General features: G+C 41.6%; 2 protein-coding genes across 7 annotated transcripts; one reads left to right on the top strand and one right to left on the bottom strand.

Annotated features, from left to right (window-relative positions):
* The first annotated feature begins 25,573 nt into the window (after positions 1–25,573).
* SH3BP5 (SH3 domain binding protein 5) lies at positions 25,574–77,807 on the top strand. Its single transcript, XM_074151010.1, has 9 exons — positions 25,574–25,716; positions 27,836–27,898; positions 38,131–38,259; positions 58,839–59,003; positions 66,658–66,788; positions 69,944–69,986; positions 71,887–72,106; positions 75,362–75,622; positions 76,345–77,807. The coding sequence occupies exons 1-9, from the start codon at positions 25,636–25,638 to the stop codon at positions 76,524–76,526; spliced, it is 1,275 nt and encodes a 424-aa protein (XP_074007111.1). The 5' UTR covers positions 25,574–25,635; the 3' UTR covers positions 76,527–77,807.
* Positions 77,808–78,920: 1,113 nt separating this feature from the next.
* Positions 78,921–113,248, bottom strand: CAPN7 (calpain 7). 6 transcript variants are annotated; one of them, XM_074151004.1, is made up of 22 exons: positions 113,044–113,248; positions 112,388–112,643; positions 108,701–108,809; positions 106,880–107,037; positions 104,599–104,666; positions 103,296–103,496; positions 102,392–102,478; positions 101,388–101,514; positions 100,568–100,653; positions 99,542–99,635; positions 97,828–97,974; positions 96,073–96,179; positions 94,451–94,571; positions 94,071–94,215; positions 92,245–92,344; positions 90,486–90,621; positions 89,953–90,028; positions 87,524–87,669; positions 86,788–86,850; positions 83,729–83,859; positions 82,422–82,514; positions 78,921–82,340 (listed from the first exon to the last, which is right to left on the bottom strand). In XM_074151004.1, exons 3-22 carry the CDS (start codon positions 108,777–108,779, stop codon positions 82,196–82,198), a joined length of 2,310 nt encoding a protein of 769 aa, XP_074007105.1. In that variant the 5' UTR covers positions 108,780–108,809; positions 112,388–112,643; positions 113,044–113,248; the 3' UTR covers positions 78,921–82,195. The 6 variants fall into 6 exon arrangements, with proteins under 6 accessions (XP_074007105.1, XP_074007104.1, XP_074007106.1 ...); XM_074151003.1 differs by lacking the exon at positions 112,388–112,643 and having other exon boundaries at positions 113,044–113,203; XM_074151005.1 differs by lacking the exons at positions 103,296–103,496; positions 112,388–112,643 and having other exon boundaries at positions 113,044–113,145.
* Between the last annotated feature and the right edge of the window lie 23,429 nt (positions 113,249–136,677).

Raw genomic sequence — 136,677 nt, 5'->3', positions numbered from 1 at the left:
CTGAAATGCTGTACAACTTAGACTTGGCAGTGCCCAGCTGGCTGACATTTCACTTTCAGCATTCAAGGATGTTCTGTAATGTCCTTTAGGACCTGGCCCCAAGGAACATCATGTTTGCCACCTCTTGTGTGGATGAATGTGATGGAAGTGCAGATAATATGCAGATAATATGTTCAAGACTCTCCACGTGATAGAGTGGCGTACCCTCCGCCCCACAGTGTATGCCATCACTCTAAGTCTTTTGTTGGCTTTGGATGTGCTTCCAGTACCAGGCTTTGATTTTGAAAGCAGCTAATAATTAAGGATCAGTAACCGTCTGTATATTCTTGATCTGTGCTTGGCTGGGACATGATGGCCAAGAGAAAATAGAAATAAGAATAAAACTCAGAAGAGTGAAGAATCCACTTTGAAGTAAACTGAAATAATCAAGCTGATACAGAGCCAGAATGTATTTTAGAAATACTAAAAAAATCTTCCTCTTATAAACATACTTTCCTCTGTACAAAATATTAGTCTGCTCTTTTACTCAAGGAACCCTTTCCAAGCCACTAATTAAAGGGTTTAAAAAAAAAAAAAAGAAGAGAACATAACCAAACCTTAAAGGAAAGTACCACAAACAGACTCTACAACATGAGCCACATTTCTCTCGTAAAGTAGGACAGTGTTATTCTCAAGAGCCCACTGAAGACAGGGTAAGCTTGTCAACTGGTACTGAGAACTTCTACCTTGATTCCATAATACACAGTTTATACTTCATTCATAAAACTTCTTATGGGAGCTCTTTGTCTGATTTGGGCACCAGTAGTAGATCAGTAAGATAGAATGATTTTGTAGTTATAACAGATCTTAAGATGTATTAGTACTTCTGTAAAAGAAAGGCTTCTTGTGAATGACTGATGAATTGTCAGTGCTAGCGGCAGTGTGGTCTCTTCATGTGCCAGGCCAGGCTATTGTTTGGCAGGAAATGCAATGTCAGGCAGCATTTTGTAGTACTGCAATAAAAATCCAAAGATGAATATCCTTTTTAAAAAAAAAAACAAAACAGTTTTCAAAAATTTAGAGAGAGGAGCTAGAATGTGCCTGGCATGCTCAAAAAGCCTGCAAGTAAAACTGTAGCTGTAACAGTGGCGTCGTTTTTTTATAAATACCAAACAAAAAAAGCTGCAGATTTGCAGTGCCAGACTTTGCTCCTGGTAAACTCAAATGGTTTTGCACCACAGATAGCAGTAGTGTAACTGTCTGTCACTGTGATGATACAGTTTTGTTTCATGTACTCTTGTAGAGAGTCGGAAATATGTTACTGTTGACTACAGCCATAAATATGAGTGAAGTATGAGTCATAAATATGAGTAAAGTATGTGAAACATGTTTTCGTGGCTTGATTTGACATTTCCTGGAGCCTTTAACATCATATATACTTACTTTAGCTTAGTTTTTATTGCTATAGATTTTTATGGTGAATGTGTTGAATATTACAGGCAGTGGAAAGAAATATAAAGTGCTGAAATGGTAGATTGTACAGGACTACAGGAGAGTCTCTGAAACCAGGGTGAATGGACCCCAAATGTCAAGTTTGAGACATGGCATCTTCCCAAGAGGATCCTTTTGAACAAATCCCTTTTAAAAAGTTCACTGCGTGCTTGCTGTGGCAATATTTGGAGACCCACGAATAGGACAGCATGGTTCTGGGTGCTGTAGACACAGAGAGTAAGGAACAGTCCATCCTAAAAATGGTAACCATTCAGTTGTGCAAGATGGGTAAGAAGAGGAAGAAAGGACATTATCCTGATTGTCACAACACAGAGAGAGTAATATTTTCCCTACTTCAAATTTAAATTACTGTGAAAAAGAGAATGAAGAAATTGTTTCCCATATCTTGGTTCAGTACCTAAGTAACAAGCAGTCTTGCTGCAGAGCAGATCCTCTGTTAACAGGAGATACTAGCTCTGATGAAGAAAAACGTGGTTCTCAAATGTCTTGTTACTGCAATTTGAAAGACAAGTATACCATTTCCAACCCTGCTGTTGGTTTTCTGAGTGATTTCAAACCCTGCCTCTCACTTTCTGCCTGGTAGGGAGGAGATAATGAGCTTGGAGTGAAAAAAGGTACATAGGAAACCAGTAGCTGCTTTCAGTGTGAGTTCTAAGTCTTTCTATTTTTTTCTCCTGCTACAACCATCAAGTTTTTCGAAGTCCAGCAGATGAAGAGGTAACCACAATGCATCCTTGAAAAGGAAAGGATTGGGTAAAAGGACAACACCGGAAAGTGCTTTCCCAGATTGGAAATGGACGTGGTAAAAGGCTGCTGCTTCTTCTATCAAAGTCAATGGGAAAACTTTATCTGATTTCCTTAAGAGTTGTTGCAAACTCCTAGACGGCAAAAGAAATCACACTTTTGGATGGAAGATCTAATGCATCCCTCCCCTTGGTGACCCCCGATGTTGGGAAAAGAGGATTCACTGATACAGTCAATCCTGATCATAAAAGTTGATCACTCAAAATCCATGAGATTGGGGAGTGGGGAGAGAAAAAGAAGTAAAAGTGACTTGATGTGGGATACAAAGTAAATATTTTTGTTTTAAGCAGAAGTGTTTCGGTTACAATTGCACAGTGCCAGGAGCAGACACTATAATAAAAATGGTAGTATTTTACAAGAAGTGGCAGTGCTGCTCTTTGCCTGATCTCTCCTGTCTTTCCAGTTTGTTCCTGGTCAGAACACAGCAAACCCTCAGGGAGTCTATAGAGAGGTTGGAAAGTTGGTGATTCCTGGTGTTTGGCAGCCTGCTGGTTTTATCGCATAAATCCCTTTATATTTGTTAATTTTAGTGCAACCTTTTCTTCCCCTGCTGTTTGAAGCCCAGGCATAGAAGAAACATAGATTTTTTTTAAAAAAAAAACTGACCTAAAAAAGGAAGAAAAGTTTGTCCGTGTTGGTGAGCAAAGTCTGTGGCTGACATGATGTGTATTTCTTGAGCAAGGGTAACGTTAGGTATCATTTGCAATGCAGTGAAAAAGGAAGGAGTAGCTTCTGTTACCATCAGCTGTACTGTAAAATAACTTTCTTCTCTCTAGACTGTCTCTACTTTGTCAAGCTCTTATCTGGCCTGGTTGGAGGCTTAGCCTCATGTTTTATGCCTAAATGTGGAGCTCTTATTATGAAGTTACTGATTTGTGCAAAAGTTGGATTTTCTTTCCTCTACCCAGCTGCATAGGCAGAGTTTGACTGAAAAGGGTGAAGGAAGGGTGTTTGGGATTTTGTTCACAAGATGGCACTAGTCACTAACCAGTGCTGCCTTCCTTTTAACCCTAGCACTGAATTGTCTAAATCTTTAACATAGTGGTAGGAAGAGCTGGTAATGATTAACTATAGACAAGACAGAGTCCTTTATGTGCAGTTAATTCATCTTTTTGTCTACTTAAATAGCTCTTGGATCTTGAAGAAAAAACCCGATTTTTTAAGAGAAAATATAATTGAATCTCAGAGATACTTGTTATTCAGAGGGAATGTTCTTAGCACAATGTAAGGGGGAGTAAGGTGAAATACTATTCTGTTAATGGTAGCAGGAATCCTAATTGCCTCTACCCAGGAGGCAATAACTTGTTGTATTGACAACTTGCGGTTCGTTTCTCTTTAATTTGAGTCCCATTGAACTGTTACCGCAGAAACTACAGTGACTTAAGATACAGATTTCAAAATGCAGTACCTTAATACAATATTTTTTTTTTAATTCCTCAAAGATATTAGAAAAATTTCTGTTTGTGTGAACTGCTCCTGTTTTCTTCCCACTTCTTTTGTTTTCTGCATGAGCTGCTCTCCAGTTGAGCAGCCGTTCAAGCAGAGCTGCATAAGATGCACATGACCAGAGAGGCTGTCTCTCATTAATTACTGTGTGAGCTCGGCGTAGTTTAGTTTGCCATTTTACAGTTTCTCCTACTCTAGTAATCCCCATTTTGTCTCCAGCAAGCCCTACTCATTTCAAGGGAAAGACGAAGAATAGAATAAAACTACATCTTGCTAGCTTTATATCTCACTTTAAAAATTTTGTGTTTAGTATAATCTGTTACCAGGCAGCAATAATAAGCTACATGTGAAACTGCCTCAACTGCATTTTATGCAACAGTAATTCTTTTGGATATTAAATATTTGAATTAGTGTAAATGCTAATTATCTGCCAGTGCAGAAACCAATTTGTAAAAACACAGCTCCTCTCCCTCCCTTTCTTACACTTTTCCTTCTCTTTATTTAGGACTAGCTTATCCTTGCTTTTTGCACAAGCGAGTGGGATCCACTAACCCCAAAATAAGGAGCTCTACGGAAAGGCCTCTTGGAGTGAAACCTGTCACCAAGCAAAGTGTAGAGGCTGTATCCTAGATGCTTCCTTCCCAGCAACTGGATGATAGGCAGAAATGAAACAGACTAAAGAGCTGCTTTTTCCTACTTCCCAGGGCAGTGGTGAGTGGGACTACAGTGATGTGTTCAGCCCAGAAGTGTCTCTTCCCACAGGCAGCCTCTTCAGGCACTGTTCTTTCCTGGCCTCTCTCCAAGCAGTGTGCCTACCTATTATGGCTTCTTGTGGGCTTTCTTGCTCAGAGCCTTCTGATATATTACCAAGGGCCCGATCCTACAAAATGCTGACTGACTTCCATGGAGGGACCGTGGCATCACACGGGTTCAGGCCCTGAGACATTTCAAGAAAAGGTTACTTTGGGCAATGACTGGGAACTGCAATAGGGGTTTACAAGTGACTATTAATAGTGCGGTACTGGAGTCCTAGACATTGTATTATTCTTTCTTCCCAGTCCACCAAACTTGTCCTGATTTCCACTGTGTAGAAGTAGTATCTGGCCTACCATTTCCCCTGTAAATAGCCAGTGATCTCAAAGAAAACGTGTCATTGTTATATCAATATTCATGTGTCTGTACAGGCAGAGAACAGCAGACCCAGAGACAAAGCCAGCTGAGAGTGTACTGGTGTAGTTGGGCATGAAAAGAGGTCTTCCCTTTCTGGTTAACACAGGCCACCTGGGTATCACAGAGCCATGGGACTGTGGAGTTTCCCCATTTAGGTCAGGACTGTGTTCAGCCTTGGCATCTCTTCTCAGTAGATACCGAAACAGCAGTGGAGCAGGGATGTTGAGCAGTGGGGCTTGGACTGTGGTGTTTCTCTTGGTACGTTGGTCTGTGTCACTGCCTGTGGCTCAGAGGAGCCATGGCCAACTCACAAAGGAGAAGGATGAGACTCGATTGCTTGCATTCTACAGTGTTTGCACCAAGCCAGGTGCTCAGAGCCAAGAGCCATATAGTCTGCAAGAGGGGAACTAAAACTGGCATCTGCCCTTTGTTCAACATGTTGTACCATTCTGGCACATATTTACTGAGGCTGAATCCAATACATAGCTAGAGACACCACCATAACTCCAGCCTTCCTGCTCCCCATCCCTCCAGTGCTTTCTAGCACCTGGCAGGACAGCAGAATGACTCGGACAATTTGTATCCTTGATGTGCAGTGCTTTGCTCTGCTCCCAGCATCACGGCCTCTTCTTTTCTGCCACGTTCCCAGCATGAAACTGGGAACAAAAGGCATCCAGAGGCCTACAGAGTGGTCGCTCCCTCCTCTCTTCACAGAAGTTGAATGGAAGCATGACTGTTCTGTGTTGGAACTAATTGGTGGTCACAGCTGCCTCTGAGATTGTGCTGGAGCGTTGTACCCCTGAGAAACCGTGGCATAAGCAGTTGGAATTGGATGCCGTGCTCTGCGGTGGCTCATGTTGTGCCAGGCTAAGCAATTAAGGCTCGTCCACTGAATAAAGCAGACTGTGGCCAGGCTTCTTGGCAGTGTATGACTATTGTACGGCAGATGGTACACGGAATATAATGGACTAAGAAAATATTCTGAGTGGGGAAAATGTCACAGCTAAAAATGTCACCACAGCTGACGTTCTCTGGAAAAGCAGAGGCCAACTGAAAAAGCCTTTTATGCAGACAGTGGGTACCAGCAAAAATGAAGAGTCATGAGATATTTTTTTCTCGCATTCTCAATCAGTCAATGTTTCTCAGACTTTTGAGGCATGCTTCACCCTTCAGGACATTAACCAAATAAAGATAAGGGCGATGATGGGGACTGGGTTTTTGTTTTTAATACAAGAATAAGGAATGAAAATGGAAACTGAGGAACCAGCTTTTTCCATTAGGGGAGTTAACATAGTCCCTGGTGAATTGCCATATGCTGTTTGGGATCTGAGACAAAAAAGTCAAAGATTACTAGAGAACACAAAACTGACCAATTATATTGATCAATTTTAATTTGCAAAGCAGAGGAAAACACCCGGACCAGTTTATGAAAATTATGAAGGCTGAACAACTGTCCAATACTCTGGAGGTACTAGAGAATGAAAACTACAGACTACAAGTAAGGAGATCTAACACAGAAAGGCAAGTCAGAGTTCAAAACTGGATTCTCAAGGAAAAAAAGATACCAAGACTGGCGAATGTTGTGAGCCAAGACAATGCAGCATTTGAAAGGAGGATCCAGGAACACCTATGCGTTGTGTCATTTGCTAGTGGCAGCACTGAGTATAAGTTGGACTGGAGGATAGTGAGCTTCTGGAAGGCAGGAGAAGTGGATAATGCTGCAGCTGAAGCTATGTAGACTAATCTCCCCTAAAGCAAAAAGTACGTGTTAGCAATGAGGTAGCCAGTGGGGCACAAACAGATGTAACATCAGAAATGGGAATATCAACATTGAAACGGTGCCAATAAGGTGGAAGAGAAACAGAGAAAGCCTGTGATGATGGTAAGAGACATGAATTGACTATCTTGGTAAGTTGTGAGTGGGCACCATTACAGTTTGCTTGGGGGCAGGAGAGGAGAGGACAGTAATTGTTGTAGGAATCTGGGACTTACCTAGTTGTTGACCTCCTCATGTCAATATACCCTTTAGAGAGGCAGAAAGCAAAAAAAAAAAAAAATTGCAAAAGATTTTGAGTGTATTCACAGATCAGCAATATTTGTAACACGGCACCAAACAGAGATAGTCCAACTGTCCTGTAATTCACACCCTTAGTAAAGTTCTCCTTGCCCTGAGGCTGAAGTCTGGGGAGGGACAGGCAGATTGATTACACAAGGAATCACAAAATCGATAGGGGAGCTAACAGAACGAATGACTCTTTGCTCATGATTGTGGGAGAAGGCAAACCCACAGAGTCATCTACTTCATATGTGAACCCAAAGAAATTTAATAAGCATTTAGAAAGCATTTTTCCATTACCTAGAAGAAAAATACTTGAAGATGTCAAATATTTTCTTAAGCTTAGTGCACCAGCAACATTCTGAAAGATTCTCCTAGTGTAAAAAAAGTGCATGCATTTATTCAAACCTCCTGCATTCCTGTGACACAGCTTTCTCAGGTTGTAGCTAAGCTGTGGGACTTGAGCTGCATGCTGGCTCCCAGATGACTAAATGTTGGGATAAGCTTATTTGTGCACTGTTTCCCCTCCTCTGTCTTGAAGTCCTAGTTTTCGTTAAAAAGGAGCATAGCTGGGCAGGGGAAAAGCCAGAAGGGTCTCTGTGGGTACTCCTATGTGGCTGTGTCATGGAGTATGCTCATCCTGATAGCCTTAAGTTGCCATTTGGAATTTCTTGGCACTTGAGGGATTTCACTGGAAAATGCAAAGGACAATAAATGGTAAGAGGAGCAAAGGTTTATACAGATAGCTGCTTTGGCAGCCTGGGTCACTGTATGGGTCTCCTCTCCCAGATAGTTGCGAGATAGAGCTTCTGCCAGTTAACAAAATATCTGAGTGATCAGGCCCATGTGTTGTGTGGATGCTGATGAGCACCAGCTGTGCACGGTTGGGAAGGGAAGCAGCGCTGCACCTTTTGGGAGGGTCCTCTGCAGAGTCCCACGTTGCACAAGGGTGTGTGGTTGCAGCCTGCAGATTGCACGAGGCAGGTCTCTGTGCTCGCTTGGCTCAGGGTGATTTCTGAACCAGGACATCGAGCCTATAAGCAATTCATCTCCTATGCAGGCCTTTCCTGTAACATCCTTCTTTCTAATTCTCCTTCCCTTCAGTAACTTGACTTGCCTGGCTTCTTTCCCCGCTCTGTGATACAAACTACCGTGTAGCTAGCATTTGCCATTTGTATGTGATAAACATTTCCTTCCTCCTCTAGTTTTATTGCCTTTAGACTGCAAATGTTTGGGGGCAGGTTTGACTTCCTGTATGTTTATGTGGTACTTAGTACAGCGGAACCCAAATTTGGGCTAAAACTGCCAGTCACTCCTGTTCTTATTTATCATTTATAGAAGAGAAGCTCTACTGCTAAATGCTCTGGCAAAAGTACTGCTGCCTCTGTTGGTCCCAGTTCCTGCTGTGCCTCATTTGCAAAGAGGATGTGCTGGAGGAAATTGCTCTACACCCAACATGAGTTTAATTGCTCCTTATTATACCTGTATTCAATATCTCTTTGTTTTTTTCTTTTAATTTCTCCTTTTTCTATTAAGCACTAACAAAAATGTTGACAATTCAGATTATTTTTCTTTTATGAGCAGTAACAGCCTTCTCTGGCTCCTTGTTACGCTGACTGGTGAGTTCAAACAATTTCATGTCAATCTTCACATACAGCTATGCAGAGTATGACATCCAATCTCTTCCCTTTAGCCGTTTGTTCCTATCTCAGCAAGCTCTTAGCCTACTAAGGATCTTAAATTGCATTAATTGGTCTGTGAGCCTACATGTAATGCAGCCTGGTTTGTGAGGCTGTACAGAAAGAGGGGAAACCCCATTCATTTTAAGCTTATGTTCTAATTTCTTTTAGCCAAGTGGTGCTCGCAGGCTTTTGTGCAAAGAAAGCACCTGTTCTCTGTAGAGCCAGGACCAGTGCCTATTTCCTAATTTTGGGTTATATTCCCTTCAGAAAGTAGGGGTAAGAGGAAGAGCAGCCCAGCTGAAGAGAAGTGAGAGATTTGAGGATGAGCTTGAGCTGTTTGGCAAAACAGAGGAAAAGCCTGTTTGAATTATTGTCTCTGGCATGTATGAGGAAAAGCACACAAGCTGGCAGGCTGCTGCTTTGGTTCCAAAAAACCAAAAGTTGTGGGATACCCAGAGAAGCATGGGTAGAGCTAATTATGACCTAGAGGGTTGCTTCAGGTGAGGATCCTTACTCCATGAATACAGACAAAAGTCTACAGCAATGCAAGACAACAGAAGTTGCTACTGCTAGCTGTGCCCTAAGCAGTTTGCCTTGTTGGCCAGGTAACTCTTGCCAAACTATCTTAAAGCTGGCTAGCAAATGGATGGTAGTGTCTTACACTCATAAAATTTGTTTCAAGAAACTTAAATAGCAGCTCCTGTTTCTTGAGGCAGGGGAGGATTGAGCAGTAGAGAGTGATGGTCCAGGCTCACCAGCAGATGCGTATCGCTGAGCACTGAGACTAGCTAGAGCTAAACGGCTGCCAGTTGTGCTGCCCTGCAAGGACATGGACAAGGGAGAAAATGCTGGGTTAAGCAGCTCTGAAGGTATTTTGGCCACTCTGGCAGCCTGTTAAGGACATGAGAAAAGGACCAGAGCGAGATAGGCTCTTGTTTTCCTTGAGGCTGGAGTTTCTTGGCTGTGTTTGCTTGTTTTCAGCTCCATGGTTCTCTGTGCTTTCAGGCAGGAGTGTAGACTGGATGTCAGACTGGGCTGAGAGCTGCAGGCAGTCAGAGGTGACTCCCTCTTCTTGTTTCCCAAGCATCTCTAGCTGGCTCAAGGCTCTTGGAATAACATACCATACAGTAGCGTGAGGCTCACTCTTAGTGTAAATAGTGAGTCTTGCTCACTCGGCAAGACTTGGCTTTAGCTCTCAAGAAAGCTTTCATTGTCTTGCCCTGAGTTCCTCAGGTCCCTAAAACAAAAAATAAATTGTTCAGCTGGCCTTAAAGTAGGGAACAAATGCAGTGCAAGAAAGACAAAAAAAAACCCACTTTGGACAACATTAGAAGAGAAAATAAGCAAGGAGTGCAGAAATAAGGTTTCATGTGCAACCTCATCTCTGTACTGTCTTCCCAATATGCAGCCCACTTTCATCGTTTTCCTTTTTCTTTTTTTGTGGAGTCCTGGTTCAGGCTTTTGTGTTGCAAACTCAGTTCTCATTACCAGAAGTGCAATCTCAGTTCCCAGTCCTCTGAGTTACAGAGCTTGAAACAATGGCATAAATAAGATAGTAAGACCCCTCAAAATGAGGCTGTACTGTAAATGTATTTTAAGCCGATTTGGAGGAGGATGATATTTGGCTATACTGTGCAGAAGCTGCAGAATTCCCTTTCCTCACCTGCAGTTCTTGTAGATTAAGGGGTGGGAAACGTACCTTGTTACCTGAAGTTGATGGGGGAAACCTATTTAGGATTTATTGATTTAAATACTACTGGACTTCTGGTATTTTAACAGAAATATTTCATGAAGCTCTGCTGTATTTCTTGTGTGTCCCTCTTCAGTGCTTGTGGTTTTTAAAGATGTCCCAGTTATAATGCATATAAATTATATTCTGGATACTGCAGACAAGAATGTAATGACTGTTAGTATTTGCAGGGTAGGAATCTAAGTCAGTAGGTGTGTTAGAAACACCTAGAAGAGAGATCTGCTCATCTGAGAAACCACACAGAACTGCAGACTCAAATGCAAACTGTGTGGCAGATAAAAGCAATCAGTGTCTTTGAACTTCTCACTGACTTTTCATTGCTTGTCAGTCTATGTGTAAAACAGCTATGAGACCCTTTTAATACACCTTTTGGAAGGAAAAGTATTTTTAACACTCAAATTTTATTTCTTTCTCTGCATTTATTTTTCCCCTTCAGGGTATACAGGTGTTTCTTTGCTGTCTCTGTGCATGCTCGTATTGCAATCTTCCATTTCAGTGCTCAAGGCAGGGGTGGCAGCAGCAGCCTGGCTCTTGGTCAGGCTGTGGCAAGCACAGGAGGAGGTATCTGGCAGATCATACACTTGTTCTGCACCTCTGTTTTGAAACAGGCAGTGGGATGGCTCCAACCAACAGCCCTCCGGTTAGACTGCGTAGATTTGTGAAAATATCAATTGAAGCGCCTGGCAGAAAACCATGGTTTAGTCGAAAAGTATTTCAGTGCACTTACTAAATTATTCCAATGTAAAGAATTCTTGCAGTTCTAAGAATAACCTTTCTTTAGATAGCTTAAAAAAACTGTTACTTTTCCACTTTTTTTCAAAAATAATACTGCTTTCTTAGAGAAAGTGTTTCTATTTTTCTACTGAATAGAAGAGTCGATGTTCTTTGTTGTGAAATCAGACTGTAAATATATAACTCCTGAAAGCTTTATCTCTTGCATGAGAAAACAAATTCAGGTCAGGAGTCCAAATGTCAAAGTTTTCTTTATGTGCGTTTATCTTAAGTTTTAAAGATTTAGGATTGTGGAGAAGTAGAAGGATATGGACTAGTAACATTCTAGAGGACATTTTTGAGCTCTGAATTTGGCATTCATCACCAATGTCCAAGTTCCTAAAGTTTTGCTTATTTTTAAGCCATTTATTTACTTTGTAGTCAAATTACCATATAATTAGGAAACATATTGACTACAGATCTGTTATCAGAGTGGTTCCGTCAAAGCCTGATTATAATAATTTTTAAAATCAGATCCTGTGAGTGAAGTCTGTAGTATCTGTTTTCATCAGGATAAAAAGCAGCACTTTTTTTTTGAAGAGGAACTGATCTGACTCTGCACACTTGGATACCAATTAGGAACAAATTCTCACTGTAAAAGCACAAGGACGAGTGGGTGGAAGGTTGTACATCTCTTTAAAAAGGAACTGAAATAATACCTCTTATACAGTCATGTTAATCTTACCATATGAATCACAGAATATACAACATCTTGAATACGGGCTTTCGGGTGCAGGGAAGGTGCACCTGAAAGCAAGCCAAAATCAATGGAAGGGTGCTCTGCTGCTCTGCCCCAGCAGTAAGATGCTGTTAAGTATTAATGCAATGCATTTCTTATAGATGAAGTTGTGATATGCAGCATTTTTGTACCCGTTCATGTATTTTTTGGTAGAGAGCCTGTTTCCTCCCAAAACAGCTGCAGTTATTGTAAACCTGTGTAAATGCTATCATTAGCTTAAAAGAAGCTTAGAAAGATGTTGCTGTTTCCCATGTGGGCATAAGGTCAGATCCATCTAGTGCATCCTGAATGAGACTTAGGTATTTGAGTCTCAGGTGTGCTCTGCTGCGTTTCCTTCATCTCCAGCCTGTAACTCGGGTGGAGGAGAGGCTGCAATTTTACAGTGCAGCTGGGGTAGGTTTTGGAGGCAAAGGACCTCTTCCCAGAAGGTGATTTTGTATCAGGAGCTAAACAGCATGGTCCTTCATTCATCCTGCAGCTGGGAGCCAACCTTGTGCCATGTCATGTGGTGCAACCAGTGAAGCCTTGCATGTTGGACTTAAAGAAGGTGGGAGAGGTCTTCACCTTCTTGCCCATGGGCTCAGATGGGTAAGCAAGCTATAGCATGTGAGTGGCTCTGCAGCTGTTGTCTGTGGGCATACTCTTGTCCTTGGGGAAACATGGGGGAATTTGAACCAACTTTGCCCTTCTGATGGGTGTTTTTGTCTGTATAAAGAGGGTTGTGCCACATTACATCATGATTTTTGCATGTAGGGAGGTCATGACTAAACCCATTGCTTCTGTACCGTAACATTGTCCCTGCTGCTGACAAGCCTATAGGCAATCCTTCCTCTCCATAAGTGACCCAAAGGAGGTTACTCTGCACCTTCACCCTCTGGGGCTCTTCTGACTTCTGTCCCCCCAGCTCTGGCATGTTGGACCGGCTCTTCAGCTAGGGAAGGGACACAGCTCACTTGAACTCAGCAGAGCTCTGCTAACATATGTGAATGGCGGATATGATCCGTTATTGCTAGCATTCCCAGGGGTTGATACATGTCCAGATGCTGTTACTGTAGGCAGGGGATAAGAAGTCACAGTTTTGTCCTTAATCTCTATCTTTGTAACACTATGGTGGGGGGAAACGGTGAAGAAGCATCTTGCCTCCTCTTACTTCTGCCAGTATTTACTCATGGATGTGACAAGCTGTCATTTTCTAGTTTGTGTGAAAAGTGACACTTAATTTCCTTTCCCTGCATTGCAACCTTGCCAATATATTTGCTGCATGCAGATATAGATTTGTGTTCATTTCCCTAGCAGGTGTCAGAGTGATTCAGTGGAAAATCTGCTTTGGGACATGGTTAAAATTGAACTGTTATCCAGGAAGGAGAGTTGGTAGTTTTTGCTTCTGCTATGATACTAGAGCTTTGTATTTCAGATTCTTGATTCAGAATTTCAACTTCCCAGTTTGCACAAGGAGGCAATACGTGCAACTGTTTTAAGCACTTGGGAAATTTTGTAGGACCAGATATAAATAATGAAAGTATCTGATCCTAAAAAATAACTTAGGTTTATGCTGATTTCTACTACCTCGACGTTCATCCTGGCAGTGGCGTATAGTGCAAGCTGCTATTTCTAAGCTGTTCTAGGCAGGGCTGGATGAGATGCACTGACATACCAGTGTGAGTTCAAGATGATGTTTCCTGCACATTACCTAAAGGTATTTAGTTACTGACTTTACATTCCGTGCCATGGTGAAGTGACGGTTGTTTGATATTCAGATGCAAGAAAGTGTCTATGAGTAGAATTTGAATGCTGCTGTTACTTAAAATAAGATTTAATTAAATGCAGGCTCTTATTACTCAGAATTTTACTGAGAATGCTTATCTCCTTTCTTTCACTTCTGCATCCAGTTTACATTTAAAAATCATTCTCTGCTGAGGAAGTGCCTGAAGAAGGTTTGGCATTCTTGTAATGACAACCCAGGGGCACTGCTTCCCCCTTCAGAATACAAGTTAATTGTATAGCTGCAGCAAAGTAATACAGGAGCCACATTTTAAAAAAATAAAAGGCAAGTAGCTGCTCACGTTGCTGCTGCTATGGTATTGTTTGATAGATGTATAATTTATGTGTGTGGCTGTGATATGCAATCTCTAGTTTGTGTGCATGTTTGATGCCTATATATTCTTTCAGGAGTTCCCAACTGCCTGCTATTTTCTGTCATTGCAAGTAGATGCTTACATAGTAACGTGTCTCCAGCTGGCTCTTGACCAAGCCTTCTCAGGGCTTGTGGAAATACCCCTCCTTTAATAAAGTTAATATCAGCGGAGATTGCCACCTTCAACCATTTTGATGTCCTTGGCACAAAGGAAGTGCTGTTTCCTCCCTCTGGAGGATTAGACAGCATTAAAGCTGCTCTGTCTGTGAAGATTAGCACACTGCTGGGTGGTTGTTTTTTCTCCCCTTCCTCCCCTTGAAGGAATTACTGCTCCAAAGGGGTACCCGCAAGGGGAGAGCTGTACTGCAGACAGCCTGACATCTGCTTTGTTCCTTTCACTCTCTCCCTAAAACATCTGTGTCTGAAAATCAATTTCATCTCCTACTGTTTGGAGAAGGTGTTCCTGTTCTTGCATCCCTGCATCCCCAGCACTGTGCCACAGCAGTTGGAGGACCGATTGCACCACTGCAGCTATTGTTACACTGGGACTCCCTCTCAGTCCTTCTGGCTGGGACTGGGAAGCAATGTGGATGCCAAGCTGAGCTACACCAACTTTTGCCCCTGTGTGGCAATGTCAGGACTGCATTTGCACTGTTGACAGTTTTCCCAGTTTGCTTGGGAAATCTCAGAGACAAGCCTTCTGGGTCCTTGGGATGTCGAGCACACTGAACCCTTTCTTGTGATGGTGGCCAAGGAGGCAAGTCCATCTTCTTTCCGGTAGGCTTATTCCTGAGAAGATCTGCATGTCAAACGGTCTCAGAGAATTATTTTGCAGTACATGGATCCTTCTCAAAACAAGGGGTGGATGATCCTCACACATCAGTCAAACACAAACCCCTTCAACTATCTTCCTCCTTATCTGCATTTTGGCTGGTGACCACGCTGATTTCCTGAGCCACTCAGTCCGTTCGCTGAAACGGTCTTGGCAACAAATCACCTAGGCATCCTTTCCTTTCCTAGACACACTGCCTGAACACCTCTTCTGTACAAAAAGCAACGTGAAATGTTTAGAGAAATGAGGATTCATTTCAGATCAAGTTTCGGACATGTAAAATCCCACTGTCCTACCCAGAACCTGCCCCGGGTATTCATCACGCCTCTCATTTCCAGGGAATTCAGATACTTTGCATCACGAGAGAGCTGCTTGTGCCTTGGCAGCCGGTCAGAGGTGTTGGTGCTGGGATGTATGTATGGCTTCTGGTACTAACAGCTCACTTGCAAGGAGTTACCCTGTGGGAGGGTAGGAAATGAAAGGACGGAAGGAAATTGGAGGAAAGGCCAAAGGGGCTAAAAGGGAGGCTCAGGGGTCACATTTTAGATCAGAGGAACATAGTCCCCAGTGTGGAGTGAGTTATGTTCATCTGCATGTTAATGAAGGACAATCTGCCAGGCTCCCCGAGGTCCTCTTGGGCAGGATTTTCTGGAGGGCTGAAGCGTGCTCCCTTATCTCTTCCTGCTGTTGTGGAGCTTGCTCCTGGGATAGGTGCTGCTTGTTCTGGCTGGGAAGTGGCCTGCCTGCACATTTGAGGTGGAAAAGTGCTGTTCTGATGCGGTCATTGGCTGAGAATATGGGAAATGTCACCTTACCTCCTTGTGTAAACGGAACAAGGAAAACAAAACAATGAATGGCGTTTTGGGATGAAAGTGAGCAGCTTTTGAATCCAGTCATTTGAAGCAATTGTTAACCTGGCACATAACACTCCTTTGTATCCCCACTCTGGAGGTCTAGAGGGCATCTCAAAAAAAAAAAAGAAAGGGGGGGGGAAGGGAGAAGTGAGTTTCCTGACTGTTGAGTGGGTTGGCAGGACTCCCAAGGTGAAATTCTTCACTTCTGCCCCTATGAACTCTTATTCAGTAGAATTGTAAAACTGCCCACATACTGGAGAGATTTCAGTTGAGAAGAAATTACATCACCATATGTTAGTTTTTTCTTGGGTTAAGCTATTTTTGTGTGGCAAAAGAGACTCTAGGGAGCATCAGCATACTCCAGGTGGTACCACAAGAATTCTCCAGTCTCTACACGAGGCAGGAAACTCATCCCCAAAGTGGGAGTTAAATGATGTAGCTGCACCTTTGTACAAATACTGGTGTTGAACCATAGCTAATCTCAAGTTCTATGGAACAGTTTATATAAGAACAAAAGAAATCTGTTTTGGAAATAATTTATCATCATAGCAAGAATTATGGGGTTTTTTTCAGTTATGTAACTTGTGCTATGGAAATCTTAGATTTTTTTTTTTTTAAGGACCGTGCATTAAGGCATGGCTGCTAAATAGGTCAGTCTAGTTCAAAATGAGAAAAGGCCTTCTGCAGAACTAGAGGAATGGAGCAAGGATGAAGTGTGCCAAAAACAAGAGTCCAGAAGAGAAGTTAATCTAGAATTTAAAAAGTGACTCTTGGGGTCTGCTTTTGAATTTTGCCATAAGATTCTTACATACCTTTTTGGAGTCATTTAGCCTCTTTATATCTTCATGGCTTTGCCTGAAAAGTAGATCTAACAATAAGGTTAGTACAGGTCTTCTCTCAGTCTCTTACCCAAAGCTACTTCTGCTGGCGTGCTCTGGTATAGCACTTGCTTTTACTAGGAGAGTCCGTAGGTAGCCTGGCCTTGCAAAAAGATTTTTGCTGGTATACTGAATTAATATGTTTAAGCCTAGGTCTGGAACTTGTGTGCATCTGCTGGTGAAAGAGAAAAATCTGAAGCAGTTCAGTGGCTAGTGAGACCGGAAGCACATGGTGCGGGTATCGTAACCTGGTAACTCTAAATGTTTGATCTTGTGCTTTCACAGCTCTTCAGTTGATGGAGATTCTGAACCACTCAGTGTCACAAAACTCTGAAGACCCTGCCCCTGCTCCTGCGTATCTGTGCTGTACTTTCCAGACATAATGTCAATTTGTAGAAGCTGTAATGATATTTCCTAATGCTCAGAAGTCCCCAAAGCAGTGGGCAGTTTTGCTTTCATTTTCTTGCTGCTGGGTCTGTACCTTCCCAGGAACCTGGGGCAGCCCCAGCAGCCTCTGCCTTGTCAGCGTGGCTGAGGGACCTGTGGGGAAGAGCTGATGAGGGATGGGTGAATGTCAGCCTGAGGATTGGTGTATAGTCTGGTTTGCAATGAGAGAGCGCTCCTGAGACTGTGTTTTGGTGGTGGAAAGTTGGGGTGTGGGGAAGTGAATGAGAGGTGGGGTGAAACAGAGAAATCAGAGGAAAAATTTCAGCTGGGGAGAGTGAGCAGCAAATTCTGCCTCTGGGAGAGGGATTTCCAGGATGTAAAGTTGGGGAGGTCAGAAGAAAGGAAAAAGAGAAAAGAAGGACAAAGACAAAGGAGGGAAGCAATAAGCAAAATTATATTTGAGATGGTACAAGGAAGGAGAAGGTATTAAGACTATGGAAAAGGAGAGGCAGAGCCTGGTTGATGAGGGAGAAGTAGGGATGACAGAGCAGAGGAATGGGGAGCAGAGGTGAGAGGGAGAGCCTGTATCTGCATTGCCATCCGAAAGCATTTATTCAGCTCTTGAGGATGTGAGGCGCTTGGTCAGATACTACGGTCAGCACGGTTGTGGCAGCAAGGCTTCGTAACCTGCCCTGTGTGACTGACTTTGGACTGGGGTGGATTTCACAGCCTTGGTGCTGCTCTGGGCTGCTGTTGGGCACCAAGGTGGGAGCATGGGGCTGTGGCTCTGGAGCAGGACGCCCCTGCTGCTTCTGGTGTGGGGGAAGGCAGGAGAGGGAATGCAGATAATCTCTACTTCTTATCCTGATATTCAAAGTTGGGTGCTAAAACAGACTCTGCTTCACTCCTACACACAATGTGCTCAATCACTCAATTTTTTATGTAATGGAAAGCACCAAAGAGTGTGATTCTACCAGGTAGTGGGTGGAAGGCAGAAAATCTTGCTATTAAAGGTAGGAGAGGGGGGAAAGAGGCTTTGTACACAGGAAGCGTCTCACCTTTACAAAGCTGAGATGGATATTTTTTATATGAATATTTTAAAGGTTTGTGGATTTCCATACATTTCTGGAAGGAGGCACTTGAAGTGTGGACACTTAGGATCTTGTAGGCATCAAACTCAGATTTGTTAAACTGGCAATTTTTTCTGTATTTATATACTTGATAAGCTCCTGGAAAGGAAACTAAAGAGGAGCATAGAAAAAACATTTCCTATTTCTCCTGTCACTGCTTATGGGTCAGCCAAATGTGATTAGGAAGCAAAGAGACTGTGCAAAGACCTTTCTTAATCCCTTGCTAATTAGGCTTGGCTGTAGAAGGGCCTGTCCCCATCTTTGGACTTCCCAGCTGTTTCCCGCTCGGCTGCCAGTCTGCCTTCACAACTCAGAGGTGGGAGTTCCCCTTTGGTTGCCAGCCTCTGTCTTTTGTTTCTCTAGGTATAGACCAGGGTTCTGCCTTTTCTCTTTGCACTTGAGCTGATCGTGGTGATAATGAGGTCCCAAATCTTTCTGTAACTACCTGGTCTACTCATCCCCCTGTTTGGAAGCTCATTTTGAGTAGGTGTCCGTTTCCCTGATCCTCTGGGCCATCCTTGTACTTGAAATGTCTGTGCTGTTTCCCTCTATTTAATCAATTAACACCTGCAAGAAATGGGATTTGTGCAGGAAACCAAATGGAAAGCTTCCCAGAGTAGCTGTTTCTTAAAGGAATGCTCTGAGATCCTCTGATGAAGGGTGTTCTGGAGGCTCAAGGTGTTAATGTTGTGCGCTCAGTAGCTTAAAATAGGGTATTGGTGAATTTCCTGTCTGACAGCAAGATTACTAAGAAGTGAAGTCTGTGGTCAGAGAGCTCTCAGTGGTCACCAGGTTGCTTTTTCACAGAGCTGTGCTCCAGCCTGCGCACATGGGGTGGCTTTGCTCTGTAGGAGATGCCTCACTGGTGGCGGGAAGGTGCCCATGAACAGTGTCACAAAGCACCTCTCAGGAGTATTGCCCATGACCAGGAGGTGTAAGGAGCCCCTTTCCTGGTAAGCTGGAAAATTACTGTGCTGAGTGCCTAGAGTAGCCACCCAGTGTGAGGGAAGAGCTGTGGAAACTGCTACCTTTGAGCAACCATTCATGGCTCTCACTGAAGTACACTAAAGTCACCGGACACATGAATACCCTGAACCAGACCCACAGAAGCTTTACTACCTGGAATTTCTTGTTTGTCATTACATTTCCATAGTGCTATGTTGCAGGGACTCCTGCCTTCATCTATCAGTGTTGCATTTGGTATCATGAGCCACGTGGGCTGGTGGCAAAGGACCAGTGAGGGGATTTTATCCTTTAAATCTACCAGTGAGAAACCTACTAATACAGTTAAATAGCCACAAATACAGAATCAGTCTGAACATGAAGCAAACAAAGGACTGGAAAAAAGAGATGTATTCTTGCACCACATGGGTAATGTTATTTGGGAATTAGAGGTGGTTCTTTAAATAAATGTTTTAAATGTGGTTTGCATAGATCATAGAATCATAGAATGGTTAGAGTTGGAAGGGACCTTAAAGATCATGGACTTCCAACCCCCCTGCCATGGGCAGGGACACCTCCACTAGAGCAGGTTGCTCAAAGCCCCATCCAGCCTGGCCTTAAACACTTCCAGGGATGGGGCATCCACAACTTCCCTGGGTAACCTGTTCCAGTGCTTAACCACCCTCACAGTAAAGAATTTCCTCCTAATATCTAATCTAGATGTCTAAGTATAAAGAATAAAAGGTAAGGGTGGGTGTTTTTGTACTGAAGAGCAGTGAGGTATCCGCACCACTGCAGAAGCGTTACTGAATTGTCAGGCTGGGTAGAAGAGAATGGCACTTGCATCTCATTTTGGCTCTCACAAGGCAACACCATCTAAGGCCTGATTTTGAGTACAGACTAACACCTTTGCATTTGATCCTTCTGCCATTGAAACTACGGAGACTACTTACTGAGGAAAGCAGACAGCAGGACTGGGAACCTGGATGGATATATTCAACTTAAAACGGTGCGGTATAGGGTTTTTCCCTGTTCAAGTATCAAGCACTGTAAAAGGGATCTTCCTTATCGCTCAGCAGCAGATCTGAGGAAGTGTCTCATGTTAGTTGTTATTTCCTTAAATCTGCACAAGCAGCATGCTGTATTTTGGCCAGATGAGCAGCAGGGCTGCTCTGTTCCTCTGCAGATGTAGTGTCATTGTACTGATGGTTTTCACTGGGAAATTCCACCCGCCATCCGCCTTGCCAAAAGACAGCTTGGAGAAGGAGAAAAATAAGTCCCGTGATTCGGTGGTTCTTTCCCAATGAAACAACAAGAAGCAGGGAAATCCATCAAGCTGTTAGTCATGCATTTTATATATATATATATATATGTATCTCATCCTAAGTGTGAATGTGTGTTTGTATATGTATATAAAACTATATTGCACTTGCACAATCTGTAACTATATAAAGTGTCATCAGTATTAGGCTTCAGAATAATAAGTAAAGTAGCCCGTGAGATATAAATGTATATCCAGTAGAAACTGGCCCAGCAGGTAATGCTAGTAATCCTTGTATTTAGTTTTAATGAAAGATATTAAGATTAATTTGGCTAGAAATAGATTGTACCTCTTTAAATGAGCCTCCTTTCTTTGTAGCCTTGTGAAGCCTAGAGGGTATTTTTAATCATCCTTAAATGGTGCTTGTTAAAAAAGAAAGTGAAATTAAAGGGTATTTTGGGATGTAGCTTTTTCTTTAAATACATTCCTTGTAGGTGGGGAAATCTACAACTGTTTGCACCCTAGATGCTTAACCTCTATTAATGTGTCTTTGTGTGCATCCTTTGTGTGCAAGTTCATAAGGCGGTAGCATCTTACAAACTGGTATAAAAAAGCTAATTGATTGTTAGTGCTTCCTAAAATGCAGAGCACAAGCATGTCACAACCATTGCGAGTGTGGAAGCGTGAAAATTTGCTTGAGAAATAAGCCAGAGGAAGTTTTGATTCTGACCACTTCTCAAGTATTTAATACCCTGCATGTGCATACAGGGAGTTCAAAATCGTCCGTAAATGCACTGCATATCTTCAAAAAACATGTAGGCACTTGAAAGATTAAGATATGGAGGACCAGATCTTCAAACGTCCAGTGACTGTGGGTGAGATCCTATTTAACGTTTAAAAATGTTTTGAATGTGTGCAATATACTTCTGAAAACCAGGAAAGTATATGGGGTTTGAGTGTTGATAGAGCAATGTCTTTGCTGCATTTTGGAAGAGGGAGATGGTGGCTTTGTTTTTAAACGAGACATTCCTTGAGCTAAACTAATTTCTGGTGTAACATTGCAAAAGCCAGTGTAGTAAACTGGTCTTCAGGATTACTTCAGTTAAGAAATTACATGGAGGATTTTATGCCCATAAATGTGTTTTGGGGACCAGGTTTTATACACTTTTTTTCCTCCTTAGAATTGGACCGTTTATACTTCCATGTTTGTTTTCATGGTAAGTTATTTAAAACCAAATTGCAACAGTGCTTCAATATTTAAGACCAATTGGAGGTTAGCCTCTAGCACCATAATCAATGAAAGCAGAAGAATTTTTCAGAGCAGAATTATTTCTCCCCTGGAGGAGAGAGGCAGTATTCTGTAAGCAAGGCTCTGTCTCTCAGACTGTTTTCTCTGCAAAGGCTTCCATGAGCTGCAAATGTGTTTCCAGTGATCAAATGTGCATTAATTAGTCCTGAACTCTGCTCAATGTGCTGTCAGAGTTCAAAAAGTAGAGATACTTCTTTCTGAGGAGGGAATTTTAGGCCTTTGCCTCTAGTGCTTGGGCAGAAGCAAGCTTTGAGGGCAAGTGTGAGCTGAAATTTGAATGTAAGATGAGATTTGGAGAAAACCCAACCCTTCCTTAAAATCCATTCAGAATCTACCATTGTCAAATATATGGAAAATTACACTATCCATTCACTTTGATTTTTTTCCCCCTAAATTAACTACAGTCATTAGTATGTTTCCCCAAGCGGTTCTTCAATGATGCATGCTTCTTCCCAGCTGATTTTATTTAAAATGCAACTTCTAGTTCCCCAGTGTCTATTCAGAGATGTAATACATGCTCTACAAACCATCCTCCAGAACGAGGGAGAGAATTCCTCTCTGTACTCCTCCCTGAAAGCACAGACGTTTCCCTCTTTTCCCTGCCAAATGCTGCCTGCGCGCTGAGGATTTCCGTGGGACCAAAAAATGGGATTATCTAGCACCTTCCTCCCAAAGTAAGAGCGTAGCAGTGCTCTTGGCCAGAGCGTCACCCTTGCCCACGAATTTCCATGCTCCAGGATCTGGCATTAATGATGAAGTTGTACCCCAAACGGCTGCTGTCATGTCACAACACAGAGGCGCTGCCTGGTGCAACTAAATTGGTTGTTGAAATAACTTGGATCACGTCTCTCCCTGCACCGGTACCTCTCCTCATGGTTTCTAGGTGAGCTGTACCATCTCCAGCGTAGCTCGTGTCAAGCTGCAGCCCGGCCCGGCGGGTCTGGGCTAATTCTCTGCTGCAGTTGCTCTGGAATCCCATTAGTGAATGAGTGAGCTGTTTCTTCCCGCCTTAACCACACAGTGCTTTGTTCAAACATTGAATGCTTGGGACCAGGGTTTTGAAATACTGATACAGGAGAAAGCACAGGCTGTCTCGGTCGAGCCTCGTGCGGGCTTCACTCAGCCGCCTTGGCGCGTGTGGGACCTGTGTGGGAAGGGAGAATGTCAGTGTGACTGGCTTTTTGGGAGTGGGGTGGGGCTGGGGAGGTGTCCGGCTTTTCACAGATCATGCAGGAGAGATTTGCCGGGATGAGATCACTCATGACTTGGCAAAAGTAATACCCAAATGCCATCGTCCGCAGTTGACTTCTGGCGCCGTATTGACTTAAGAAGAGGATGAAGCCCGTTTGTGTGCTGTGCGGGATCGTTCCTCACATACTCCGGGGGCTCTGCCACCCTTTGCATGTGACAGCGGTGTCAGCCAAAGCTATTTCATGGGGAAGAGAAAAAACTATTAAGTCCTTTATTCATCTTCATGTGTCTCCCTTTCCCTTTTCCGTCAAATAGCTCCCTTAAGGCCACTTTTCTGTTTATGCCTTAGTGATGTCTGCAGTGATGACAAACATGACCTGTGCATTCTTCAGCGATTTTTAAAATATAAATCTTTCCGATGTATTTGTTTGATATAAAATGATCTCAGTGACCCTGGGGATGCGTGTGAGAATTTCGGAGCCATGGGGAAAGGGGCCTGTGTATTCATACTGTCTCCTGCCCAGCGCTAAGCTCTGCAGGCAGCTCTCCCAAAATGCTAATTCCGCCGTACCACTGAGGAAAGGAACAGCTTGCTCTGCCTTGATGGTAGCAGATTGATGAATTTGGCTGGAGGTTTTTTGAGCTGTGACAATCACGGGGACTGTCATGGTAGCAGTGGAAGAACAGAGTCCTCGCTCAAACATCACAAATCCCTTGGGGAGAGCACAGTCTGCACGGGAGTTTGTTTCCATACCCCAAGCAGCGGGCAGTGCTTTGTGTGACGTTGCCATGGGTCAGACTGCGTAGATTTTGGAGAAACATGGCAAAGCTACAGCATGTTTTACGTAGCCTTGTTTTCTCGAAATGTAAGCGATAACGGCAGGATTGCCGGCATTAACTCTTCCATATGCTGCTTTGTGTTTTCTCTACTTTTCTAGGATGATGAGAACTTTGGACTTTTGACCACCACGGTCTTGGCATGAGCCACAGCACACCAGGGAGGAGATGCCAGGGCCCTGGGAACCTCTGGCTGTGTGTACACATCGAATTCCCCTAATGGACAGCAGTAAGTGGAAAACACTTGGCTTTGGCCAATGGTTTGGGGTTTTTTCTTTTTTTTCTTCTTTCCATGATTTATTCTGCTGTGAGAAATGAAGATGTTGCAAACAACCCATCTGCGTTTTTGCAACACCTCCTCTGTTCCTCGATTATTTTAGTTTGTTGGTGTCACTTTGCATGTTTATACTATTTTCAAATGTTTGTGCCACTCTCCTTTTCCTCCCATCTTTTTTTTTTTTTTCCTGGTTGCTTTACAGTGTTTGGAAGAGCCTGAATCCTTTTTTTTTTTTTTTTTTTGCCACTTCTTTGTTTTACCTTAGGAACATCAAGTTTTATCTTCTTGTGCCCTGCTGAGATTTTTTTTCATTTTGAGTCTCTCAAAGGAAGCTTTTTCACCATGTCTAAGAACTGGGTCTTTTAATCCTTTATTATTATTAATAGTTTGAGGCGTTTTCTAACAGAAATGGGGTTAAATCAAAAGTGGTACTTTTAAGGTAGAGCTGTATTCCTCATCTGTTTGAAATGACTTGCTACCCACCCAGGGGAAGTGAGGAAGCGGTTCAGTGTGGTTGGTGTGATTTAAGGAAGGGCCTTGGCTCAGCCAGTTGCCGCTTCTTGCCTTGTTTTTCCTACGTGGGAAGCCTGGCCCATGTACTCTGGTGGGACTGTCTTCTCTACGTCTTGAGGAGGGAAAAGACAAAGCACAATGTTTTTCCTTTTCGATGACAAGGGAACGCACCGTTAGTCTCTCTCTGGGGTTGCTGTGAGAAGGGAAGAGAAAGTAATTGTTCGCAATTTTATTTCTTTGCTGCAGCCCACAGACAGGGTGTCAGCAGTGCCCGAGGCCGATGAGATGAAGTGCTGGAGCCTGTCCCTGCTGGCACACTGCTAGTCAGAAGGGTTGCCCACTCTTTTCTCATTCTTGTTTGGGTGCCAATTTGGGCACTGCCCCCACGATTAAGGAGACCCTAATCTGAAGTGCTCTGCTGGCCAGGGGCCGTGCATGTACATAGCATCAGCGCTTCTTGCAAGAAGTTCCTTTTTACTGACAACAAAAGGACACGTCTCTAGTGTGTCTTTTTCTGCTGCATCCAGTGGGTACAATAGGTTCTTGCTCAGCTGTCACACAATAGAAATCTGGGTTTCATTTGAATTTTCAAGGTTGTTGAAAGTGCCTGTATTATTTTTATCTCCTCCCTTTTCTCTCCCCTTTTCTTCCCCGTAGACGTGTCAGCCCCCAGCACAGCCTGAAAAAGAGAAAAGAAGAAAAGAGGGGGGAAAAGTAAAAAAAAAAAAAAAAAAAAATGTAAGAAAGAAGGAAAGAAAAAGGTTTTGTTAGCATTTCCCTCCACCTGAAACTTCTCATGTTGGTTTCAGGCACTGCAGTTGGCTTGCACTTTGTCTGCCCGGCGCGGCGAGCACCGCAGAACGCAAGCGTTAACACACAAAAAAAGGGGTGTGGGGGAAGAGGGAAGGAGGCTTTAAAAAAGAAAAAAAAATTAAAAAAGAGAAAAAAAGAAAATAAAAAAAGGAACCCCCGCAATTTTGCGCTCATTTCCTCCTCGCGGTGGGAATGCACAAAGAGGGGGGGGGGGGGGGTGGTGGTTATGGGGAGGGAGGGGTTCCCCCCCTCCCCGGAGGCGGGGCCGGGCGGGGACCGGGCCGGGGTGGCCGCGGCGCCGGAGCCGAGGCTGAGGCAGCGGCGGAGCGGGAGGCGACGGAACCGGGGCCGGAGGAGCCGGGGCCGCCATGGAACCGGGGGGCAGGCGCGGCCGAACCGCCGAGGAGGCTCCGCGGCCCGAGGAGGAGGAGGTGGACCCCCGCATCCAGGTGAGGGGCGCCGCGCCTTGCCGGCCTCTCCGGGGAGGGGGGCGTGTGTGTGTTAATTGTAAAATTTATTTTAAAATGTGTGTGGTTTATATAGCAATTATTATAATGATTGCCTTTTATTTTTAATCTTTGCCTTCTAATGCATATGTACATACACATATATACATACACTCACACACACACATATATATTTTTATATATATATTTATATATATTTGCCTGCGGCGGTGCAGAGCAGCCCCGGGTGTCTCGTCGCCCGCCGGGTGCCGGGGGAAAGCGTTCCCGGGGCTCCCCAGCCCTTTGTTACCCCGCAGACCCGGGCTCCGTTGGGCGTCCTTCCTTCTCCTCCTGAAATCCCCCCTCCCCTCTTATTTTTGGCCATGACAGCGTGACCTTGCTCGTGGAAGAGGGCTGATGCTCGGAAATTCGTATATGGGGGAAACCGAAGATTTTAAAATTATTTTTGTTTGTTTAAAAAAGGGAGCTTTAGTGGAAGATGGTGTTTCCTCTCTATGAATGCCTTCTGAAATGCTTTTTATTCTTGTGTGGTTTCTAAACAAAGCTTTTCTCCCCCAAATCACGTCTTGACCAATTGCCTAGTGTAAACTTCAGCACGCTGTGGTCCCTGAAATGAAATGTATTTTTAGGTCTCTGCAGATTTATGGCTTTTGCCTCCGGCATTTCTAGGGCTGTTTGTCATGAGTGAATATAAGCATGTGTGTACGTTGCTGAGAGGATGGATCCTTGGCATAGGGCCCTCCTTGCTGTAATTGTCATTTTTTTCTCCATCGTGAGCATTTCTTTTCCAGGGTTGAGCAGAGCAATTGCAAAATTCACAAAACATGGTTACACATAGAGAGGCCCTCAGCCAAAAGCTGGCCTGTTATTGCCCTGATTTTGAGAAGCTGAGCTCTGTTAGTGTCTATTGATCTAATTTTGGCCTTTGGTTGTGCAGCTGGCAACATGTTTCCATGTACCTGACTTCCACCTTGTTGGCCGAACAGTGGTTTTGTTCAGTTTTCTGTGTGGCTGAAAAAACAGGCTGCTGTGTCTGCCTCCATGAGAGCCATAATGTTCTTAGCCTTACAGTAAAAGGTAATTAGGTAATTTCTGTATAAGTGTCTGTTTCAGAAAACATGGGTTTGCAGGTATGTATTTTCCAAATCCTAGGAGCTGCAAATGAAATCTGACCTCCCAGGATTAGAAAACTAAACTGTTGCAATTAATTCCTTTCTGATTGTAACCAGAGTCATTCTTGTAATCTAGTGGGAAATCGCTCAAGTGACAATCAATTTACAGTGTTCCATTTATACAGCTAAACATTTCAAGGCGGATTCTGTTACACCGCTTGAAAACTAAATAACATTTGAGTTAGAGAACGCTCCTGTTGAAATCGTAGGTTCTCACATGGAGTAACATGTTGCTAAAATAAAGGAGTCTGCTCCTGAGGGTTGCTTTTTGTGGTAATAAAGTCATTAAGAATGAGCTTTGTTTTTACAGTAACTTCATTCATGCCAACACCACCTCTAGTAAATATTTATTCAAGGGATTTACCACCTTTGTTTTTGCTGTTAAGAGATCAAAATGTTGGCATGCAGGCAGACTAAGTAAATATAATCATATGTCCTGTTGACTGGTTGTGTTTAAAATGGTTTGCCAAAATCCGGAGTGAAATGCCTCTCATGCTGCAAAGCATGTTTCTTATCAATGCTGTGCTTTCACTGTATGTCTCTTGTGATAGTACTAACTTTATGCTAATCCTTGTGGCATGTGTGCCTGTATCTCACTGGAAACTAGCAGATACTGACTATATTGATTAACAAGACAGAATTTACTGTACCTTATGTTTGTTTTTAATAGTGAGGAATAAGCCAGAACAGGAAACGTACTGCCTTAAAATAAAACTATAGGAGCTCCTCTGATTATTTGTCTTGTATGTAGCAAAGTAGAAGACCAGTGGCAAAGTTATTCTAAACATCTCAAGGTTTTCTCTTTTCATTGAATTTGTAAGCCACAGCCCTTGTGAGCTTCCAGCAGGGATGCTGACTGACCCTTCTCGGACACTTTTTCCCCCCCTGATTTCTTAACATGCATTTGACTTTTCTTTCTTTCTTTCTAGGGGGAGCTGGAAAAACTAAATCAATCTACAGATGATATCAATCGCAGAGAGACGGAGCTGGAGGTACAGAATTCACCCTTGCATTTTCCTTTTGTGCATGCTGGATTTTGTGAGCAACAAAACACTATTTTTGAGTAGGTTCACTCCTGAATTATGCCATCCTGAACAGTAATTTGGCAGCAAGAGTCTGGTGATGATTTTTTTTTTTTTTTTAAAGGTGAGGGTTGAGCTAACAGCTGGAATAGAAAGGGGGAAGGTAGAGGGATGCTGACAGCGTGAAAACCCTGTATGGAGACACCCCTGCTCCTCCCCCCACTGCCAAACTCTATTTTTAGGTTTTGAAACTAAACTTAGACGAGTTCTATTTTTACAAATCCCTAGTTTGGGTTTGTGTTCTTGTGATTATAGACAGTGAAAGTTTATTTGGTTAAGAGGTCTTTTTCATACAATTACCTGCCAGGATCTCGTCCTTGGTGGCTACTTTTTTTTTAGCTTGTTAGTTTTGCCTTTTTTGTCATTACTTTCAGAGTAAAAAAAGTTGAAGGAGTTGAAGGAAAAGACTTCCTAGTTGGGAAAAGAAGCTTTCTTGGACACTTAAAATCTAATAGAAAGTTCTGAAGAAATTGTTTCTGAGGCCCCAAATTTGAGCTTCAGCTACTTGGTAGTTATTCTGGAAGGCTCAGCGTTATTGATCTAATAACAAATCAAAACAAGCTGTCCTACTTATGTGTCTAAATTTTCTTTTAACTGGAAAACGGAGAAGATGGAAATGTAAGAAGTATATGCTGCTAAAGGAAAACTGGCGTCAAACGCTACACATCCTAAATAATTTTGATAACGTTACAATATTTTGAATACTGTATCAAAACATGCTGAGATTGCAGTGATGAACATCTATAGATTTCTGTTCTGCATCTCCAAAATGTCAAAGTCTATGTTTGGTTTGTTTTTTTTCCTTTTTTTGTTCTTTTATGTTTTCATGAGATGAGTACCTGGAGCAAGGGGTGGTTTCTGGCAGTATTTATAAATATTGGAGTATCCACTGTATGCACCAAGCAGAACATAGGGTTATGAACTTCTTTGGAAACAAAGCAGCCTTCTTACGTGGCTGTTTTCTTCTCCCTACTTGTTTGCATTTTCTGTGCTTTGTGGCATGTACATCATGAATTTATTTGCAAATAAACTTAGTGGAATGGGGGACTATTTCTTATGCAAAATTAAACTATATTTCAGCTGTGAAAACTGTTCAGTGTCACTTGATTTAAATTTTACGAGTGAACTTTAAAAATCAGTATGCTAGTCTGCAACAGTACCAATTAAATGGACATCAGGACTATTTATATACCCATATTAAAAAAATAATATCATTACATGTATGTTTTTCAGTCTCCCTATTTCATGCCGAGGTACTGAAATTGAAAGATGGTGGTATGGATAGTTGCTTGGATTTCATTAGTCTTGTCATAACCTTGCACTGAGGATGTATTATGAAGCAGATAGAATAGTAATAATAATGCAAATGCATCCTCATGAAATAAGTCCCAATGACTCAAGATGGGATTTTACTGCTTGATTAAAATTATTCATGTGTTCCAGTGTTTGTAGAGCCTGGAGATTTGTAGCTACTATGTGTGTGACATGCTGAGCTCTAAAGGGTGGAAGGCTCCTGGATATATCATTTTAAATAAGAGAGCAGCGTTTCCACATTAGCTTGCTCTTAACGTTGTTGCTTACTTTACGAAGTCTAAGAAATACTGGGTGTCAGTGCTGAGAATGATTATATGATGCTTTCTACCTCTGTGTTATTAAATGTTTACTGCAGATCTGTCTGTAGCATTACTGTAAGAAGTGTTTGATGGAATTAAGTTGAAATATCATCAACAGTATGCTTTCATGAACGTTTCCTCTTCACTTTTCATTTGAAAATCTTACTGGATTGCAGCCAGTTTGTGGTATCATGCAACTGCCTAATTTTTTAATCCAGAAAGATTTTCATTACGTTTGATCTGCTTAAATTTTGAGGTCAGATGCAGTTGGATGTTGTAAGCAAGGCTTAATTTATATACGTTTGATAAATGCATTTTAAATGGACTTAAGGCCTTTCTAGAGGAAAGATATTAAAGAAAACAAACAACAAACCAACAATTGTGGTTAGAAGAAAAGCCCTGCATTCATACTCTGGACAAGAAAAGAAAGCTTTGCAAGCAGCCTTATAGGATAAATCCAGAGTTTGGAAGGGAGAGTTTAGAACCGGGATCATTCTGCTTCAAAGACTTCCAAAATCCTTGAATGCTGCTGAAAATGTGGGCCTCTGGGAGAGCCGTGCTGAGTTTGCCTTTGAAGATTTGCTCTTTTGGCGTGTATTAGCTGCTTTGGGTCCCTCTTGCTACCCCTTCCTAGTCTGTGGTGTTGCTGCTATTGCAAGATATTTCATTAGAAGAAAGATGGGTTGTTTGGTTGGTTGTTTTTTTTTGTTTGGGTTTTTTTTTTAACCAGACAATGGAGTTATATTTGTCCTATTCTTCCTTTATTATTTTCCTCATCTTTTCCATATCTGCTCATAGTTGACTTTAATGGGAACAATATCATTATCATTAGGCTATTTACAGCACAAGATGCTGTTTGCCAGCTTCCTGTAGCATTACTTTGTGGTCCATACATTCCTACTGTTGAATTTTTTTCCCAGAATAATCTGGAAAAGCAATGGGAGCATTTGGGTAGGAGGTATATTTCTTTGAAGGAAGTCCAGAAAAAGACACCGATGTTTTTGTGACTTGATGTACTCTCTGATAAGATAAGTACAAGGAAGGGTAACCTTGTGGCATCTAAGTACCCTGAGTCTGTTCTGGACTTCCTGTAGCTTTGCACCAGTTGCTCTAAATGGGACTGCTGACTGTCTCCAGTTCCCATTAACTGGAAAAAAAAAGTGCTGTAGGTGTTAAATGCTTCTAAACCCCACGCTTTTGTTCTCGCTGTGCCTCGGGTCTACATCTGCAAAATGGAAGGAAAAATGCAACTTTACCCGATCGAAATGTTACGGGGCTGAAATCGGTAGAGGCTTCTAGGATTTTGAGACTACACTTTCTTGGTGTATTTAGAGACATGTCGGCATTTGAACAATATAGGAAACATTGGTGTTTGCTGCTCACAGAGGTGATAAAATGTGGAATTCTGTTTTAAGTCAATCAGCCTGCCTTTTTTTTTTTTTTTTTTTTTAAATAAGTTCTGCACCCAAGCCACCTGTGAGGGGTGGATTTACATGCATCACTCGAGCAGATATGTTGAAGTTGGCTACTTCTATTTTTTTACTTGATATAATTACTCATTTTTTGCTCTTTTGACCTATCCTATTAAACCCTGGAGAAATATCCTGACCCAATGACGCTCACAGCCTGTTCAGGAGATGCAAAGCTGCTAAAGGGCACTGAGTGGCTGGTAGTTATATGTTGCGTTAATGTATTGCCTGTTAATGAATCTTTGATTAGGCTTGATCTAAAATCCATAATGCTGCTCATACTAAGTGCAATGCTGAGCATTACTGACACAGCAAAAGGATGATAAGGGTCCTCTGAGGGATTTAACACTTGGCTTCACTAATATCCCTGTTTATGTTTGACGTGTCTGCGAAGAGGTGGGGGAAACATCTTGCATTGGAGATACAAGTATGTTTTGGCCAAATGCAAGTTAGAGTGGCGCCTTGCTATTTGAGCTTTTTTCCTGTTTATTGGAAATGTATCTCCATCTGAACTCACATCAGGAGTTGCAAATGTACTTAACAAATGTGCGTGACTCGCCTGTCAGCTAACTCCTATGTGTCTTTGACTGGCTCCTGAAAGTACAATTCAGATATAACAAATTCATCCAGGGGCCCTCTGGCAGCATTGCAGGGAGGGGAAATACAGCACATGCCATTAAAATTACCACTGGAATCCCAGCTATCCCAAATGTGGTTTTTGTTAGTGAGAGTTTTTGTGCTGCTGGAGCTACGAGCTTGCCAGTGTTTGCTAAGGGGAGACGACTGCACATGAAAACTAGAGCCGAACAGTGCTGCTTTCAGCCATGCTTGTTGTAAGTAGGACCTGGTTAGGATCCTTCTTGTACATGCTTGCCTAGATCCTCTTGTCCTGATCTGTGAGTCTTTGTGTTACTTTTAGTCCTGGATTTATCCTAAAGGTCACTCTGGCTTGGTGTTGGATAGAGTCAAAGGAAAGGGCTGTATCACTTGTGGTGGTCTTTCGCTTTTGAGCCTTGTCACCATTTGAACCCTTCACAGAAAGGGAAGGGTTATCGTGTTTAGAGTTGCTCTTCTTACTTCCTCACTAAAATATTTGTTTTTGACGTAAAGCTCAAGCTTTTGACCCTGTCACACACACAAATTTTAAGTAGACTTTAAAAAAAATAATGAAATCCTCAGTCTTTCAAGTTAAGTGCACTTTTAAAAAATATCCTCAATCTTTCAAGCTACAGAAGAATGGCCTGTCAGGGGCAGGAATCTCTTTCTGAGCAGGCCTGCTTGGCCTGGGGAAATGTCAATCTGTGGAAACATCCGCCATGTTATCAGCTTCCCTGTGCAGCATTTTCCAGTGTCCATAACAATACAGATAAGGGAGAAGCAGCTCACTGGCTGGTGTTCCTGCTGGTCTTTGGAGTGCGATATACATGCCTGATGGATTCGTCCAGCACTAGCAGGGCAAATCTTTCCGTGTCTCTCTCTGATCTACTTGTTTCCATAGGAAATGCCTCCTGCACATGGACTGCTTGGTTTTTTTGCCTTCAGCTTTCATCCATGGATGAGTAAGGAAAGGCTCCTTCCTCTGCTATGGCTCTGGAAAGATTTTGTCAGCTGAGTGAGTCAAAGGGCTTTACTTGATTCAAGTTCTTGAAGCAGAGATGGGTTTCTAGCCTAAGGAAGGGAGAAAGGGTTAGACAGAAATCTTGTTTTGGAAGGAGCACCCAATGCTTTTCCCTGTCTACTTTCCTCTCTCTTCTTCTAAGAGGACTGAAAATACCAGTGTATTTGTAGACTCAGCCTGTAACTGTCTGCAAGCAGGAGGTTAGATTAATTAGATAAGTTAGATATTCCAAATACCAATTTTAATTGTTCTTAGATGGTAAATTAGTAGCTGTATGGGGAAAAAAAAGATATTTCCCCATGCTGAAAAATTAAGTGAGATGTTACTTAACCCCTTCCTTGCACGTTGTTTTTAAGGTTTGGTAGTCAGTCTGGTTTACTTGAACTGCTCAGGCATCAAATTGATATTAAAAATACCATTAACCTGTTTGATGCTGTGAGGTAGATTTCTGAGCACATGCATGTGCTCAGAAATCTGATGTGTATGTAATTGGGAATCGTACCTGCTTCCACATTTCAACATTGTTGATACCAATGCTATTTTAACTTGGAAATGATCTTTTGCAGCTGGTAGGTCTCTGTAGGAGAGGAATGCAGGTATGGATTCTGCCTGCCTCTTGGAAATAGATGAAGCCTGTCTCTCCGTCAGCAATTTCATTTCCCATACGCCTCTCAGGCTGGTTTAATGGATTGTTGGAGGTTCTGTGCACCAAGGTCATAGGACAGTCTTTGTAAATGAAATTTAGATGTGCTTGGTACTAAGATGCTTCATACCTGGTTGATGTGTTAAGTTCATTTTAAACAGAAAATTGTTTGAAAATACATGTTTCATTTGATGGGCAGAAATAGTTATTTGCCTGTCACCTGGCATCTAACACCAGCTCATCACTCGTGAGAAAGGAAAACAAGCATGCTTTATTCTCCAACAGGTGCAGTTTAAGTGCAAAATTGTATTTTAGTTTCTTTCCACATTTGAGGGTGGATCTCTAAAATGCTGCTGTACGGATGGCCCGCACCTCTCTAGGTGCAGTAACAGATGGCTGCCCAACAGCAAGTTACTGGAAAAGTCTGCTTTTAATAATGAACTAATTGCAGCAAAAGCATATATGGGGTACAAGTCTGGCATCCTCCCTAAAACTGTGCTTGTGAAATCTATTATTTCAGAGAAAAGCGCTGAGGATTTCCAGGAAGAAAGTTGATAAGAGTGGAGCTCTTATGGGTGTAGGACAAGATGTTGCAACGTGATGCATTAAGTGCTCTGCCTGCTGGAGGACGTGTGTGACAAACCCCTAGGTTGTGAGAGTCTGGTTATTAAGACTTAATTGAGAAGTTTCAAGTGCCCTTTTTCTTTTTTTTTTTTTTTTTTTTTGTACTTTGCAACATGTATTGAAGGTAAAGTGCCTTAACTGGCTTTTGTCCAGCTTTAAAAAGGTTTATTGTCATCTTCTTTGAGCACATAGGAGGGAATGTTGGAAATGTTAGCCAGTCAGCTTTCAATATCACCTTTCTTCTTGCAAAATCAGTAACAAGGTGTTCTTAAAAATGATCATGGAAAATTACGAGCGAGTAGGGGGGAAAATGCGCTTTTAAAATATTGTTTGGGTGTTTGAGATGTCTTTTGTCAGTTGCATGGCTTCTGTTACAGTTTATCTAATCTGTGCATATATTCAGTACAGTGATGAGAAAAACAAACCCATGGGTTTTTTTCCAAAAAAAAAATCAGAAATGGTAAGTGTGACTCACAGGGTTTGTAGCTAGGGCTGCATACTTGCTTTTATCAATAACTAGTGTTTCTTCTGGGGAAAGAACATCTTTTAAGGGACTGAAATACAGAAACTAGGAATTGAGGACTGTGCTAGAAAAATTGCATGGCATATGCTGTGCTGTCTCGGTTTTGCTCATGGCAGCAAGTTGCAGGAATTGTCGTCTTCTCCTTTCTCTTACCCATGTCTGCTAGGTAAAGGTCTGAACAAAGCAAGAGTTTGGCAGTTGAGTAGTAACACTTGTAGGGAGGCACATCACACCAGAGGGTTTGATAACTAAGTTGAAGGTGGTGTGGTTTGTCTTCCTAACAGGCTTCCCTCCTCCTGGGGACCATGGATGAATTGCACTGCTGTGCTGTTCCTGAGCCTCTAAGTTTTTGATGTGAATGTTCTTGCAGGAAACACCATTAAGAATATTTATAGCTTTGAACCCCTTTGAATGGGTCGAAGTGTCTCATTGGCAGTAACACAGGAAGCCAGACATAGAGCAGGGAATTAAATTGATTCCCACGTTATTGCCTTGACCACAGGCCCATTCTTCTCGTGAACCACAAACGCACTTTTCATGTCACGTAAGTAGCAAGTGCACCAAGCCCAGTGCTCCTGGTGCCATTGCCTTGGTGCTTCTGACCTCCTCATTTTCATATGAAGAGTAAAAATAGCTGCTACACCTGTATTTCTTATTTAAGCTTTCCCAGGGGTGCCTGCCAGGGGAATTTTGGACTGTCCCAAGGGTGATGACTTTCACAGATGCTCTGCCAGTACGTTACAGGGATGACACACTGAGTGTGGCTGCGTGTTTGCAGGAGGGAGCTGTGCCCCTGGTCACAGGAGATGTTGCCATAGCTCCCAGACAGGAGCTGCGGTCACTGAGGCCATGAAAGCTGGATCCGTTTGGACTGAGCCTGGATGGTGTGAATGCACTGGGTTGCTGCAGGAGCACACATGGTGTAGATATATAATGTGGGATTGTTTGCTTTTGTTGTGTAGCTGGAGCTAGTGGAAAGTAAAAGTGGTGTGTGTAGTGCAGGGGAGGGCATGGGTTTTGCATTACACCTTCTCAGAGACCTCACCATCTTGTTGCTGTGTCAAAAGGGGATGGCTGGAGACCTTTGGTAGGGGGACTGATCCCAGCAGAGTATAAGCATCAGCTTATTCTGTCATGCAGAAGGTGGTGGGGCCTGCAGGCTTGTGTTCCTGATAGTCAGGAGCCTGAGAATAAATGTCATTTAAAATAAGTGGTGTGATGGATGACACGCGTATAAAATTCTGAGGTGTTTTGGTTTTCGTTATTGCTCTTCACTGGAGAAAATGAGGATGGTCAGACCCAACTAAAGCCTCAAAATAGGAAACAGTCATCTTCTGGTGAAAGTGATAAACTAGAAGTTCATGTCAGTATATTCTTCAGCTGAAGCTTCCTATTCTTAGTAACTGGCTACTGTGTGAAGTGAGGCTGTACTCACGGATAAACGTGCTTAGCCATTTGCAAGACCTGTGCCCCAGGTGCCAGCTACAGGACTAGTTACAGTTTAGTAATTTTTATGTGCTTCATCTGAGTTGGCAGGAGATTAATGGGTACAGAAGTTGTTGTTCGTTTGACTGCTCTGTCCTTGGTGGGTTTTGGTTTGTTTTTCCTTTTCTGAAACTCCAGGTGCAGACTAGTCCTCTTTTTCCTATTTGATAAGACTGTACGTAATTATTATATGAATAAATTTGGAGTAGGTCTTTAAGCACAGACCTAGTAGTTATGGCTTCGTTGTTCCAAGTGCTTATCTCACAAACATGGGAACTGAATCTTTTGATGAATTACTGCATAGGGCTTTTTTTACTTAATGCATATACATTTATGTTTGTCTTTAACTGTTTGCTTTCCATAACTAGTATTCTACTATGCAGCTTTCACAAAGAAATTGAAAAACAAACCTTCAGGCTCACTCATTTAGAAATGAGTTTTTAATTTTGTTCCTGCACTTGTAGGAAAATATATATTTTTTTTTTTTTGTAAAATATACGTCAGTACTTAATATTTTTCTTGCAATATAGTCATTGTGCTTGCAGTCTTGTGAAACTTGATTTGAGCAGTGAACCATATATTATGCAGAACTTTAACTGGAAATATTCAAACTCTTCTCACTGAGAAAATCATTGACTCGATACATATTGTTTGAATGATGCATTTCATGCGTTCCCTAAGAAATGAGATTATTGACTGGATTTGAGTTAATAAAATAATAAGTTAATGTGCATTTAATTCTCCGTTTTTGACCTTGTTACCCATTTGAATACTTCCTTAGAAATAAATTGGAATACCTTAGGGATCTAAAGCTATTTGTATTGGGCTAAAATATTACTGATGCTGGTTAAGGAACCAGCACTAAAAAGGAAGCAAAGAAGCGTTTTCTGAATTATGTTTCTTTTTTTCTGTAAAAAATAATGTACTGCAGGTTTTTTTCCACTTCTGGGAGCATAGTGGTAGGTTCCAATGTATTTTAATTCTTCCAGTGAATAAACAGTTGTGTATTCTGGAAATCCTCAGCAATAATGACAAAAACCTTCTGAACTAGAGCACTTCTTCAAGCCAGCTGCTTCCTGATAATCAGCATGTCATTCCAGCAGTCTGTGTAAATCCTGCTCTCTAATTAGAATTACAAGGCTTGTCAAGAGCTCACATGGCCCTTCCTCTTAGTCTCCTTAAATCCTGCGCCAGGTCCCAGCCTGAATTTGCATCTCTCAGCAAAAATTCCATAGATTTAGAGTCTGTGTTGGATGCTGAGATAAAAATCAGAATCACTTTTCTTAAAGGTGAGGTAATTTCAGTGGAGTGGAGAAAATATTTTAATTGGCTTCAGCTAATCTTGTAAAGAGGGCAACTCATCCAGTTTAGAAGTAGCTGGCATTTGCTTTTCTTAAATGTAGTAAATAATAACAAAGAAATGGAAAGTAGGTGTCCTTACCCATTGATACAAACCATAGCAGAAAAGATGGACTTCTATGGCAGGAAGTCTTGCCATGGGGACCTGGCAGCTTTTTGCTGCTATTGAAGTAAGTAGGATGTGTATATAAAAAGAAAAAGGTGGTGACTGGAAAATATACCATCTGGGAAGTGTCCAGTTCTTCTATAGAAAGCAGATCCTGTCCATCCTTGTTTGCATTGTGAAATGGTCTCTCTGGGGGAAACAGTACTAGGGATGGGACGCAGTAAGGTTTAGGAAATACGGATTCCTGCTGATTTGCCAGCCTCCTGTGGGGGTTTGGCCTGCCTGCTTAGCCCTGTTCTAGCCTTGTCTAGATGAGATGTCTTTGCCATTGAACTCCCTTTCAGAACTTGTTACATTGCTGTTTGCCTCCTCACTGAGCAAGTAATTTACAAGCTATTCCTCTCTGAGAAACCCTGCCAGAAGTGACAATAGCACAGGCTATTGCAGACTTGGTATAAAAGCTGTCTTTGAAAGACAAAGATTCGGTGTCCAGGATACTAGCTTTCAGATGCGGTTTTGGGTTCCTGTTATTAACTCTACCGAAGAATTCTGGCTTAGTCCAAATGACAGTAACTGTTTTGAATGTATCGGCTCATGTGTGAATCTAAAGAGCAATCCGAAGGTAGGAACAAACAGGTAAAAATAAATTTTAAAGCTCTAATCTCTCTTTATCCTTCCTTTCCTTTCTGCACCATTTTGAAGGATGCACGCCAGAAGTTCCGCTCTGTGCTGGTCGAAGCAACGGTAAAACTGGATGAACTGGTAAAGAAGATCGGAAAAGCTGTAGAAGACTCTAAACCTTACTGGGAGGCTCGGAGGGTGGCCAGACAGGTGAGAGCTTTCTGCCTTATAAGCTTGTGCTGGTAGTTGGAGAGCACATACTGGTTGCGTTGCTTTCCTGCTATTAATAACATCTTAAGCGTATGCACTTGGCTAACACTGGTCGATGTCTTAAGTTGCATGTCAGCCATATAAATTGATGGCAGAAATGTGTTTCTTCACAGGCACAGCTGCACATGTTCTTCAGTCCAGGAACAGCTACAGCGGACACAAACTATCAATAGCACAAGACTAGTTCTGTTCTCTCATTATCCTGAAAAGAATGGCCTTTCAGAGCCCTGCTCTTTTCTATCAGTAGTTGTAATTATTTGAAAATACATTGTAGACTTTGTCTATCTGCTTTTTCTTCTTAAAGCGAAATGCTCAGCAGCTAAATAGCTGCAACTGGAAGCTACCGGGAAAGAGACTGGAGCGGGATAGACTTGAGGAAACCTGCAGGGTTTGGTGCTGAGGCAGGAATGTAGCTCTGAAGTGTGCTGGTTTGGGAGAATCTGAGCTCTTCTTTCTGTACTGTCATCAGGACCTTACCTCCCTTGCCCCAACTGCTAACTGATTATTGATAGGCCTGTGTAGATGAGGCGTGGAAGTAAGGGTGTGATCTACTGGCTGCAGGGAAAGCAAGAAGGCTTGTGAGATGTCAGGCAGCTTCTGACTTTAGGGGAAAAAGCAGCTGAGAGTTGAGTGTGTGGTGGCTTAGGCCATGCTTCTCCTTGGTGTCTGTAATGGGGTTTGCTTTTTGGTCTGAGGCTTTTTGGGTTTTCCCCAAGGGGGAGGCTGTTCCTGGGTGCTACTTCTGTTTTCTCTTGAGGCAGGGAGAGGCACACGTAGAGGAAGAGTTGCCTAGAGCTGCTGCTTCTGTGCTTGGCTGGAAGGATGCGTGTGGTGGTGTCTGTGGCTGGGGAGCCAGGATGTGATTGTGTTCAAGGAGAGAGTGAGAGGTGGGGTAGCATATGTGAAATACATGAAAATTACAGAAGGATTTTGTTTGTAAAAATAGGTAGGGGATGAGAAAAGTAGTGTAGGTGTGTGCCAGAAGGCAGAAAGTAAACTCCCCTTACGAAGGGGCAAGAAGAGAATACATCCTCAGAACAAGGTACAGGAAGGGGAGGCATGAACGTAACTTCATCACTTTGAAAGCCCCTGAAGCAGGAATCAGGTTGATGAGATGTGACACATAAGATAATATGTGACCGTGTTGATCCTTTAAATTGCACAGCATTGTTTTGGAGCCGTTGTCTCAGGCAGTGGGGATAATGTGTGGGGGTTATTAGGTTTAATCCTTCAGCCTAGAAGAAGCACGGCAAATAGGTAAACTCTGCTTCAAAGCACAGTAAGCACGGTATCTACTACTCATCTGTAACTGTTCTGGAAGCAATTCCTGCTTATGGGGCCTATGGTACGTGCTAGAGATAAACCGGTAGTGAATTAGAGAAAGAGAGGAAGTTAGCAACAAAATAAGGTCAAGGAATTGCTTGCATTGTGGTAATTAGTATGTGCAATTAAAAAAAAAATAATCTCCCAAACCCCTCCTTGAGTATTAACTTATCCTTCTATTACTATAAATAGCTACATAAGACACAGAATGCATAGATCTTAAAGTTATACTTGGAAAAGTCAATGGTAGAAATGCATACTCTGCAGTACAAAAAACCCACAGATGTCTTTGATGTTTGTAACATCAGGCACTGAGAGCAGTGAACTTTGTCCTCTGTCCTGAAGCTGGCAGCAGATTATGTCCTTAAAATGGATTTTTTTTTTCACTCCTGCATCTTTCCTGCCCCTGAAATCCATTCAGTCGTACTGGTTCAAAAGTGCTTTGCAAGAGCACTAAAAACTCCCTAACCACTTAAGGTTTGTGGAATCACTATTCCAGTATTGGGCTTGTTAGAGAGAACCGTATTTTTCTTCCAATCCATTCTGCTGTTAGCTAGGTTTAAATGCTGTTTATTCCAGATCTGCTAATTTGCTACACAGTCAATTTTCTTTTAATTCCTTTTTTTTTTTTTTTTTTTTTTAAAGCAGGGATTTCCCTTCTAACTGTTCACTTTTTTCCATTTTGTGTTATGGAGCTGGTCATGGAACAGAACTCCATCTTTGTATCTGCTCAGCAGACAAAACTGGGAGATGGCTTCTGGTTCCTCTTTGGCTCTTTGCCTAATAAAAACTTGACATAGGAAATGTGACTGCCAAGAGGAATATTAGCGTTGAAGGACAGCAAATTTATCTGGAAACCAGGAGACTGGAAAAACTGGTACTGGTCATCAGCAGAGCATCTGCCTAAAGAGTTTTCCTAGTCTTAATTTAGTCTAGAAAAGTTCCATTTAACTGGCAGTAAATTTGCTATATTAAAGCAGGGGGAAGGGGTGGGTGGTAAGGAGATATGAAACCGGAGGAATGTACCAGAATATTAATGTGTTTAGGTGCCAGCCTGCATCTTTCTTTTATACTTTGATTTGTAAAATTGCAGAGAAATCATGGGAATAGGTTGATATTTTTTTCATTCAAATTTATAAAAACACCTAGCCTAGGAAGACTGTCTTCCACCTTCTGTCTTCACAGTTATTTTAGAGCCATTAGGCTGCCTCTGAAACCATAGGCACAAGGTTCTCAGTGGTTGAAACAGCTTTAATCAAACAATAAGGGAAAAATGCATGACTGTGCTTGTAAGAGAAAGGGAAGTGTAAATTCTTGTTTGTTGTTTTCAGTAAAGGGAAGTAAAGATATGGCCTATAAATTGAAGTCTTCTGGGAACAGAGAACTGCATAATTAATGACATCTAGTTTGGCAGAAATGCAGTTGTCCAGAGTTACTTGCATTTAAGATGTCAGTTGTGGGGTAAGTTGGCTGCTGCAAGCTGTGTTTAGTCATACTGAGGAACTTGTTTTCACTTGGGCACAATTATGATTTTCTTCTGGAAATACTTGTTTCATCTGTTAAGGTAAAACCAATTTAAAATGGTATGGGGGCACTGGCATGGGGTCAGCAAAAAACAGATCCCTGAGTCAAGTACTTCCCTGGAGAAACTTTCGGACCTTCAGCCCTTTTGTCTCCTCACCCTTATCCCCATGTTGTGCAATCCTGTGTTGGCAGAAGATGGTGAATTCAAAACAAGTTAATTCTCCCGTGTAAGAGTCCTGTAGCATCTTGTTTGTGTAACATATGCCAAGAGAATTTCAACTTGGCTTATCTCAGGGTGAAATTTTGCTGTAATAGAGCAATGGTCCCTTAGCATTAGGATTTGAGTGCTTTGCCTTCTGAAGGGGTGGCACAGGGAATCGGGATGCTGTCTGTTGGCACCAAAGCACTAATATCTAGCTTTTTGCTGAGGCTGAAGTGAGAGCTGGTTAATATTCTTGCCCCTGCAGATTTCATGCAGCTTCTGCCAAGTCAACTTTGTTGTGATTCGTCCTTTGGCATACCAGTGGGCTTTTCATGTTGATTGCAGGGGCATCTTAGTGTTTTGAAGCATTTTGATCCAAATTGGATGTTTAATCAAATGTTAATGTATTTCTGCTGCAAGAACTTTTTTGCATTTAGCATGCTCTCTTTTCATGTTGTTCTTTACCTTAAGCCATAGTGCGCACGTTCAGTGGAAGAACCTTGACATGTAGCTGCAATACTAAATTCCTATAATCCAGAAGGTGATCCGGGTTCTAAGTGTTGGGAAGATCAGTCTTCCCATGTTTGCATTGTATGATTTTTTTTTTTTTTTTTTTCCCCCTAATAATCTACTGCCTTGGTTAACTAGTCAGAGAATTAGAATTTTGTTGCCCAAAGGTAATGAGGAAGAAGGGTGAAGTTGCCAGGAAACATTAATAATGTAAACAACAGTGTAGGTCTTGAGCCTCTGAGGTAAGGAGTGTGTGTGTTAAGCCACTGCTGACTTAGCATTTTGCAGGACTGGGGCTGGAAAGCACCTACACAATAGCGTCTGAGCAGGTGATAGAGCTTGAGAAGTGTGTTACCTCCCTACTGACAGCGTGCTCTGGGACAGGATGCTGTGCAAAAGCAAGTAGGGGTTATTGCATAAACCACTAGGCTGGTAGGAGCCGATTTCGTGCTGCAGCATGGCGTGGATAAATTACTTCATCTCTCTCAGTTCCCATATAAAATGGAGCTGTCAAGCTGCTGTGAAGCCGAGTTCATTAAGGGAAGTAAAAGCGCTTTGGTGTCATTGGGTGAGAGGTGCCATTAAAACACCGTTACCTCTACATCATCACTTGTGAACCCAGGGACAAACTGAACAGGAGGACTTGCCTTTCCGCTTTGCTTCTGCTGGAAAAAAAAAAAATCTAATAAAAATGTGTTCTCACCCACCCTGCAAATGAAACAGTCCATGCATTTGTAGTGACCTTAACGTGAATAAAACCCTGGGAGTGTTGCTTCTGATTAAGCTTTAGCTCCTATTACTGAGTGGGTTTTTTGCAGAGCGAACAGTTGCGTTTCAGTCACCAGTTCTGGCTCAGATTGGGAGTATGTGCGGATGCTTTGCTCAGCTGAGCTCATTTCGGAGCGACATGGTTTTGCTTTGTGATATTCCTCTCAGCCCCCCCACCCCATTTCGCTTTTACAAAAGAGTGTCAGAAAACTTGCTTCAGGTGAAAACACAAGAGATCTATGCTAGGTCATATCTATATGTATCTCTCACTAGGGGACCCATTTGTAGCAAGCATTAAGAGAGCGGTATGTGGAAGGGTTTGCATGTTCAGCTTCCTCTTGGGTCACTCTTCCCTGGTTCAGTTTTACAACTAATTCATCTTTTCAAGTTGTTGGCATACTTGCTTAAGCAGCAGCCTTTTATCTCAAAAGACTTGAAAAAGCACACTGAAATGGGTATGTACAACAGTTCTTCTCTGCTGAAGTCTAGGCATACCTGAGAGGAAATGCAGCTGATGGGCAAGCAGAGTGTGTTCAGCAGGGACAGCTAATGTGTCCTGTTCACTTCAGCTTTCTATGTAGTAGAGCTCCTTCCTCTCACCTCGCTAATAATCTTTCTCTCGTGTAATACTTTATCCTGGATTGCCACGTCTGTTTGAAGAAACCATCTAACAGGCTAAAGAATTATTAGGGATGAGCTTTCAGATATTCAGACCCTGGATCTCCATTCTGCCTGCCTTCACAAAACTTAGGAGAACCCAGTTGCCACTGGAAAATAATTTTCTCTCTCAAATGTAAATTTTGGTTGGATTTGACCAGTGGGGTGAGGAAGTTAATAGTGGACACCTGTAGACCAAGGTGGGTATATAGGATTCACCTTGATAAGCTTTTATGTACTGCAAGGTTTAGAGTCTTATCTAAGATAATCATTGGGACCCTTTATCACTGACTGTAGTCACTGGTGAGAGGTAGGTGCATGTGAAAAGCCTTCTGAGATACGTGCCTCTTCCTTAAATGCAGGGGGAGTTCAGACATCTTGGATTGTTTCACCATTTGAAAGTTGTCGAGTGAATCCTACATCAAGCGGTTCAATGAATCTTATATCCAAAGTGAATCAGAATGAAAGGTAGCAGCTGTAATCTTGCAGAACAGGAACTGAGGAGGAACTGAGCCACTTGATGGTGAACGTGGGAGGGGTGTAAGCAGATAAGAGCACACTTGCATAGATGGAAGACTCTTCCTTAGCAGATGAGACTGATAGCACTCTTTGTAGAAGTCAAAATTGCAGCGCCTATAAATGAATGAAACTTTCCAGAGTGGCCATTGCATCTCAGTTTCTAGATGTTCAGCTTCAGATGTCTGAAAGTAGCTTGGCAAGTGTGGAAAGTTACAGGTGGTAACTTTCTTAGCTCAGGAGACAAAAGCTTCTTAAATTCACACAACTCAGAGGTTCAAAACTGCCAATCACCCTTAAAATTAATTAGGAGCTGGAAAGTGTTGTCTTGCCAGTGTTGCTTCCTGCAGGACCCAGGTTTCCCATCCAAATTCGCTCAGTGCGTGAGAGCTAATTAGATCATAACACTGCCTGGTTCTGCTGTGGACAGGAGGGCAGCATTGAGTGCGGGTGACTTCCTGGGATCAGATCCAACAGTTGTGGATATCCAGGTCTTCCCCTCTGGTTCCTAGGCACTAGATTTCTTATCCATCGGTATATTGGAGGTAGCCATGTCATAAGGAATCTCCTTCTTCATCCTACTTTCATGAGCTGAAGTTCTGATGCTCCTATTTAAGACACCAAGGAGTTAAGAATGGTTTGTATTATCTGATAAGCTTATCTTGGCAAAAAAGGTGGAGGGAGAGGGAACTTGAGAAGCAAAAATTAAATGTCAGCAGAACTGTGACAGACTTGCATTCCTGCTTGGCAACTTGCCACGGAGCTAGTAAAAAGCAAAATTATTGGCACGGTTACAGTGGAACAACCAACTGACCTTTCCTGGCTGAAGGAGTGTTTCTGGTTAACTGTTTAAAAACCAAAAAACTATCTGATGGATTCACATTTTTTCAAAGCAGGGATACATACAGAAACTTGAAAATTGACTTTGACAAACCTTCTACAAATCCTTCCAACTCTTTAAGGAAAAAACAGAAACACCCAGAGCACTTGACTTTTTTCTGTGCCTGTAGTTCAGTGCTGTGTTATCATTGATAAGTAATGATCGTCTGTGCGGCACTGCTGCTAATGGACTGTTAATTCTGGTCTCTCTCTTACAGTTTGTTCATCTCGCACATGGAGAAAGCAGTAGAAAGTGATGTGTGCAGCAGTGCCCCTTTTATCAAATGAGAACAACTCCTGTCAACATGGGGTCAGTAACTGCTGTAGGCTTCTAAGAGGATTTCCACCCTTGTTTGTGGCTCTGGAGCCAGCAGAAGGGATTTTGTATGGATGTTGCTCCTCCGGCCGTTTGCAATAGTCAGTCTAGGCTGGCAATATAGGTTATGATATTTGTGGTCTGCCTATGCTGATAGTTTGTCTTTTTAATTGAAGATGCTGTATTGCAGCTGCCCTGGTGGCTCTTGGGCAGCCTCGCAGTAGTGTGAGGACAGGGGAGGTAATGATTTCTGGGTTTGGAAGGTGGGGTGAATGATATGAGAAGCAGCTTGCTCCCTGGGTGTTTAATCAGACATGCAGAAATGGCTGTGGTTTGTTGTTGGATTACTTAAGCTGGTGGGGTGGAGAAGCCACTCAGAGGCAAGGGAGCAGCTCCCTTCCTGAACTGGGATTTACCTGTTGGTGGTTGAAACTTGTCTGTGGGGTGGGGGCTGATGTGATGGCCTTGGTTAGCCCTGGGGCAGGCCAGGCACAGGAGAGAGGGAGGGAGGGAGGCAGGGAGGCAGGTAGCACAAGCCTTGCCTGGGAAGAGATGGCTGGAGTGCCCCAAAGGGAAAGGAGACATAGAAGTTGCCTGTGGGCAATCAGGGAGCCCAGTGCTGTAAGTAAATGGTAAGGAGATGAAATGTAGGTGAGCTGTGCAAGAAGCAGTGCCTGAAAGGGTGAAGCATGGAGGCTGTGGGTTGTACCTGATGGCCTAAGAAGTTCTGTGCGTCCTTTTTCCCTTTCTGCTCCCTGTGGACCTGCTCTAGAGCTGAACCCCTTCTTCCCACCAACTCTTTCATTTTTTTGTTATGAAATACATCATTAAATTTTGGGGAAACCATGTCGATGTGACATCAATCCTCTTGTGAAATGTGGAGTTCCTGTTGCTGTGATCCCAAGGGGCGTTCTCAGTATATATTCATCTCCCTTTTCACATGGTAAGTGGCTGACTGTGGAGGCAGGCGTCTATCTGAGGAGGAAATAAGCCAAGCAAGGGAATCTAACATCAGTAATTTTATTATTGAGGGTGAGGAGTCACTGCCTGGACTTACACCAGGGAATCCACTGAGTTTTGTAACTTTAATTCTAAAGTAGGATGCACTTTGGGTTAAGTAAAGAAAATGTTTCACCACACTTAAAATTTGATGGAGTGCCTCTTGTGTCATGCTTACACAGTTGAGATTGAAATCCTGGGAGCAGCGTGTAGGAGTTGCTACCCTGCGTTCAGGTACGCGTGGCTCAGTGTTTCATTGCTGCCACATGGAGCTTGTGCTTTGTGTGTTCAGTTTGCTCCACTTGAATGCTTAAAACCTGAAAACTGTATTTTAAGTCTTGCATTATGGTTCTGTTGCATTTTTCTTCAGGCCAAGGTTGTGATGATGCCCAGGAAGCAGGAGGCTCAGGGAGACTTACCTGGGTCAACCAGTTGGGTTTTGGCTAGCTGATTTATTAGGACTGTTATTTGAAGCCTTAAAGTTTAAGTAAATAACTTACATTCGTGTTCTGGCTCTGTCATCTGGTTGAGCAGTATGATATTCGAGTGTCTGAAACTAGCTGTCCTTAAGCTTTTGAGAAGATAACAGATGTGCCTGGTTGGATTTGGAAAGTTAAGCCAAAGATCAGATCTGTGGAGGAAAGTTCCTGAATGCATTTGTCTTCCCATCAACCCTGCTAATGCAGGATAGTAGGTCAGTGTGACTGGCAGGTTTCTACCCTCTTAATCCTGAGCAGCTGAAAATCTGCCCTGTGTTTGGGAACACTAATGGCTGCTACTTCACGGATGAACTGAAGAAAATCCTTACCTGATTCATATTTAGTGCTCTGTTACTTATATTTCCTGCAGGTGAGGTGGCATCTGTAGCAAAACCATCTGCAAATACTATGTTCTTGGGACCTTTGGATAGTAGGAACTAATTTTTAGCTACTTGGTTGTTGAAATACCTGTATTGATACTTCTGTGTATATATGTGTACCCGCTGAAAGTTAGACCTCCTGTGTCTAGCTGTGCTTTCTGTGCCTCAGTGAACAGGTCTAGTTATTTTGGGTTGGTATTTATACATCCTACATTTTCATTTTATGTGAGCACTATTCTGTTGATGGATGATTAGTTTGTGTAAGCTATTGATGCAAAAACTGTAATTGGTCTTCTCATCATTAATAGAAGATGTGCCTTGGAGGGCTCTATTATTGAGATTTGTTAGCTGTCCACTGTAAACTAGAGGTTCTTCCCTCTTCTGCTTTTCTTTCCAGAAGCAGAAGAAAATACTGTTTTTAACTAAGTGTTTTGAAGAATTTATCTAGAAGAGATTAAAAAGATTACTCTCTTTTTTTTTGTGTGTGTGTTTCTTTCTCCCACCCCACAAAGCATCCATCATTTCTTAGCTATTCTGGATGGCAGCAATACAAAGCCACCTCCTCTCCAGTAATTGTCGACAATGCAATGACCTAATTGTTTTCCCTACCCTTCAAGAATGTTTTTTTTTTTTTTTTTTTCTGTTGTGAAATACGAAAGTGTTGGGCAAGTAGGTCTGAAACATTGAAATACTGGGGTATGTTGGTGTAGAAATGCCCTCCATTCTTTGGAGTAACAAGGAGAGGGCTAGGGCAGGAAAGTTTGGGTTTTTTTTTTTTGTTAGATGTCAGCTGACTTAGGCAGAAAGAAGTGACACAGGTGATCAGGCTGTTATGCTTAGCCACAGGTGCAATGGTAGACGCTGGAACTGGCAGGAAGGTGTAAGCAGTTCTAAAAGGGTGCTGGGATGTGAAAGTAGAGATTAATTCCTTTTTCCTCGGCTGTTGTCTGAGGATTTGATTAACATCATTTTGCATCCTCTTCAATTTGGAAGACCCCAATATATGTGTATTGTGGGTTCCTTTCCATAGCTGTAGCACTTTCCATAGCTATTGCCAAAAGGCAAATATACAGCATTTGAAAAACAGAAAATTGAAAGGAAAGCTTGCCTTGCTATGTTCTCTCTTACCGTGTCCCCTCCCAATCTTTTCTGGCCACTAGTAAAGGCTATTTCAAGAGATTGTAAGCCACAGACAGGATCATCTGTCAAAAATAGTAGCTGGCATTTGTGCCCAGGTGACTTGAGGTCAGGGTGATATCCTGTGTACCTGTTCTGTGTGGTAATTGCTCAGGGATGGCTGCTGAAGGCAGTCTTGCAACTTTGGGGAAGTTGTTCGGTCACCCCAGTCTTTATTGTGTGCAGTGGTCTAAAGAGGTAGGAGTTTATTATGAAATTATAAACGCTCATGCTAGGGGCTGCTCCCAAAACAAATCTGATACGGATGTTGGTTACTGCCTTCTAGGTGTGTTTCATTAGGACTTCTAGTAAAAGAGTATGAATTTATGAGCTCTTGTCTGTTCTCGCTGGAAAAGATTATGTGAAGTCTAATTCCTCTGTAGCGTGTGTGGGAACAGCTCTATATTGACTCAGTTTCTGCAAGAAAAATCTCTCCTAATTGCAGCAAACTTGCAGTTCTACTGCTAGAATATAAATTTCACTGCCAGGATGTAGAAGAAATGTCCATCTCTTTTTGCTGTGTCTGCTTCTGATGTTTGGTTCGTTTTTTTTCCACTTGGTAAAGAGTGCTAATGTTTTTTTTTCTTGAAGGAGAATTTTATTGCTGTGAAGTAGAATTTAAATTTTGTCTGTTCCTGCTGCTACCTGGGCTTTTGCATTAAAAGAATGGACTTAGCCCTTCATTTGTTCAGGACAGCACCCCCAGCTTTTTCCTTTAAGCAAGGCCAGCCTGTTATTCACACATGCTATGGAGTTGTATAATTCCACTAGGAAAAACTTTGAAGAGTCAAAAGATTAAGTATCTTCAATAGGTCCTTAAGGAAAATGACTGTCTCAAAAGTAGCATGTCCCTGCTACTGAGGATGGGCACTTGCTGGTGGGTGTGAGGCTTTCTGGGGACTGGGAGAACATGTTCAGAACAGCCCATCTCCCAGGTGAAACTCCTACCCACATGCCTTGTCTTTGCCTACATTGGTATGTGTGCATGCACAAGATGTGCTTTTAGAACAAGGCTGCCAATCCCTTCCCAATCTTCTGGAAACTTCTACGAACAAACATTTGCTGCTTTAGTGGCAATTGGGTGAGACAAAGATCTGGTGTTTCTCTTGAACATATCTGTTGCATCTGTATGTGCTGAACATTTATTATCTTGGATAATTAGCAAAATCCATTAAGGCAGTCTGTGTAAATCTTGCAGCGTGTATTTGGGGGGTTTGTTCCTTGCTTCTATATTTGATTTCAGCGAAGCAGGCTGCTGCCAGGTGCAGATGAGCATGTGGAGCCTCTGTAAACCTAGAAACCAGCTGTAAACCCTGGAGTTGCTGAGTCACTGCCTAAGCCCTAAGAATGCAAGTTATCTTTGTATTTTTTCCTCTCTTAATAAGATATTTTACCTTGGAGAGAAAAACCTGGGCATATTCTACGATCCCATCTTCCAGAAGGCAGCAGCTTTATAATTTTGGCCACAAACAAGTGCACAACTAAAAAGCAGATGGCAGTGAGTGCCCAAGAAGGCAGTGTCTGGATAGTATTAGGATGAACAATTTTTCATATTCTGGTGCCATAGACTCGTTAATTAGTGTGAGTAACTCCAAGCAGACCAGCATCTCGCAACAAGCTCATGAAAAAGAGGAAGGGCCAAAGGCTTGGTGTAGTATGTCCCATACAATCTTTGTGCCCAAATGAGCATCGCCTCCCTACTCCTGTAAGGCAAAGAGCTAGATCAATTAAAAATGAGGAGTCCAGTAGATTTTAAATGATTGAGTGCACAGTGGTGACGATTGACTCAGAGCTTGTATTCTTACCCTTGTTTCTCAAGATTCTAGTGTACAGCCTAAGTGGGAGCCACAAGAGAACGGAGAAGTGCTGGCAGTTGATTGTTCAGTCTGGTCCAGGATTGGTTTTAACAGCATTTAAATAAATTACATATTTAGATATTTTCTTTCTCATTTCCTTCTATAGCTCCTAAAGAAGGAAGGTGGGATCGTGTCTTTGAGGAGACCAACTGTCTGTATGCTGGTAACAGAAGTAGCTAATGAAATGAGCTGCTGGTTGTACCCTGAACTTTTTGTCTCTTGGAACATGGCTTGTGATCCGGTCTTAAGGGAGTTACACATATTGCCTAACTTTAGCACAGGGCTAAATGTCTCTCAGAACGTGCTTTGTTGGTCTACTCTGATTTCCTGGGCCTTTTTATAGACTACAGGTTTACCAGATATAAAATTGAGCCAGGAGTCAGGTCAGTTCTGTAACAAGCTATTGGAAGAGAAGGGGTGGATGCATGGATTGGAGCAAAAAGCCCAGCACAAGAACAAGATACTTAATCAAAAGCAGAGACTAAGGGACATCTGGTCATTGTATTCCACAGGCGTTTCATTAGTTATGCAGCAGGGAGGAAATGGTTTGTGCTCCAACAAGCTCTAGCAAGGCTTATTTTCACCTTGCCCTCCCATTCGCCTTCTCCATCCAAATAAAAATCTTCAAATCTGCTTTCGAAAAAGCAAATTATAACCTGTGTACAATTTTACAGCTTTTCAATAAACAGCTTAAAGAATACGAGGGTGTTTCAGGCTCTTGAGAGACTGTTTTCTGTCAGTAATGCAAACAACCATCACAGATTAATATATAGCTCACAAAAAGCCTCGTAGATCTGCCAAAACGAGGTCACTCCCAAGGCTTTGGATTTTATAAGTAGTCTATAAGCAGTACGTGGCCTGTAGCAGGAAGACAGTTCTGGTTTTTTTACTATCTCTCAGTTCTGGTTTGGCTTAGAGTTTTTAGTCTGTAGGGAGAGGGCAAAGGAAGGTCAGGGTCCTTGGGGGGGGAAAAAAAAAAAAGGCAAACAAAACCTCCACCCCCCCCAACTGCATCACTATTCTGATTATTCAAGAAAATAAATGTGTGGGTCTGAGAATCTAGGAGAACATTCAGCATCACTGCAAATATTCTGCAGCTATGTTCTTTGTTTTTTGAGAAACTAAGAAAAAATGGTGGTATTTGATAGAAGTGCTGGTTGTACAGGACCTCTGGAGGTCATCTGATCCAACCTTCTCAAAGCAGAACTGTCACCGTTGCTAGATTGCATCAACCATGGCTTTGCCAAATCTTGAAAACCTCCAGAGGTGGAGATTTATAACCTCTCTGGGTAACCTGTCTGTGGGCTGCACTGCCCTCCTGGTAAGAAAGATTTTTTTTTTTTTTTTCTTTTTTTTTTTTAATGTGCAACTTCAACTTGCAAGCTGCCGTTCTGTGGCTGTTGCTCCATGTTATATCATCCAGTGCTGCTGAGAAGCATTCGTTTGCCTCTGTCATCTCTGCAGCTCCCCTTCAAGTTTCAACTGGCAGCTAATTAGATTACTCTTTAGTCTCCTCCTTGCTAGACTAAAGAAGCCCACATCCTCAGCACTCCTTCCTAGTAGGAGTCATTGTAGGCCTCTGGACCCTGTCTTGACACCTCTCTTGAACTGGGGGGCCTGGATGTAGTATTCAGTATGTAACCTCACCAGCACTGAGTCGGGAGGAGTGATCACTCCCCATAACTGGCCGGTCATGGCCCTCTTAATGTAGCCCAGGACACGGCTTGCCTTACGCGCAGCAAGAGTGCACCTTTTCAGCTTTTTCAGCCTGACACCCCTTGTAATGTGCAGGCCCTTTTTGGCAGGGCTGATCTTCCCATCTGTGCCGATGATGGGATTATTCCACCCCAGCTGCAGGCCTCTGCACTTCTTGTTGAGCCTTGTGAGGTTTCTCTTGGCCCAGTCGAGTTTCACAAGGTCCATCTGGGTTAAGGTTCTGCCATTTGCCTTTTCAACCACCTCCTCTAACTTAGTATCATCTGCAGATTTGCTGGGGGTGCAGCCATGCTGGTACCGAGGTGGTTGTTAGGATGTTGAGCTTTGTGGGCTCTCATGTTGTCATCTGGGCTTCTCTTCTTGTTACCGGCTGCCAGCTGCATTGAGACAGGTTGAGGAAAACTGGAACCAAAATAGTAGCACTCAGCAGCTAGTTACTGTGAATGCATCTAATTGCCCTCACCTTGTAGGCTACTGAATTATTGAACCCACTGCAGTGGTGGGGAAGACAGGTGTGCCCTGGTCAAGGAGTGGTGATCCCGCTGTCCTCATCCCAGAAGCCAGAAGCTTGTGCAGGATGCTGCAGTGCGGTCACCGGAGTGATCCCTGAAGACAGGCAGCGCGACGGCAACTCTGGTGGGCGACTGATGGAGGAAAGTTTCCTGTTCTAAAACATGTTCCCTGTTGTACTTTGCACAGCAAATTAACCGTGGGATGTTGTTAAATGAATGAGAGGGAGCCAGAATGGAAACATCTGAAATTTGCTTCCTTCTGAAGAGTGTGACTGGAACACAGTTAATCATTATCTATTTGGTAGTAAGCAAGTACGTGTTTGCTGGTAGCAATTAAACTATTGTTTTAAAGATTAATGAGTGGGAGAGACATTGGTTTCACGTTAACAAACAAGCGCATTTTAGAGCAAAGGCCGTGGGCCAGCACGTCATGTGCCGATGCCTTGTTCTGAGCAGCAGCTGTGTGTTCCCTTCACGCTCCAGCTTACAGTGATTTTTACAAACAGAGATTGTTCGTGCCGTCTATTGGCAATAGCGGAGAGATGCTGAAAGGAAGTGAGTGTCAAGACCTTGGCAGCACAGGATGAGAGGGGTTCACCTGGCTAAACGTGAAGCCAGTTTTGTAAATATTCTAAAATAATTGGTCTTCGCTGACTGTAATTTCTAATGGGAGATTTGCTGGTTGTGTTAGGGATGCCCTTTTCATGAATTTATCAGCACTTTTGGTCTGGTCCTCTGGTGAGGGAGGCTGGCCGAGGAGAGGAATTCTGTAGCAGGCTTGGCCCCACAAAATGTACCCTCTGCATCTATTTCTGGTAACCTGGCTTGGTCGTTAGCTGCGTGCACATGTGTTCACAGGTCAGAGGCTGGGCAGTGTCTACCAGGGTGTATTAGATGTCAGGTAACCTCAGAGGAATGCTATAGCCGTGTGGCACCATGTTTTGGTGTCAGTGATATTGGGTAGTCCCCTATAAGTCAGTAGGCAAAAACAGAAATTGGAGATTAGATGAAATGAGGAAGAGGAGTATATGTCTTGGTTGATGTTAGTGCAGAAGACTCAAGCTATGTGTGTTAGGGTGGGAAAAAATCCTCTGTTAGGTCAGTTGGGCAAGGGCTCTGACTACAAAGGTGTATTGGGGCCATAAAAGCTGTGTGGACTAAGCAGAAAATTGTATTTCATAATTAAAGAGTACAGCTTCTTCTGCTTTGAAAGTGGACAAGCGAATGTGTCTGTGCTGGCCTGAAAATCTGTCTGTATGCTGCTGCCGACTCCAGAAGAGTTACTGCATTTTAAAAAGTGCCTGGCTTTGTTTTCTTCTGTTAGCTTGCCATGGCCTAGCTTCTTTGTTTTCATCGCTATCTTTAGCTAAAAACATAATCCAGCTGTTGTCCATGGTTCCCTTCTGTGCAAAGCCCTGTGTAGGCTAGGCAGAGGATTGCCCACGAGGGTGCAGCTTTTATCCCCCTAAAATGAGCTCCTTTCTGGAATATATTAACAGCTTGCAATTATGAAGCCTGTCGGTACCCCTCTAATTTTACATCATTGCTTATTTTAAAAGCTGACATATTTTTATATCGCGGTGCTCCATTTGCTTCTGCGGGTGCTGCTTCTACACGTCACCCCTGAGTCTTTGGGAGCTGGCTGGGAGGTTCAGGGCTGCGCGTATCGGAGCCAGGGAGATCAGCGGTGGAGGAGCCGGTGAGAGGAGACCTCCTGTGCGGAGGAGTGCGGGGTGGGTAGTGGTGAAGAGAAAGCTCTTGGCCATGAGGAGAGGCAGAGAAAATGGGGCAGAGCAGGACTCCTGGGCGTGCTGCTTGTTGTAGGGAAGGGGTTTACTGTTGTGGGAGTCTTGTTTGTAGCAGGTTGCTTGTAGAGTACTGAGTTGCAGAGGAGGCATGAACGCGGCGGCAGAAAGAGTTGGTGCTTTGTGTGGATGGCGTGTGATAGACTGCTGTGATGGTGGGATTCTCCTTAGCTGAGACCTCTGTGGCTGCTTAATTGCATTTTTCAAGGGGTCCGATTTTGTTTTACATGAATATGGGAAGGGTCTGTAGTGGTGAAGATGTTCAGTTGTTCCCTGGCAGAAAGCACTGATGATGAGGCACAATGAGCTCCTGGTCACTGTGGCAGTGGGAGCTGGGGCACAGGTCCCCAGTTCCCAAGGTGTTAAGGCTTTCTCATTTTCAATAAGCAGTTTCACTGCCCTAGCTCCTTCTGACTTTTGTTAAAGAGATAATCACTTTGATACCAGGTAGACTCCATCAAGTACCAGTGATATGGATGACAGGCAGAAGGTTGGCATCCCACTTGCCTCCAACCTCCCTCGGAGATTTTTGTCCTCATCCCTAGTATGTTTTCCCTTGTGCTACCCCAGGGCTAAACCTCTCTCAACTTGAACACCAGTTTGTGCTTGAAAGCAAAATAACGTAGTTTTCAGCCATTCATTTGAATTTTGAATTCTGGTCTTTTGAGAGAAACGGCCACTGTCTAAAATGAAGAAGTTCATATGCGGCGTCAGGAGGTTGGACAGAGATGTGAGGTTCTGTTGTTCTCTATGGCTTTAAAAGCACATGAAGAACATGGCTACTCTCTCTTCCATCAAACTGAGTGACCTGCAGGCTTGAGAGTAGAGAGCGTGAGAGCAATCTATCAGTGATGGTGCAGAACAACTCGTACGTGCTGGAGGGAGTTTTAAATGAAGGTTAATTATGGAGTAACTGTACTAACTAAAAAGTGTTTGAGTATCCTTTTTCACATTGGCAAAAACACAAACCTGTTGATGTTTCTCTAATGACATTCTTTACCCTAGCATTTGGCTTTTTTCTTTCCCAGGCTTTCCGTAAGTTGCTTAAAATAAAAGACTGTAGACTGACTTCAGATAACTGTTAAAGCTAAATTGCTATTTGGACTAACTCTTTTGCTTAAACCAAAAAGCATTTTGTGTTCCAAACAGTGTTTCCAAACTGCCATTGCAGAATAGCATTCACCAAATACAGCTGGGAGACAGTATTTAAGTATAGTTTTGTCTCAGTTTTCCCTTTGCCCACACGCTTACAGGGCATGAAGCTGAACGTGGCCAGAGTTATGGGCCTGCCTGTTGCCAGCTCTAGCTCTCAATGCCCTACAGGTCCAGGTGCAAGTAGAAATCTAGCTGAATTGTAAATTTAGCTTCTGGTTTTCTTATCATAAAGAACTTTTTCCTGCTGTGCAGCCAATTGTGCTTTAGAGGCATCATCAGAAGAGCTACTAGTACTGCAAACTACCACTAGATGTTGTTTTCTGTGGGGATTTAGTAACTCAGCTCCTAATGCTCTGCAGACTTCTTGCTGGCTTAGATGTGTTGATCCCTGACCCGGGTATCTGTGCCAACAGAAACTTTCAAGTGCTGATGCAGTTACGGTGAGAAAACTGTACTTCTCCTGTGCTCGCATTGCCCCTGGGATCTGGTTTTACCAGAGTTTCGAAAGCGGTTACTTGCTGGTGCAGTTCTGCCTGTGCTAGGAATGGGTCGCCAGTCTCTTTTCCTGCGTTTGTAAGTGATTTCTTGTGTGGGCAGGCCCGCTCCTGCAGCGGGGCAGCCATGGAGCTGAAGCCTTCACTGGGGCTAGGCTTTGACAGCCTTATTGCCTAGAAGTTATTGGGACCTACCTCCATCTCGTAGGATCTTCCGTGAAAATCAGTCCTGCTCTTCCTCCCAACATCCTCAGCACTGTTGTGCAGGCTCTTACTGGAGTCTTGCATTTTTATGTCACTGTTTAAAATCCCATCTCAAACTATTTTCATGGAAAATTTTTGGCCTTTATTTGCATTTGGTCCCTTTACTAGCATAGTTCAAAATTCCTGGAAGAAAAAAAAATAGTTGTGACTTCTTGGAGAATTCAGTAGAGGATGTTATGGGGAGTAAGATTGAGGCATCTTGCTGCATCCTTTGTTGGAAGCTTAGGTTGAGCCTTGTTTAAACATCCTCAGAGGGCTTTCCTGTGCTTGGTAGGTACCATGGTTTAGGTTAGTGGCTAAATTAAAATATTCTTTAGTCAGGCTTATTCTGAATTTATAAAATGTGTTAATATATTTGAAACAGGCAGCTGGTGTCTGGTGTGATGAGGGGATATAATGTTGTGGGGTTTTTTTCTTAGACTTTCTAAGATAACCATATTGCCAGTGAATTTGCAACAGGATGCTTTTCATCCACTAGTATTGCTCCAAAGCTCTGTGCTGTTTTGGGATGTGCAGTCCTCCATGGAAATTAACGCTAATTCTCTGGCTCTTCATGAAGGCTTTAAGCAGAGTGGTGTGGTGTAAGCTGCCTGAAAGCAGCAAAGGGCATGGTTAGATACATTTCTCTGCTGTGGAAAACACCAGCAGCCACTTCAGAAGGAAGTGCATCAGGGACCTTGGTCGGAAGGAAATTACTGCGCTGATTGTGATGGCTTTGATTTCCCTTCCCAGCTAGTAGCTGAAGGACCTCTGACACACAACTGCTATTTTTCCACGGTCACTTTGGGGTGAAGTACCTCTCCGTGTGATAGGGGGAAGGAAGTAAGAAGAGCTTGCTGCTAATTCAAGACATTGTGAGGGAAACTTAGTGTGCTTTATTTCCTTTTGAGACTTGTGTTGAAAGCAGGAGTCCATCTCCCCTGCCATAGGGCAGGGAGGGAAGGGGTTTTTCCACTATCTTTACAAATAACTGTTGTCTCAAGTGTGAAGGTATTTGATGCAGCTGGTGTTAAGGAGGTGCAGCCAGCTGCTTGCTGGAGAAATAGCCCATTGTTCTACTTATTTTCCATTTCATATCAGGGATTTTTAGCCACTTCCAAAATCACCACCGTTTCTTCACACTACCACCTTTTCCTTTATTCGTAAGACTTCATCTTCCTCAGTTTAGTATTCTGTATGTCAGAATCCTTTCCTCTGTTTCAGCCTCAGACTCCTTCTCTGTGTATCATGACACGTAAAGTTTTTATTCATTATTTTGTTCTGTCAGTCTTGTCTGGTTCAAGACATTTCCTGTAGGTATAAACTGGGTAATTCCAGTTTATTTTTAGAAAATCATTGAAGTGTAAACAAAAACTGCTTTCACAGTGCTGGATGTTCAATTAATTGAATGTGAAGCTTACATTTGAAGGGTGGTGTTTCACTGCAAAACAGCTCAAAAATACTACTTTAAATAGAAATTTATGAAATACATAATGTAGAAAAGTTCAGGTAAAGATTTTACTTTTGAGCTAAATGAGGGATTTGTATGTCAACCTCAAAAGGGCTCTGGAGCAGTAAAGTGCTGATGCAGTTAAGACAGAAGCTAAAGTCAGAAATTAAAAATTTCTGATGAAGGAAAACAATGTGAAACCTGCATCTTTGAAAGCCTGAATGTTAAAATTGCTAGTCATTCAGTGATAACTATAAAAAGAGAGAACATCTCTATTTTATTAAAAGAACCTAAAAACCACCAACTGACCAAAACCCAGCCAACACCAGGAATTTTTTTCATGGATATTCTTTGTCTGTTTGTTGTAGAGTCACCTATTTTGAACACTTAAGACTTGGCACTGGTACTAAAGTGCAACATTGCAGACTGCTGAACTCTGTGATGACTCTTGTCACCATGGTGCTACTGAAACCTGCAGCATGACTGGCATTATTTCTGCTTTGTTGGCTGAATAGGCAAGGGCTTGCTTCTGCGTTAGGGACCCTGGAGGGCTGACACTCACCTATGAAAAACAGAGGTGGCTCCAGCCTGCAAGATGGGATGTGAGCATTTTACTTGAGGATTGTTCAGAGTGGGATTTGGATATCGTGATAGCCCTGTTAAAACTTTCAGGAGAGATGAAGGTGGTCTATAAATGCAATGTCTTAGAGAATTTTTTTTGGTCCAGAATAAAAGAGATAGCAGCTCATTGATTATATGGCTCCTAAGCTGTGCTTGCTTTGATGAGAAGGTCTTAATTCTGTTTTGGAGGAGTCTTTGCTGACACAGCAAGAACCATATAGTTCTCCCCTGCTTCCATGCAGACGCTTGAAAGTGCTTCCTTCAAGCTCAAACTTTGTGTTATTTTGCTGAAAAGAAGCAGTTTCCAAAGGACATAACAAGGCCTTTATCTGTGTGTTATGTGCATTGCAAATTCCCTTGGTTCCCTTTGGGTTTGTGTACTGGGGCCTTGCTGAACCAGTTGTGTCCCAGCAATATAGCAAAGGAGAAGAACGTCCAAAGAATTAAGAGGCATCTTCTCAGAAAACTTGTTTATGCTTTATAGCAAGGTAGTACTTCCAAAACATTTCCTCAGCAAGATTAATTGTGCACCAGATAAAAATCTACCCTGACTAAATTCAGGGAGTGCCATTCTCAATGTATTCTTGACATGCTACAAGTTTGCTATTGCATTTTCTTTTGTTTTGTTTCTCAGTGATTAAACCTCCATCGTAAAGTATTTATTTCTCAGCCAGGTGCTTATTTGTAGGTCATCAACTTTGGGGTTTTTGACTATGAACACTATGAGACAATTCTTTGCAAATTACCTGTTGGGGTGGAAACTGCTGAATTAGCAGTACTTACTCCAGTGAGGAAATATGTGTCACTTGCAAGTAGAAGGTTGGGAAACAGTGATGCTGGTGTGGTGTTTTTAAAGTCCTGGGATTAGTGTGGTAGTTCTTCTAAACATGACTCTGAGGGTTCCTTTGTCTCTGATCTTTGCTTCTCTTTTTTTTTAGGCACAGCTGGAAGCTCAGAGGGCGACTCAGGATTTTCAGAGGGCCACTGAAGTGCTGCGTGCTGCAAAAGAGACCATTTCGCTTGCTGAGCAGAGGCTACTGGAAGATGACAAACGTCAGTTCGACTCTGCCTGGCAAGAGATGCTCAACCATGCTACTCAGAGGGTAATACAAACTTGCCCCAGCATCTGTCTTTTCCATATTTCATGCTCTCAGGTGGTATATGAGGCTTAGTTTCTGAAAGCGCAAATTTTTGTATTGGTCCAGATACATGACGTAGAAAATGAAGCTAAGGCAAATTACGAAGCCTAAAGTTAAATGATTTGGGCCTTGGGCTGCTACTGGGACAACTATAGTTCTCTATCTGGCTGTACCAGTAGCTAGTAGAGTAGCTCTCTAAAGAAAAAAAACTACCATCTATATCATAGGGATAAACAATGTATTAAGGCATATCTACATTTGGAGTTATGCCCGAATAATTGCATAGGGATGGCTTTTCCAGAATACATGTGTTGTGGAAACTCTTACTCTGGAAAAACAGGGATGTGTTCCAATTATACTACAACCTGTTCTTAGTATGGAGTAAGTTGAACAAGGCACTTCACTTTGGAAACGTGCGTTTGAATGGGGAATTACTCAAAAATGTGTGTAGCATTTTAAGCTTGCACACTGCTCTATCCTGAATTAACTTTCCAATTTAGACAAGATCTTACCTCCTTTGTAAAGTGTTTTTAAATCTACAGAAGAGACGCACTGTCTAACAACGAAAGGTGGTATTCATTTTAGCAGCTGTCAAGAAAAATTTTCCTGTCACTTGCCATTTCTTTTTTTTCCTGTCTGCTTAAAGAAAAAAAAAGGCAGAAAGTTGTTGTTGTTGTTTTTTTTTTAACATGAAAGAACCAAAAATTGAAGCTAAAAACCTTTGTTCTGTCAGAGTTCCCTTAATATGCCAGTGAAGCTGAACTTGCTATTCCAAATCTGCTAGTGTGCCATACAATGTTTGTATTGTCTTGCAGCCCTCAGTGCAGTAACTCTGTTCAGTTGCAGAAGCTTCTCAGTTATAAGAAAGCCTCTATTTCACAGTGAATTGTAAAAACCAGCTGCCTGATGATGAGACAGGGAACAAAACGGGTATTGGCTGTGTGTAGGGGAGAGATGGAAAACCTGGTATATATTTAAAAAGAGAAAACAAACTCCAGGCTATTGTTTGTGTTATTGTCCCTATTATCATGAGGTATTTGCAGATCTGTGTGTTCCTGGAGGGACCTCCACCTTTGCAGCGCGTGTGTGCTGGGACACCAGCAGCTGTCGTTTTGTCTATTTGTTATCCCTGCTCAGAATGAGCAAAGTCCAGAAATGCACACACAATTTTTGATTCTCAGAATAGATAGGTGAGAAAACTGGAAGCCTCTAAAGGGTTGCTTAGAGCTCCTGACTGCTAAACTACTGAGATCTGGTGGGGAGTAATAGCAACCACGTTATCAGCTGCCTCTCTCTAGCTGGCGTAACAAGGAAAGAACCACTAACAATTTTGAGAGTTCAAATGGATTCCTTTTTTCCTTGGATATTTCAAGGGGATTCCTGTGTCCTTCTACAACCCTTAATCCTTCCTTGACAGTCTGCGAGAGGATTACACCCGAGATGGGCAAATTCAGTGATTTAGAGCAGAAGGTGGCTGCTGACAGGGTTTGGTGGTGTCGATACATATCATCACTGAATGCAGAATATCTGCATGTTGAAGGTCTGATTCAAACCATAATGTCTCTGATGGTTACAGCTGAAGAGTGAGTAGGAACCTTAGGTTTATTTACTGCGGTTTTAAAATCTTCTAGGCACAGACTGTATCGTATAGAGCAGCTGATGGCTCCTTGAATGGAAAGTGTGTTACCCAACTCTTCCTGGTGCTTAAAATAGTCTGGGCAAGCTCAATTCCCAGAAAACACCTATCTGCACCTTTCTAGGGGACAGCAGATTTTGAAAGAGTTACAAAGAAGTTTGTCTTGTGATTTTGTTGGCTGTTGGAGGTCTTAAGGCTAGGGCCAGAGCCAAGAAAGGTGAAAATGCTGTTGGAAGTCCTGACTGAACAGAGCCAGTGTTAGTTTGTTTGAAGTGCTTGACTTAGTTTTTTGACTTCTTTTGAAGCAGAGTGAATTCTTCCTCGGTTTCAGTGCATGCAATTAGTGAAGTGCTGAGTGTTCAGTGAGGTATATAGAGTAATTCGGGTCTCAAGGAGCAGAAAACGTCATCATTTCTTACCAAGCTATGAATGAAAACCGGTTGGAGGATGAGATCTACTTGACTGCTACAGTGTTGCTCTTAAATCAGATCGTTAACTACATTAGAAATTATTCATGGAAGACAACGTTTCTGAGGGGGAAGGCTGAGTGTTAAGACATAGAATTCCTCTACTTCCACATGTAAAATCACTCTTGGAGAAAGTTTTTGCACTCTAGTTGTTTGGATTTGCTATTTTTTTTTGCATATATTTACATATGACAGTTGTACTGGGCAGAGAATAATCTTGCACTGGGCCTTGTACAGCAATAAATCAAGTGCAGAAAAGCACCTCTGTGCCAGCTGTTGGAAGTGGGCTACTAATTAATTTGTTTCTCTACTGATAGAAATGTGAGGCAAGAGTAAAGTTTTTTTATTTGTTATTCTTAGGCAGAGGTAATAGCCTGTACTGAATTAATCTGCAATTTGGAACAAACCCCGAGCCCTGTAGCAGCTTGGTAGCTGACAAACAATGCAAACAGAGAGCATAAAGGAAAAGGGTAGACAGGAGAACAAATGAGATGCCTTTTTTTTTTTTTTTTTTTTTTTAAATACAGGCATGTATGGAAATCCTGCCAGGTTACTTTTGCACTTGACCCAATGAACATGGACAAAGACTTGGGTTCCAGACTACCAAACAGGAAATGCTGTTTGCAGACCCTCGTTGGGAGGAAATGGAGATAAGGGTTCCATGTTGTAATTGCTATTTTTTTTTTTTCTTTGTAGGCTGAAAAACTATTAACACTATTTTTAATGTGACAGTCTAACGGGTTACTGTAACCAAGGCTGTTGCAGACACCGATATAGGAAGTCATATAATTAAATTGATGAGAAATGGGAGGGTTACCGAAATTTTGCTTATCTTGGGTAGGCTGGAAGCATAACGTGGAAAATTTACTCGTGGAGCAGATAGGTACAGGGAGTACAGGCTGTCACTCAGCAATTTTTTCACTTTGCAGTTTGAGCTATGTTTCCAAAGGAAGCTGGGTGTCTAAATAGGAGCTGGATGCCTGCCTGCCTGCCTGCCTGAAGTTGTATCTTCAGATACAACTAATCCCTGGAAATATCTGTGCTTGAGCCATGTGTTGACCACAGTGAAGTGCAGGATGGTGATGCAATCCTGCAAGTCATGCAGGTGCTTTACCCACTTCTACTTTTAACTTGATGTGTATTTTTGGGTAAACCACAAATGTAGTTTTTTTCTAGATGTCCTTTTCTTCACAGATCCGAGGTAAGTGTAATGACACTTATGCTGGGATTTATAGCCTATCGGTTTCAGGTATCTAGAACGTTACTTTATACATCCCAGTTACTTGCCTGAACTTCCAGTATAGTCAAAAGAGGTCTGACCGATAAGTTGATGATGTGTGGAGAACAGTTCATGTGACCAGAGGGGTAAGTTCATTGTAAGACGAATTCTCTGTTGATTATAACGGAAATGTAGTCACCTAGCTTGCATGTAGACAGGTTTGATGAGCTCTTAAGATCCCTGGAGAAGAAAAGTACTGTTAGCCATTGGTTTATCAGGTGTTTGATAACTGCAGGGTGTCTTTAAAATCTGGAGAACATGTTTTTGAGAAGCGGAATTGTGTTGCCTACCTGCTATTGAATTATAATGCTGCAGTTTGGGGTGTAGAGCGCAGGGCTAAAAAAGGTCCAAAGGATGGAGAATTTTGGAGTGATGAAGGAGAGAGATCTTTGCATTTATACTCCTGTTGAAAATCATTCATAAATGTGTACAAAAAGAAAGGGCTGATAGATCTGTTACCTCAAGTTTGAGACAAGCTGGAGCAGAGAGGAAGAGCCTTCATGAATTTCAAGAGAAATTGCTAATTTCTAATTGCTGATGCAATCTGCAATCTTAAAAAGGTTCTGCTTTTACAGTCTTTCCTGAGATGTGTTCAGTTCATAAATTCTGGCAGGGAGAAGAAATGTTTTGGCTCCTGATCATGAGACATTTTAAAAAGGAAGGGATGAGGGGAGAGTGAAGGGGGAGGAGGCATGCTCCCTCTTGGTTTAATTTGGCTTGTGAAGCTCCCTTTGATATCACACCATGAAGTACCATCTGTCAGTGTAAAATGCGTGGGTACTTTCGTGATGTAGAGAGGAGAGATGCTTCTTGCAGACAGAAATACCTGGGGGAAAAGAAAAGTCTGTGAACAGACTTTGTGAACAAGAAAAATATCCACGTCCTTCCCTGCCCTAATCTCTCTGTCACGTTACCCTGGAAATGCTGGGATTAAATTCAATCCCTTGTATTGTTGATTCTGTCCTCCTGGTTTGCTGATCTTGCATTGTCTTCTACCTCTTTTATTTCTAATTCTTCCCCTAACAGAGCCATCAATTTAATTTTTTTGAGAAAGAAACAATTGTCTAGAGTAATTCTCTGGCTTAGATGGTCAGATTTGCGTATTTCACTGATAAATTTTTCTTTTGCATCTGTTGTTATTACTGAAATTTTGCCTGGAGTCCGTCTTTGACTTCAGATCGTGCAAATCTTTTGCGGGTAACAAAGCTTCTTATACAGACTTACTCACTAAAAATATATGCTCTACACCAACCTCCCTTTCCCAGACATCTGGGTTGGAAACAGAGGGTAGGGGAGAAGAGGAACTGATCGGTACCTGTGTTGGCTTATTTTGTTTGTTTTGTTTTCCAATAGTTGTATCTTGTAGCCTGTGCTACCTGGAACAATGAATTCTGCCTGGAATAGGTGATCTAGTAATTAAGGACAGGTGGGGGTACAGAAATGTCCAGTGAATGTGTTGGCATCCTAGAAGTTCACCCACTCTGGATGTTTTTGTGTAAGAATATGTTCCCTGATAAAAAGTACTTTCACACACAAGCCTTGTTGGTGGTCTTCTAATACCTTTTTAAAAGGTGAGGGGTTTCCCAAGCTGGTCTTACGCTGAACCTCTCAGATGTAGGGGTGGCAGCGTGGTTTGCAGTCTGTTTCTGTCCACCTGCCCTAATGGACAGCTTTTCTATTTAAAGCCCTTTTGGCTTTTGTGGAGGGTTGGGTGATCCTTCTGTTTTTTCTTGTCTGAATGAAATGCTTAAATGCATCTTGGGAGGCGATGGATCTCCACAGAGATACCTCACAATCTCCAGGTATTGTCCTCAGCCTAAGGCGTGCGCTTGAGCTGCTGTCCCAGGGGATGGGGACAGTCTGTCTCTGGCCTCTCCCCAGACTTGTGTGGGTAATGTGAGCCCGATGACCGAATGCCCATAGGAAAACAAGGGAGTGGTGGGAGATGGTTTTCCTTACACCACTGATTTCTCACAAGGATGTAGTATGCGACCTTTCTTTTCTTTCTGTAAAGGGTAATGCACATAGGTATATATGGCTGGCAGCAAATTCCATATTTTGTCAGATATTTTGAGGCGTTTATGATCTGTCATCCTCAAATCCCAGTTCTGTTTGAAACGAAAGATATGCAAAATCAACATGGTGCTGGACACCTAACCTGCTTTATGACCCTGATGCTGGTAGTACTTATCATGTGGTTCATCCCAGATATAAAAATTGATGCTCATTTTGCCCCAAGAATGGATGTGAGGGATTGACATTTAATTGAGCATTGGCAAATTCCAGCCGCTCCATTATTTTGTAGCTTCCAGCATTTTTAAATTGCACTTTCCTTGCCACACTACAAAGAGAGCGAACCAGCTTCTGTGCAGACTTTGGAGACTGCATTTTAATTTAAAACACTTCAACGCTACAACCAGCCCTGTCTGACATATGTTACTAGGGAAAGTCATTGCATCAACTTAGCTTTCGAACAGTTGTTCAAGATAAGAGGCTGCAGCTTGTTTTCAGGATGCAGGAGGGAGCCTGTTAAGAATCTGATAGATTATTATTTTTTTTTGACCTTTCTTCAAAAGCGGATGCCTTATTTATATATAAAATAGTTGAAGAGTGTTAAAGTGAGTATATTATTTTATATCTAAACAGAAGAGCCTTTGGAAACCTTTTTTTCCTCGCAGTTTAAAGTTCTTTAGGAACTTCTTTGTTTAATAGCAAGTGGTATGGGCAGATGGGTAAAACATTTGTGGCAGCAAGAGCTTCTAGTTGATGCTGATGGAGTTTAGCTTTGGCATGTAGCAGTTTCACGCATCAGAAAGGACAACACAACAGTTTTCCTGAGAGGAGCAGCACTCCAAGCAAGTCAAAGTTGACTGTGCTCTTTTCCCTGTTGAGTTCAGCCTGAGGGCTAAGGCACTTTCAAGAAAGCAGAGCTTTGTGGGTGAGAGCTCCAACGCATGTTCTGGTTGGTGGGAGCCAGTTGGAGCAACTTTGGTTGAAGTTGTGGAGCAGTTGATTTCACAGCTGAGACATTTTAAAATCCAGTACTGGAGAAAATCAAGTTCTGCCATTATTTTTTTTTGTATGGATACCTTCATAGCTGCAAGGGAGGGAGCCTGAAAACTGTCTGCTTTCTCCTCATTGCCAGACCAATGGAGAGGTGTCACCACTTTTCTTACTTTAAACATATCAGTTACCTCCCTGTCTGGATCTTGACTGCTGGTGCATTAAAGAAAACAATTTCTGAGTTACACCTCTGACATCTCAAATTTGCACAGTTAAAGTACCCTGGATAGAATTACCGGCAAAGCGTGACTATGGGATACCACTAGAGCCGCTAATGGAGGGACATTTACTTTTCCCGTTGCTTTTGTAGACTCCTAATTGCTGCAAAACGCCCCAGCAGTGAGCGTTTGTTTATAAAGCTTTGAAGAAATGATTGAAGAGTTTTCTAGCTTGTGTGCAAGGCTGCAGCCCAGCTGGCTGGCCCTGGAGAGGGGCTGTTGTGCTGGGCCTGGGACCGCTGCACGTTAAGCATCTGCCTGCCCGGATAACAGGCTGGTCATCCTTCCCCCCACTGCATGACAAGGGGTGTCAGCTCAGGGCTCAAACCTCCGTGCATTTTTGGCATTGAAACTGTGATTTGAGGCTGGTCAGCTGTTCTAAGAGAAAAGTTGGCTTCCTGGCCTTCTGCAAACAGGCGGTCATTGGACACAGTGTGTTCTGGTGAGTGGTGATTCGGGCTGGACTGCATTTCAGTCCTCCCACTGCTGTGGTTGGTTTTCAACCCTTCCCAGAGCGGTGGGATTGCACCTGGGTGCTGAGCAGCCTGACGGCTCCCTGCTGGGAAAGACTCCCGTGAGAGAAGCAGGAGGGAACAGAAACAAGGCTCTTCAATGTAACTGGGTGAGTTCTGCTGGCGCTGCTCCGCTCCTGAACATCCCACTGGCTTAAAAAATGGATGATCCCCAAATAGAGGCTCTTCTGAACTTACCGTAAGAGCTATTAGGCAAAAAGCTGCAACACCTCTCTCGTAATTAACACAGTGTTTGCAAATCTGACACACTGCTGCTCCTTTCAGGAAAGACTTTTAAGAAGGTTCATTGAAAGTAATTTTTTCTATACCCTCACTTTCTTGACATGAGCTGATTGGAGAGATTATGAAGATGCTGTTAATTAAAATGGTAACAAATGGATCATTGTGTATTGCCACTCAAACTGTTTTTTACCCTCTTGAAGGTTATGGAGGCGGAACAGACGAAAACAAGAAGTGAGTTGGTTCACAAGGAGACTGCAGCCAAATACAATGCTGCCATGGGAAGGATGAAACAGCTGGAGAAGAAGCTGAAGAGAGCCATCAATAAGTCAAAGTACGTTTTCTGTTTGGAGATGAGTTCACTGGTGAAATCTGTTTGGGGGAAATACCCATTCTGTGTGTTTTTTCAAACTTGTAAGTGTGTTGCCCTTTGTACCTCTCCTTTTGGGCTCCTGCCTGCGTGTAACAGCCTCCAGCACAATTGGTACTGGTGTTTGTCCTTGCATTTGTTGTCCTTGACTGTCTTTTGAAGCACCTGACTTGATAGACTGGTGAACTAAGTGGGATAAGAAACATTTTCTGGGCATATTGCTCGTCTTGTTCAGTGCGTTGAACCCTTTGGTGGCACGTGTTTTGAGAAACAGGCTCATGGGATTCACATAGATGCTGCTGACAGAGCTGCAGAGCTCTGTGCATAGATATTTTGCAGCTTAGGATTGTTTGCAGTTTAGTTCTTATTTTTAGTTAGGAGAGCACCAAAGCAAGTGACAGAAACCTGAAAAGTGCGAGACTGCAGCAGAGTACCACGGTCCACATCAGACTTGTTTGCTTCCTAACGCTGCCGTAGCAGAGCTGTGCGAGAGCTGTTCTTGGGGAAGAAATCACACTTCAGAGAGCGTAGCTAAGCAGTGAGCATCATTAATAAATGTGTCTGCATTTGATGTGCAGTTTTGCTCTGTTGTGGAAAAGTCAAACAGCTTTTTGCTTAGAACGTGTTTAAAATTTCGGCCCTGCTTACAACCAACTCTTAATCCTCTTTATATTTCACAGTTGTTCTCTTTATATTTCCAGACTGTAGCTTGTCTGAACAATCTGTATTTAGCTTTTAATCCTTTCCTCTAAAAATGACTTTTTGGTGAAACTGGTCAACTAAAAATCTATTTTGATTGGCGTTTGCTCAATTCAAGAAAGGATTAGCACTCCTCAAGGAAGATTCAAGCATGTTTGCTGAAACAGTGTAGCACCATGGCTTGGTAGAATGAGCTGCGTGCTGTTTGTCTAGCACTGCACGGGGACTGTGAGAAACATCGTCAGATCACTGAATGACAGATTCCTCGCTGTTTGGTTGCTAGGAGTTCCTTCCTTACAATAAGATTTAAAATAAAGACCCTGGTAAGTTGTCACTGGCGTCCTACATACCTTTTTAGAACAACGATGGTGCTGCCCCTGATGTCCCAGCTGCCTCTGGTGTGATTTGCTGCCTGAGTCTTCATTTCCTTGCTGAAACTACCCTCATGGGGGTGTTGTCTTGCGTCATTCTCCTTAGGACATGCTGGTTTTCACTCCTGTGGAAGGATCCCAAAGCATTCCTTTGTGTCACAGCAGGGCTGGCTGCAGCATAAACCATCTAGGTAGGGTGTTTTGGAGATCCTTTAATAAGGGGTGTACAAAACCGCCAATTCTAACCTAGCATTAAAGTGAAAGATGCCTCATGGCACAAACAGGCTTATCGTGGGTGTATCTGAAGTCATACTGTATAGGGATGTTGGAAAGGTCAGTTGTCTCTCAGCATTGCAATTTTCATGTAAAGGAAAATTGAAACTGAGCTGAAAATATCAGTGCTGTCAAGTAGCTACATAGAGCTGGGAAATGAGGCTGCTGAATTTGCAGTTGCTTATAGTGTAGGGTGTAACTGGCTACTAGCTGCTTCTCGGGAAGGATTTAATACCAGCAAACTGCTCTGCTCTTCTCCCTGGGTGGTGCAGGAGGGTTGGCTGTAACGCCTGGGCCTTTCAAGCCCATGTTGTCCATCCTCTCTCTCCTTAAACTCGGGGGTAAACGTGCTGAGTGAGTTGCTCTTTCCCAGGCAAAAAATTGTTTGCGTTTGCTCCTCACTTCAGTCTGGATTAAGATGCTTAAAGCACTACTATTTGAAAGTAAGACTCGGGCAGCCTGGGGAAAAGTCATTTACATGATTTGCCATGTGAAGTTGATGAGTGGATGATTATTGGATTGTTTTGGTTTGGTTTTGCTTTTAATTTTGTTTCTGGGTGCTTACTTGCTTGTAAGCTATGAATGTGCATACAGCTGCATGTTCTTAACAGTCGCCAGATCTTCTGGCTCAGTGCCCCTGAGCTGTAGGATAATGAACTCGCCTGTGTTAGCTGGCTTTTGGAAGTCAGTTTCTGCTCTGGTGCCTTGGGCAAAGTGCTTTTCACTCTTCCTGCCGTCTTCTTAAAAAGCACTTCGCTTGACTATGCGATGTTGTGGACTTAGACAACTGATGATGTAGGACACCAACTGCATCCCTGAATGATTCACCAGCCCTGCTGTGTCATGGAATGGGTTTCAGTAGTTACCGGGTCATGGATGTAAGAGAATGAATTGACCCGGGGAGACGCGAGTCCTTGCCCTGCCAGGGCATTGCTTTCTGCTGGCATCGCGTGCCCGGCTGTGTGTTAGTGATGAGCGAGGGAGGGTGCTCGCCTTCGAGCTTCTGCACGTCAGGCCATTGGTGTCCTTTTCCTGGCTTGGATGGCATCTTTCTTGTCTGTTACCTGTAAACGTGCCTGCTCAAATCAGGGCTTTTTTGGCTGCCCGCTGTTACATTGGATGATAACTGCCTTCTGGAATTCAGAACTTCGGAGCTGGGATGTGGTTTCTAGGCTTTGTACTGCACCCCTTGTGTTCCTGTCCTCCCGCAACTTTATAAGCGAGTTTTGCTGTCCATAGTGGGAAACAGACTGCGTGTGACGCTCTCCTCTGTGGCCAGGCAAACTGTCAGTGAGCCCTGCAAGCAGGAGCCCTCTGACCTCCCTTCATCCCCTCTCCTTCACTAATAAACCTAAGAACTGCCCCTCCACCCCACATCTGAACATGGAGAATTCTAAGGTTCACCTGTGGGGAAGTTACATGTAATGTGGGATCAAAAATTAGATGGATACAGAGAGGATGCCTATGCCTGAAGCTGGATGCTGCATTTAAATATCTTGCAGAATCTAGGACTGAAAGAATTACGCTGTCAGATCCAAACCCTGAAATTTTGCAATTTGTATTTAGGTCAAAAGACCCATGAGAAATAGATGTATTAGAGGGGAAAAGAGAGACACTGAGAGCACGTGTAGGTGTTCTATCATCTAGATAGCGGTGTCTGGGGATTACAGTGAAACACAAAATAGCTGTGTTAATGCACGAAGAGAGCAACTCCCACTCCAGTACCCTGCATTCAGTCCCGGTGGTTGTAAACAAGTGTTCTTTGTTTTTCCACAGACCTTATTTTGAACTCAAGGCAAAGTACTATGTCCAACTGGAGGTACGTATGTAATTCAGATCCATCTGAAACTCTTTACTGCTTACAGTAAATACTGAATTTACATCTAAAGTGCTCTGACAACTGTGCTGCGTTTCTGTGCAAAACCAATTCAATTCAAAACCTCTTGAGCGATTTGCTAAGCACATTTTAAAGATAAAAGACTAAGAGAGGCTTTGTTTCCTTGTGTGAAATTAGAGCGTTGGAACGCTGCTGCTTACTGCCAGAACTGAACAAATACAGTTGGACCGTCTTTACTTCTTGTAGTTTGAAGTCTCTGGGGTTTGTTTGTTTGGGGGTTGGTTTTTTTTTTTATTATGTTTTATGCATCAGACTTTTTAACTGTGCTTGGGGTGCTCTTTTCTGTTCACTGGTTGGGTCAATTAACAGAACACATAACCTGCTTGTAGTGCTCAAACATCAGGCAGATGTGAATTTCTGATCTGGGGTTTGGGGTTTGGCTGGATAGGCTGCCAGGGCGCTTTTTGGCATCTCTGCACTGCACTCTGTGTGGTGCGATGATGTCTGGCCAGGGCTTGGGCACAGCGGCCCTGGGGCATGCATGGGATGGTAATCCCTGCTATTACAGCCCTTAGTCTTGGAGCTGCCAGGGGTGGGAGAGCAAAGTCGCTCTAAAAATTCAAACGCAAGGATCACTCTCTTTCTGTTTGAGTGACTTTTGCTGCATGTGGCCCCCAAAAACTGAGAGCCTGGCTCCTCTGAGTTGAAGGGTAGTGGCTGCTGCTGTAGGTGTGTGGGACATGCAGAGGGTCTAAGTGGAGAATGTCACCTTGCGGTGTTGGCCGTGGGTGCAGGAATGCTCCAGTGGGGTGCTAGGTCAGCAGGAGCCTGGCTAGAAGAGAAGTTCTTATTCCTTGCCTGGGATGCAAGTTATGTCCCACACCTTTTTTTTGTGTGAGCCCTTCCCTGGGCTGCAACAGCTCTTCGTAAGCCTCGGAGGCTCTGGTGTGCACCATCTCCTTGCCAGGGCCTGGGCCTGAGCTGCCCTCTGACCCTCTGGCTTGCCTGCCTTTGTAGCCGTGGCTAGCAGCTGCTGCTGCACCGAGCTGAATCCTTGCCCATCCTAGGCTGGGTGCCAGCCCAATAATACCTTCTGTCTAGAGGCATTGAGAAATTTCCTTTTCTCCATGGGCCCGCTGTTTGGGGGCCTGTTGCTTCTCCACAGCAGCTGCTCAGTACCCTCCTGAAACAGAGTGATTTGTGTAAAATATAATATAAAAGACAACACAGGTTGCTTTTAATGTACAATATAAACCAGAGTTGAGACAGCTACAGATACCCAGGCAGCGTTTCGCCTTTGGGAGACGGGGTGTACGATGCTTTTGCCCTTGCTGTAGAGTGAGGTTTGTGCCCAGGGACATGGAAACTGCTGTATTTCAGTTGTCGGGGTTTAAGGCTTGCTGCTTTCTGGTCTGCAGCTCTAGTGACCGAGAAGTGATGGGTTTGGTGCTCAGAGGAGAGTGAGGCTTAGCCCCTTTAGGGGCGACCCACAGCTGTGGTGTGCCCTGCAGGCAGGGGCTGCCAGCAAACCCTTAGGGGTGGTTGTGGGATAAGCAGCAACGTGCCGTTGAGAGCTGCATTCATGTTAGTGAGAGATCCTGCACGTTAATGGGGGGACCCCTGCTCTATGCTTAGTCGGGGGCCACTACCACACTCCAGAGGCAGTCCCAGCCCCTGGCTCCTGTGGTTGGCCTTGCCGCTGTCCCCTGCACAAGTGCCACTGCTTGCACCGGGCTGCTCTTGAGTCGTGAACTCTCCCATCATCTAAATACCAACCCTGGCTTATGCCTGTGCAGAGCCATGGACACATAAGGGAGACCTGCATACTGTGCGTTAACGTAACATAACGAAAAGCGCATCTAATACCTGTCTTCCTTGTTAGCAACTGAAGAAAACAGTGGATGACCTGCAGGCAAAACTGGCCCTGGCAAAAGGAGAGTATAAGACTGCCTTGAAAAACCTGGAGATGATCTCAGATGAGATTCACGAGAGGAGACGGTCCAGCGCCATCGGGCCCCGAGGATGTGGCGTGGGAGCTGAAGGGAGCAATACCTCCGTGGAAGACCTGTCAGCAAGTAAACCTGAGTCGGACACCATCTCCAGTGAGTGCAGAGCGCTGGCAATATTGTCAAGAAAGTTGTAAGAAATGCTGAGATGAAAGTTGCTCTGCTTATTCTGCAGTTTGAAATTTGCTGGCTGTTGTGGGACTGTGGCTAATTTGTTAACGCTTCTCTTTATTACAGGAGTTGATTGTATTCTTTAATAGCCAGTTTTCAGCGGGAAGGGATATAGTTGAAGTGCGTCAGCTGTTCCCTTAGCATCACTGTTGGTTTTTGTACAATGAAAGGAACAAAATTAACGCACTTCAAAGTATGTTTCTAATTTTTAAGCCAGTGATGCTGCTGTCAGTGACTCGCCTGGGGTGGTCGCAGGCTGTTGCGGGTGGTTCAGCCGGCTTGCTGAGACGGCAGCGCTGTTTGGAAACAGCCCTTTTGGGTCTAACGCTTGTCTTGCAGTGCCGAGCCTGTGGTAGAGGGTCTAAAGTTGTGGGTACAGCAGTGCAGAACGTCGTGAGGCTCGCACAGAGGGGTGTAGGGATAAGCTCCTTTGCACTGCAGGATCTTTTGCCAATATGTGATTTCAGCAGAGTGTGTGTGCTGCGAAGAAGGGAAGTGAAGAAGCATCAATATGCTAATGCAGCGTACTGAGAGGCTCCATATGAGAGACATTTCTCTTGGGTGACAGCAGCAAGCACTGAGCAAGTTCCAAGCCTAGGTAACCTCTGCTTTCTGGTGGCAGATGGGGACCTTCAGTTGCTAAGACTGGAACGCTCTGATGTATTGTGAGTTTGCTTTTGTACTCTGGGATAGATAGTGGGTAAATGGACACTGCATATGGCCTATTTTTGCCTCCCTCCTGGATACTTTCTCCCCTTCTTGATGCAGAAAATCTTTTTTTTGCTGCCCAGTCCCACAAATCCCGGTTTAATTTGTATTTCAGCTCCATTTCTGCAGGGAAGAGTCTAGGTGAGGGTTGCAGGAGTTGATAATTACACTACTGCAGTGTCCAAAGGCTGAACGTGCAATTCCCTCATAGACGCTGGTGCGTACCGGTGCCAAGGCCTTGTAGGTCGTGGCACAGCCCGTCTGTGCCGTGGGAGCTGGGAGGCAGCGCTGGGCTGGCCTCCATCCCCTGCAGCGGCAGGAGTCTCCATGTGATGTGCTGGAGCTCTCTCTGCTGTGCAGCTGGGACCTGAGTTGCCACAGCAAGCCAGTGTGGAGCCCGGGCCAGCTGATGCAATGGCATTTCATCATGGCTGCCTATCTTCTGCCACCCTGAAGTCCTCAGGTTGAGCCTTTCCGAGTTAGGTGGGGATTTGCCTCTATGGATACCCACAAGTCCCTGCTCCTTGCACAGAACGCTTCCCAAGAAACTGAGGTGGGGGTTTTCTTGTGCCGAAGGAGTTTGGGGACCTGGTATGTAGGGGCAGAAAGAGCCAGGAAAGTTAATTCAGAGCAGCCAGTTGGTGGCTCTCCTGGCCGCTGCCGAGGCTGCAGCACGGGCTCATCCCCCTCTTTGAATCGCACAGTCTGACACAGGTGGAAGGACTCCAGGTTGCATCTAGTGCCAGCGCAGAACTGGGTTATGACGGGGCAGGACTCGCAGCCTGCCAGACACAATAACCAAAATAGCCTCGGCAGGTTAAGCTTTCAATGCATTGTAACCTGTCGGGGCGTTCCACCAAGGCCCTTGCATATCTTAGGCTCTCTGCTGGAGTTGAGTGAAACGCCTAATCTTTAGCAAGGGTTTCTTGGCCCCGGCAGATGCTGCTGTGTGTTGCGGTAAGTTTAGGTGGTGGTAACCTGCAGCTTCAGTTGTGCTTGTTGTAGGCTGGCTGGTGGCACTGCTTGGTGCCAAGCAGAGGACTCCTGTAATGGGAAGTATCTTTTTTGCCCAATGTTTTTTTGCTTTCACCCCCTGCAAAGTGATCTCTGTCGCTCACCGTGTATTGATAAACACAGCACGTGAGAAGAAAGGCTGCTCCGCATTCTTGGATTTGACATCCTTAAAAGCAAAACAACAAACCCCAAACAACAACAAACTGTCTCTGAGCACAGAGTGCCCTGGAGGGGGCTCAGGGAGGTGGATAACGCCGTTATCCATTTTATGTTTGAAGCTTTTTTAGGTCAATTCTGCAAATAGAGCAGAAAGAGGCTGAACATCTCTGCAATAACCACGGCGGTAGCTGCCTCTGTGGTGGCCTTCGTGTCCCAGTGGTGCACGTGAGCCCCAGGATGCCGGGGTAACAGAACGATGACTTTGAAACGTCCCCTTTGAGCCATTTTGTTAATGCTGCTGCTTTGCTCCTGCTGCTCTTCGGAGGTGGTTCTGAGCCCCTCTAACAATGGCAGAAATCGCAAGGAGGCGCGTTTGAAGATAACCTCAGGTCACTGTAAAAGTCTTGCTGTTGGTGGGACTTCTTCAGACCAGTGTGATTCCAGCACACGCTTTTGTTGCGTAGAGGCTGATGCACAGAAAAAAACCTACTGATCCCAATGGGACTCACTTGTGTGCAGAAGCCTTTGGCTCATGCTGCAATGAGCCCAGATTGAAAAATGTTAAATTTTAGCAAAATCTACACCCCTCCGTTGCTCAAAATGGAATCTCCTTTAATGGATTCCTCCTCCTGTTGCTAACAAAGAGCCTGCAGCTTAATCTAGCCAGACAGTCTAAAGTTGGTTTGCTTTAATTAGAAATTCAGATCTGAGCAAACATGAGCAGGGAAAATTAAAGATGTGGGTGGGGCTTCTTATAATTCGGTGTTGCTCATCCAAAAAGAGATCTTGGGAGTTCATGCTGGATTTTAACTCCAGAAGTGGGAAGGTGAGGGGGAAGCAGTCTGCCCCTGGAGCTACGTCTTTCTAATTAGTACCTTAAATAACCAGGAGCCTGTGCTGGGATCAAGATGGTGCTGGCGGAGGCGGGCACAGGGGACTGCAAAGACCACAAGGGAACAAGGCCAGCTGGGCAGGGGGCACAGGGACAATAAAAATCCAAGAGCATCTTGACACGAGAAGCAGTAACTAGTGCAGAGCTGGTCTTGCGTGGCATGGCTGGCGGGTGGGCTCTTCCTCAGGGCAGAATCAGGCCTTCGTGGTTCACGTAGGGAATGCTGGATGAAGGCTTTGCGGAGGGGGCAGAGTGGGAGGAGAGGCAGCCCCTGGGTTAGCAGCGCAGGTACAGAAGACGCAAACCTGAGAAACTGCTGTTGGTTGGAAGGTTGTTGGAAGGTTGTTGGTTGGAAGGTGCAGGAAGGGGGGAGGTTCGCTAACTGGAATATTCTTTGAACGTTGCAGTGGCTTCAGAAGTTTTTGAGGATGACAACGGCAGCAGCTTCATATCCGAAGAAGATTCGGAAACTCAGTCGGTGTCCAGCTTCAGCTCTGGTCCTACGAGTCCCTCTGAGGTGCCCACTCAGTTTCCTCCCGCCACGCGACCGGGAACCCTGGATCTGCCCAGCCCTGTGTCCCTCTCTGAGTTCGGGATGATCTTTCCTGTCCTCGGCCCCCGAAGCGAATGCAGCGGGGCGTCCTCCCCCGAGTGCGAAGCTGAAAGAGGTACGCACAGCTGGATCCGCCCTGGGCCAATGTTTTTCAGCTTTATAAAGGGAGCAGGAAAACCCTCTCAGCTGCCCTAAGGCATGTCGCCAGCTCGCTGAGCTCCCACCCGCTGGTCGCTTCCTTGGGCAAGGCAGTTCTTGAAGGCCCCGCGTCCCACGGTTAACGATGACATCTAAAAATGTTTTAATTATTCTTCTCCTGGCTGAGAAGGTTCCCCGGTTCTGTCTCAGTTGGAGGGGTTTGAGGTTTCTCACGAAATAAGTGATCAGTGGGATTCTGATGGTAACGTTTATTTTAAGGAAAATCTGAGAGTTTGTTTTGGTTTTTAAAAAAAAAATTACTGTCTTGCTTGCTGAAAATCCTGCTTTCTAGGAAAAAAAAAACAAAACAAAACAAAAACGTGCCAAAAAGGAACCTCTTGCAGGCTCTGCCAGCCCTTGCTGACAAATTCAGACTGGAGGATTACCACCGCTCTTGTGTGCTCCAGCCTAAAGCTGCTTACACTGTAATTTGCTGATGCAGCGCACGAGACGGGCGCAGCTTGGAAGGCCAACTTCGGCTTCGTTAAAGCCTCTTGCTCCTGCTCCTGTATCTTTTTATTTATTTTTTTTTTATTTTTTTGCACGCTTTGGCCAAGGAAGCCGCAGAGGCACCCGCTTGAAGGTTAAGTTGCAGAATGAAACCCGGGTTTAACACGGAGTTTAATCCTTTCTTTGCAGGGGATAGGGCAGAAGGGGCTGAGAACAAGACAAGCGACAGAGTGAACAAGAATAGGAGCAGCAACAGGAGCGGCTCCGCTGAGGGGCTGGCTTTGGATAACCGAATGAAGCAGCTCTCCCTGCAGTGCATGAAAATCAAAGAGGGAATATGCGCAGGCAGAAAAGCTGCCCAGATTGGCTGAGTCCTCCTTGTGCCCTGTCCTGATTAATGGGAGTATAAATATTTATACATGAACTTCTAAGTGTTTGAAGAACATTGTGCCAATAATAGATGCCAAATCTTAAGCGTTTACTCTAAGAATTTAAAACTGCACTAAGAAGTCTAATTGATGCGGAGGGCTGAAGTTTTTATTCAGTAAATCCTTTGTAGGCCGGACGAGTTATCAAATGTTTAAGCCGTGCTCGTATTTCAGAGACTTTGTAAATGGTTTTGTAGCGGCCTGGCTGAAGCAATAACTAGTAACGTTCCCGTGTAAATTCATGCCAGTCGGGGGGCTGAAATTCAAGCCAGACATTTGCAGAGAGCGGTTTGGCGTCAGTTTTGTAGAACGAAATGCTCTTTAGATACAGTGGATCTCTTGAGTATAAGTGGCATATTCTTTAAACATCTGTATTTGTCTGTATTATGCTGAAACTGTAGAAATATTTTGTATACAGGAAAGCTGTTGCATGTGTGGGGTCTCAAAGCCTTCACTCTTCCCTTGGTGCTCACAGAAAGGATGAGTCACGCCTGTAAAAGCTGATGTTAAAAGAGACAGACGGACGGAAAGGGGATGGTAGCCCTCAGCGGTGGTAGCTCCTTTCCCAGCCACCTTCCCGAGTCTGTCTTGTGCTCCCAGGGTGATTCCAGTGACCAAAAAAAGAGTCGATTGGCCCCTCGCCCTTCCCCTCCCCTAAAAAGTGAAGTATTATTTTTCAGCACTTTAAGTGTTTTGGTTCTTTTTTTTTCTCAAAAATGGGAGTCATAGATGTTTTCAGGACGGTTATGGTAAGAGATTCGCCCTTGAAATATGCATGAAGAAAAGGAATTGCCGATGTAGATTGACAATGTGTTCTTAAGCTTCTCCGTAGGTCGTACTGTGTGAGGTTTTATAACTGTTAAAGGGACTTAGGATTTTAGTGTGCCCTAGAGAAAGTGTTCAATGAAACTAGAAAGGGCACAGGCATGTTTTGCCAGCAGCTGTTAGGCAGTAGTAGTGTCTGGTAATTATGCTAATAAGTGGTAGTAAAAAATCCTAGGACTCTTCAGTTTTGGTGGCTACGCATTTCTGAAAGCACCATTTTATCTAAGACGTCAGTTTCTATTGTTAATTTGATGGGAATTTTAGTATTGCCCAGAGTATTTTCTATTCTATGTTTTTGCAGTCCTGTTGTATTTCGTCCCTGCCACGGCTTGTGTATCTATTCTCAAAGTTAATGTAAAATTCTTCACACTACAGTAAACATTTTTGTTTTCCACATTGCGAGTCTGCAAGCTAAGTCTATCTCAAGCGCTAACAACCGAACCTTCTCCCGCAGCAAGTGTAGTCTTTAAATATCCGGTTCCGGTCCAAGATTGCAGCCTGGTGTCGCTCTGGTGTTGGAATCCCCTGCTGGACGTGGACAACTGCTACCTCCTTCCAGCTCCTGACGCCCCCGCCCCCGCGATTCGCTTCTTGGCTCTGAACTGTGCGAGACCAGAACTTCAGTTGAGTTTTCCAAAATCCCTGAGTAAAGAAGGTGTTCTGTTACCTAACACCTCCCTAATTAATGCCGCTGAAATTTGCGGTAAGGCCGTGCAGAACTGGAGGTAAAGAAACCCATTTTCCTAAAAATTAGATTCAACGCGTTACAGCTGTTAAGCTGTAATAGCTTTAAATATTTATACATTTACATCTCCCAAAGACCTGAAGGCTGAGCTCTGGCATTGGTAGCACTTCCCAGCCCGATAAATGCTTAGGAAAGAACCCCGTGGTTCCAACTTCCGATGTGACCGATACTGGGGAAAAGCTGGGATTGACAGTATTAGGTACGAAGAGCACCATATTGTATTACATGTCTTAACTACAACAGTTTAAGTACAGTAATTGGCTGCGCTGCATACAGTTAGAAAAATCAGCAGAGGTAGTTGTGGTCGAGTATCTTATTTTTGCAGACTCGCCAGTCAACCCCTGTTACATTTTCCTGGGTTGTTTGGGTGGTTTTTTGGTGGTGGTTGGGTTTTTTTGGGGGGTGTTTTTGTTTTTTTTTTTTTTAACCTCTCTTGCCATCACATTTCCTCTCATCGTGCCAATTCTGACTGGAAACCCAAACTCCCTGCACTTGAGCAATGAATTCATTTTATGTTCAGCAGGATAGAAAAAGGGTTGCGTGCGCTGCCTTGCGGATGCCCTGATTGGGTTGGGGTCCCAGCAGGGTAAAACCATGGATCAGGAAGTAGGAAAGGGTGTGGACCCCGCCCTGCCCTCGCTTTTACACCACACTTCTGCAAGGTTTGTTTGAAGATCTCGCTGCAGCCTTCTTCCTTGGGCGACCCCCCCGGACTTGGCAGGTAAATCACTTCAGACGTGCAAGCAAAGAGGCAGAACTGCGTGTCTAATAAATTAATGGAAAACTGATTTTATTTTAAACTTCATAAAAGCCATAATTATAAATATGACAAACTTAAATGAACATACATCGCTATGGAGTACAGGCAAAGGAATGAGCTTTCTCCAGCTGGAGCTCTTTCTGCATTCTGAAGTGTAACATGATGGTAGCTGCCTTCATGGGTATAAAAATAAGCCTCTGGCGTATCAAAGTATACATGAGAATGTATAAAGCAAATGTTAACCTAGGAATTCTACTTCTCTTTGGTATTATCAAACAATTTAAATGTCCTTTTTGAGTCAGCGATGAAAATCTCTACTATATGTACACAAACTTAGTTCTAAATAGCTGGATGTTCAAACATCACGTAGATTGTGTGGTCAAGTGCATAATTACCGTACAAAATAGGTGCATGAGACTTGCATCAGGAAACTAGGACTGAATCTCAGCCTCAGGGGGCAGATAGGACAGAAGATGGTGGTAGCGCTCATCCATATACTACTGCTCCCCGAGTCTTTTGAGAACAGATGGATTGGGTTGACCACAGACAAACCTGTGTCTTCCTGACAAAACAACTCTGGGGGATGTGTGTGTCTGGGGGTGTCTCACCCTCAGCTATAAACAGCAGCATTACGGGGGTTTGGATGGAGCTTTAAGGTAACATTTAAAAAAAAAAAAAAAACACAGAAAGGGTTTGCAGTTCATTAAGGAGAACGTCAGAACTTCTGAAGAGGCTATCTATCTCCAGTTATCCCTCTGCACCCCGGAAGGAGAATTGAAAATAGGTTTCCTTGGAGTAGTCTTCAAAGAAAGTGCAAAACCTGTTAAAGCCCCTGACAGCACCTGGCTTTCATTGTGTCCGTTACCCCCCTCATTCTGTAGCTCAGAACGGTATGGTGTGTGACCAACAACTCAGGAGGGCAGGATGCTGGGGGTATGAGGCTTCGTATTTTAATGTTTAGAAGCTTGAAATTGCGTTTTACAGGCACAGAAGACTTAAGGGTTAAGAGGTAACACGACTGTCTAACTGGAAGTGAAGCAGCAGACTCTGTTACAGTCTGAGCTGTTGTGCAGCTACTCAAGAGTCTTAAGTAGGGCCTTATTCTGTTCGTAAAGTCTTACTGTGTAACATTTCCATGCTTACATCAGCATTAGTTTCACACAGTATGGAAGCTGAGCCTTGTGCTTTCATCTAGCATTAAGCTTTTTGGCACTGGGGATGGGGGGGTTGGAAGGGGAAGGAGAGAAAACCCCCTTCCTGCAGAGTAGGAACCAACTACAGAAGAACAACAACAGATTTTACTGTAGGCAAGTCTACCGGCTGGATCTCAAACAGCCAAGGATGCGCAAGAACTTACAGCTGAAAGCTGGCAATTCTGGCATCAGCCTTTTGTACTGTCGAAAATATACTCGGTTGAGGCTTCCTGACTACTTCGAACTTCACAGGTGATAAAATCTGTGCAAGACTCCACTGCCACTCTGGTTTGGCCTGAACTTAAAAACCTATTTGTAGGGAAAACGTGAATTGAAAGAAATTTTAATTTTGTTAGGATGAAGCAGTCCTTGCTGCGTGTTCCCAAAAGCCAAGGATAACCACAAAGAACGTAATTTGGTTTTGGCTCGGCTTGTGCCTGCGCTGTTCCCTGTGTTGATTTGTTGCAATAATCATCAGAAACTTCCCTGCGAAAGAAGGTAAGTCACACTGTGACAAGCTCATCACAAATTCCCTAGCCCAGATGGTCTTTGAGAGAACTGCAGTCAGAAAGGCATTTGTTTTGAATGCCCTTTTAAAGCTAGACATTTGTTAAGCAGCTGTCTGAAGGAAATGAAAAAGTCATCTTGTACTTTCTGGGGAGGGCTAATGGCAGATGTCTAAGGGAACAATTTTAGCCCACAGATATTTCGGTGCTCCTGTAGCGTATGCGCTCAGTTTCCCGATGACCAAATGGCACCTGTGCTCTAAAATAAGATTTAAATGCCACTTTTTTGCTTGCAAAACTGCCAAACCAACCTGAACAGCAAAGAACTTCCTGTGGCTGTTTTTAAAAACACCCTCCCCTCCAACTGTCCAATATAGTGGACTTTTAAATCTTTCTCTGGACTAACCCCACTTCCACTATTTTCTTAATAACTTTGACACTACTCCTATTGATGTCACTGGCCAAGCACTCGATTCATTTACTGGTTTCAACTTAAGAAGATGCCTTTTAAAAGATGTCTCCTATAGCAGGATCAGCAAGTGCATTTCTTGTAGCTGTGGTTGATTAGGGGGAGAGATTTATATGATCCTTGCCCTACAAGTGGAATACTTATAAAAATGTTGAGAATAAAACATCTCTTTGCTGGGATGCTGATGGTGGGTGGTTCCCTACCTCCTCCCGCCAGCAAATGAGATGACCTCAGTAGATGATAGAGAGACTCTTACATGCAGCTTTAGATAAAAGCCTTTCCCACCCGCGAAGGGAAGGGTACACTGCGCTGCCTGGACGCTGCTGCTGGCTAATCTCCCGATTTCACTGCTGATGTGCATCGAGCCAGGTCCTGCAGCTAGTAGGAAGAAAGCCATAGGGTACCTTGTGCTGTAATTACATACATAAAGTAATACAGATATGAAATAACAGCTCTCAAAGTACGTGTAACACGAGTAAAGCCATTGCTTTTCTTTTAGAAATAGCTAAGGTGGGAATCTTGCTTTTCTTTTACCCCTATGCACATATTCTCAGTAAGCTGAGCGTGTTAGTTTGGGATACTACATGCTCAGCAGTAGTAAAGTTACCTTTAGATGCGAGAACTAGTTCAATGCTGAAAACATTCAAGATAGCAGCACAGTTGTAGTAAAAGCTATTTGGTCCTGAGACTGAATAAGCAGAATACACAAGAATATTTTTTTCCTTACATGTTTACTTTTAAGAATAAAATCTTAAACCCACATACCCTGTATTTTGGGAAAAGAGAATTTCAATGGTAGTTTTTCTCTCGACTCACTAGACTTTGATTTGAAGTGTAGAAAAATTGCAATAAATTGAGCTCTGCCAGTTCATTTAAGCATTTTAGCCAGTTCACAAGCCTCTTGAACAGTGCTCACTCCAATACTGTAGCAGCAAAACCCACAGCTAATTGTCTACCACAATTAACTGGCGAATTGGTGATTCCACGCTTTTGGCTATAACTTTGAATGTAATTTTCTTTTACGCGTATGTGCAGCAAGAGTTATTCACCCGTTCTCAGACTGTAGGATAGATCAAAACCACCTCCTTAATCACTAACACACAGATCTGTCTCCTCACTGCAGCTGTGATACCTTAATAGGAGTAACACTGTTAAAATCTAAGAAAAAAGGCCCCTCTTGTTGAGGCAGGAACGTGGTGGGGATAATGTTGTAAACTCCAGCAAATATGTTCTCCACTTCCAAGTAGCAAAATCCACACCTATGATAAAAGAAAACACCTGTTAGAACTAAGATCTGAAGTATGTTTCAAACCTCTAAGACTTTGTTAAGCGGGTATTACCTGTAGTCACCGCTGCTCTTTTTCTGAAAGCCATAGGAACCAGGATCTCCTACTGTTGAGACCGTGACGAGTTCAAAACCAACGCTGTATTGCCTGCAAGTGACGTGACAGACTGTTACTTTAGTTATTTGGGTCCTCGGGATTACCACGAAGAGGGCTATTTATTAAAAACTACAGTGTAACTGGAAGACATCTAAAAGTTTTGTCACGTTTGTGACAGAAACATTAAGTCAAACTTACCATGACACGATCGTAGAATTTGGAGGAAGCTGGAACACATTTCGGGTTGAGAACTAGACTGTATGGAAAATGCCTGCTAGAAATCTGCCTGAAGTAGACTTTAAGTAGTTAAACTTGTGGTGACACACTTGGGTGCCACGTGGCACAGATCCTGGGTGCGATCTGATGGCTGTCAGGAATCACTGTCAGCGATCTCAGCAGAATTTCTCATGTTGCACTGTAACTTGGGGGGGTTTGTCTATTACCTGTTAATGCACGTGACAGGCACCACTGCCCCTGTCATTCAAACTACCCCAATATGATCTGCAAGTGCAGGAAAAAAAGCATACAGAAACCTGCTCAATTAGTGGAACAGTGTAGTCGCACCTTTGCACTCATCTTTGTTTCACTGGAGAAGGAGTTTCCTCAAAGAGGGGAGGATGGATAGGAAAGTGCTGCCATTTTGTGGGGCCACGGGACAGCTTTACAGAAGATAAACATTTGACCATGTGGCAGGAGATGTTGCTATTTAGAAGCGCTGTATACAGCTATTTTGAGGTAGATCAGAAATTCTGCCAAAGGAATTTGACCTGCCTAGGTCTACTCTGACACTGCACTGACATCCAATACTTCTCCTGGCCTGCTAGTGGCAGAGTAAATGCGCTTTCAGAGCCGAAGCTACTGCATAGGCCACTATGTAACAGCCTGTAAGGGTTTAGTATCCTGCATATTAGGTTTACTACAAAAGAAATGGAATTGTGATCATGATTAGTTTTAAAAGGAGGAAAAAGTCCTTTGTACCTTCTTCCCTTCTGTGCAAGGCCTAGCTCTGCTCAGATCCCAAAAATAAAGAGAAAGGCAGCTCCTGCTTTCCTCGTAGGTCAAGGATTTCCTCAGTAGCAAACATGCAGGTTTAAATCACTACTGATGGTGAAGTTAGAAAGGTAAATAGTACTCCATCTGAAACACCGCCCATAACTTGTCTTCTGGATTTTCAGGGAACTCCCCACCCTCCCCATGGAGGACACTGGCAAAGCTTTAGCACGTAATACTCTCTCTGTGCCGACACACGCTTATTCTCTACGAACCTTGGTCCCCGTAGTTCGATTAGTAATGGCCCATTCTTGTCCAGCTGGAATTGATAAATGGGGTTATTTTTGTAGGTGTCTCTGAAATTTCCACATCCTCCAGCACTGTGACCTTTCCACTGCCCATTAACCTGAAAGAAGCCAAAAATGCAGAAAACAGTTTATGTCCTGAGGATTTGTATTGCTTATTTATACACACACGAAGAAGAGTAGAGGCTCCTCTCACTTTAGAGGTCACTGACTTTAGTAATGTCTCCTAATTTTTAAAGTGCAAGTGAAAGACCATGTTAAGCATTCAGAAAGTTTCCCTGAAGTCCTCCACCCACTTCGATCAAAGCCTTAGATGCCTCAGAAGTGCACTGTACTTTTTCAGCTTATATTAAATAAGTAACAAGTGACTGTTTCTGACTATGACAAACTGCATCTAATGCAGGATCTGTATTTCCATCTGTCCCATGACTACTGGACTATGCAGGTTATTTTTTTTGGCTCAGACGCTCCTCTGTTGTGCTAAATGACCAAAGGCAGTGGCACAGGAAGCGCAACACGACTTGTGTTGTAACCTTTGCTTTTGAAATTGCTGCCTCCAGCCCTGTCCGTTCACGTCTATACACTCTGACAACCAGCATTACCGGGACAAGATATCCATAAGGACCAATTCCACAAGGACAAAGACATACAAGAGGAAAAAAGCTGCTCAGACTTTGAGAAACAGGCCATCTGTTTGCAAGTTCCTCCTGCTAGTCATTAAACTGAAAGGTTAGACTTGTAAGACATGCCAGGCATTCACACAAATTTATAGCTGGGATCCATTTTTCCTGTTACTTCCCTCCTCTTTCTGTCAAATCAGCAAGGAGCAACATTTTTTCTTGTGATTTGATTTCTTTATTCAGTGTCCAAAAAACCTCAAACGTGGCAAGTTTGGAAGCAAGGGGAATTTCTCTCCCCACCATGCTACTACCCAGGAACCTAACGTTGCTGTGTGCCGTTAGATTTCCAGGCCTTTTCTGCTTCCACTGTGTTTAGTTCCAGGAATGTCCCCTGGGGCCCCAAGGACCACTCCACTTTAGTATAAGCCATCTAACAGGAATTGATTTTACTGGCAAACTGTGAATTAGTTATCTGCTTGTTTTTAAGTGTGATTACTGCTAAACAAGCATCAAATAAGCATTAAACACAGGCAACTAACTTCTTGTATTTAATCACAGACAGAGCCAGCCTTGGCTAGATAGAACATGCCTTTTATTTGAATACTAGACAGACATCTTCAAAAAATTAACAGGAGCTTTCCACATACTTAATTTTTTTGGAAACACAATACAACATAAAACAGATGTCCTGCCTCAAACAGGTTGGTCACCTTCAATGAATTTTTACCTCTTAAAACTTCTATCTCTCAAGTAACAAGCAAGAGGACAACAGGAAACAGCCTCAAGTTGTGCCAGAGAAGGTTTAGATTGGATATTTAAGGAAAAATTTCTTCACCGAAAGGGTTGTCAAGCATTGCAAAGGCTGCCCAGGAAAGCGGTTAAGTCACCGTCTCTGGAGATATTTCAGAGACCTGGAGATGTGGTGCTGAGGGACATGGTTTAGTGGCAGACTTGGCAGGGCTGGGTTAACGGTTGGACTTCGTGACCTTAAGGGCCTTTTCCAACCCAAACAATTCTATGATTCTATCTCCTAACTATTCCCCCAAAGTAAGCCCAGTTCTTAACAGCTAAAAATGACAATGGTTTCTGGAAGTACCAAGAAAATTGTCTCAGTGTTCCCAGGAATCTCTCTAGCCACTTATGGCTCTCCAGAACAGACTGGCTTCAAGGGGCTGTCCCAGAAACAAGAGCTGGTACAAACCACTGTCTGAAGTCAAGAGCCCAGCTGCAAGCCAACATGGCCCCCTGACCAAAGTAAAGTAATCCTTGGCTTCAGGCACGAGTGTCCTAGAAGATGGACTGTTCCGCTGTGGCTCAGGCTAGCCTTGTTTCTCTCGTCCTGAAGAAGTTACTGCTTGGACAGAAGACTTCTGCCTATAGTAGTATCCCCCAGGGTATGCATCGTAGGTAGAGATTAAAGTTAACAGCTGCTGGTTTATTCTTTCTTTGAGGATAAAATTGCTAATACATGAAAATACATGCAAGTTACTTTATCCTGTGAGCTCTTGGCTATATTTATACTTCAGCTGAAGGTATCACTGCAGCTCATGTTGACAGCTGAAATATGAACAGCAGCTGGCTCTAAAACTGCCTGGGCTTCTGACTTAGTTTCAGTTCAGTTTTTTTGCTCTTTTCCCTGCTGCTGTACTCTCAGGGAGCATTTCTATATGAAATGTACCATGGGTATATTGCCTTGATCCTGTTTGGCAAGGTGAGCGCTTATCCCAATGGTTACAGACCTTTGAGATGTCTCTGCAAAATTTAGGAACAGTAACGTATTGCGATACTGCCATCCTAAGTCCATTTGTCAGTCTTGCTACTGGTGCCTTTGGTTTGCCATTGCTGATTTTGTCCCATCATACCAAGAGTTCTTCCAAGAAAATCATGCAATTCTCTCAAGGGAAAACGAGCAACACTCTTGCAGGGTTTTTACTCTGCAGTAGTACTAGCACAGTCTGATCTCTGCAGAGTAATTGCATATGAGGATACAGGTTGTTATTCTAAAGGCCAGTCTGTTCTACAAAGGCTTTACGGTTTATCTGCAATGGTACAGATGTAACAGCACACCCTGCAACGAAGGCGGAGCTCATACACCAAATGCCGGTGAAAGTTAAGGCACCATCCATACGGAGTGGTGTGAACAGAGCCAGCCAGCCCAAGGGCTTGTTGGTATGAATGATGCTAACAGTGCAGCTAATTGTCTGGCAAATTTTATGTAACGAGCACAAGATTGGTCTTGTACTAATGATGCTTAGATTAAGCTTTAGTTAAGAAGTTTCATTTGTTAGAAGGTGGACTAAGCCAGCATTTTGGGGCAGTAGTATAACAATATATTTTAAAACCTCGTACATCTCAAATATGGAAAAGCCAAACCAGAATTATTATCCATAAAAGAAAATATTTACTTACCCGTTTGGAAATGGTGTAAGGTGTAGGAATCTTGGAAAAGGTGAACTTGCACAAGGAATACACCTGTGTTGCAAAAGAAGCAGCTGGTCACACGTTCATCTTGCACTTTTCATACAAAATCATGACGTAAAAAAAAGCAGAATTGCCTACACATCATTTTTAGGTACTTGTTCACTACATGCCTGTATTACTCATCAGACAACCCCATCTGAAACACAAAATCCAGAATCGTGCTGGGACTAACAAGACTTAGTTCTACTTAATTTTTATTTAAAAAAAAGCAAAACTGAAACAATCTGTATTTTAATCTAGGCCTTGATTGTCACAAGACTCAGCAGTTACAGAAAAACCAAAATACTAAGTCAAATGACTTAGGTAAGTCAAAAAACTTTAAATCCTAACTTGAATCTGAAATAGGCTTATCTTGGACAGGCAGAAAGCCAATGCTCACTCTGTATATAGATAGTAATTTTTTTATGGTAGGAAACTGAAATATTTTTCAGCTGAATTCATTACTAAAATGTCATTACTAAAAATCACACACGCTATATTGTCTGAACTACAATGGAGAACATTACCAAGAACTTCATCCAGTGGTTCTGCTCCATCATTCATAGACTCCCTCCTCCAAAATAACAATTTCAATCCAGAAGTACACTTTTTTTATCAAACTTACAAATATAGTATACTTTATAGTTTAATTGTTTATGTTCATTATGAAATCAACACTACTTACCCTGATGGTATAATGGATAGTGTTTTGTTTCTCATACTGGGACACCACTAAGGTAAATGTATGGGGCCCTGGAGAGGTCAGCTTTATCTTGGTCAGATAATGAGGACTGTTGATCCGAATACCATCAATATACGGAGGAGGATCAGCTGAAAAAGAAAAGGATGAAGACTTTTCCCTGATCAAAAAAATCTCCCAGCCTGGTAAACTTCTTAGCCATTTTATATCAGTGAATTTTGCCAGGAAAGTCAGACTGTTGGTACTAAGGTTAGACTGTGAGCAGACCCGAGAGCTCTCAAGAGAATAGAGCCTCAAAGTTTGCTCATAAAAAGAACAGATGATCTTAAGAGCAACTATCATTTTCAGGAGAGGTACATCACACATGACAGAACACAAATTCTGCACTTGAAAGTACAGCTTAAATCCCATGACTTGCAAGAACCTCTTATCCACCTCCCACCGATGTCACTATTCAAAGGAGACCTACTGTGATGATGCTGAAATTTAAAGAGAAAGATAAGGAATGTTTGAGCACTCTTTGAAATTGTCTCTGGGGAGCCTGTTCCTTCTCCATTGGCTGGACAGGTCCAGAATGCAGGCTGCCCACATGCAAGCTTTGAAACATGTTAATTTCTTTAGCTAACACACACTTTCTATCTCCCAAAATCCTTGTGATCATTACAAAGTGTAGTTGCAACCCAGTACCAATGCACACATGGTACTTATTATAAACATCCCAAATATTTGCCTTTACAATTAGACAATATAATTTGTTATTTGGCTTCTAACTGGTTCTTTCCAGACTTCTTTTAATTTCAGTGAAGCAGGAGCAAGTCTGGCCAATTACTTCAATAGGCCCAGGATCAGGTCCTTTTATTTTCTTCCACAAAGCAACAAGGGAGAGGGGAAAGGATTAATATAAAACAATGAGAAGCTTAGGATTGGGAAATCTCTGCCTCACCGCCAAAGGATTAACCTGCTTTGTTCTGATCTCATTTTAACAGATGGTAAAAACAATACTGCAGCTTGACCAATCTATTTCCATGGAAAAAGGTTTTAAATGAGTTTGAGCTCATAAGATTAAAAGTTTACAAGAGAGTCTGGGTAGCGAGACAAAACATATGAATCGCCCAGTTCTTGGTAGTGGTCTTGCTGGAAAACTATCAAACACAACTGAGCAACTATACAAATGTGTTTGGTTTGCCCACTTAAGAATGTTTTCAGTAAGACAGCATGTAAAATAAGCACTGCTACAAGTACGAGCAACTCCAACCAGGACTACCAGAAGCACGTCTTGGGCTGGAAGGACAAACAGACACTTTAACAAGATCACCTCCAGCAAAAACAGGTGATGATTTGATCAGGTCTCAACAGATGCCTTCTGCAGAAAGACAGCTTGGATTCTAGGGAAATTGGTTGGCACAGCTCACTGAACACGACCAAAGATGAACAATGCAATCCTTACCAGCCATTCCAATAGGGAAAACCCCACAAATTCCATTCTTTGGTGAGAACAGCTTTAAAAAGCTACTCTCTAATTAACTTTTGCTAATACCTGTTGCCTGAGCAGCTACCTGAATGCAATCCTGGTTCTAAAGAAGTTCCCTATCTGTAAGAGCAAGAGGCCAAATCCTACCTGCCTTAGGATTCACCTTCACTGAATTATTCCAAGGAATATTTTTACAGAGATCTCCAACTTGATGTAAAGAATAAGAACATGATATTATTAGCTCTACCTAAAGTTGCGGTCTACCCTATCCATTCAACCTGGGCATTATTACCGGTACTTTCAGTGTCTCAACCTGTGTTTCAGATCTGCTATCTGCCTTGAAATAAAACATACATGGCTTTTTCAAAGCTAAAGCCAAGCTCCTTTTTCTCAAGGTGAGTAGAATCTGACCTATAATGACCAAGAGTAATACTTTGATAAAATTTGAGCACCTAAATATTTTTCTTAAACGTTCCATACCTGATCCTTTGAAATATGTTGAAGTGTTCAGCTGCATCTTATGAACTTGCTTAGGTACTTTGCTAAGCCAAGTTCATAGAACAATTAACCTTGATTACTTTCATTTAGTAGAAGCCTTAAACCTTTAAATAATTTCACAAATCTGGGAAAAGCACATCAACTCTTCCCTCTAAGCATTAACTACTGCCACTGCAAAATCAACAGAACAGTGAAGAAAATGCTGTTCCCAATGAGGTGTCACAGCAGGACTATGTAGACCTCTTTGCACGCTTCTAGCTTGGTTCACTCCTTCCGTGTAGACTGCTGAAGGTGGTCAAACAGGGCTAAGCCACTGTTTCGCAAGACTGACCTCAGAGTGAGGCATCTAGCTTTAAAGCAAGAAGTGCCTTTCCTCTCCACAAAGTACTTTGCAATTCTTCATTTATTTCTAACATCACCACCTTGACAATTAGGGTACACTGACCTGGATAGTAAACTTTTTTGCCGTCAGTCTTGTATACAACCATTGTAATGAATTCTCGATTGTGTGCAAAGTCATCCTATAGAAAACACAAAACAAGCAGAGTTTTACACTTCCATGGAATGCAACTAACGCTTAAGCAGAATGAAGTACGCATTCTATCATCCCCTTCGATCACCACATCACTGATATTTGTATTTATTAAGATACCTGATCCAATTCTTTAAAAAAAAATAAAAAAATACCTGAAATAAACAAACTGCCACTAATTTAACTTAAAACACTTCAGTTATTTCATTACCTTTATGGTGGAAAATATAATCACCTCACTCAAATTTTTACTCTGGGTCTATTTCGATGATCTTGTATACAATTATGTGTACCTGCTGAATTTAAAATTTATACGTATACGTAGGTCTACATACTTGAACATGAAAATAGAAACAGTAATAAACTAATAACACACAAAGCTATATAAAAAAAAAAAAGATATTATAGAACTCAGAATACAGAAAATGTAAGAAAAAAATTGGCACCTTATCTGTGATGTGCCTGCTAAGCAGAACCCAGACGGCAGCACCACCTTGTGGACACTGGACCTCTAGCTTGTACTGAGGATTATTAGCCAGGCTGTAGGCATCCTTCACCGGGCCTTGCTTTGCATCCCAAGTACTAAAAGTAATACAGACACGTTATTAGATAAGATGCTAATCGGTGCCTCGAAACCTAACTCCAAATCCTACAAATATACAGAGCTAGCCATTATCAGTATCGAAGTTACTGACCGCTAATTTTCTGCGGGAATCTGTGACAGTGGTTGCACAATACAGTAGTGTCAAAAGAATTTTGTTTTATAAATGACTTTACTACAAGTGTGATAATAAAAAACACTAAGCACAAACAGCCTGGCTGTTGAGTATGGTGACTACAACACCACAAAGCACAGAAGAAGCTGAGCCATTCAGAGAGCCCAGGCTAGCCAATTATTGCGATGATTGCACACACCACATATATAATGAAGGGAAAAACACCTATGCTTTTGTTACTGTGAGACTCCATATATAAGCTATGGGTTGTTTCAAAAGCTTGCCAAATTTCTTCCTCCAGTTTTTCATTCAGATTTTTGTTTCTTTTAAAATTTGATCTGTTTTACGTCTGGAAAGGTGCCTGCAGGAAGTGTTCAAAAAAAATATCTTCGAGGTACCCTATTGCAAAATCTGCTGGCTGCCTCATGAACTGTCTGGACAAGGAAAATAAGGTCTGAAAAACCAAAAAGTCCTGATGACTGACTGCAAAGCTTGGCATGCTGGGAACAGAAGTGGATAAAACTATTCATAAGTCCCACTGACCCTCCCACACTTTTAGAACTGAGCAGCACATGTGGAAGGCTGCATTATTGACTAAGCTTCAAATTATCGCCATCGTTACTCCACTTTTTATGGCAATTGCCACCGTGCTAGGCATTCCCCTGTGCAGAGGTATGACGATGACTAATAATATAAGGAAAGACAGATCAGTAAGTAGGTGAGCTTTGAGATTGGCATACTCATCTTGTTACATCACCACGGTGTATTTTAGAATTAATTTGGACAAAAAGATAGAAGGAGCCTTTACAGATAAAACTCAGCAGTTGTACCATGGATGAAGAAGCTTGTGCAGAGCTACCACACACAGAAACAGTGTGGAAGCAGTGGCAAAGTGCAGTACAGTGGAGTGGAAAAATAGAGAAACCCTTGCTTCCAGAAACTGAGACACACTTATCCTCAAACTGGGTGATGAAAGACTGAATGGGATAGGTAACTATGTAGGAGACAGGTATCACACTCAGAAAAAAAATCAGCAGGCAAGGAAGATTACTTATGATAACTATGACTGGTGAAAAATGGAATTAAACTACTCTGACATCAGTGAATGCACCCTGTAAAGGCAACATGCACTGCACAAATGACTTGCAACTGTCCAGGAAAATGAATTCCAAATTAAAGCTAGGTCACTCAAATCCTGTCTGGTGACTGCTTAAGCAAAATACAGACCGATTTCTATTCTGATAGATGAGGGACCGAGGTCAGAATCTGGTTACACAACCTTAGGTTCACAGCATCATCAAAAAAATCACTGGAGTTTCAACGACGTTACCGTAGTCAAAAACAAAGCCTGGCCTTAGAATTTAAAAGTGTAAAGTCAGGCTCTTGGAGTTCAACCTCTTCAGCTCTAACTGGGAAGAATGGAAGGAAGGAAACACCACATCAGAACATTTAGTCAGGTATCAAAACACAAGGTTTTTTTTGGACCAACCTGTGAATACATGTAGATTCTTTAAAGAGACTTGGGTTCCAACTCAAATAAATAACATCATAGTACTGGCACAGGTCCTCCCAGGCAATCCAGAAAATGCCTAAAAAGGAAATGCTGTTATTGTTTTCTTATCAGACACCTTCATTTTACTTGGTTTTCAAAAGTTTCTTTCCAGGCAACTGATGCAGCTTATATAAACCCACATTTCTGTAAAACTTAGTTGTAACATCTGCATTGCCAAGAAAAACAAGCTAGTCTCTGCCTATCATCAGGGACTTTCCGAAGCTGTCAAAATGCTTTTAATTTTCAAGCACTAAGCAGAAGGCATAAGAGAATCTGTTGTACTGAAAGAGGTGAAATTAGGTGATTCTGACCTGCCTTACCCTTTCCTAGGTTTATGAGAAAAAAAAAAAAAGAAAAAAAAAAGTTACAGTCAAACAGGTTCCCCCAATTCGACAACCTACTTCTGCAGTCAGCCAGCACAATCAGGTGTTCAGTCAACATGTGAGTACGTTGAATGTGTTTCTAAGGTGCCTCGCTATTTACATGACTTGCTTTAGCACCCTGAATCTGCTTCCATCTTTAGAATATTGTCTGGCATTTATTCTAATTCTCGGCAGCTCCCCTAATTGTAAATCCAGCCATCAACAATGCCTGCAAGCTGACAGATTCCTGATGAAATGAATTCTTAAAAAGGTAACAGCCTTTTAATTCAAGTCTCTGACAGAGGCAGTTGCAGATCTTGCAGCACTTAAAAAAAAAAATGCAGTCAGAATAGCTACACATTTAGACAACAAGACCAGAATGTAAATCCAGTCAGAAGAAAAAAAACCCTTAAAACTATTAATGTAATTTTATATACATTTTAACTACTAGATGCCACAGATGTAAATTCCTCACTGAATGAATCAGTAAATAAACAATGAGCTAATCTCTTATAACTGTCACAAAGCCAGAGCTGCTATTCTTGTATTTAAATCAAAAGTTTTTCTTACACATTTGCAGGAGGCTCATTATTAAATGCTATAATTTAATGGTTTTGGCTGCATACTGTTGTCAAAATAAAGTGTCACTGAACAAAAGGATGGCCTTATAGAGATAAACAAACAGCAACTAGGACACTATAAAAAGAGCAGACATCTCTCTCTGAACGTAAAATGCAGCTTCTGCAGAACTTCTAAAGTGTCAGCAGCTTGCCCTTCCACCAGCAAACCCATACCAACTTTCCACATGCTACACTCTGCTGTTCCCTAGGGAAGATGGGACAGAACAATGCTGGGCATCATTCCAAATGGTTTCTCTGGACAGTAACGTTGTAGTGCCACTCTCTCCAATTTGGATCTCAATCTACTCTTACAGCTGGAAATGGAATGTATGTAAAGATACCTCCAGTGCATAGCCTCAAATATAGGTAAGACAAATTTAAATACTGATTACAATAAGCAAATGTTGGGGGAAAAAACCCACAAAAAAAAAATCTTTTCATATACTAAAAAGCAGCATAACACAGCTTATTGTCAGAATGTTATCTTTGCATTGAATTCCCCCATGTCCAGATCCTAAGATAGCAGCACTTAAGCAGAGAAGTAATTTCTTTTCAATTAATTTGAGCTATATTAAACAGTCCAAATTACTTAAACCCCAGACAGACCTGAAATGACAGTCCTATATACAGAAAAACTTCCTAAAGTTTTGGCTATTTAGTTTCTAGTATTTTTTTATTCGCCCTCTCCTTGTGCTTAAGCACTTCTTTCCACCTTCCTGAAGGGATACACAACAAATAGCTACATTATCTGAAAAGATAGTGACTTTTTAAGATCTAATACCATTGTCTATTTTCTGAGCTGTTCTGGGGTCAAAGTTCAAGTATTTTTGTAAATCTGGGGTCCAGTTTCTTGTGTCATTTTCACTGTACCGTCCCTTCCAACGTAAGTGGCTCCAGGGATTTTTCAACTGAAGAAATCGAAGTCCCTAAAGAAATAAAACTGTTAGATTGATCTTGTCAAGGTAATTTTTCTATTTGTATTAACATGGAATATGGACCAATAGCTCAAGAAAATACAGCATCATTAAGCTTTCTGGAATTTCCCAATGGAGCCAAGACAACATAAACTGTATAAGCCATTAGAGCAAGAAATCATAGCTACCCATCGCAGACACAGGTTTCAAACAGGCATCTGAAAACATCTTCAGTTTTACTTGATACCTTATATTCTCTTATATCCAAGACTGCATATGCATGGGTTGGAACCAAACCCCATTTTTCTCCTTCCTCTTCAGACATCACCCCTGTTGCTGTTGTGATAAGGACATCTCCCTTATGAAACCTGTTCAAAAAGAGGTGAAAAATAGCTTAATTAAAATTTTGCAAGTTGCAAATGAACGTTTGTCAGACACTGTAATAGTATGTTTTACACTGTCCATTAGTGTGACCCTACTTTATAAAAATTGATATACAGGGCTTTTTTTGTCTGCAGAAATCAGTCCTGAAAAAGCTTGAGGACGTAGAACTATTTTCTTTTAGTATATAAGTATAGACTGTAAGTGAAAAAAATAATATTATATAATTTCACAATTTCATATTTTTTATAAATAAAAATCAGCATTTATTGAACTGAAGTTCAATCCATGTCACTTTTTAGAGATACTCTTCACAGATCTTCAGCTGAACACAAATGTTATTTCATCAACACTTAGCAAATCACTGCACATAGCAAATGAACAACACAGCCCCAGGATTCTGAAAGAGCTTCCCGATACCTGAAGAATGAGAAGTTCATGCTTCTATACTTCTGCACGCGTTTACACTAGAGTGCTGTGTCCCCCAGCCTTACAGGGTCGGACTGTCAACTCACAACTGAGTTCTACAATTGTTCTGGATTTCAATTGTTAATTTTGCAACAGTTATTGTTGTGAAGACACACTAGCATGTTTCCCAGCTTGTGCTAAAATCCAAGTACATACTCAGCATCCCTCGACAGCCTACAGGGATTTGACTATGGATCCACATAGCGACAATGATGCTATAATGGCTAGATCCCATCCTAATTGCAGTCACACCTCCAAATTACAATGCCAGAATATCTGCAAAGTTGTTGACAACCAACAGAGAGCTCCTAACTTACTAAAAAAGCACTCTAGAATGAGAGCCACACTCTTTTATCCTGAACGTGGATGTTTCAGTCATCAGAATATCCTCCTTCTACTGCACTGAAGTGCATAAGAAACTGGTTGCACGAAACACTTTTGAAAGAAATCAAAGTATTTGCTAGCTGACATTTATAAATTACAGCTATATCTTTCAGCATAAGTAGAATTGTTATGGTGGGTCTGAAAAATCAGTATTGCAGTTTTGACAGACTTTTGCTGGTTCTCCATATTTACTAATGGGGCATAATAATCAAGATCTTGTGATACAATTAGAAATACCGTATCTGCTTGATAAGGATAGCAGATCATTGGCAAAGTTCTGGAACACGGAACAGACTTCCTTCTACTTTTTAAACACTTAACTTGCACATTGGTTCCAACATGCTCTTCTCTGACTCCATATTCTGTTTTTCCTCATCAAGAAATGGGCTAATTTTTCTTCTTTACATTTAAAGAAAAAAAAGCATCTCATACAAAATTCCACAATATTTTACTGTTCTGTATTAGTGTCACCAATACCTCAATTTTACTTCTTCCAGAAAGCACACGGAGGTTTTATAAAGCACAATTTGTAGTAGTACTGAAACGCTACCTGTGGTGCTGGTATTGCTTTTACAGTGGTAAGCCAGCTACTACACAGCAAGCATTTTAATTACTTAGGAAAGAATAAACTTCTACCTCTGATAAAGCATTCTGAAAGTACTGTCTTTATTGAAAGCTTGATTGTCAGAGTGCATAGCAATTCTTTCAGGTATCCAACCAGTCAGCGCATGAAGATCAATGTTCTGAAATGCAAGCATTCAAAAGAAATCAGAATAGATATTCCATCTATAAACATATGATGGCTGTACACAAAATATAAAAGTGCCTTGAAAGAAATCAAGTATACACAAGATACAATATAGCTCTGCACATATAACCTTATTCTTCAGCTTTTTATTAAAAAAAAAAAAAAAACCCAAGCAGAAAACCACAACAAAAAGGTATTTGATTATTTTAGGACATTTCCAAATGACATCTCAAAAAAAAAAAAAAGCTGCAAAGAGAACTCATGAAAAAAACTGGAATTTCAGAGCAATGGAAACATAAGAGAATAACCGTTCATGCTCAATTCTATGATATGTTTTATTTATTTCATTGATTCACAGACTTTTAAAGCACAATCTCAGAAGCACTATTTGGAACCTTGCTATTATATATACATTTTAAATAATTTAAGTTTTACTTCTAAGGCTCAGGGTTTGGGTTTTTTATTCTTTTTAGTAAAGCTGACACTGACATGTATTTCCATAAAAAGAGGCTTTAATCACCCCATTTCATCTCCTTGAAATATATTGCTTATTCCTTTTTCTTTTGCTTTGCACTCCTCAAAGCAAGAGCAGAGACTATAAAATGCTTGAAGTGTCAGGAACAAGCACTGGTGGGTGGGAACTTGAGGAATTACAAGTACAACGCAGCCAGTAAGTAACCCTGATTATAGAAGGAAGCTATAATACAGATGAAAGCAGAGGGGTGGGAAAGGTGCAGATTAAATGTTACAAGTGAAGTCGGTTTTCCAGATAGCAAGTTAGAGGACAACAACGGGAATAAAATACAGCTATTCTCAACAGCTTCTGTACTCCAAAACAAAGCAGCCCAACACTGACATAAACATAAATAAAAATGTATGCTACAGTTACCCCTTATACAAAGACACATTTGTCTCCATAATAATTTTTCAAAATGTGATGATTATCTAATATACCCTCCAAGAATGCAATTATTAAGACACTGACTAGAATGTAAACAGCAGCATGAAATACAACAATATACTGTTAAAATGTTAAAGAGTTTTAAATTAAAATCAGAAGTGCTTCCCAAGTAACAAATGAAGATTACGTGGGCTACTCATTTCTGTAAACCACCCCTCTTTAACAGAATAATTTGCATGTCAGTCTAGCTGCAGTATGATGACTGTTTCTTCAGTAACCATGTTACAGGAATCCATCACATATTGATGTAAATGAGCGGAACAATCTGATAAACTTTCACAGATCAAAGTACTTGCTCATATAGACGTACTAAATGACTAGCCTGTTCCTTCCCTAGCTGACTCCTCTACCTAATGAGGGAGAGCTACCCTATTTACTGAACAACAGATTCTCATTAAAACACATATACTTCCCAACCATAAGTGCCAGTCCTGCAGTCAGAAAACCACGATTAACTCTGCCCATCAAGATATCTTGCTCATTCTATTTTGATGGAATAAATCTCATCAAGTACAACTAAGCCTATTTGTGAAAGAAAGAAACAGAACAAAATTTTAAGAAAACTGCAAACCCAATCCTTGTCTGCCCAAGCAATTCAATTTGATATCACTAGAAGGAAAACCATTTGACCCAAGATTATCTAAGTGGAATTTTTGCCTCTTAGAAATAATCTGGTACTTACAGAATTTGATCCAGGAAAATCATATCCTCCCATGACCTTCATGTAAGCCTTTTCTATTAGCGATACCCATAATTCATTCTTATTGTTAGAATAAGAGCAGAGAAGTTCCCCGCTATGATCAACAGGTAACTGGTCATCTATGATTACCTGTACGAAATAAACAAATGAAAAATGATCATAAAGCATTTTGGAAGTATTTAAAAAATAAAACCAAGCTCTCATTAATATACAGCTTCTAAGACACAGCCACACCTGACCATCGCTCTCACATGTGAACATCTCTATCAATCCTGCAATGGTTTCCCCAACTGAACAAGAAATTGTGTTGCCAGCTCTTACTTCCACTGGTCCACTGATTGGACCAGTGATCTGTGACCATCTCCCTCACTTTTCCCTATATTTTACTCCTGTAAAACGTCTAAATTCTATTGTAAAAGGTAGCCGCAGAAATGTTCAGTGTAATTACGAGCATAAAAAGTAAAGCCTAACAATAGTCCTCACCTAATTAGGAAACAGAATATGGGCTGTGCTTGGTAGCCAGCAGAAAAATAAAGTCATTTATCTATAAGGAAACAAACTGTGTGTCACATCACTTTCATAGTCTCTAGTTCCAGACTTAAATTTCTTCTCTCTGGAAAGGAAAAACAACCCAAAGCAGAAGTTTTGAAAATATTAACATTTATCCTTTAAATTAGGTAGAATATATTCAGCGTTATTACAGATCATTACTGCAGTATTTACAGTGATCTGAAACAGTTTCCCAGAACAGATGTTTCAGTTTCACATTGACATTAGTCTGTTACCAATACAGGCTACCAACACAGCACATTTTCTGGTCAAATTCTGTCTGTGCAGGAATAAATAATCCTTTTCACAGAAAAGCAAACGGCCATTCAACTAAACAAAAGGCAGCCTTTAGGAGATATTTTGGAAAGAGTATTAAGAGCAAGGCAAGCACATAAATGATACTTTCCTGAAACATTCAGATTCTAGAATTTTGCAACTCAAGGACTACCTCACCCAGAGATTGCACCTTCGCAACTAAGGGCCTTTGAGCACCTTCCCCTTACTTTTTGGCCCCGTGAATACGACCACTCAACTTTTGAACTCCCATAAACATTCAGTCACTATGATCTGCAACAATCAGTGCTACAGTTAAGTATTATATGAAGAAATACATTATTTTATGCTCTTATTTATTGCACTGAAAAGAAAATGAAGTTGTTTGTGAGTTTATGAAGTTCTATCATATATCTTCAGGCATCGCCTCTCCTTACTGAAAATCTGTGGTTGAGTTATTCCTCTGTGGTCTCATTCCATGTTTATACTCTTCCTGGATGTCCCCCTCTGTACTTTTTAGTTCTGTAACTTCCTTTCTAAGATGGAGTGGAAAGTGGATTACTTGCACACCTTATTCATAAATATGGGATGCATATTTTTGTTCCTGTATGATTTTCATAATTCTTTTAAGCCATATAGGGACTTTTCAATGAATTTAAAAGCAGGTAAGGCTATTTTCATGAATGCCTGTAGAAGAAATACCTACATTCTGTTACGTACTCACAACCAAAATGAATCTCAAAAGGCTTAACATTTAAACAAACCGTATCTAAAGTTTTTGCTATGCAAGCGTAGCTTCACAGTGAAGCAGACCAAGTCTTTAAAATATGTGACTTATATAGTAACAGCATTAAGTCTCCCTGAAAACATTTACCTTTCTAGGTACACCATTGATATGAAGCTTCACCATGTATTTGCCACATGGATTATATTCTGGTTCTCCTTTCTTATTCTGAGGGTAAATTATACTGTTTAAAAAAAAAAGAAAAAGAAAAGAGGAAATTGTAACATAAATGACTTGGCTCTACATATACTGATAATAATTAGAGTGCGATTAACATAATCTGTTTCTGGAATTTACACTGAACATATATATATGGAATTTCTGATGAAAGAGCAACTCAAATTTAGTAAAAATGGCAATAATGTTTAAATAAGCTTTTATTTTTAGGCCTTGTTCTTGCTGCACTTCTCTGCTTAATATAGTAACAAAAAGAACATAAATAACCTGCTTGTTTCTCCAACAGAAGCAAGGCAAACAAATTTATCTTACTATTAAATAAACGGTATTTACATATCTGTAGTATAAATATAGTATTTGCCTGAATGACAAGTCAAACATCTGAAGAAGGAGAAGACAGAGCAGAACTCACTGCTCTTGAAAAGAATACAAAATCAGTTCTAATGAGTATAGGTTAAAACAAACAAACAAAAAAAAATCCAGGAACAACATCCACACACTGGTCTGGCAACGGGCTCCTAGCAGAGTCTGCCAAACCCATACCAAATTTATCACAGGACAGCAGTTGAGTGGAACTGAGACAGTGTTGTTAACATTAATTCTATGATGAGACGCAAGATGGACCACCCGTTGCACAACAGTTGGCATAGCAAAGTAGGAAAATAAACCTATAAAGCCTATAGTAAAATTTCTATTAAAAACCAAAACAAACCTTCCAAACTATTTATTAGTCCTCAAAGCACACCTGAGCTTAGACTCCAGTGTCTGTATACATATCTATATAAATCTGACTTCCCTCTCAGAAGTGCTGAAGCCACATGAGTCCCAGGGAGGTGAAGGTGAAACAAATGCTAGTTCTTACTGTGTTCAACTGTCATAGAAGATATTGCAAAAGCTTGGTAGTATTAAGTCTGAAAAGATCTTAGAAGAAACACTTACCTTGTGATCAATTTTTTGTTATATCTTCTTTCATATGCTGCACTGATTGCTAGTGATGCCACAAAAGAACAATCTGACACTATTGTCTATAAAGAAAATAAAAACAGTGAGGACATTTACTAATAACTTAGATACTGAGAGACAAGCAGGGTGTGTGGAGGGAAGGACGATTGCCAGTTAGTAATTCCCTTCAAAGGGGAAAGGATTTGAACTAAGAGAAGCCAAGTTACTACTAAAAAAGCAGGAAACATATGCTTGCTCAACATGAGGCCCCTACAGAGCAAATGAGAGTTAGAATTATTAATGACAATCAGAGGCAAGTGCAGATATCTCAGCATTCACTCACGCTTACTCCCTCCTCCCCAGAACACTAATATAAACCATATCCAATGGCATAGTCTATAGCTGATTTCAGAATAGCTTGGGCCATCAAAAACTAAGCAAGACATTTCCACTGTTCTCAATGGGCCACTCTGCTTCCTGTCAGATAAATTTTAAGATCTTGCTCATTATTTTTTCCATGCAGTAAATTAAGTGAACAATTTGCTGCATAGTGTACCTTGCCTTTTTTTTCATACTAACCTTCCCACTATTTCTGGAAAACAGGACTTTCAGCTGGAATTCAAATTCCTATTTTCACTTCCACTGCTAACACACCTGTTTATTCTCATCTGAAGTGATACTATTTATTTATTTACTTCGTCTCATGAGAGCCAAGGAAAGCACTGTGACATTTAGAGATTCTTTTTTGAACAAGTGGGTTTTATATCTCCCACACTAAACTGCTAGCAGTGCACATTTCTCCTTAGAAACTATTTACCTGCTTTATGCTGAAACTTGATACAGTATAAATCATCGTAGGGTTATTTGTTATGTCATCTGGTCGCACCCACTTGGCAAACATTGCTTTCTGTTTGGGGGATAATGGTAACTTCCCACATTTATCACTAGATTTAAGAGAGAGAAAAGCAGAAATAAATCAATAGCAGCGTAGAAAAGCTTTTCATGGTATGTCCAGTCTTATATATATCTGATAGATGGTGCAAAATATGTGCAGAACAATTACACTGCTTTGTACAGAGCTGTAAAACCATTTCAAAGAACCCTAAGTTTGCAATTTTTAAGGAAAAAAAGCAAAAATATTAAAAACATGAAATAAAAGCCAAATGCTTCCTTCATACAGGACTGAACAGGAGAAGGGAATTCCAAAAAGCCATCTACACCATCAGAAAGTCAAATTCTTCATTTTATTTCAATACGATGTAAAAAGTTTCTTTAGTTCTAAAATATCGAGGCTTGTCTGATTGACAAGCCATGAGTGGGAGAAAAAAACAACCAACCAACCCCAAGTGTCTTTGTCTATTATGGCTATGTAATCTTAATATACTGTTATTGTTCATGAATGAAGGTTTAGCAGTTACATATCACTCTTCCTTGGAATAGTCCTTTATGGAGGAAACAGCTACCACCTTCATTTTACAGGTAACTGAGGCCCAGGGAGCTAAACTCATTAGCATACAGGAGAATCAGGAAATGGACCCAAGTTGCCACCTCAGCCTAATACTCAAAAAAGTCAAATAGAGTGTTGTCCTTATAGACCTGAAGACAACTGCAAAAGCAGTGCAGAGCTGGATCAGCTTACATTAAAGTTTTAAGATCAGGCTGGAAGAATGAATTGGTAGTATTTAAATATCTGTCTGAATTATGCTTAAAAGCCTACTTAAACAATTTTAGACTCTGAAAAAAATCCCACAGAAATACTAAATATGGGAAAGCTTTGGAAATAAAAACAAAAGTCAAGTTCAGTAATTGAATCACACTTACGAAAATGGCATAGGGAAGGCAAAACGTTCCCTAAGATCAACACTCATGAAAGGTACATATTCAATGCCATTAATTTTTGAAGTCTTCCTGCAAATCATAAGAAAAAAGAAAAAAAAATATAATTACAAACCTATCTATCATTGTTCAAAGACTAAGTTCCAGAAGGTAACAACAAAATTAGCTTTTAAAAAAAACAAGACAGTGCTTCTGAAAACAAGACAACTTCCTCTTGAAAATGGAACAATCACTGTATTTACTCATGTTTGAAATGTGCAGTACTTGATGGCTCAGTCACTAATCATTTTATGGGGAGGAGGAGAAAGACTGAACCACTTAACAGACAATGCATTTTATTTTTCTTTTTTTAAAAGATATATTTTATAATTTTCAAAATTCACAATTTAGGCTAAAGGTTTTATGGATTATTTGTAGCTTATTCCACCTACAATAAATATCAAAGCAAAAGGAACTGGATGTAACAGAAGTCACAGTCCTACAAAATATTATGCTTCCTCAATTTCCAGTGAAGTAGTAGTTGTATAATCCATAAAAACTTCTTTGTACCTTGGCTTCTCAGAGCCATCTCTTTCATGAGCTCAGTCAGGCAGTTTGTGTATAAAGTACAAAAATAACATTATGAAAAATAATCCTGACAATCAGTTACAAGAAATTGTCTTCTCAATACAAACTAGAAAGTATGCCATTAAAGCCATTAATTACATTACCACAGAGAATACACGAATTTATTAATGTGTAGGTAATACCAGCAACAGGGTTTGTAAGAGGTGTTTTTTCCAACCCTCTGTTTATCGATCTCATGCTTCAGCTGTTTCAATCTACTGTGTAAAATGCACAAAGGATGTGAGCACAAATAACATTTCGGAAAAACTTGTCTTCAGCTTACCTGAGTACTTCAATCTCCTCTGCAGTGTATCTCTGACCTTGAGATTCACTAGCTTGTACTGCTCTGATTGTCTGTGGTTTATCATTTAAAGAAAAATCAGGTCCCAATGGAAAGAATGTTCTGACTGGCTGGTTTGGTTTAGCTGCAGTTGACTTCTCCTTCTGAGATGACTTTGACAGAGATTCCTTCAGTGCCTCTGCTCTAAAGCAAGTAAACAAAATGCATTTTTACAACAATGATAAAAATATAGTTATGGTTCAATTACTGATTTACTTTGTTTAGGTTCCCATATATGTTAAATGGAATGAACAAATGCCCAAGTTGACCACACCACTCTTCTTCAGAAAAATCAGTTTCTGATGCCAGTACTTATTTATTTTCCTGTTCTAGAATCAATTAAAATACAGCATTTCCAACTCATATATAAGCTACTTCTGGCAGAACTCATTAGATTTCGTTCTCTCTAAATTATGCTAATAGGAGAACTTGTGTGAGTGTTCATTATCTAGAACTTCAGAACAAGACCACTGAAACACAGAGAAAACTGATTTGCATCCTCTCATACCTTCATGATTTAATTTGTCTAGCAGATACAGTAGCAATAAAAACCCACTAGCATTCTCACAACCCAGAATTTCAACTGCTTGAAGACTGTGTATTCAGGAGTCATATTTTGTTGTTGCATTAATCTGCTGGATAGGCACACGTATGCAAAATATGGGGTGTTTTTTTTTGAACACAGACTGAGAAGTGCTGAAAACCAGTTTATACTGAAACTTAGCCCAACATAGTCCGTTATTCACCATCATACAGCTGACTTGAAGAGTCACATTGAACTTACACTTGTGTAACTTGTTTCAGATGTAGACTCCATTCCATTAGATCTACCCATACATGTTGCTACTGTCAAGATAAGTATTTCCCAGTTTCCAACTGTCTTCCTTATGAAGGGATGCTGACACCCTGACTTAGTCCTGGCCTGAATTCAGCATTTTTATAGAAGCCAGATATTGTAGTATAGTACTCTGATTTTTATCTCTGAAGTAGTGCATTGGTACTAAAGAACGCACAGCCCTTTCCTAATTCTGCATGTCCCAAGACTCCCAGAGGGTTGGCACAACAGCTACTATATTCAGTGGTATAGCAGCCAGCACCTATCTGCCAGGAGAACTCCATAGGAGCTCGTTCTACCCAGAATCCATACTCTTTGCAGTAGAGAACAGACACGCTAGACTGGGAATCCAACTCAGAGAGCGCACTTATGCCTGACAGCAAGTATTTTACAAGTGTTGGCAATACTCACCTATCCAGTGCTTGTCGAGCCAGCTGTTTCAGTTTTGACTGGGGGCCTGCTTCTGAAGTTTCATTAGCCTTAAGTGAAAAATAAAAGAAAAAGCTACACATCCAAAAACCTCACAGATTTCATAGGTTCAATTTGTCAAATTCCACACATAGATTACAGCAAACAGTAACTAGCTATTTTTTTTACAATTTTCTTTTGAAACGAGCAAATATGTTCTTTAAAAATCTCAGCATAAAAAGCAAGCAAATATAATTTTGCTGTTCTAGTGAAGGTTCATGGAACAAAAGTGATATTTAAAATTCTCCAGCGAGGGCAACACTGTATACACAAAAAATCTGCCAGAAGAATTAACCATATTAAAACAGTATCAGCAGAAAGAAGACAAAAACAAATGTTAGGTATACTACTGAGCTTAGATGAGTTCCAATTCTTTTTCCCAAATGAGTCAAAAATAGTCATGGTAACTTAGGAAAAAAATAAATTTGAATGTTTAATTTCATAAAATACAAAGAAGATTGCTTGCAGGTTAAGACTCTTGTTATTGCACATCTAAGGCATAAAATAATCTATGACAGGGCACCAAAACAGATTATGAAGAGTGCTAACTTCTGTTCCCAGTTGGGAGGTCAGCTATGACAGTTTAGGTGTCCAACCAGTTTATGCTTTTGTTTTCCTTACAGACAAAGCACGATTACTGCAGCTAAGCAATCTGCAAGAGGCACAACATGAGGTGTGGCTTCTCCCAAGACACCCACATGCAGGTTTCAGGTTCTAGCTTTGTACTTTGACCGATTCTGCCAGGTCTGCTAGATCAACTGAGGAAACAAAAGGCAAGCTACTTTCACCCCAAGAAACAAAACCAGGAACACCCTCTATAAGCAACTGTTTTCATTTGAAAATTAATTACACTCTGGAGTTCCTGGTTGGAAAGACTTTCAAAGACGTATGAAGGCAAGCAGTGGAGATGCACCAGCACACTCATCCAGGAGTCAGCCGCAGAAGAGGAGGAATGACTGCTCTCTATTTCAAAGGTAAGAAAGAAACAAATCTCTCCACCCGAATATACTGAGGAGAAAGACAGAAGCAAAGCTTCGAGATAGCAGAGTTCCTTCAATCTTCTTTCATCCTGGGAAGAAGGTACTTTTTGATCACCCTGAGGGATAAAGCCTACAGTCATCTTAAAATAATATGCTAGTCAAGATTAAAAGAAACTTCAGTAGTATCTGTACCTAACGAAATACCTGATAAAAGCAGTTATTGATATGAGATAATTTCAGACTAACTTCAATATACATAAGTAATATTTGCATGTGCTGACACAACAGAAGGAAGAATACAGCAGAGGAAAAACAGTATGCTGCTGCAGTAAGTTTTATGTAATAGACTGAAAATGTTCTGCTCCAACAGCTCAAGTGGAAAAACTAGAGCAGTTCTTCTAACTCATCTGGTTACACTATACCACCAGGGTTTTTCAGCCTACATAAAACCAGTTTACAGAATTCAGGGAAAAGAAGATTTTACTCTAGCATGTAGCAAAAGTAACATTCCCCTCCCAACAACCCACATATATTTACATTAAAAAAGGAAAAGAAGGGAAAAATAAAAACAGACTTGGTGGAGTTACATTATGATGGTGAGCTCTTCCTGTAATGAGTTAGTTAAGGCAACTGGATTTAAGGGAAAAAAGCAGTACCTGTAATTATATTCTCCATTATTTATGTAATGGCCAATTCACCCTTATCATTAATTTCAGTGTGAACTGAATTAACTCGTAACAGCTTTAGTGTTGGGCACTGAGTAATCAATCAATTTTTTTTACTAGTTTTGGCACCAGTAGACAGTTGTTTTCAGAAAGCATTACACACCAAAATTTCCCTTAAATTTCTTCCTTTAATGTAGTCAGAAAGTAATATAGCTTGACACATTAGCAAGTCACCTTCAGTTTTAACTGGTTTTAATTTCAGTTTTAGTGTTGCATTTGCTCCAGGGTAAAAACTAACATGAAAAAAGTTCCAGAATATTTCTAGTTTTTAGAATAATGCAGTTCAGGAAAAACACATAAATGACAAGTCCCTGTAAATTTACAGTGTTGAATAGCAACATAACATAAAGACTGGAAGAAACACTAAAAACACAGTGGAAAAAAAAAGATTAAAAAATAGTGTTTAGAAATACAGGTACTCCATTTTTAAGCCAACCTTTAAGGGTCAGTCACTTGTGTAAGTGGAAGAATTTCTTACCATCACATAATTCCACCAAGTTAACCTGTAGCTTAACATACTGTTTTCAAACAGAGCTCCACCGCTTCCGTGTACAACTCTATAGCTTCTTCTGCATTGCCTTTATCATCTTCATCAAAAGCCTGTGTAACTAGGAAGCGAGCACGCTCCAAGTCCAACTGTTGTTTTGACTTCAGAGGGTCTGTGTTCTGTGACTGAACTGAATGAAAAAGAAAGTATTTAGCTTTCTACAGCAGCAGATGTGTAAAAACATCCTTAACACGGTACTAAAACGCTAGCAGTTCTAATCAGATGGGTAATATCTATTTCTTGGCTGGAAATCAAACTGTTCTAAACTTTGCTAAAAAATTCTTTGCAAGGACAAGAAAACTCCACCACAAACACCCCAAAAGCAGAGATATACTCTCAGGGCATTTCACATGTCAAATAACATAAATATAATCTCTTTCATACTACACTATGGACAAGGATGCTTAATTATGTAAAATAGTACATCGGTTGTGAAAACATATAACCTATGGTAATATACAAGTTCCTTAGGTGTCTGTCTCATTTCATACCTTTATTAATCACCTGAAGGAGAAGATGGAGTGCACCTTCATCAAAGCTGCAAATGCCACCAAACCAATTCACTCAAGGGCACAGCTGTTATTCAAAGGGACACAGACAAACTAAAGCAAGGCACTGACAGGAACCTCAGGAAATTCAACCAGGATGAATGCTATGCCCTGTGTCAGGGACAGACTAACAGCCTGCAGGGCACAGCTCTGCAGAGAAGGGCCTGGGGTCCTGGGGGACAGCTGAGCAAGCCCAAGCCAGTGATGAAGGCTAACAGCACCCTGGGCTGTGTCAGTGGCAGCACGGCCCGGAGATGGGGGGAAGCAATCACTACCCTCTACTTGGCACTCAGGAGACTGTACCTGGAATACTAATCTTGGGTCTCTAATGATGGTTGGGAATGGAGGACTTGGCCCTTTGAGAAGAAGCTGAGGGAGAACAGCTTGTCTAGCCAGGAGAGACAGCTTTTGAAGGGACCTAATAGCAACCTGCCAGTAACTGCAAGGTTATCAAGAAAATGGATTCAGACTCTTCACTGAGGTACAAAGGGAATGAGAGCCAGTGTCTATGAACTGAAACAGAGGAAAATCCAACTAGATATATAAAAAAATAAACCACTAGAAAGACAACTGCACCTTGGAACTGGGGCCAGTGGCACAGGAAATTTCTGTCCTTACGTGTTTTCAGGACCTGACTGGACCTAAGCAATCTGGTCCAAAAATCAATGTTTACCCTTCCTACTTTGAGCAGGAAATTGGTCTATAGACCTCCCAAGGTCCCTTTTTGGCCAAGCAATTCTATGATTCTAACTGATAATAGCAGGTGTGTGAAAATTTGAGATTTTGGTCTAAGCACAAACACTGAAACAAGGAAACCCTTATGAGAGCACAGACCTTTTTTGCCCTCTCAAAGTTAGTAATTCTACACAAATACCAGAACCCACTTGCTTCAAATCCATCATGCAGCTGAAGCTTAGATTCAAGTTTTGATTTGTTCCTCATCAATTTTTGTTGCTAGATTTAATGACTTTCTCAGGTTTGCTCTGCAGATGTGGTTCCTAAGAATATTTAAAAGGAAAGAATACCCACACCTAAGTCCTTAGGAAGTAAGTCTCTGCTTCATTTCTGATGTATCAGAATTCAACACACTGACGTGCTCATTGTATTTGTGGTCCTTCACAAAGGACAAGAAAATTACAATAATGAAAAACAGAGCAAACATCATTGATACATATTTCACAGCACCAAAAGGCTTTCCACTCAATTAATTTAAGCAGAGGTTTAATTAGAAAGCTCCTTACCCACCTGCTGAATGGAGAGCTTGAACTCTCTCCAAGTACTCATTTATTTTTTCTTGAATATTTTCCAAGTTGGACCCTGCCATCCCAGCGTAAATCAAAGCTTGTGCAGCTTCCTGCAGGGAGAAGAATTTGAGACAAAGTTAATGTTTTCTGCCTAGAAAATTACTTCCCATAAACAGAGGGCCTACAACAGCCATGAGCTGCATGAAAACAAGCTCCTACATCTGAAAAAAAGACTCAGCGGCTGCAGGGTAATTCTGCTGGAAGGAACAAGTTCCAAGTTATAAATGAGATCACATTCAATTTCTCACACGTGGGACAACCTATAAGACTATGAAAAAACTTTTGAGGTTCTATAAGGCCAGATCTTAAGCCTGTCTGTATAGTAATGCATGGAATTAGGAGATCTTGAGTACAATTTTTCAAGCATACACTGAAATCAGTTAAGTAAATCTCACAAACCACAAACTGCCTTTTATTTTAAAGCCGCAGATTTAAGGTTAGGAAAATAAAGCTACTATTTATTTGCATTTAATCTGATAATAAACCAACATAAAAAGCTTTACAAAATCAAATGCATGTAATTTTGGTTTAGAAAGTCTTTTCTTTTAGTATTACTCTCATCAAGCTACTAAATCTGGAAAGTCTACAAATTTTAAGTTTCCAAGTTCCTCAAACTTTGTTTTTTAAAATGTTTGTATGTACACAAAACACTGGCTATTGATGAAAGTCTACTTCCAGGAGGGAGCACAGTACATTATCCGCATTAAGGCTTTTTCCACGCTGCGCAAATCTATTCAGAAAAAACAGTTTCAGTTGCATAAGCTGTCTATTCATTCACTAAATTTATGAAAAACATGTAAGGTTTGGCAGGGTTATAACAAACAGTCAGAGCTCACATAGTCTGAGAAGCATATGGAGAACTGAAATTTGTCACTCACAAAAAAAGAGGATAAAAACCTTATTTTGCCCTCATTATTAGGATGGAAAAACCTCCACACTTTTGTGACAGTGCTAGTCTTCCCAGCAGCAGTAGAAGAGAGGAGGCGGTCATGTAGCAGGCTAATATGTAGGAAGCAGAACAGTAACTAGAGAGCTGCTTCACGAAGATGGTGCTCAGAGAGGCTGCTCCGCATCGGGCAAGCACAGAGCTGTGGCCAGACAGTCTCTTGCGTGCTTTATGGCCATGATTTTTTGTAAAGCATAGCAGTTTTCTCCCATACACATCTGCTCAGTTTGCCCAAACCTAAAACTGATCCTGATACAGCCTGTATGTATTATCAGGATAAATTTTCACTGACAAGCATCACAGAACCAAGTACTGCATACTCCCTGTCAACATCCATCACCATATTACATCACGTAAAATGTCTACAGCAGCAGAAAGGTAAATAGAAGTACTGTTCCATTTATAGGTAGCAATTAACTACTGTTAAAGTCTATTATACAACTTTTTCTTTTTTTCAGGCTAGAAAAAGTGCACTACAGATAATCTTCTCAAAGGATTTTTCTGTGACATACCACAGTAGAGTGACAAAACAGGTGCTGTATCATAACAATAACTTGTCTACACACAATGCAAAGAACAAATGTGGATTTTCAAACCAGTGCTGCAAAACCTATGCATAATTGATGTTGCTTCTGTGATTTCAAGCACAAGTGTTTTGCCTGGTTTTAAGATGCAAACATAATGAAAACAGTCTTATAAATTAAGTCTCTAAAGCACTGAAGCAGCTGACCAACTGCCTGCAGAGGCAGCATGCCAACTGTTTCCAGTGACAAGATGGATGTGCAGTTCAGAGTTAGTATTTGTGATCTCTTCAATACCACTACTGTTCTTTGGCAGGAGTAGTGTGCACAGTCACACTAAGCTGACTGTCAGTTTGCAAGCTGCTAACTGCTGGTCAACAGTCAAACTTAGCAATAGTGTTCAGCAGTTTTGCTGAAGGGAACAGGTGCCCAAATACACTTCTGACATTTCTGCAGAGCACCATTAGCAAGTTAAGCTGGTTCACACACAGCCCTCCTCTGGGGATCTATCAAAGTTACACGTTAGCAGGAGCTGAGAGTGCTTGCAAGCCATAGGAACTCCATTCAGACAGGTCCATTTGTTGCCTATTGGCAAACTGTAGCATTTCCCATGCTTCATCCTTAAGGTCAAGTTCTTGCAGAATCCAGTACAGCACCCAAGCTTTCCCATATGCTTAGTAATTGCACAAGTGGGCTCTGAACTGCTTAGAGCAGTTGGTAAGAAGGCTCGTGATGGGCCACAGCTTATTTGCACTCTCCTAAGAAATGCATAAAGTATACAAAATATCATATAGTATTTTGGGTAACTACTCTTGTTTAATCTTAACATTGACAGTGATCCTTCAGGCAACATTCAGAAAATCAAACCTATCCAGGCAGGCTAAATCATACATAAAGAATTCAGCTTTAACAGTATCTGCTGAGTTTGATCTCACTCCTCCTGATCACAATAGGTTTGAACACCAACACCTTCCCATATAATCTGTTGCAAGAGTCAATACCTAATCTCGGACTGCCAAGAGTCACCTGTCTGAATACCAAAAATCTTACCTGCAGTTGCGATTCAAAACTTTCCTATTACATAGCAGTGTCCATAATCGTGCTGCTATGTGGCTGAGCTTTTGCATGCCAGAAAACATTGTCTAGATGACACTCTTTGTCATGTGTAGCTTGAACTACACCAAGACTGTCAGGGATACATTTTTGAACTTAACAAGAATGTCACCCGTATGCAGCAAGTGAAAAAGATTTTCCACACACTGTACAAAAGCATACAAGAGCTATTACTTGCACAAAAAAGATGGTTCTCTTCTGAAGAGCATTTGATAATTTCTAAGATGTACTGCGAAATGTACTGTAATAAGCAGTACTGCACATAGCTATCAGACCACGCACACACACACTGTTGCTGGTAACCACAGTGTGGTATTATTATGGGTAACTATAACTTTGGCATATATATACTTTACATATACGAACTTAGCTCACCCTACATTAACAAACAGGCTAAAAAAAAGAGATACTCCTCTTGCTATCCTTTCACACTTACGTGGATAGGCAACTGTGATAATAACACTATGCTTTTCATACATTTCAAAGACACTTAGTACTCACGAAGTAAAAGGCCAACTGTAGAGCTCTTAGCAAGTTAATGGAAAAGAATTACTTTGGTAGGATAATGGAATACGTGCAACGATTACTGCAATAAGGACAAACACAGGCTTCAAAGAAACCCCTTCTCGCACATGAGAAGCGAAGCCAGTGGCATATGGAACTTTAATGTAACTTTGCAGAACATAAATCCAACAAAACGAGACAACTTACATGGTGAAAAATACATAATGGCTGCACAGAAGCCACTAAATACCAATAGTAAGTATATAGATATTGAACAAGACGCTGAATCAACCTTATTGCACCCTCAGTTACAACAACCTGAAGTTGTATTGAAATAATAAAATTGGATCCCTATTCACAGGTGGTTAAAAACATGTCACTGGAAGCTTGAGATCTGAAGCTAGCTTACTGCCGAGCACCTTGTATTTTGCCATGTAGTTCTCTACTTATTTGATGACTGGTTATACAACAGAGTTGCTTCCAGCTGCACATTTAAGAGCTGCAATATGCCCACTTGCCGTTCTCCAAAATGCTCAGCGCTTACATTTATTTCCAACGTAAAATTGAACAGTCCTTCGGGCCTGGCGGGGACAGGGGGGAGGCCAGGAACGAAAGGAGAGAACCAGCGCTGCGGGGACGTTTCCAGCGAGGTTCCCAGCAATCTTCCCGAGCAGCAGGGCGGGGGCCGCGTCCCCAGCAGCTGGAAGCAGCGTCGTACCCGGCTCTCAGGTGCCGCGGCTGCAGCGCTACCCCCAAACCCGGCCGGTAAACAGCAGCGCACGGGCAGTACTCGTTCCTACCTGAAAATAAAACACATTTCGCAACCTGCCCTGAAAGACACTGCCTCTCCCGGAGACTGACAAACTTTTGACGCGCACGCCCGGCCTTCCGCTTTCTTCTCGGCTGGAACCGCCGCATCTTCCCCGGAGGCCAAGCAGGGCGGCCCTCTCCGGGGCACACCCGCCAAGGGAGAGGAGGGCAGCGGCGGAGCCGGCGCTAACCCAGCGCACCGCGCCCCACCGGCAGGGCCGGGCCGGGCCGGGCCGGGCCCCGGTGGGCCACCCCTCCCTCCCCCAGCCCTCTGAGGACTGAGGGGAGGAGCGCAAACCGACCGCCAGCTCAAGGGCCTCAGAGCGGCGAAGGGGAGACCGGCGCCCTGAGGGGACCGGCCGCCCTGAGGTGAACCGGCCGCCCCCGTACCTTGTAGTAGAAGACCGCTTCCTGGTAGCGCCCGCTCTGGTCCCGCTGCACCGCCAGCTGCGCGAACTTCACGGCGTCCAGCTCTAGCGTGGTGGCATCCATGGCCGGTCCCCTCCCGGTGCCGGCGTCAACAGCACCTCTCAGAGCCCACCCCAGCTCCGCGCCCGCCCGGCAGCTTCCCCGCCTTCCTGACCCCGCCGCTGGCTCCACCCCCATCCTAACCACCGTTTCCCCTGGCCCCGCCCGCCCGCCCGCCCGCCGCCCGGGCCGCAGTGCGCATGCGCCCGGCGGGTCGGCTTCTGGGGCTGTTTCAGGCCGGGCGAGCGTGAGGGTTGCGCTGCGCGTGCTCAGGCGCGCGGCGGAGGGGGCGGGGTTCTCGGGTTTGGTGGAGGCGCGTGCGTGTGTGCCGCGCGGCGGGTGAGGGTGAGGCGGTGAGGAAGTGGCGGCAGCGAAGACGGGGGGGCAGCAGTGAGGGAAGCGAGCCAGCGAGGAGAGGCCGGCAGCGAAGGGAGAGGAGGGGGCGGACACACAGTGGGGAGGGGGGTGACAGCGATCGCACCTGCCCGTCTGTGGCGGTTGAGGCGGGAGCGCGCTGAGGGCCGTGAGGCACCCCCCAGCCCGCCTTTCCAAGCTCCTGGAGAGGTGAGCTGGGCGGTGGGGTGGACAGGAGAAAGCCCATGGTTGTTACTGCTGTATTTTAAAACTGTGTTGTTTTGTGGGGGCTTTGTTTTGTTTTTTTCTTTCCTCACATTTTAATAGAGGTGCTTGAAAGACTTAATAGCTCCTTCGAAGCCCTAAGCTGTAGAGGTGGGTGTTTGAGGCTTTGTTCACAGTTAATGTTTTGCTCTTGAGGATAGTCTTTCTAGCCTTAAAAGAGAATATTTGCAGTCATAAAAGTACAAAGTAGGGAGCAAGTACGAAAAGGTGTATTGTGCTGCCCTCTTTTTTAGAGGAAAAAACTATGGTTCTGGTGTGCTTCAATTCGGAGGTTTTGTAACCTAGATCTCTTATCTAGGATGTTTTTAGTTTTTTTTTTTTTTTTTCCTTAGGATTGGTTTAGGGGAGAGCTTCTATCACTGGGAGGCGGCTGCCAGTGCTTTATTTCTTGTTTGCACTATAGCACCTGCTTTCCCCTCTCCCCAGCTTGTGTTGTAGGATCAGTTCCTGAGGCTGAGCTGCTCTGAGAGCCCTGGGCTGGGAAGCCTCCTTAGCGGTATCCCTTTGGGAAGCAGCTTCTTCAGGGCAGTGCCCTTCAAGGGTTGTGTCTGTGAGTTCCTTAATTGCACTTCAGTGTGAAAACCAGTTCACCTTAAGTTCATGCTTTCACAGTTTCTACTTAATATAGGGTGGGGTCTCTCCACAAGGAGCCGTGCGGCGAAGACATGGGGCAGTGGGAATAAGTTGCATTGGGAGGGGTTTCATCGTGATATAAGAAAGAAATTTATTTTTTTTTATAGTAAGAACAGCCATTCATTGGAACCACCTCCCCAGGGGCATGGTAGAGCCCCCATTACCAGAGGTTTTCAAGATGGTATTGGACAAGGTGCTAAATAGTCTCATCTATGCGCTCTTTCCCATGGAAGGTTGGACCAGGTGACCTTTCGAGGTCCCTTCTAAGCTGGGCAATTCTGTTATTCTATGGGCTTTTGTTTCTGCCTGAAAACGCAGCTTATTGCAAAGAAATGTTTTCATGAGATGTAAAAATACCGCCTGGTGACTTGATTCTGAAGCTCTCCCTTATGAGTGTATGACTTTTTAATCTCTTTTCTGATGATAGATTTATTAAGAGGTATACAACTATATGCAGGAATACTAGGCAGGGAAATACTAGAATCTATGATGTTTCCAATTTTCTTATGTACAGAGTTAGTGTTCCCATTCTGTTGTCTTTTCTTCATTGCCCCTTTTGTGCTTTACAGACTGCATTGATATAAAATGCAGTAATACTCTGTAAAAGATGACTTGGTTTTTGTGATCTGCTATGTAGGGGGCAGTTCTTGTAATCTTCGTAGCTTTGCTTTTGGTTATGCTCCTGATAAGATTTGGGGATTTTTTATTTCCTTGCAAAGTATGTTTCATGCTACTTATCTGAGCATAGGAAAGATACAGATTACACTGAAGGATTTTTCTAAATAAAGACATATCGGTTCAGTATTTAGTTAATGATACCATGAAAACAAACAAGGAATTTCAGTCAAGGTCAGTTTCAATTCGATGTTCAGATGCAGTGGCATAACTTGTATAGCCTAAAATTAATTTGTGTATCATGGCTTCAGACTAAACCATTTACAGATCAAATGCAACTCTGAGGTATACAGTGACATGCATGATGAAAAGGAGGCTGAACTGGGCAGAGCAACAGAAAATGTTACTCCTTATTTAAATCTGCATGTCAATGTTATCCTGTAACATAAATTGAGATCTCTTCTAGCTAATCAGGATTCAGAAATGTCAGTTGGGAGAATTAATTTTTCACTAATTAACAGTCAGTGGTGGTTGGCCTTGCAGATAATAAATCGCTTGTGTGTTTCCGTTTCTTACTAACCTGCTGTAAAATTCTACATGAAGCTTTTAAATCTACAGAAAGTAGAATAAGTTAGTGAGGTCTTGACTGTGGCAAAGACTTCATATGTAAAAGTTTTTGCCTTTTGCTTGTAGTTGCATTTTAGTTTTGGAGCCAGATATTAAAATTGGCTCCTTTTATTTGTAGCTGAAGAAGTATCTTTCCGTCAATGTTGATGTATCCCAGACATTTAAATGATTTTATCTATGTTTAACTGTTGTTTTTGTGTAGATACTGTGCAGAAAATAACCACTTCCAGTTACTAAGGTGGTTAAATGTCACATGATATTACTTGGGCAGAAGCCAGTAATAGGAAGTAGACAAACATTGTTAGGGCTAATGATGATGATCAGAAGCTTCATTGCTTCAGTCACTCCAAACTTGGCTGGAAAAAGTGTGAAGTGCATGCATCTATGGTAAGAACTCAGCCATAAGTAAGAGCAGCCTCTGGAGAAGCAAATTCTAGTAATTGGCAGTGATACTGATTGCTGTCCTCCATTTCTCACTGCAAGTGTTGGATTCCACCTCCCTGACAAGGGCTTCCTCTGCAGGTACTGGGGAACTGTATTCTTCTTTGAGCTTCTGTGCATTTAAACTTGATTATATTAAACTCTTTTTACTACAAAATGAAATTTTCCTTGATTGAAGGCTTTTGAATATGAACCCAGAGCCCTGATTTCTACTGATGGTACTTTTATGAAATTAAGAAGGCAGGTAAAGCGGAGCTGAAAATAAAGGCCTTAAATGTGTATATGGTATTTTAATTATTAATATGCTAGAAAGCACTTCTATTTATAGGGCTTTGAATATATGAAGCTACTTGAAAAAAGGAGTCAGTTATATTACACCACTAGATGTCCATCTAATGTTGGATTGAAGCTAAAAGTTTTTATGTGGTTAAAAGAACAGAAATGGACAAATGAATTTTTAGTTTGGCTCTGGTTTAGTTACAACTGTGGCTGGAGTTGCTTTGGTTAATTTTGGGTTTTGAATTCGTCTTTACTCAGTCACAGTAATCTAGATTTGGTTTTTGCGGTCGAATATCCAGTATCCAGACTGGCCAGAAGTTTTGGGTCCTCCTGTCATGTGTCTGTGTCCCCGTCCCCCCCCCCCCCCAAATGCTGGAGAAATAGCAGTATGAAATACAAAATCATGTTACTGTAATTCTGTTGATAATATGGTTTTTTTTAATAGCACTGTTTCAGCAGAGATTATTGCAGTCTGCCAAAATTTTGTAAATTAGTTTCCTACAAGAATTACTATGATTCTCTAAAAATAAAGAGTTCCTTCTTACACAGTTAAAACACTGGCTCTCAACTTTATAGGCTGTAATTTGTGGCATCTGTTTAGAAGAAAATGGTCACTGTGATCCTAACTGTGGAAAGAGGGAAGTGAGAAATGGATGTTGATAGCAATGTTATTCTTCACCTTTGTAGTTAGTAAGCACACTTCTTTTGGGAATTGCATCTGCATGTTCATTCTTCTGACTGTTGACTGGGAAAAGAAGCTTAATAATGAAATAAAATTTAAAATGAAATAAGTTTGAGTGGAAGGCACCAATGACACTGAACTATTGCATTAACTAAGAGATCTCCACATGATATTTATGTGTATATGTAATTATTAAAATGCATCACAGTGATGTACTCTTGTATAAAAAGTAAGAAGAATTTCTGCAGTGAGTTATGGTAGGGTGACATTTCCCAATTTACTCAAAATATTCATAGGTTGATGATCGTTCTTTGAATTTAGCCATCAGAGGATTGTAGAAAATATGAAATCCTGAAACTATTGCAGTCCTCCCCCCTCTACTTAGATTTCAAAGATACATGCTGTGCTTTTTGAAGGAGTCTGCAAAACTTGGGTTTGGTTTGTATGAAAATTGGTAACAAATTTACCAAGTAGAGCCAGAATCTTTGTTCTGCTTTCCAAAGGAAGCTAATACAAAAATGTTACGGATTGCAGTAGGGAGAGGAATGCAGGTTTTGCTCAAGTCCCACACGTGAGCTCTGATGTGTTAAGATTTCATGAGTGTGTAGAATTCGGGTGAAACATTGAGTGTGTTGAATGGCTTTGCCAGGGACAAGATTTCTCTTTTTAGGAACTGGTAGGAGAGCGTAATGTAACTGTGTTTTATAATCAAGGGTCTAGCTGGAATCGTTAGTGCAAAAATAAATTGTTAAATGCTATTTTCTCTCAACTGTGACAAGTGTGCTAACAATAGATTTAGTACAATATAAAGATAAAATGTAATTCCTATGTTGTCTTTCACTTATTTATGTTGACCTGAAGGATTACTCTGTTGTGCACTGAGAGGTATGTAGCGTGCTGGTCAGTATAGTCTTTGTAATTTAGTTCAGTTTCTTGCCATGGGTTATCTCCTCTGTCTTTTCTTCTTTTATCACACTCACTGTCTACTTCTCATTGCTAATTTTCTCTATTCAGTAAATGAATTGCAACAGATAATGTATGTGCAACAGTGTCTTATTACAAGCTAGGTTGTCACTTAACAGCAATTCTTTTCTATGTGTGTGCTGCATTATACACCCAGGATGTGCTCTGGAGTACATTAGCACCTGAGCACTGATAGTTTCTAGCTGTTAACATCCCATGTTACTCCTCAAAATTGCTGAAAGTAATCAGAACAATGAACATAGCCCTAGTTAATTTTCTCAATTTCAAGAGCAGAAAGGTTCTAAAATAGATGCTCAAGCACATCTGTTGATAAAGATTTCTGTAAAGAAAACAGTATTCTTTACAGGAGAGCAAATTTTTACCAGAAGCAGCTCCTAAAGGGTTTATATTAGCTGATTGTTTTGTTGTTGTTTTTGAAGAAAAAGAATAAATAATTCAGACTATGCATTGGGGAGTGAGGGGGGGCTTTTTTTAAGGTGCTATTTATTTTCTCACTTCTGATGAAGGGATTTTGATTAGAATGAATAATGTTATTTGCAAGAGACTGGAATTTAATCAAGCAAGTCCTTTACTGAAGCAGCTTGTTACACTGTAAGATTTGTGTTCCCAAGGAATTATAAATTTAAAGCTTTATACACATTCCTCATTGTGAAGGGTTGGCTTCAGCTAGCAGCCGAGCTTGCACACTTCCACCCCCCCAGCAGGACAGGGCTGGGGGAGAGGAACAGAGAAAACAGGAAGAACAGGAGTGAGAAAACTTATGGGTCAAAATAAAGACAAGGAAATCATTCACCAGTTACTGTTGTTGGCAAAACAGACTCCACTTGTGGAATTTCAATTAATTTATTGCCCATTAATGTAAACATTTAACGACTGATTTGGGCATTAGAAAACATTTGGACACTTTGGGAAAACACTTTTCTTCTCCCTTTTTGCAGGCTTAACTTCACTGCAGGCATCTCTGCTCCATCCTTGTTATTGACACAGGTTACACTTAGTCTATTTAGTCATGCTATGAGTGATGCAGGAGTTAGGGGACAGTATGTAGCAATTTTTGCTTTACTGCTCCTTTTTTTCCCCCCCTCTTTTCATCTGCTGCTCCCTTTTCCTTACTTGTTTCCTGTGTTCTGGTGTAGATCCTCCACTGGCTGTAGTCTCTTCAGGGGTGTACCTGCTCCAGCGTGGGTTGCCATTCCTTTGCGCTTGTACCTGCTCCAACATGCAGCGCCTCCTGCTCTGACCTTATTGGTCCTTTGATACCCTCCACTGGTCCTCTCAGTCTCAGCTTTTTTCTGCCTTTTCTTAAATATGTTTTGTGTGACAAACTTTGGCTCAGCTTTGGCCTGCACTGGGTCCATTGCTAAGACAACTGTGTCTGACACAGGGCAGCCTCATACTTCTCACGGAGGCCACTCCGGCAGCCCCACCACCACTACTAAAGTTGGGCTGGATTAGTTTTGCTATTTGATTTTACACATTTAAGGCACGACTGAAGGCGAGATACGTGTTGGGGGATACTGAGGCTCGTGGGGAGTTCAGGTTGCCGTTCCAGGATTACCCTGTGCTATTTGCGGTGAGTGTACCCTGAAGTGAAGGTTGTGGGTTGAACTAAATCCACAGCTGCAGAAGGAAGCAGTCCCTGCTGCCTAAGCTGATGGTGCTGAATCCCACAGGGGGGACCCTTTTTAAAAACCCAGTTGCAATGTGTTGGTGAGCAAGGAGATGTAAGTTAGAACCACTGATACCAGTTTCACATTGCAGTCAAGCTTTGGTCAGTCTCTGGGATTTGATAGCATGTTTAATCCTTCTAATAGATTGCAAAAATAACAAAATGGGTTAAATTTCAACTTTCACTTAAGCATGGAAATGCCCAACAATGTGGAAACTTTGAAGAATATTCACAACATCTGGATTTAATTAAAAACGTTAGCTCAGTGGACTATGGGGAGACTGATTTTCTTGGGAAATCCTTGGGATCGCAGTAATGGTCTCTGTGGATCCCAAGTAAGCTGATTTGGTGGAAGACTGGATAGTTTATCCTCCTGCTGATACTGATGATAAAGTTGATCCATAAACTTTGTCCTGTAAACTTCCTTACTCTTTTGTTTAATATGCTTACTGTAATTAAGGAACAAATTTTTGCTTTAATTAAAAGGATGCTTCTTCAATAAAGTAAATTCTTACAGAATTTCATCGAATATCCATACTCTTTATTACTGTCTTTCAGGGCCAGTGAGACATTGGATGGTCAAAGATCTTCATGAATGAACTTCATTACTGTACTAATGACATTGGACTTAGTTTTGGAGATGACATTTTGGTGAAAATGTTTTCATGTCCTTATGCTATGAAGTCTAGGTGCAAAGAAGAAATGTATATGAGGGAGTGAGGAAAAACTGGTCAGAATACATGTAATAGGAGGATGTCTAGGAATTGCTCCAAGACTGTTTTGATCCATCTTGGTAATTGTCACTCTACTGAGAAAGTTTGTCCTCATGAATTGACACGGAGAACTAATTTGATAGTACTTGGAGTAAATACCAACCCTGCATCTTCTGGGGAAAGACTTTCCCCAGTCTTTCCCCCCAATGCATAAATACACTTGTGCTGAGCCAGCAAGTGACATGATTTGTTTGAGTTTGTGTTTTTGCAGCAGGTTGGACACACTGTTGTAAGCAGGTAAGTAGACAGGCAGGAGGCAGATCTCAGAACCTGTGCTAAAATAATGCCATTTGCACTGCATAGGAATGCAGCAGGAAAAATGACACAAGTCCTGGGGGCACAAATGTGTATGTATTGGTGGACTTCATTCAGTTGTTGCATGTACTAAACTTTTACTTTATCCTTGAAAATTTAAGTAGGAGTGCGTTGTTCATGCGAGTAGGTATTTATACAGCTGGAACAAAAGAAGTTAGATGTACACTGCATTTGTATCACTTAACCAAAACTCTCCAGCTGTTAATAAAACAAGCATGCCAAAAATCCCAGTTTCTCAAATGAAAAGTCAGCTATTATTTTTTCCTTCTATAAGTAACCGGGGTCTCCCTTTAGTCCCGTGGGACCATTGTGCAGTATTGAACTGTGTGCTAAAATAACACTTGAGTAGAATCTAGTATGTAGTGGGTTTTGTCATCCTTGTCGTTACAGGATGTCTGCTGTGAATTACCAAAATAAAATGGGTGAGTACAATCAGAAGGAATTAAGGACAGAAGAACATTACCTGGAAATATCACTTCCAATCTGGCGATCATATCCTGTAGCCTTTCCACCTGGTGGTGGCTTTCCATGTGACTGGCTCATTTTTATTGCATTTTTACTTATGCATTCAATATTATAAACTTTAAAGCCAATAGGATATTAATTTGGTTTTCAGTGAAATAATGTTTACTTCAAGACTGAGCGAACAGAAGGATGATATGAAAAAGTTCCTCAGAACTAAGACAGTTCCTCACTTTGTTTATTTTTTAAGTACTGCAGGCAAAGAAGCTGGCACTGAATGTGCTCTGGAAACCAGAACTGGGACCTCCAGCAGTATTGGTAGATGAACACTTTTTTGCCTGTTTTGCTGCTTAGAAACAGACAAAGGAGCAGTTTAGAGCTGGAACTGGAGCAGTCTGGAAGTTATAACCATTTAGTACAAAATCCCCAGTGTTCTTTGCAGGAAATTGTCTTTCTGCTCTGTTTTACAAGTGACTTGTGTACGTGCCTTTTTAAAGTGGACCATACTATTAGAGCTTAACTTTGGGCTCTCTACAGTGGTCTTATACCTGAGTTCTGAGAGGAATTCTTGTGTTCTGTATGATGATAAATTTGTCAGATCCTTGGTTAGCAAAAATTTTTCAAATTGTTTTTCCCCCTCCCCAGAAGTCAGTGTGAGAGATGCACTGCTAAAAGAGCTCTTGTCCTTGTGCCATTTGGTAAAAAAACAGTGTTCTTTAACAGGCATAATCTCTTTGTTTTTCAGAGGCAATAAACAAAATGCTACAACAGGGCTGGATGGCTTGCTTATCTTTTTATGGCAGCTTTAGCATTTGGATAACTAGACATAAAAATGTGAATGGCAACCACTGATATGACTAAATGTCCCTCTAAATGCCTACTCAGTTGCCTTTTTTCTACTAGACTGAACAGTAATTTTGCACTTAGAACTCTTTCCGTACCATTCATTTAGCCCTTTTACCCCACTCTGTGGTTGGATGAATCTGCTGAGCTATTGCTGGTCTCTGGAATCACTGCTGCTTTACTACACTGGGGACATGGGGATTTGATCACATGGGAGAAAAAAAGAGCAGGACAAAGAACAGGTCTTTTGAAAGGTCTGAGTTGTCCAGTCAAGTTCTCCTGTAATCAGAGGCAACTATGCAAACGTTACTGCTTCTTTCTCTCTCATATGACACCCTGTGATAAACTTTGGCTCTTCGATAGATCAAAATCCTCAAAAATATACTATGTCACAAGAATAGAAGTAAAAAAAAACCAAGCAAAATCAATGTTTAGGTGAGGATGATATGGGTTATGAAACACTAAAGGGAAATCCAAAGAGCAGTAAGGGTGTGCAGTTGCGAATGTTTTATTAAATTGATCTCATCTCATCTTTATGTACCAATCAAGTGGGAAGTATTCCAGTTTATATAAGAGAGCTCAGTAAACCCTCCATTCTTGGGAACATTACAAAGGTCATTTTGCCAGATGTTCTAATTTCCTTTCTTTTGTATGAAAACTAGTGATTGCCAGAGGAGGAAAACGTATTTCCGTAAAAGATGGGGGTGTCTTTGAGGATGTCCTCTGGTTGAAATCCCTATTATTGTTGCTGAATACCAAAAAATGCTACAGCAAGGTTTGACTTCAGTATTTACCTAGGTCAAAAGTCAAGACTTTAGAGATCATGCAGAATGTATAGCCTTTAAATTTTAGAATACTTTTTTCACTGTTAAAGCTGTAGAGGTTTTACTTTTTACATGTCTTGTTTTGAAATACTCAGACTTTTCAATATCTGTAGTAAGACACAAAATTAATCAAATGGAAATATAGTTTAATAGCTCAATATATGTTCTTCTAGACAGTGCACATGCATTTGGATCAAGACCGTAAAGAAATGATGAAGATTTGATTCAGTGGAGTGAAAATGTAATGATGCAGGGATAACATGGTGGTGTGTAGGTAAGGGCAGTTGAGTTTTCACCATAAGCCTGAGTTTGTTCCCTTCACAAGTAATCACACAAAAATTGCATTTGACTCAAAACCTACCCACAACAACAACGAAGTGAACCTGCTTGTTGCTTCTGACATCCACCTCCAACTTTGCTTCAATCTCTGACATACCTTAATGTTTCCACCAATGTATGCGAAAATAAACCAGGCTCCAAAGAGACCTAGTTAAAAGTGTTGCTATTCATCATAGAAATATCAATTATATAGTAGTTTTCTTTTGACCCAGGAAAAGATATTGTGCTTTGAGTTTGCATTGAATAAAGATTGATCTTGCATTTAATTATGAAAGAGTATACAGATGCAGTAATTTGTTAGAGTGGAATGGGTTTAGTCCTACAACTCAGTTTTGACTGAGCATTTTAACAGGTTACTTTGTAAGAACATACTAACTTTATTAATACAGAGTATTAATTCATCTCTTGCTGTCTTCTGCCACGTAGGTATAAAGCTCCCTGTAATGATATTCACGTGATGGCTTCGGTTCTCTGAAACTAAATGACTCTCTTTTTCCTCCTGCTTGAAACAGGTAATCACCTAAGGCATCAGACTGTTGACATGGTAGCTCATCTGTATTAGAAAGGGTGGGAATCAGTTTTTCCAGCAGCTAATGCTGCTGCTCTGGCCCTGCTCCTTAACTTCACTAAGCCCTGCTTAGGTTCTTAAAATTTCATTCTCCCCCTCCATTCTTTCATTTTATTTAAAACTAGTCTTCTTGACATGTGGTGTAAGCCTGTGCACAAGCAGACCTAAGTCCCTTGTAGCAGGCAGTAATTTGTATTAGCTTTATTGAGGAGGATAAATAAGTTTGGTGTTATCAACTAATGGGATTAGGTCATCTCATCAATGCCAGCTACTCAGTTCTGTACATGTAGATATTTGTGTTCCCCAGTTTTGTTGCTGTTCTTTGACGATGTGCATTAGCTGCTGGAACTACCATGGAGCCATGAGATGTCGCTGCAGCATTGAAAACTGAGCCAGTGATATTTGTAAGAAGTTAAAAAAAAAAAAAGGTCAGTTTTAAAATGTGTTTTTATGAAGAACTTTCACCTTCCCTTGCTGATGTATCGAATACGATTTTCCTAGGGAGTGAGAATTTCTTATCTGAATAGGATTAAGGCATCACCTGTGTACTGTCATCCCATGAATGTGCCACAGGACCATGGTGGTCCAGGAACTTTTTCAGGTATTCTGCAAATAGATATAGTTTGATCCATGGAGAAGGGCAGATGATCAGTAGTGTCAGTCCCATATGCTGACCAGTGAGTCCCCTACACCCCAGGTACAGGAGAGATTAGCAAAGCATTACAGTATTTGATACCTGAAATCAGTTGTTCAATAAAATGCACAATAAAATAGAAGATGTGCTGCAATGATAGTTCAACCTGCTGCAGCCAGTGATAGGTCTGACGTGCCTTTGGAATGGAAAGGATAGCAGATGAGCCTTTATTTGTCTTTTAGGACAATGGAGTGTAAATGATGATGCATCAAGCTGATGAAACTAAACATCACCCTTTTCAGGAGACATTTGCCTTACAGCCAACTTTTTTTTTTTTTTTTTTTTGTATTTGATGTCAGATTTATTTTAGAAAGCTGTCTGTAGTGTTGCCAGTTCAAGTCTGTATCAGTGCCTGTTTTGATTTGTGGGAAACTGGCATTTAGTGAATGGGTTATAGGTCTGCCTCTCCACCTCTGATGGACTGGTATCTTGTAATTTACAGAAAATAAGATAGTTTTTCCATTATCCATTAATTTATCCTTGCTTTTATTTATTCCATAAATAGGGTTTATGAAATGAGATGAAATTATAGTAGAGGCTATACCACCTGGAGTTTACTAGGCGAGTTTAACGATGCAACTCTGACTACTAAACTGATGCTCTTGCTGATATTTTTAAATTCATGTTAAGATTGAGCCATCTAAAATAAAGCACCCATGGAAGACTGTCAGGCCCTATCTTCACATGCATTTGCATTGTAAGTGGCACATGTATGTGGGCAAAAGCTGCCCTCTGAGGCAGATGGAGAAGTTAGTAAATGACTAAATTTTTACTTTGTTTGGTCTGTTCACATCTGTGCTTATTGTCTGGTAAACCAAGACACTTTCTATCACTTCCGGACACTGGGTTGATGTGTTTTCATCCTGTCCATTGATTAAAAAAAATACAAAATAATTATGCATTTAAAGGTATACTCTAGGGTTAAAGATTCTGATACAGATCCTGAACAGTGTTGGGCAACTGCTGTGTCCCTGAAGTCAACTTTTAAACTTCTTAGCAGAATCTTGAGCAGATTCACCTCATTTGCTGTGACCTCTCGTTCGTTGCAAAAACACTTCAGAAAGAGAGCACAAAAATTGCTTAAATGTACTTCCTTGGGCATATGTACTACAAGTGTTTGTGTGTCTACCTTGAAAGCTGTTTTCATCTGAGTTCTGCACAGTTTCTTGAAAAAATGCAATAGTGTCAATCAAGTATGAAAGTACTGGACTTGCATAAGTGCACCTGTGTGAATTTTCAGCCATGAGAAGCGTGTTTCAATCAGAGATAGTATATATTTGCTGTCATTTTTTTTCATGATCAGCCCTCAGGATTGTAAATTTAGTGGTAGTGTTGCCCGTGGCATGTAAATTTTCAAATTTAATTTGGCAGTGATGATAGCACTAGTTTAAATGGATTGAGTATGTTGAGAATAAAAGAAGAGTTATAAAGAAGGACAATTTGAAATTTGGGGCCTTGAATTGATTTCATAATAGGATTCTTTACTCAAGAAAATCTGTTACAAGCACTGAACACCATAGTTTGACTTACTGCTTTTTCTGGCTCATCATAATAAATTTCCTTCTTTTGCATCTCTGTAGTCCAAAAGGAGAAGACTTTATATCACTTGTCACCTCACAGAGACTATCATGCTTCTGCCAGCAAACTGGAATTAAGGCATCTTTTAAAATTAAAACCATTACATCTTCTCTAAAAAAAACCAAACCGTGCAATTGCCCTGTTACTTGCTGTGCTGTAATCCACATTGTGTAGAGCTCCTTGCAATGGGAGCAGGAATAGATTCACCAGAAACATTAACTACAGGATCTCTGTTCCAGCATTAGCCTTGCTTACAGTGGTATTACTAGCTCATCCGCGTTACGGCTGCATTTTATCCCGGTTTTTTTACACCTTTTTCAGTTACTCTGTTCAGAAGGGATGGACTCTCTTACTAAATCTCTCTTTCACTGGAAATGAACCAAAAGATCCCTCTAGTACCTTGAAGTAGTTTGGCCAGTAGAGTCACAATAGTTGGTCATTGCCAGTGCCTGGCAGCCTAAAGTGCAATTGCTTTTCTTTTTCCTTCAAGGAAAGAGATTACTGGAGAGGTTGGAATGAAAGCCCCATCTGTACGCCAGATCCTTATCTACTGTAAGCTGTGGTATTGAAGTCAATGGTGCTTTGCTGAATAATATCCCAAGGGATATGTTGGATAGGAAATAAATTGGAAAAAAAGTGAAATTGCTGCCTGCCTTTCCTGAGACAGCTGATTGCTATAAAACAGAACAAAAAGTGTGTGGGTTTTGAGATTGTATGATACATAGAAGATGTTTCCTGGAAAAAAAAAAAAAAAAGCAGCTGTAGGTTAAAACAAATTGAAAGTAAAATGAAAAACTGAAAAGAAAAAGTCAGGGTGCGGGGAGGGGAACAGGAAGGCCAAGGCACAGCTGGAGCTGAACCTGGCTAGGGATGTGAAAAAGAACAAGGAGGGTTTCTTCAGGTACATAGGGCAACAAAGGAAGGGAAAGAATCTGTACCCTCTGTGATGAGAGAAATGGGAGACCTGGCTAGAGTTGACATGGCTGAGGTACTCAACCTTTTTGCCTTGGTCTTCATCAGTAAGTATTCTAGCTATGCTGCCCAATTCACCGAATCCAAAGGCAGGGACTCGGAGAACAAAGTACTGCCCTCCTTAGGAGAAGATCAGGTTTGAGACCAGCTACAGAACCTGAATGTGCACGAGTCTGTGAGATGTGATGAGATGCATCTGAGGGTCCTGAGGGAACTGGCAGATGAAGTTGCTAAGCTGCTATCCACCATATTTGAGATGTCATGGCAGTCTGGTGAAGTTCCCCCTGGCTGGAAAAGGGGAAACATAACCCCCATTTAAAAAAGGCGAAAGAACAAGGACCTGGGAAACTACAGGTCAGTCAGTCTCATCTCTGTGCCTGGCAAGATCATGAAACAGATCCTCCTGGAAACTATGCTAAGGCACATGGAAAATAAGGAGGTGGTCTGTGACAGCCAATGTGGCTTCACTAAACGCAAATTGTGCTTGACAAATTTGGTGGCCTTCTACAATGGAGTTACAGCATTGGTGGATAAGGGAAGAGCACCTGGACTTGTGCAAAGCATTTTATACTGTCCCACACGACATCCTTCTTTCTAAAATGGAGAGATATGGATTTGACGAGTGGATCACTTGGTGCATAGGAGTTGGCTGGGTGGTTGCACTCAAAGAGTTGCTGTCAATAGCTCAATGTTGGGGTGGAGATCGCTGATGAGTGGTGTCCCTCAGGGGTCCGTATTGGGACTAGTATTATTTAACATCTTTTTCAGGGACATGAACAATGGGATTGAGTGCACCCTCAGCAAGTTTGTGAGTGACACCAAGCTGAGTGGTGTACTTGATACCAAAGTGGGAAGGGATGCCATCCAGAGGGACTTTGACAAGGTAGAGAGGTGGGCCTGCGTGAACCTCATGAAGTTGAACAAGACCAAAAATCTTCTAGGATTTTTATTCATGCAAGTAATACCTATTGAATTAAATTGTGGTGGACATACATAAAGTTATGGACATCTTGACCACTGCTGTTCTGCTAGTCAGTCTGTTTTTAAGTTTTTCCAGGTAATTTTTTTTTAAAAATGAGTGAATTTCTAATTTCCTCATAAAGTATGCAGAACACTGAAATTCTGGAATACAACGCGTTTGTTGACTGTAAAGATTGGGATTTTTCTTATTAGCTGTTGACAGCAGTACAATTTCGAGAAACTTTCTGTGAGCTTCAGCAGAACATAAGTGAGTTCTTGATTTTTGTTATACTGCTTGATCTTTTTCTTGTTGTTGGTTGTGTGGTTTTTCTCTAAGTGTTCTGGCATGTGGCTATTACGTATACTGTGTCTTGAGACTAGATTAATTAATAGGGACTGGGAAGGCAGGACATCTTTTCTTAAATGCTGCATTTGGTAAGTACATTATAAAAAGGTGGCAGGGAACAACATAACCTCTATGGAAAAAATTCTGAAGTGTTGTACTCTTCCATCCCCCATCCATTAATTAAAGAATCCAAAGGAGAGGTTGTATCCAGATGTAGCTGTACTATATAGAGCTGGTAAGCACAGGCTTGGTGTATTGTATATGTAAGTGAGAAGTTATCTAGAAAGACTGTTATTTTTAATACCGTACAAGGTTAAGTATTTTTAATTAAATTAACATCCTTTTCTTTTTAAGATTTAGGCTTGTGCACTCTCCCTTTCAGAAGTTTTGTCTTCAGTCATTACCTCTGATGTGGGCAAGTGAGCTTTCAGCATTTTCCTTCCATTTGAAGTCTGAGACATCTCAAACGTTTCTGCAGCATGTACAAGTGTTTTTCTTACGTAGAACAAGTCTAGCTATGTTTGGGTACGAAGTTGCTGCTGTCTCCCAGCATGACCAGGTGGTACTGGGACCCACTTCCATGCTCAACTTTCAGAGGATCCCAAGAGCTCTGCTTTCAGTGTTTGGAAGTAATTACCATGCTTTAAAAGGGGACTGAACTGCTGATAAATTATTTGTATGTCACTATGTTGGGCAATACAGTGTGTAAGATTCCACTTTTTTTAAGCATTCTTGACACCAGATGAAGTAAAAAGCATTTATTTAGAAGCCCTTTAGCAACTGAACTGAACCTACAAACTTCTGAAGCAAAATTAGAATGTAGAAACATAATTGCTCATGTAAGAATTCCAATCAGTAAATAACTAAAGGCATATGATATTTTTGAATTGAGGTATTGGCCTGGAAATCTTCATAGCGCTCAGGGAAAAAACAGTGATGCTATATTTGTTGTTTTCTTTTGTGTGGTCCTAAGGAAACAGAAGATTCTTTTTGTAGATGATGCTGTAGAGGCCAAATTCCGTGACTGGCTTCCTGTGCATATTCAGTATGAACCAGTGTTTAATTGTATCTTACCTCAAATATTTTTCCTACATCAGTTTTTCAGTGTGCATGATGAAGCGGCTTTGTGGATTTAAAAAAAAAATATAGTCAAGGAGGTTATGTGCACAATTCTTGCTGGATTTTTTGGGACAAAAGGGCTTTGAAGGAAGAGAACTCAACACCTTCAGTACTTCTCTAGAGACTCAAATGATATTCATGCATCTGCTAAGGGAGTCCTGTGTAATGCCAACTAATCATATATCACAAACTTTTCACAGGTAGTCTGTAATTGTCTGTTCTAGGAGTTTGGGATTTTGTGTTTGGTTTTTTTTTTTGTTGGGGTTTGTGGGTTTTTTTCTCTGCATACCTGATTTTTTTTTTTTTTTTTTTTTTGTGCTGGGGTCTAGCATTTGGTTTTTTATAACTGGGATGAGTAAGAGCTGTGCTTGAGTGCTAGGTGCTCTGGAATGCCACATCTGAAGCTGAGTACACTGTATTAGGAGATATTTTTGTCCTTAACAGCTAGGCTCCTTGAATTCCCTCTGTAAAATGAAACAAAAAGCACCCTCATTTTGCAAGTATGATATAGCTCATTTTAGTGTTCAAACATTTGTTATTATAGTATTTGCAAAAAATCAGTGGACACTGCTTTTTCAGAAAATGCAGTACTTTGAGGGATGCCTAATTATTTTGAAATTAATTTCCCTTCAAGGAGAAATTGGAATTTTTGGCTCTTATTTTGGTTCATTGTGAAGCCACGTTTTAAAGTTCCTTAGCTCCTTTGCAAACGTTTTTTTCCTACTAGGAGCTCTAATATAGTGACACTGTTTCTGAGGAGTATCAATGAATGTTTGCATATGCATTAACTTACATTATATCTAGTGCATGGTGAGTATCACAAAAGGCATTTTCTAAGTTACCTGCAAAAGTACTCTAGAGACCCGAGAAAGCATCAGCTTTCTACACTTTTAGCTTTTACTTTGGTTTGTTATCACCATGTGGTAATATATAAAACATGCTGTTTAATTTTCATTGCTTCTGCAACAGCTGTACTTGTAAAGATGATGGCCATAAAGCTACTCGTCTCTGATTTGCCTGCATACAATCATTTACATAATTCTTCCACACGTTCAAATCCAAATACAGTATCATTCAGTCAAACAAATCCCCTTCGTTTCAGTGAATAAGCCAAGCGCCTTTGGATAAACAAAATTTATTCCAAATAATTCAAAATAAATCATGCACCTAAAAATAATATTGGGGTGCTTCAGAAATGTGTATGTAATATCCTTGGGCTAAAATCTCTGCTTTGTTGATATTACAAAGATGTTTCATTTGACAAGACACGATAAGCTTTGAACTAATTGTGGGCGATATGGTAGTTTGGGTGGTTTGCAGTAAGGAAAGATAGGACGAGAAAAGGTGTATTGCTTTTTCAGTTTTCCAAGAATTATGGCAATGAGAAAAGCACTGAAAAGTTTCAGAGAAGACATTAAAATGAACAGCATCTTGCTTTCTTTATTTCTTATTACAGGATATATATTTTTTGCATCTTAGTGAAAGCTTGGTTTAAATTTTATATACTTAAAGACTAGTTATAAGCAATTATAAGCCTAGAACTGGCAAGAAAGAGGAGATATACCTTACATTTGTAGCTACAAAATGACAGTTTTCCAGTTGTTTTCAGGGCAGAACTTGTGAGGATGCTCACAAGCAAAAGTCTCAGTTCTTTCTAGCCTCATGTTTTCCTGCTATCAAAAGTGGTAGATTCTGGTAAAACTGCATAATTTTCAGTGTTAGAACTGAGAAGACAATTAGGTTCTTTTAGCCAAGTGATGTTAGCAGAAGTTTTACATCTATTGACTATTGCAAGGTTACAGTTTTCTTACACAAAGCTTTTCTAAAACAAGAACCTTCATCGTGCCATCACCAGTAAGCTCAGTTTGTTAGCATCCTATTTCAAAGGTATGCCTAGGGTATGTTAGTGGATAATGTACTGGTGTTTCAAAAACTTCTGTAACATTATGTGTAAATTGTTGCCCTCGATTTTGAATTCCTCACTTTGTGGTAGTTCAACATGTGGTGACTTACACTATTTCTATTCTAAAGCAAGACTTTTTATAAAAGTAATCTGTTGCAGATGAGACTGGATTTGAGTAGTTACTCCTGTGCATAGGATGCTTTCCCGCTCAGTATTGCTGGGAGCAGGAGAGTCACATCTGCTACTTTTGTTAAGCACTTTTGGCTTTGAGAAGCTGCTTTCATGAATGAAATGTTTGTGTTTAGTTCACTTAATATCCTTTGCTAAATGAATCAGTGAAGCACATCTGGGTAAAGTTGATATTCTTAGCCTTTATGCTGTTCACATTTCTCTACTTTCCAACCAAAGGAACTGGCAAGGATGTGACAAATTACTTGCATCATCCTCCGGGTTTAGCTGGCCCATTTTACAAGACCTGTCAAATGGTTTTCGTTTCCTGCTTCAATGGTTTTTACTGGGCACCTTTGAATTCTTTTCTATAAGCAAAAAACTTGATCCTTGGTACTGTCATGATACTTCTCTGGTACTGCCATGTTACTACATGTCTAATGCTAAGTAGGTCTACAGCCAGGATTGATGGGAAAGAGAGAAGAACAACAATAAGAGATGCATATCCTGCTCCATAAGGACTTTCTGCTTTGGGAAAAGTACTCCTCCTACCAAGGAGCTCTTTTGACCTCCTTTATTCCCTTTCAATAAATCCCTTAGTAGGAGGCAAACTCAACTTGCTGTGAAATACAGATATTGATTGTAATCCAGATCATCTTTTGAAGTCCCCTTTTGCCCTTCTTTTATTGAGGCTAAAGAACAAAATGGTTAGGAGTTTGGAAGCTAACTTGTTCTGTGTCAGAATGAATCATTGCTAGGTAAGAACTCATTTAACGAGGTTAAGAGACTCTTCAGCTTCACAGCTCCATTTACAGGGTTTGATTTTTCAAATTCTTTACCCCGTCTGAGATGAAAGGTGAAATGTAACATTCAGCCTGACTTCTTTTTTGAGGAAACTGAACCAGAAGAAAAAGTCTAAAGCTGTGGTCCTGTGTACAGTAATGTTCATATTTTAATGACAACATGGGATACTTTAATTAACTTCAGCTGAATAGCCAGCTGTGGTCTTAGGCAGATGCGATAAGTGTTCTGGTTAGATCTTATTTTCAACTAACTGGGTTTTCAGCTATTTGTTTTATTTTATTCTGTGATAAAGATTAGCTTTCTGAAGGGAAAAAAATGGACTTTTCACTGAAGATTTCCCAAGAGTGAAGTATTGTGGGTTAGGGCAGGCAGCAGAGCAATTTCAGAAATGTTATTGTCTGAATCTTACTGATTTTTTAGTTCTGATACCTAGCAGGCAGCAAGGGCATCTCTGCTTGTCTGCCTGTTTTATTTATTCCTTGAGGAGGAGAGAGTACAATGCACTGTGGGAAGTGCTGAGCTAGCGGAAGGTGAGTAGATAGAGCAGGTCTTTAAAGGATGCTGGGAGTTCAGGTCCTGATCCTGAGGGAATATTTATATTTACTTAATACATTCAACACATTTGACTTCAGGAGGGACTGCATGGGTATGGTTGCTTCAGATACGGAGACATCATAATTAGCTGGGCTCTCTGATAGATCCTTTGGTTTTGGGGATCATCTTGACTGGAGAGAGAAACTATAATTTGATTTTTAATTTCATTGTAGGTTAAAAACTGTTTGAGGCTGCTAGGATACCAGGATCCATTTTAAAAATGTTGCTAATGTGTACTCATTGCAATTTGTGCTGTTTACACCAGCAGGAAGATACAAGTGTGAATAATAATGAATATTTAAGGCTTACAGCATAATAACATGTTAATTATTTAGCTTTACTCAGAAAAGAAAAATAGATGATAAGCTTATAAAAGGTGTGCTGAGTACTGGAGTGAAGAATCCTTGGGTCTCTCCATTCTTTAAAATGAAGTCAACAAGTAAACATCAATCCCACTAGCTCACAGACGGGCAGACGCCAATTCTAACAGTAAATGAAGTTGACTTTATGTCAGTCGGTTTTTCCACTTAAGTCTGGGTGGGCTGGTTGTGCGCTTGTATGTACGTGTGTCTGTATGTGGGGGCGTTTCTGTCCTTACGGCCACATCCTTTCCAGCTGTGGCTGCTTGCCCTTCTGAATGAAACCACTCTTTGGAACATCTTGATCACTTCATGTTCATCACATTGACTTCTTAAGTCAGGTAAGTCACCCAGGGACTCCTTACTTGAATCACTGTCTGGTCATGTGATTATACCTGGGATCATTAGGAAACTCTTCTCTGAGAAACCTGCAGCGAGTAAAGCTGCAATTTTCTTCCTGTGTTATTTCAGTGCTAACAAAAAAATAATATGCTTGTAGGAAAAACTGTGCCTGCAGAGAGGAGATAACTGATAAAAAGATTTCTTCATTTGCATAAAGAGCTGACACCTAGAAAATACTTTGCATTGTTTTTACAGCAACATTTGTCCTTCTTCTGGTGTCGATGTGCCTCAGTGGTGAAAGTTCGGTATGTGGACATAACGAGGAGGGTGGTGAGGTGCGAGGATGGGGACGGATTTCTCCTGTTTTTACTGTTTGGTGAAACCAAGAAGTTTCCACAGATGGAATCCAGGCTTTAAATTTGCCCTACTGAGAGAAAAGGGGGGTGGCAGAGGAAGGGGATAACTAATTGGGGCGTGTGAGCTGAAGCTGTCTGTCTGCTGCACTCCAGGACTCGGGCTTTTTCCAAAGACTTCAGAAGGAATGAAATCAGCATGTAAAAGTTGAAGAAATCTAACTGGAGAACTTCAGCAGGTAGGAGAAAGCTACATGATAACATTCATTTGCACTGGTAGAGATGGGATTTGAAGTTGTCACAAGAAAGATTGTGTTCCTTGTCTTAGTATATGCAAACAGAAGAGGGAAAATGTTCCCCAAACCAGAGTGTGCAGGGAGATCCAGCCTTATAAATTGTAAGATTATAAATTAGAGGTGAAAAACAGATGTTGCCTCAAGATCTCCATGCTCTTGATAGTAAGCTTAAGAAGCGATTAACTTCTTGACCGTGCATTTTGCTCTGGCAGCAAACATCTAGAGAATTACTTACTTTTACCTGCGGAAAACATTGAAGGAGCTGGAGATAAAACTGGAACATGAGTTGATTAAAAAAAACCGAAAACAAAATATTGTTGCAAGCAGGTTTTGTAAAGCATTTAAAGAATTCAGAAGTACTGTTGGTCTTTTTCTTCCTTTGGGATTTATTGTATACATAGTGGTGGATCTCTGGGAGCAAATAAGGAAAAATGTTGGCAGTTAAACAGGCTTTAAAATATGTATTCTTTTATACAGTTGTCTAAGGGCTTTTAATAATTTCCATACTGTTGTCTCCTAAAATAGCATTAAAGTGGAAAGAACTCTTAGATTTTTGAGAACTGCTGTCTTAACATCTTACGTAGATTACGCCTATATATATTTATATAAATAACTGCAGCATCTTTAAGTAGCTTATGCTAGGACCTTGTATATACTGTTTTATATTCAAATAAGTTTGGGAATTAACACATTATTAGCTTAATATTCAGAATTGGTAAAGCTCTGTGACACTACATGTTTCTGATTGAGTTTATTTAGGCTTTGATCCATAGTTTTTGTGGGCTGTATGACATGAGTTTGCCTTTAAATTATTTCATTTTACCTTAGCAAATAATGACAAATACACATGCAATGCATAAAGTACCTCTGCTTATGGAGTTTGTAGTGCATGATTGGAATTTCCTGTGTGAAGATAAAGCAAAATAAATGGTACAAGTAGGGAAATTAGTCTCCACGTTTTTAAATTGCAGTGTCTCTGTATATTTAAAGAAGCTGCCTGATGTCAATAGTGGGTACTGAAGGGAAAAATAAAGAATGAGTGGGAAATAGGTTCCCATATGCACTCACTGTTTAGAAAGAGTGGGAGAGATTTTGCAGGTGTAGGGTGTCAGACCCTATGAGCGGGGAGCATTCTGGAATCATGAGCTTGGAAGAAGCTGGAGGAGGCAAACAGAGATTACAGCTGTTAGAAGGTATGGAAATAGTTGCATAGCTCAACAGTCACTGATTATTGTGTGCGGTATAACAGTAAGAGCTAGACTTTGGTACGAAATTCAAATGTTTACATTAGTGAGAAAAGTCTAGCCCCTTGCTAAAATAGCAAGTATATTTTGCTCATCGGACTGTGGGCAACCACATACACCCTGGAAGCATGGTGATATTGGTGCCCCTGAGTTTTTCACAAACTCAGTGTTTTTCTGTAAGAATCTCCACTACTATAACTAGAGGCTTTGGAAATACTGGTAGCATTTTACTTATCTGCCCTTGAATATGTATGTTTCTAGCTGTACCTAGAGATCTATGTGCAATTTATTAAAACCAGATAGTTCAACATGCTTACTGCTCTTCTGGCACAATAACTGTGCTATCAAAGTAGGTACTGCATAATACCGTAATGAAAGCTAGTAATCATGATTGCTTTTATTTTGGATACCATTAAAATACTTAATTGTGTCTCAGTTTAAACTTTTTGCTTTTAAGAGTCTAAAAAACAGGCTGATATGAGGCATAGTAGTGAAAATAGATAACCGGGAATCAGGTCTCTGACAAAGTGACCAAGGAGAACTCTTAAGAGGTTCAGTAACTACTAGGGATATATAGAGAAAAAATAATTCAATCCAAGGCAAAAGTTAATTGTGAAGATGCCATATAAGATGATTGCAAAACATATATATATATATTTTTTGCTATGGTTTCATATATGACATACCACAGTTTCCCTTACATTAGAAGTGCTTATTAAAGAAAACTGAGATGCGTGGGACATGAAGAAGCTTTCCACAATGTACAAATCCCTTCTGTTGCATAGAGACCTCGGTTACATCTGGAATCTCTGTGTTACTGCTGTACTAATAATAGTAAAGAGTGCCCATATGTGATAAATGTCTTGAAATATAGGAAATGTGGCTTTTTTCTTCCCACAGAAGAAAGTTCCAAAGAACCCTTCAAGGGGCCTTGGTGTGATGATACTTGGAAATGAAGTTTTGCTGTTGCCTGAGGGTAGAATACAGAGTCAAGCAGATGATTTCTATTCATTGCTTTTTGTTATTTACAAGACCTAGGGTAATATTGCATACTGTTAGCCTAAGAACCTGGAACTACACTCTGTGCTATGATGTTAGACCAGCTGTAGCCTTTCCACTAAGTTGTCTGTG

The sequence above is a fragment of the Numenius arquata genome, chromosome 7, assembly GCF_964106895.1.
Source record: "Numenius arquata chromosome 7, bNumArq3.hap1.1, whole genome shotgun sequence".
Lineage (NCBI taxonomy): Eukaryota > Metazoa > Chordata > Aves > Charadriiformes > Scolopacidae > Numenius > Numenius arquata.
Note: the sequence above shows the minus strand (reverse complement) of the source record. Positions and strands in the feature narration are given on the sequence as shown.

Excerpts from the sequence above, each read along its gene's own strand:
- SH3BP5 (XM_074151010.1), top strand. The coding sequence starts at position 25,636 with ATGGAACCGGGGGGCAGGCGCGGCCGAACCGCCGAGGAGGCTCCGCGG. Across the intron at positions 25,717-27,835 it reads AGGTGGACCCCCGCATCCAG|GGGGAGCTGGAAAAACTAAA; the intron begins GTGAGGGGCGCC and ends CTTTCTTTCTAG. Across the intron at positions 69,987-71,886 it reads AGTACTATGTCCAACTGGAG|CAACTGAAGAAAACAGTGGA; the intron begins GTACGTATGTAA and ends CTTCCTTGTTAG.
- CAPN7 (XM_074151003.1), bottom strand. The coding sequence starts at position 113,145 with ATGGATGCCACCACGCTAGAGCTGGACGCCGTGAAGTTCGCGCAGCTG. Across the intron at positions 103,497-104,598 it reads GCTCGACAAGCACTGGATAG|AGCAGAGGCACTGAAGGAAT; the intron begins GTGAGTATTGCC and ends TACTTGCTTTAG. Across the intron at positions 90,029-90,485 it reads GCAGGCACATCACAGATAAG|GATGACTTTGCACACAATCG; the intron begins GTGCCAATTTTT and ends TGTTTTCTATAG.